General features: G+C 44.1%; 1 protein-coding gene and 1 pseudogene across 3 annotated transcripts; one reads left to right on the forward strand and one right to left on the reverse strand.

Moving 5' to 3' along the window:
* Window positions 1-10,842: 10,842 nt before the first annotated feature.
* On the reverse strand, window positions 10,843-19,310 carry LOC145860392 (E3 ubiquitin-protein ligase TRIM35-like; annotated as a pseudogene). The gene is made up of 7 exons (XR_014380423.1): window positions 18,647-19,310; window positions 18,324-18,419; window positions 17,993-18,223; window positions 17,856-17,878; window positions 17,653-17,771; window positions 17,101-17,382; window positions 10,843-15,686 (listed from the first exon to the last, which is right to left on the reverse strand). The product of XR_014380423.1 is annotated as an E3 ubiquitin-protein ligase TRIM35-like (transcript).
* An 18,249-nt stretch (window positions 19,311-37,559) lies between these two features.
* LOC106569865 (zinc finger protein 516) lies at window positions 37,560-71,808 on the forward strand. Of its 2 annotated transcripts, none has more exons than XM_014141543.3 (6): window positions 37,560-37,679; window positions 37,984-38,264; window positions 61,490-63,189; window positions 64,603-65,991; window positions 68,384-68,448; window positions 69,253-71,808. In XM_014141543.3, the coding sequence occupies exons 3-6, from the start codon at window positions 61,686-61,688 to the stop codon at window positions 69,301-69,303; spliced, it is 3,009 nt and encodes a 1,002-aa protein (XP_013997018.2). In that variant the 5' UTR covers window positions 37,560-37,679; window positions 37,984-38,264; window positions 61,490-61,685; the 3' UTR covers window positions 69,304-71,808. The 2 variants fall into 2 exon arrangements, with proteins under 2 accessions (XP_013997018.2, XP_082817320.1); XM_082961194.1 differs by lacking the exon at window positions 37,560-37,679 and having other exon boundaries at window positions 37,701-38,101; window positions 38,216-38,264.
* Window positions 71,809-133,864: the final 62,056 nt, after the last annotated feature.

Consider the following 133,864-nt stretch of genomic DNA (forward strand, 5'->3'; position numbering starts at 1 on the left):
GAATCAAGGCTGTTTCCACATCAATTAAACCAAACAAATCTTTGTGATAAAGTTGAATCATCATGGAAAACCAATTGGATTTGCAAAAAGTCGTCGGCGTAAGAGCATTGTCTTTTTTTTACCCAACTTTTAACATTTGTTGTTGATTTCACGTTGAATTCACGGTTAGTTGACAACTCAACCAAATGTAAATCTCAACTAGATGTTGAACTGTTGTCTGTGCCCAGTGTGAACCTACCATTCATTATACACTGTGACCACATGTAACGGCTTGTCTGTGGTGTGGAGGAAAGAAGCGCAGGAAGCAGCGAACACTGTGTGGTAATTTTAATAAACCACCTGTACAAAATAACACAATCGACAAGCACAGTTGAACAAACCTCAGTCGACACACAGAAGGACAATCCCGCACAATAGAGAGTGGGCCAGCTGAACTAAATAGCCCTCTTAATTGACTAACTCAGGGCAGGTGAGACAACATAAAAAAAGGGAAAAACAAAAAGGGAATCGGTGGTAGCTAATAGGCCGGTGACGACGACCGCCGAGCGCCACCCGAGCAGGAGGGGGCGCCATCGTCGGTAGGAATCGTGACAGTACCCCCCTCCTGACGCGCGGCTCCTGCAGCACGCCGACACCGGCCTCGAGGCCGACCCGGAGGACGAGGCGCAGGGCGATCCGGACGGAGGCGGTGGAACTCCTTCAACATGGATGGGTCCAAGACGTCCTTCGCCGGCACCCAGCACCTCTCCTCCGGACCGTACCCCTCCCAGTCCACGAGGTACTGCAGGCCCCTCGCCCGGCGTCTCGAATCCAGAATGGCCCTTACGCTGTACGCCGGGGACCCCCCGATGTCCAGGGGGGGGGTGGAGGGACCTCCGGCACCTCAACTTCTTGTAGGGGACCAGCCACCACCGGCCTGAGGAGAGACACATGAAACGAGGGGTTAATACGGTAATAGGAAGAGAGTTGCAACCGATAACACACCTCGTTTATCCTCCTCAGGACTTTGAAGGGCCCCACACACTGCGGCCCCAGCTTCCGGCAGGGCACGCGGAGGGACAGGTTCCGGGTCGAGAGCCAGACCCTGTCACCCGGTGCGAACACCGGCGCCTCACTGCGGTGGCGGTCAGCACTCCTTTTCTGCCTAGCACTGGCCTCCTTCAGTGAGTCCTGTACTGCCTTCCAGGTCTCCTTGGAGTGCTGAACCCAGTCCTCCACCGCAGGAGCTTCGGTCTGGCTCTGGTGCCATGGGGCCAGGACCGGCTGGTACCCTAACACACACTGGAAGGGTGACATGTTAGTAGAGGAGTGGCGAAGTGAGTTCTGGGCTACCTCTGCCCAGGGAATATACCTCGCCCACTCCCCTGGCCGGTCCCGGCAATACGACCTCAGGAACCTGCCCACCTCCTGGTTCACCCTCTCCGCCTGCCCATTGCTCTCGGGGTGATAACCGGAGGTTAAACTGACCGAGACCCCCAGCCGCTCCATAAACGCCTTCCAGACCCTGGATGTGAACTGGGAACCCCGATCAGAGACAATATCCTCCGGCACCCCGTAGTGCCGGAAGACGTGGGTAAATAGGGCCTCCGCAGTCTGCAGGGCCGTAGGGAGACCGGGCAAGGGGAGGAGACGGCAGGACTTAGAAAACCGATCCACAACCACCAGAATCACAGTGTTCCCCTGAGAGGGGGGAAGATCTGTCAGGAAGTCGATAGACAGGTGCGACCATGGCCGTTGCGGAACGGGGAGGGGCTGTAACTTCCCTCTCGGTAAATGCCTACGAGCCTTACTCTGGGCACACACCGAACAGGAAGAGACATATGACCTCACGTCCTTAGCCAAGGTGGGCCACCAATACTTCCCCCTTAGACTCCGCACTGTCCTCTCTACACCAGGATGACCCGCCGCAGGTAGTATGTGCACCCACCGAATCAACCGATCGCGAACATCGAGCGGCACATACATGCGCCCCACGGGCACCTGCGCAGGCGCAGGTTCCAACACCAGTGCCCGCTCGATGTCCGCGTCCACCTCCCACACCACTGGTGCCACCAGCCTAGACGCTGGAATGATGGGAGTTGGATCGATGGGTCGGTCATCCGTTTCATGCAGACGGGACAGCGCGTCGGCTTTAGTATTAAGGGAACCCGGTCTATATGAGATGGTAAACCTAAACCGGGCAAAGAACATGGCCCACCTTGCCTGACGTGGATTCAGTCTCCTCGCTGCCCGGATGTACTCCAGGTTTCGGTGGTCGGTCCAGATGAGAAAGGGGTGCTTAGCCCCCTCAAGCCAGTGTCGCCACACCCTCAAGGCTTTGACTACCGCTAGCAACTCCCTGTCCCCCACATCGTAGTTACGCTCTGCCGAACTGAGCTTCCCTGAGAAGAAAGCGCAGGGGCGGAGTTTCGGTGGCGCACTGTGATAGCACGGCACCCACCCCAGCCCCGGATGCGTCCACCTCTACTACGAACGCTAAAGACGGGTCCGGGTGCGCCAACACTGGCGCGTCGGTGAACAGTGTCTTCAACTTCTTGAAGGCTCCGTCCGCCTCCGTCGACCATCTCAAACGCGCCGGCCCCCCCTTCAGCAGTGAGGTAATGGGAGCCGCTACCTGGCCAAACCCCCGGATAAACCTCCGGTAGTAGTTGGCAAAGCCCAAGAACCGCTGCACTTCCTTCACCGTGGTTGGAGTCGGCCAATTACGCACAGCCTTAACGCGGTCACACTCCATCACCACCCCCGTGGTGGAAATGCGATAACCCAGAAAGGAGACGGCTCGTTTGAAAAACTCACACTTCTCAGCCTTAACGTATAGGTCATGCTCCAGCAGTCTACCAAGCACCTTGCGCACCAGGGACACATGCACGGAGCGGGTGGCGGAATATATCAGAATGTCATCGATATAGACAATCACGCCCTGCCCGTGCAGGTCCCTGAGAATCTCGTCAACAAAGGTTTGAAAGACGGCTGGAGCATTTTTCAACCCATACAGCATGACGAGGTACTCATAATGGCCTGATGTGGTACTAAAGGCGGTTTTCCACTCGTCTCCCTTCTTGATACGCACCAGGTTATACGCGCTCCTGAGATCCAGTTTTGTGAAGAACTGTGCTCCGTGAAATGATTCCACCGCCGTAGCGATAAGAGGTAGTGAGTAACTAAACCCCACGTGATCGCGTTTAGACCTCTATAATCAATGCACGGATGCAGACCTCCCTCCTTTTTCTTCACAAAAAAGAAACTCGAGGAAGCGGGTGAGATGGAGGGCCGAATGTACCCCTGTCCCAAGGATTCCGTGACGTATGTCTCCATAGCCGCCGTCTCCTCTTGTGACAAGGGGTACACGTGACTCCTGGGAAGCACAGCGTTAACCTGGAGATCTATCGCACAATCCCCTTGTCGATGAGGTGGTAATTTAGTCGCTCTCTTTTTACAAAAAGCGATCGCCAAATCAGCGTATTCAGGGGGAAAGCGCACGGTGGACACCTGGTCTGGACTCTCCACTGACGTGGCACCTATGGAAACTCCTAGACACCTCCCTGAACACTCCTCCGACCACCCCTGGAGAACCCCCTGTTTCCATGAAATGAGGGGATTGTGACCAGCCAGCCAGGGGACCCCCAGCACCACCGGACACGCAGGTGAATCAATAAGAAAAAAGTTAATGCTTTCCTTATGATTCCCCAGCGTTACCATGTCCAGCGGCACCGTAGACTCCCTGACTAGCCCTGACCCTAGTGGTCGGCTATCTAAGGAGTGCACGGGGAAGGGGGAATCTATCGGCACCCGTGGAATGCCCAGCTTAATGGCAAGTCCACGGTCCATAAAGTTCCCAGCTGCGCCTGAATCGACTAGCGCCCTATGCTGGGAAGAGGGAAAAAATTTAGAAAATGAAACAGGCAAAAATACATGACCAACAGGGGGTTCTGGGCGAGTCTGGTGCTGACTCACCTGAGGTGACCGAGAAGTGTTCTGCCTGCCTTCTCGACTCCCAGACTGGCTCCTCCAGCACCGGTCGGCCGTGTGTCCTCTCCGACCACAGCTGGTGCAGGAGGAGCCACCTCCTCCGGTGCCCCTTGGCACGGCCCCCCCTACCTCCATAGGGGTAGGGGCGGGGGTGCACGGGGGTGGAACGGGCAGGACCCTCTCCGAACGCCCGCGGGCAGCCAGCAAATTGTCCAACCGTATGGACATCTTCAATGAGTTCGTCCAGGGATAGATTGGTGTCCCTACAGGCCAGCTCCCTGCGGACGTCCGCCCGGAGACTACACCGGTAGTGGTCTATGAGGTCTATGAGGGCCCTGTCATTCCACCCCGCTCCAGCAGCCAAGGTCCTAAACTCCAGTCTTGTGCGCTCCTCGTCTCCTGCCTGAGGTGGAACAGCCGTTCACCCGCCGCTCTACCTTCGGGGGGGGGGTGGTCGAAACAGCCCGAAAGCGGCGGGTGAACTCTGGGTAGTGGTCCCTCGCCGAGTCTGGAGCGTTCCAGACCGCATTAGCCCACTCCAGAGCTCGGCCCGTCAGGCAGGAAACGAGGGCACTCACGCTCTCCTCTCCTGTAGGGGCAGGTCTGACGGTGGCCAGGTACAACTCTAACTGGAGAAGAAACCCCTTGCACCCAGCCGCCGTCCCATCATACTCCCTCGGGAGTGCCAGGCGAAGCGCGCCAGAGCCAGACGTCGTGGGAGGAGGAGATGGTTGTATCGGGGGGGTGTAGGTGGAGAGAGGATACCACTCCTCTCCCATCGGTCCATCCTCTCCATCATCTGGTCCATGGCGGATCCGATGCGATGCAGGACCGATGTATTTTGCAGGACACGTTCCTACATCGAGGGTAGTGGAGTGCCCGCTGCTCCAGCTGATTCCATGTTCTTTGTGGTGCGGGATTCTGTAACGGTTTGTCTGTGGTGTGGAGGAAAGAAGCGCAGGAAGCAGCGAACACTGTGTGGTAATTTTAATAAACCACATGTACAAAATAAAAGGTCTCCCAACAACAAGGAAAAACACAATCGACAAGCACAGTCGAACAAACCTCAGTCGACACACAGAAGGACAATCCTGCACAATAGAGAGTGGGCCAGCTGAACTAAATAGCCCTCTTAATTGACTAACTCAGGGCAGGTGAGACAACATAAAAAAAGGGAAAAACAAAAAGGGAATCGGTGGTAGCTAATAGGCCGGTGACGACGACCGCCGAGCGCCACCCGAGCAGGAGGGGGCGCCATCGTCGGTAGGAATCGTGACACCACAGGAGTATTGTATCAGATATTACCCCACTATAGTATGATACAGCACCACTGTGGTCTCCATCTTGTACAGTAAATATACAGTGAAAAGCCTATAGACAGACAGTGCAACTAGTGCTCCCATTATAAACACAAGCCTCCTCACACACAGTCATCTAAACACTATGGGCCATTAGTAGCCAGTACTACATGAAATCTATAGATCTGAAGCAAACCTGCAAGAAACTCCTTCCACCAAATACAACTAACATTTAGCTTCACTATAAATGTTCTCTCTCATTCAAATGATGAACCTGAGATTGTAGAGTCAGAGAGGATATTAAGCCCATAGAGAATGACGTTATCTCTTGGTGGTGATGGTCATGGAGACAACAGTGTTCCTCTGTGGAGGAGGGCCCGCTCTGGTGATGCTGGGAAACACTAACAATAACACGTCAATAACACGTCTCTATTCAGTCTGTGCTGCTGCTGCTCTCCTCCAGCTGCTACTGGAACAGCAATACATACAGTTAAAGTCAGAAGTTTACATAAACCTTAGCCAAATACACTTATACGCAGTTTTTCACAATTCCTGACATTTAATCCTAGTAAAAATTCGCTGTCTTAGGTCAGTTGGGATCACCACTTTATTTTAAGAATGTGAAATGTCAGAATAATAGTAGAGAGAATGATTTGTTTCAGCTTTTATTTCTTTCATCACATTCCCAGTGGGTCAGAAGATTACATACACTCAATTAGTCTTTGGTAGCATTGCATTTAAATTGTTTAACTTTGGTCAAACGTTTCGGGAAGCATTCCACAAGCTTCCCACAATAAGTTGGGTGAATTTTGTCCCATTCCTCCTGACAGAGCTGGTGTAACTGAGTCAGGTCTGTAGGCCTCCTTGCTCGCACATGCTTTTTTAGTTCTGCCCACAAATGTTCTATGGGATTCAGGTCAGGGCTTTGTGATGGCCACTGCAATACCTTGACTTACTTGTCCTTAAGCCATTTTGCCACAACTTTGGAAGTATTCTTGGGGTCATTGTCCATTTGGAAGACCCATTTGCGACCAAGCTTTAACTTCCTGACTGATGTCTTGAGATGTTGCTGTTCTTCGGCTTGCAAGCCTCCCACGTTTTCCTCCAAACATAACGATGGTCATTATGGCCAAAAAGTTATATTTTTGTTTCATCAGACCAGAGGACATTTCTCCAAAAAGTATGAACTTTGTCCCCATGTGCAGTTGAAAACCGTGGTCTGGCTTTTTTTATGGCGGTTTTGGAGCAGTGGCTTCTTCCTTGCTGAGCGGCCTTTCAGGTTATGTCGATATAGGACTCGTTTTACTGTGGATATAGATACTTTTGTACCTGTTTCTTCCAGCATCTTCACAAGGTCCTTTGCTGTTGTTCTGGGATTGATTTGCGCTTCTTGCTCCAAAGTACGTTCATCTGTAGGAGACAGAACACGTCTCCTTCCTGAGCGGAATGACGACTGCGTGGTCCCATGGTGTTTATACTTGCGTACTATTGTTTGTACAGATCAACTTAGTACATTCAGGCGTTTGGAAATTGCTCCCAAGCATGAGCCAGACTTGTGGAGATGTACATTTTTTTTGTGAGGTCTTGACTGATTTATTTAGATTTTCCCATGATGTCAAGCAAAGAGGCACTGAGTTTGAAGGTAGGCCTTGAAATACATCCACAGGTACACCTCCAATTGACTCAAATGAGGTCAATTAGCCTATCAGAAGCTTCTAAAGCCATGACATCATTTTCCAAGCTGTTTAAAGGCACAGTCAACTTAGTGTATGTAAACTTCTGTATATAAACTCCTGTGATACAGTGAATTATAAGTGAATTAATCTGTCTGTAAACAATTGTTGGAAAAAATACTTGTGTCATACACAAAGTAGATGTCTTAACCGACTTACCAAAACTATAGTTCGTTAAGAAGAAATTTGTGGAATGGTTGAAAAATAAGTTTTAATGACTCCAACCTAAGCGTATGTAAACTTCCAACTTCAACTGTATCTGTCACAAATACATTTAGTTTACATATAGAAAGCCATAAAAAGACCTTTAAGTGAAGTCCTCTATTTCAACATTGTGCAAAGCCCAGTGTAATATCTGCTTCCCCAGCCCATGTTCAGTTCTCTAGTCAAACACACAGCTGCCACAGTCCCAGAAGATTGAGGCTGTGAGATTGTGAGCTGTGGTCGGGTTGAAACTCAGATTTGCATGGGCAGGGAACTGCCACGCTCCCAGAATAGAGCAGCACCATAGCCAGATGTTCACCTGTCCCCAGAGAGTTTCAGTGTTTTTAGAGCACATGGCTTCAGTATTAGTAACATCATGAAGACCAGTGGGTTTATAGCACATAGCTTCTGTATTGGAAATATAATTTAGACCAGTGGGTTTATAGCCAATGGCTTCAGTATTAGTAATATCATGAAGACCTTTTAGGCGGTGGTTAACTGGTGCAGTGAATCAGGTGCAGGAGAGCAGAAATGAGTGTATAAGGTATTTAATTCCACGACAGCACCAGTATACAGACAATACTCTAAGAAATACCAGTCACTCAAAAATAACAGGCGTAAATACATAACCCGATGCCTCGAGTCCAGTATGGCTCGAACTGCATACGCTGGGGCCCCCTCGATGTCCAGAGGGGGCGGAGGAACCTCCCGCCCCCCAGGCTCCTGGATGGGCCAGCCACCACCGGCCTGATGAGAGACACATGGACTGAGGGGTTAATACGATAATCGGGGGGAAGCTGTAACCTGTAACAAACCTCGTTAAGTCTCCTCAGGACTTTGAATGGCCCCACAAACCGCAGGCCCAGCTTCCGTCAGGGCAGGCGGAGGGGCAGGTTTCGGGTCGAGAGCCAGACCCGGTCCTCCGGTCCGAACACCGGGACCTCACTGCGGTGGTGGTCTGCGCTCGCTTTCTGACGCCTCACGGCCCGCTGAAGGTGCACATGAGCGGCGTCCCATGTCTCCTCCGAGCGCCTAAACCAGTTGTCCACCGCAGGAGCCTCGATCTGGCTCTGACGCCAAGGCGCCAGAACCGTCTGTTACCCCAGTACGCACTGGAAGCGCGAGAGGTTAGTGGAGGAGTGGCGGAGCGAGTTTTGGGCCATCTCTGCCCAGGGTATGAATGCCGCCCACTCCCCCCGCCAGTCCTGGCAATAAGACCACAGAAACCTACCCACATCCTGGATCACTCTCTCCACCTGCCCGTTACTCTCGGAGTGAAAACCTGAGGTAAGGCTGACCGAGACCCCCAGACGTTGCATGAACGCCCTCCAGACCCTAGGCGTGAACTGGGGACCTCGATCAGATACTATGTCCTCAGGCAACCCGTAGTGCCGGAAGACGTGTGTGAGCAGGGCCTCCACAGTGTGTAGGGCCGTAGGGAGACCGGGCAAAGGGAGGAGACGGCAGGACTTAGAAAACCGATCCACAACGACCATGGCCGTTGTGGAACGGGTAAGGGTTGTAACTTCCCTCTGGGCAGGTGCCAAGGGGCCTTGCACTGGGCGCACACCGAGCAGGAGGAAACATAAACTCTTACATCCTTAGCCAAGGTGGAACACCAGTACTTCCCACTAAGACAGCGCACTGTCCGACCGATGCCCGGATGACCAGAGGAGGGTGACATGTGGGCCCAATAGATGAAACGGTCGCGGACAGCAGATGGAACGTTCAGACGCCCAGCTGGACAATGGAGGGGAGTGGGCTCTGCACTTAACGCCCGCTCGATGTCCGCATCCAGCAAAGCCCTGTCCGCCTCAGCCGACCACTGCAAACGCACCGCCACCCCATTCAGAAGTGAGGTAATGGGAACCACTACCTGACCAAAGCCCCGGATAAACCTTCGGTAGTAGTTGGCAAACCCTAGAAACCGCCGGACTTCCTTTATCGTGGTGGGAGTCGGCCAATTATGCAAGGCTGAAATGCAGTCACTCTCCATCTCCACCCCTGAAGTGGAAATGCGGTACCCGAGGAAGGAGACGGACTGTTTAAAGAACAGACTCCTGGGAAGTGCAGCGTCTACCCGGTGATTTATCGCACAATCCCCCCATCGATGGGGTGGTAATTGAGTCACCTTCTTTTTGGTAAAGGTGAGAGACAAAACGACATATTCGGGGGGAATGTGCATGGTGGAGACCTGGTCTGGACTTTCCACCGTAGTAGCACCAACGGAAACCCTTAAACACCTCCCTGAGCACTCTCGCGACCACCCTGTGAGAGCCCTCTGTTGCCATGAAATGGTGGGGTCATGACGAGCTAAGGAAGGCCTAGTACCACGGGAAACGCAGGAGAGTTAATGAGGAAGAGACTGATTCTCAACTCGTGAACCCCCTGCGTCACCATGCTCAGGGGGATGGTAGCTTCCCTAATTAACCCGGACCCTAATGGCCGACTGTCCAGAGCATGAACAGAGAAAGGCCTACCCACTGGAACAATAGGGATCCCTAACCTATGGGCAAATGCTCTGTCGATAAAATTCCCAGACGCGCCTGAATCGACGAGCACCTTATGCTGGGAATGTGGGGAAAACTCAGGAAAGTAAACATGCACAAACAGGTGTACAACAGAGGGCTCTAGATGAGAGTGGTGCAGGCTCACCTGGGGCGATGCCAGAGTGCCCTGCCTGCTGCCTCGACCCCTAGAGGAACCAACCCGGCACCAACCAGCAGTGTGACCTCTGCGGCCACAGATGGTACTTGTGAAAGTCCCTCCTCCGGCCTCCCTGAGCGCAGCATCTCCCAGCTCCATAGGCACCGGAGCGGTGGTGCTGGGAGAGGGAATAGACATAGCCGTTTCTGGACATCCGTGGGTGACCAGCAGGTTATGGACAGGTCCACCAGCTGGTCGAAGGTGAGGGTGGTATCCCTGCAGGCCAACTCCCGACAGATATCCTCGCGCAGGCTGCACCGGTAGTGGTCAATAAGGGCCCTGTCGTTCCATCCCGCTCCTGCGGCCAGGTTCCGAAATTCCAGGGCGAACTCCTGGGCGCTCCTCGTCCCCTGCCTCAGGTGGAAAAGACGTTCATCCACCGCTCTACCCTCGGGCGGGTGGTCGAAGACTGCTCGGAAGCGGCGGGTGAAATCCTTGAAGTCGTCCAACGCTGCATCTCCTTCACCCCACAGCTCACTCCAGAGCTCTCCCTGAGAGGCATGAGATGAGGGCGGACACCATCTCCATTCCCGAGGGAGCCGGGTAAACGGTGCCCAGCTATAGGTCCAGCTGTAGCAGGAAACCCTGGCCCCCTTTCCCGCCGTCCCATCATACTTCCCGGGAAGGGCGAGACGCATCCCACTGGGACCGGGTACAGGAGGGACGAGTAGTTGTGCTGGTGGAGCTGGTGGAGACGCTGTTGTGCTGGTGGAGACGCTGGAGGGACTCTCTGTCTCTCCCAGTGGATCATGGTCTGGACGACGTGGTCCATTGCGACTCTGGGATGTTGTAGCATCACCAAAGTGTTCTCTGACACGCTCCTCGACTCCTATAACCGGGGTACCTGCTCCTGCTGACTCCATGGTGTGGTGTGGAATTCTGTTAGGTATGCGTAACTGGCTGTAAGGGAGTCAAGCGCAGGAGAGCTGAAGTTGGGTAGCCAAAGGAGCCTTTTATTTCGGTGAACAAAACACACAGCACTAAGAACACTCAACACAATATGGGTTGACATAGCCCAGCGCAAACCAGTCTAGCTTGTACATACACGAAACAACAAACAATTCCACACACAGACATGGGGGGGGGGAACAGAGGGTTATATACATGTCTAATACTGAGGGAATTGAAACCAGGTGTGTAGGAAAACAAGACAAGACAAATGGAAAAATGAAAGGTGGATCAGCGATGGCTAGAAAACCGGTGACGTCGACCGGCGAACGCCGCCCGAACAAGGAGAGGAACCGACTTCGGCGGACGTCGTGACAGTGTTGGACTATTTTGTCATACTTCTGACGTTGCCTCATTGTATGTCAAAATCTTGACATGTATTTGAGCAGTGAGCACAATGGAAAAACACACTCTAGAGATCTATGCAACAACCTTTCAGAACATGTCAGACATTGCACTGTCAACAGTATGAAAATTGATGTTGACTATGTTGATTAGAGGTCGACCGATTAATCGGAATGGCCGATTAATTAGGGCCGATTTCAAGTTTTCATAACAATCGGTAATTGGCATTTTTGGACACCGATCTTGGCCGATTATATTGCACTCCATGAGGAGACTGTGTGGCAGGCTGACTACCTGTTATGCGAGTGCAGCAAGGAGCCAAGGTAAGGTGCTAGCTAGCATTAAACGTATCTTATAAAAAACTATACATTTTAACATAATCACTAGTTAACTACACATGGTTGATGATATTACTAGTTTATCTAGCTTGTCCTGCGTTGCATATAATCGATGCGGTGCCTGTTAATTTATCATTGAATCACTGCCTACTTTGCCAAACGGGTGATTTAACAAGCGCATTCGCGAAAAAAGCACTATCGTTGCACCAATGTGTACCTAACCATAAACATCAACGTCTTTCTTAAAATCAATACACAAGTATATATTTTTAAACCTGCATATTTAGTTAATATTGCCTGCTAAAATGAATTTCTTTTAACTAGGGAAATTGTGTCACTTCTCTTGCGTTCTGTGCAACAGAGTCAGGGTATATGCAGCAGTTTGGGCCGCCTGGCTCGTTGCGAACTGTGTGAAGACCATTTCTTCCTAACAAAGACAGCCAACTTCGCCAAACGGGGGATGATTTAACAAAAGCGCATTTGCGAAAAAAGCACAATCGTTGCACGAGTGTGCCTAACCATAAACATCAATGCCTTTCTTAAAATCAATACACAGAAGTATATTTTTTTAAACCTGCATATTTAGTTAAAAGAAATTCATGTTAGCAGGCAATATTAAACTCGGGAAATTGTGTCACTTCTCTTGCGTTCATTGCACGCAGAGTCAGGGTATATGCTACAGTTTGGGCCGCCTGGCTCGTTGCGAACTAATTTGCCAGAATTTTACGGAATTATTTACGTAATTATGACATAACTTGAAGGTTGGGCAATGTAACAGCAATATTTAGACTTATGGATGCCACCCCGTTAGATAAAATACGGAATGGTTCCGTATTTCACTGAAAGAATAAACGTTTTGTTTTCAAAATGATAGTTTCCGGATTTGACCATATTAATGACCTAAGGCTCGTATTTCTGTGTGTTATTATATTATAATTAAGTCTATGATTTGATAGAGCAGTCTGACTGAGCGGTGGTAGGCAGCAGCACGCTCGTAAGCATTCATTCAAACAGAACTTTACTGCGTTTGCCAGCAGCTCTTCGCAATGCTTCAAGCATTGCGCTGTTTATGACTTCAAGCCTATCAACTCCCAAAATTAGGCTGGCAATACTAAAGTACCTATTAGAACATCCAATAGTCAAAGGTATATGAAATACAAATGGTATAGAGAGAAATAGTCCTATAATAACTACAACCTAAAACTTCTTACCTGGGAATATTGCATATTCATGTTAAAAGGAACCACCAGCTTTCATATGTTCTCATGTTCTGAGCAAGGAACTTAAACATGAGCTTTTTTACATGGCACATATTGCACTTTTACTTTCTTCTCCAACACTTTGTTTTTGCATTATTTAAACCAAATTGAACATGTTTCATTATTTATTTGAGACTAAATTGATTTTATTGATGTATTAAATTAAGTTAAAATAAAAGTGTTCATTGTTCATTCGGTATTGTTGTAATTGTCATTATTACAAATATATACATATTAAAATCATCCGATTAATCGATATCGGCTTTTTTGGGCCTCCAATAATCAGTATCGGTATCGGCGTTGAAAAATCCTAATCGGTCGACCTCTAATGTTGATACTGTATATCTCATCATATTGTATCATCTAATCATACTATTTCATTATGAGGACCATATCACATCAATTAATATAAATTCAAACTCACTCAGGTAGATAAAATCATCAAAAGTATCTTAAATGTGATACAGCAATGAGGTAATGTGTCAGTAAATATATGTTTTTGTGATGACTTTCAGACTACATTTACATTACATTTAAGTCATTTAGCAGACGCTCTTATCCAGAGCGACTTACAAATTGGTGCATTCACCTTATGATATCCAGTGGAACAACCACTTTACAATAGTGCATCTAAATCTTTTAAGGGGGGGGGGGGGGTTAGAGGGATTACTTTATCCTATCCTAGGTATTCCTTAAAGAGGTGGGGTTTCAGGTGTCTCCGGAAGGTGGTGATTGACTCCGCTGTCCTGGCGTCGTGAGGGAGCTTGTTCCACCATTGGGGTGCCAGAGCAGCGAACAGTTTTGACTGGGCTGAGCGGGAACTGTGCTTCCTCAGAGGTAGGGAGGCGAGCAGGCCAGAGGTGGATGAACGCAGTGCCCTTGTTTGGGTGTAGGGCCTGATCAGAGCCTGAAGGTACGGAGGTGACGTTCCCCTCACAGCTCCATAGGCAAGCACCATGGTCTTGTAGCGGATGCGAGTTTCAACTGGAAGCCAGTGGAGAGAGCGGAGGAGCGGGGTGACGTGAGAGAACTTGGGAAGGTTGAACACCAGACGGGCTGCGGCGTTCTGGATGAGTTGTAGGGGTTTAATGGCACAGGCAGGGAGCCCAGCCAACAGCGAGTTGCAGTAATCCAGACGGGAGATGACAAGTGCCTGGATTAGGACCTGCGCCGCTTCATGTGTGAGGCAGGGTCGTACTCTGCGAATGTTGTAGAGCATGAACCTACAGGATCGGGTCACCGCCTTGATGTTAGTAGAGAACGACAGGGTGTTGTCCAGGGTCACGCCAAGGTTCTTAGCACTCTGGGAGGAGGACACAATGGAGTTGTCAACCGTGATGGCGAGATCATGGAACGGGCAGTCCTTCCCCGGGAGGAAGAGCAGCTCCGTCTTGCCGAGGTTCAGCTTGAGGTGGTGATCCGTCATCCACACTGATATGTCTGCCAGACATGCAGAGATGCGATTCGCCACCTGGTTATCAGAAGGGGGAAAGGAGAAGATTAATTGTGTGTCGTCTGCATAGCAATGATAGGAGAGACCATGTGAGGATATGACAGAGCCAAGTGACTTGGTGTATAGCGAGAATAGGAGAGGGCCTAGAACAGAGCCCCGGGGGACACCAGTGGTGAGAGCACGTGGTGCGGAGACAGATTCTCACCACGCCACCTGGTAGGAGCGATCTGTCAGGTAGGACGCAATCCTACCTGGGAGGAGAAGGTGGCAAAGAGCTTCCTAGGGTTAGAGGCAGATGCTTGGAATTTAGAGTGGTAGAAAGTGGCTTTAGCAGCAGAGACAGAAGAGGAAAATGTAGAGAGGAGGGAGTGAAAGGATGCCAGGTCCGCAGGGAGGCGAGTTTTCCTCCATTTCCGCTCGGCTGCCCGGAGGCCTGTTCTGTGAGCTCGCAATGAGTCGTCGAGCCACGGAGCAGGAGGGGAGGACCGAGGACCGAGCCTGGAGGATAGGGGACATAGAGAATCAAAGAATGCAGAAAGGGAGGAGAGGAGGGTTGAGGAGGCAGAATCAGGGGATAGGTTGGAGAAGGTTTGAGCAGAGGGAAGAGATGATAGGATGGAAGAGGAGAGAGTAGCGGGAGAGAGAGAGCGAAGGTTGGGACGGCGCAATACCATCCGAGTAGGGGCAGAGTGAGAAGTGTTGGATGAGAGCGAGAGGGAAAAGGATACAAGGTAGTGGTCGGAGACTTGGAGGGGAGTTGCAATGAGATTAGTGGACGAACAGCATCTAGTAAAGATGTGGTCAAGGGTATTGCCTGCCTTGTGAGTGGGGGGGAAGGTGAGAGGGTGAGGTCAAAAGAGGAGAGGAGTGGAAAGAAGGAGGCAGAGAGGAATGAGTCAAAGGTAGACGTGGGGAGGTTAAAGTCACCCAGAACTGTGAGAGGTGAGCCATCCTCAGGAAAGGAACTTATCAAGACGTCAAGCTCATTGATGAACTCTCCAAGGGAACCTGGAGGGCGATAAATGATAAGGATGTTAAGCTTGAAAGGGCTGGTAACTGTGACAGCATGGAATTCAAATGAGGAGATAGACAGATGGGTCAGGGGAGAAAGAGAGAATGTCCACTTGGGAGAGATGAGGATTCCAGTGCCACCACCCCGCTGGCCAGATGCTCTCGGGGTATGCGAGAACACGTGGGCAGACGAGGAGAGAGCAGTAGGAGTAGCAGTGTTATCTGTGGTAATCCATGTTTCCGTCAGTGCCAAGAAGTCGAGGGACTGGAGGGTAGCATAGGCTGAGATGAACTCTGCCTTGTTGGCCGCAGACCGGCAGTTCCAGAGGCTGCCGGAGACCTGGAACTCCACATGGGTCGTGCGCGCTGGGACCACCAGGTTAGAGTGGCAGCGGCCACGCGGTGTGAAGTGTTTGTGTGGCCTGTGCAGAGGGGAGAGAACAGGGATAGACAGACACATAGTTGACAGGCTACAGAAGAGGCTACGCTAATGCAAAGGAGATTGGAATGACAAGTGGACTACACGTCTCAAATGTTCAGAAAGTTAAGCTTACGTTGCAAAAATCTTATTGACTAAAATGACGATGATGATACAGTACAGCTGGCTGGTGAAGTAGGCTAGCTAGCAGTGGCTGCGTTGTTGACTTTGTTTGAACGTGTAGCTGGCTAGGTAACCTCGATAGTTTCAGTACTACACCTTATCATGATACAAAAGCAACTATGTAGCTATGTAGCTAGCTAACATAGCACTAATCAAGACGTTCCTTTGTAATGTATTTAGTTTCTACAATGCTGCTCGTCAGTAAAAGTTGGCTAGGTTTGGAAAAATGGCGTCGCGGGGGACGAAAATAGCTGGCTAGCTAACCTCGATAATTACTCTAAACTACACAATTATCAAACTATGACAAAGACAACTATGTAGCTAGCTAACACTGCACTAGTCAAATCGTTCCATTGTAATGTATTAATTTCTACAGTGCTGCTAGTCAGTAAAGGTTGGCTAGACTACACATGGAGGTGGGTTTCAGAAGTTTTCTATATTACAGGGCAATGCTTTGCCCTGAAGGGACATTTCCATAGAGAGCAGCTTTGCATTGGCAGTGAATGCTTCAGTCCTTCTCTCTCTGCAGGGTCTTAGGGGCAGGTTGTCTCGACTCAGTCTGCAGCTCAATCAGTCCAGCCGGGTTAAACTGTCTCTATTGAATGTAGCACCAGTAGTAAAGTTACTCAATACTCTGGCTCACTGTATTACCTGGCCTGGTACCATCAGACATCTGGAGAAGCTCCTAAACTCCTGATCAAATATATTATGTTATGACGGACTAAGCTGTTAAAAGTGTTTGCTTGAATCATTGACAACAGTTCTGAAGAATGCACACGAGAGCGAATTCAATCAGTTTATTAGAAATGAATGTTGGCAAAGATGCAAATAGTTAATGAGCTAAAAACATCAGTATTGATTCTCAATAGTGGAAATGTGAAATGGTCCATTCACAAGTGAAATGGTCCATTCCATTGAAAACATTATTTCTCTATAGTAATGAGATTGATTACCTGTAGTGAATTTGATCACTGATTTAGACGGTTGCAGTACCATCTAACTCTGCTAAACCACTGTTACAGAGACCTTCAGTGGTAATTCACAGTAATTACCAATAAATGGAGAGACTCTCTCTGTGAAATGTTGTGTGAACGTGTGTAGACGTGTGTTATTATCAGGGTCAGAGAATGACAGCTTTCCTCTGTCACAGTCCAGATGCACTCTGATCTGCTTAGGTTTCTGTCTCAATGTGATATCAGTGGGTGGAACAGGTGGGAATAATGCCCAGTATTTACCTTCATAATATCCGACACTCCAGTACCCACTCTTTATCAATCCAGACCTCTGGACGGAGTCTGTGATCACACCTATGGTCCAGTTTTCACTCTCCCCAACCTCAACAAGCCAGCTGTGTGTCCCTGAGATAAAGCCCTCAGAGGCTAGGACAAACTGAAGGTGATCAAACCTCTCTGGGTTGACAGGAAGCCACTGTATAGCATCACTGTCTCTCACACTGGTCAGATCTTCAGACAGGCGGAGACGCGGGTGGGCAGTATTGGGGTCCAGAGTCACAGGAGCTGAACATAGAGATTAGATTACAACTACAGATTAAAATTGACAAGGGCTGGGTTTCCCGCTTTCAATGTTGTTTACATTTTAAATAACACCACAGCGCCATCTAGCTTGTAAAATACCTGGAAACGTTGCCCCATACAAATATAGTAATGCATCAGGATTCACAGAGAGAGATATTTTGTTTATTTGTTATTGTCTTTGATTTGAATCCTGGCCAAAGTCTTATAGAAGTTGTGTTCATTGGGCCAACATTTTATTGTTTAATTACTTACTATATTGAACAATCTCCTGCATCTTCTCCCAGACTTTGAACTGCAGGTTGCCCAGGTGCTTTGCCACATTGATCAGTGGACCTGAAACCCTCTCTAGATCCGGCACTGTGTACTGGGTTCTGGAAAACATTCAAGAGTAATTGATACTGTGGGATTGGGTTCAGAACCACAGAGAAGATAGAGAAAGGACACGACTAACTTGCCTTTTCACTGTGACCTTGTAGTTCTGTAGAAGAAAAAAAAGTTGCAAATTACCAATCAATGTAATCACTAAAATCAATGAGATCAATTTAGTTAATCAAGTATCACAAATAATGTATACATGGATATTAGTCCTTACCTGCAAGAATGAGATGTCTTCAGCTCTCAGCTCCTCTTCTATGGCTCTGATTGTTTCAGACAGTGATGATATCTCTCTGCACATCTCTTCAATCTTCTCCTTCACCGTCTTATTCTTCTGCTCCTCTTCCTCCCACAGTGCAGCTATACTCTCTGCCTCTTCATCTCTTAGAAACTGATGAAGCTTTTCAAACTCCTTCTTAATCTGCTTCTCTGTGTGCTGAGCTTGGCTCTGGAGACAGTAAGAGGGATATTTGATAGACCACAGCGTTTATGTGAAGGGGTAGGTTACTGTAGTTTAACATTGTTAATATATTACTCAGCATTCTTACCTTAATATTTTCTGCTGCTTGATCACAGGATTGTATAACTTTGTTAAAGGCCTTCAGGTTTTCCTGTAAGGGTTTTAGCGCAGTCTGGAGTTTCTCCTAAAATTGGTAGTAGTTGTAGTGAGCTATTTTTGAAATAGCCACATGAAACACGGACAACTTGTTTTACACATTTTCATGAAATGGACCTTTGAACTTTCTGACCTCAAATATAAACTTGAAAATATAAAATTGTACACCTTCAAAAAAACATTTCTATCAATGCAATTTCCCACAAAACACAATTAACTGCCAGTGACCAGCTTAAACCATCCAAGTTTTCATACCTTATAATTCTTAGCAGCTTTATCGATCTGACAAAGGCCGTTGTTGGTGTTTTTTTTAAGGCCTTACACTTTAAACACAGTAGCTGTTTATCCTCCAGACAGAAGAGCATAAGCTTCTCATTATGCAGATTGCAGAGCACCTCAGACTCAGTCGTATCTTCCCGACTCCTCTCCTGTAAGACAGCCTCACACTGCCTCTTCAGATTCAGATCAAATGGAAGCTCCAGCGATGATCTTCTTCTACAGAGAGGGCATTCCAGCACGTCGTTATGTTTCCACAGTTCCAACAAGCAGACTTTACAGATGCTGTGTCTACATGACAGGATGACCGGGTCCCTGAAGATGTCACGGCACACAGAACAGGAGAGATTCCCCTCTGGGAGAGATGCTATGGAAGCCATTTTAAGGAAATCACATCGCACAAAGCCTGTATGATTACCAGTTTAGAATATCAGTGTTAATGTAAAATCCTTCTGCCGAGTCCTGCACTGAACTTTGCACCCTAACAATACAGGTTGAGGTGTGTGTGTGTTCTTAATTGTCATGGCTTGTCTCCAAGTTCCAACTCCAAGCTCCAAGTCCACCACTGTGTCTTAACCACTTCATGGCTTGATTCACAGTCACTTTATGCCCCAGTGCTATCAAAAAATGTATTTCCTGTCCTTATTCCTTATTCCTGGTGTTATCTGTCTCGCATCATTCTCCTATCAACTGAGCTATCTAAACTAAGGGACAGAAATCGGAAACTAACTAACAGGGAAGGTTGAAATGTCACCAGACTGCAAAAGAAAAGACAACAAGGAAACCATTTGAGTAGCTTTTATTGAGGACAGGTAACCCTTTCATGACCAGCTACCTTTGGTGTGTGCATAGCCATGTATTTAGATTCTATATACATGGCTCTGGGTGTGTATTTATTGCAGAGATCTAGAACACTGCGGCATCACAGGGGGAAGGTTTGAGCGACATTGTGGCCTGCCCCTTTTAGAACTCATAAAGTTGACCGTGCCCAACAGAATAATGTTTTAGTGACGGACATTCTGTGTGGCTGCATCAAATCATTTTGATGATTTGATGTACCCGAGTTGGGACTGATATTCATATATTTGATATGGTCCCATAATAAAATCTGTTTGGACACATCTAATAAAATCGTTTGGACACATCTACTCATGAGCCAATCAGTTGTGTTGTCACAAGGTAGGGATGGTATACAGAAGATAGCCCTATTTGGTAAAAGACCAAGTCCATATTATTGCAAGAACAGCTCAAATAAGCAAAGACAAATGACAGTCCATCATTACTTTAAATATGAAGGTCAGTCAATCCGGAAAATGTCAAGAACTTTGAAAGTTTCTTCAAGTGCAGTCGCAAAAACCATCAAGCAATATGATGAAACTGGCTCTCGCCACAGGAAAGGAAGACCCAGAGTTACCTCTGCTGCAGAGGAAAAGTTCATTAGAGTTTCCAGCCTCAGAAATTGCAGCCCAAATAAATGCTTCACAGAGTTCAAGTAACAGACACATCTCAACATCAACTGTTCAGAGGAGACTGCGTGAATCAGGCCTTCATGGTCGAATTTCTGCAAAGAAACCACTACTAGTCTCAGAACCGCCGTGTCTTTGTGAGACGCAGTGTAGGTGAACCTACTCTGCGTCTCACAAAGCAATTATCTTCTTAAGTAACAGACACATCTCAACATCAACTGTTCAGTGGAGACTGAGTGAAGGCCTTCATGGTCGAATTGCTGCAAAGAAACCACTACTAAAGGACAGCAATAATAAGAAGAGACTTGCTTGGTTCCCACCGTGAATCATGGAGGAGGAGTGAGGGTGCTTTGCTTGTGATTTATTTAAAATTCAAGGCACACTTAACCAGCATGGCTACCACAGAATTCTGCAGCGATATGCCATCCCATCTGGTTTGCGCTTAGTGGGACTATCATTTGTTTTTCAACAGGACAATGACCCAACACACCTCCAAGCGGTGTAAGGGCTATTTGACCAAGGAGAGTGATGAACTGCTTCATCAGATGACCTGGCCTCCACAATCACCTGACCTCAATCCATTTGAGATGGTTTGGGATGAGTTGGACCACAGAGTGAAGGAAAAGCAGCCAACTAGTGCTCAGCATATGTGGGAACTACTTCAAGTCTATTGGAAAAGCATTCCAGGTGAAGCTGGTTGAGAGAATGCCAAGAGTGAGCAAGGCTGTCATCAAGGCAAGAGTGGCTACTTTGAAGAATCCAAGATAAAAATTATAAAAATGTGTTAAGCACTTTTCATAGTTTTGATGTCTTCACTATTACAGTACCATATAGAAAATAGTAAAAAATAAAGAAAACCCTTGAATGAGTAGGTGTGTCCAAACTTTTGATTGTTACTGCATAAACATAGTTCACAACAGCTTTCATACTGGGGAACTTGAATGTGTCCAATATGCTGAAGTTCTTTAATATACCAGCAGGGTGCATCAGTTACAAAGCAGTATTTAGACTGCTGGGTCATACCTACCATTGCGTGGCCCTTTGTTTTGGGGGGGGGGGGTTACTCTATCAGAAAAATAACATGTTTGACTTTCAAAAAAACATGTTGGTCAAGCTCAGGCACTTAAATCCTAATAATAATAGGTGGATTGTTCACAAATGGACCATGATACATTTACACCCTGTTCGAGACTAGTGCTGAGTGATTAGTGCTTTTTGAGGTTGGTTCGGTTTCATTTTGATTATTAAAAAAGAATCACGGTTTTATTTTTCGGTTTAGATTCTTTGGGTTGAATGCTGTAACACAGAATAAAACAATTAATAAAAGTCCCATGATGAGAGTGACTGACCTTTACTGCTTATCACTTACTAACCATCATTTATTCACATTATTTTACTTTACTAAAATATTTAAGTTGTAGAGTATACTCTTTTTTTTATTTTATTTGATGACTTTATTATTTCATTCCAAGTCATCATCTCATCTCGATAGAGCTGCTGCCTATGCTGTCTGACAAAATAATGACTTTATAGTTCTTCAAAGTAAATAAGGCATACTTTTATGACCGCTGAATACCAACTATCAATCAGTTAGATCATGTATGTTCAGGTAGAGATACCTTGAGAAGTAACATCTGCTCTCTATAAAGTACCACAGTATGAGCCATAATACTCATAAAATCTAGCCTTCAAACAACAAAATGTTTCCAATCATTTTTGCACCATTCATTTTTCCCAAAGGTGATTTTAGAAACACTTAAAATAAGGGTTGTGTTTTGTGTAGGCTTACCCTGGTGTGACATTTTGATAACCGTTTAAATCTCTCTAGGACAAGTGTCACGCCCTGATCTGTTTTCACCTGTCCTTGTGCTTGTCTCCACCCCCCTCCAGGTTTTACCCATCTTCCCCACTTATCCCCTGGGTATTTATACCTGTGTTTTCGGTCTGTCTGTGCCAGTTTGTCAAGTCAACCAGTTGTTTGTCTCAGCTCCTGCTTTTCCACAGTCTCGCTTTTTCCTCACTCTCCTGGTTTTGACCTTTGCCTGTCCTGACTCTGAGCCCACCTGCCTGACCACTCTGCCTGAGCCCCCCTGCCGTCCGGTGCCTTTGCCGCTACTCTGGATTATTGACCCCTGCCTGCCTTGACCTGTTTGCCTGCCCCTGTTGCTGTAATAAACATTGTTACTTCAACACAGGCTGCATTTTGGTCTTACCTGAAACGTGATAACAAGGTGACTTTTATCAATATATTTGCCTGCACTGCGGAGGTATTTTAAGTAGGATTGTAAAAATAATGAGATTTTGAATACTTTTATTTAATGGGTTATACTTCTCATAGAAATTGAATAGCACCTGGGGACATTGCAAAATTGCCTACATCCACTAAAAACAAAATGCATGAAATTGTTAAAATTCACTTTGAGACAGAGCTGCTGGAAAACGTGTGGCGAGCCACACCACTTTCAAAGCATTTTGCAATGGAAAAAGTAAATAGGCATAGTACGTTGCCTCTGTTTTGTCTATCAGTGTTGGGATTAGTTACTTGAAAAAGTATTATGCATTACTTTGTGTGGAAAGTAACATGTTATAATACTGTTACTTTCATGAGAAATCTTAATACCACTTTGTTTGACTGTCGGAGGGAGCAATGCGAGCCGAGCACGCTCTACCAAAGAGAGGCTACTTACTAACTCAGGTTTGATCACTAGTTTCGCCTTTCATCTGTGGCGCTGCCAGTGCTAGTCTACAAGTCCTGCACACTAATATGGGCTGGTTAATTAGCCATACAGTAAGCCAAACATCTGTACAGATTTCCTATCTTTTCATTGAAAATCTCTCAAGCCGCCAGTTCTGGTTAACGACCGCACATAGGCTACCCAGACCTATAGCAATGTATAGAGGGCACACTTGCCACTAGACAGGAAAGCCCTCAATGAGCTATCACAGAAGCAATCTTCTGTCAACATTTCTCCAACCAGCCTTTCTCCACTGGCTGGAGAACTAAATGTGGAGATCGGATCATGCAAACACGCTTTTAATTGACACAGTAACAATTACTTTTTAAAATTGGGTAAAGTGTTACTGTACTCCGTTAATCATTTAACATTACCTCCAACACTGTCTAGTAAATACAATCCTGTGCCTGGGATTTCACGTGGTAACCCCCACGCTCTCTGTGACAGGTGGATTCACTTGTCATTCACAGTGTCTCCTAGCTACAGCCTACCGCAGTGTTTCCCAACCCAGGTCCTCGAGTATCCCAACAGTACAATTTTTTTATGTAACCCTGGACAAACACACCTGATTCAACTTGTCAACTAATCATCAAGCCCTCAATGAGTTGAATGAGGCATGTTTGACAAGGGCTACAACAAAACGGTGTACTGTTGGGGGTATTCAAGGACCAGGGTTGGGAAACACTGGCCTACAGAGCCTCATCAACTATTTCTGGTTGCACCATAGAGATGGAGGACTCATCTTTGTATCTGTGACATTATAGAATGTGACAGCATGGGCGGTGCCATTGAGGTGCTCTCCATGTTGAAGTAGTCAATTTTCTTATTTACGATTGGCTTATCCATCCTGATGACCCATTTGGACATGAATCAAACCAGATCACCAGGAGGGATCAACCAATGAAGTTCGAAGTCCAATCCAGTTGACTATATTAAAATGGAGGAAATTGAGGAAATGTTGGTGAAGCAACAGCTGTGCTGGAATGCTAACAATATGGGTGCTACTTCGAGAACACAAACTCTCGCATCTTTCATAGCAAAGAGCGAGGGAGACTGGAGGAGCAATGGTGGAAGTACTGTGCGATTCTCTTGGCTCAAGTACAGTTGGTGAGAATGAGTGGACGATGGTGAAGAGTGGAGTGAAAGGGGCTAAAGTTGGAAATTAACAGCAGTTTATGGTTGGAGTGTGATTCACGAGCAAGGATGTTTATTTGGGTGACCTGTTTGCGGTCTCAAAGATGGAGCAGGACGAATTGGGTAAAGGGGAATCTGTTCGATTGACCAGGAGCGGTATTTGACCAGGCAGAAGCTACTCTTCCTGGGGTCCTGCAAAATTAAGGCAGTTTATACAATTTTTTAAATATTACAATACATTCACAGATTTCCCAACATACTGAGTGCCCTCAGGCCCCTACTCCACCACTACCACACATCTACAGTACTAAATCCTTTTGAGGAACTGAGGACCCATGCCAAATCTTTTCAGTCTCCTGAAGGGGAATGTGTTTTGTCGTGCCCTCTTCACGACTGTCTTGTTGTGCTTGGACCATGTTCGTTTGTTGGTGATGTGGACGCCAAGGAACTTGAAGCTCTCAACCTGCTCCATCCACTACAGCCCCGTCAATGAGAATGGGGGTATGCTCGGGCCTCCTTTTCCTGTAGTCCACAATCATCTTTGTCTTGACCACGTTGAGGGAGAGGTTGGTGTCCTTGCACCACACGGTCGGGTCTCTGACCTTCTCCCTATAGGCTGTCTCATCATTGTCGGTGATCAAGCCTACCGCTGTTGTGTAATCAGCAAACGTTATGATGGTGTTGGAGTCGTGCCTGGCCATGCAGTCGTGGGTGAACAGGGAGTACAGGAGGGGGCTGAGCACGCACCCCTGAGGAGCCCCCGTGTTGAGGATCAGTGTGGCGGATGTGTTGTACCACCTGGGGGTGGCCCGTCAGGAAGTCCAGGATCCAGTTGCAGAGGGAGGTGTTTAGTCGCAGGGTCGAGCTTTGAGGGCACTATGGTGTTGAACGCTGAGCTGTAGTCAATGAATAGCATTCTCACATAGGTGTTCCTTTTGTCCAGGTGGGAAAGGGCAGTGTGGAGTGCAATAGAGATTGCATCATCTGTTGGTGTTATATGCAAATTGGAGTTGGTCTAGTGTTTGTGGGATAATGGTGTTGATGTGAGCCATGACCATCCTTTCAAAGCACTTCATGGCTGCAGAAGTGAGTGCTACGGGTCGGTAGTCATTTAGGTAGGTTACCTTAGTGTTTTTGGGCACAGGGACTATGGTGGTCTGCTTGGAACATGTTCAGTTGTGTGGATTGACATGCATATTATTAATATTAGCTCTCTGTTTACATCCAAGGGCCAGCCACGCTGGGATTTTCACAGTAGGGCACTGGTTGTGTCATCTCTGGTGTTCGTTGGACATAGAGGCTGTGTGGTTTAGGGATAACATTCCAGGAGTGGTAGACACATGTCAATTTAATCGAATGATAGACGAAAGGAAGGAAGCCTATCAGTATTAGTCGTTTGATGAAGTGGTTCTCCCAACTTGTGTAAAACTTAGGTATGTGAGATATGTGGTGAGAGACCGTATGTATAGAAGCCGTTGCAGTGTTGTAAAAAGTACAGTCACAAATTGTAAAAAGTTTGGTCACGTGGCAAGTGTTGGTCGAAGTAATAAATATGTATTAGTTGAAAAGTCAGTTGAAGCATGTTGTTTTAATTGTGATGGGAATCACGTTCCCGAGTTCCCAGAATGCCCTGTACGGATGAAGGATGTCGCAGTAGCTAAGAGCAGGGCCATCCAGCAGGTCTCCTATGTGGAGGCAGTGAAAATAGCTGTAGGAGTGAGTAGAGAGGAGATGGTAGTGGATGTCCCACAGTCTGCAGTGAATGACATGCAGGAGAAGGATCCCATCATACTAATAAGAAGGTAGAATTTGTTCCGTTTATAGCGCAAATTCTAAATTGCACTAGTCAAATTCATAAAAAATTGTAGAAGCTAGACATTGTGAAGGCGGCAAATAGATTTCTGTATCTCCAGGACTTTACAGCCGGAATGTTACAGGGACCACTGAATGAAGAGGTTCACCTCTCCCAGGTTCCTGAGCCTGTGTAGAGATCTGAATAGTACAGTTTTTGTTTGAAATTCAGTAAGGCAGGTTTGGTTAGAATAGACTGCGATAGAATGATCAAAGTCCACTGTTTAACATTGTGTGTGTTTAGAGAGAAATTCATATTTAAAGACATTGTAGCCATTCTTTGCATAACGCTCAGTCCAGCTATAGTAGTTTACTAAACTATGCTGTCCAAATCAGGCCTGGGCCAAAGCAAAGAAAATGGACTCTGTAGCAGACTAGCAATCTTTCAGACGATTGAGAAACAGATTTACTACATCGATTAAGAAAGCTAAATCAAGCTACTTTTTAAGCTCCATCCCTGATACTGCTGGTGATCCTTCAAAATGTTGGAAAACAGCAAATGCACTGAAGCCTATAAATTCCTCTTCTTCCCTGCCTAAGCAAGTTCTGTCTGACTCTGGCACCATAACTGAGAAGAACTGGATAAGTGATGCTTTTAATCATCATTTTATCTCAGTAGGCTTTTTATTTGAGAGAAATGGTGGTTTAATTAACCCTGGTCAGTCAAACAACTGCTCTTCCCTCTGCCAGCCTCTAGCTGACTCGACGCTTAACCTGTCAACTTCTAGTAAATCTTTGTTTTCATTTTAACAGTTCACTATCTGTGATGTGCTAGAAGCCTTAAGATTGATGTAAAACAAAATCCACTGGGTCTTACATGCTTGATCCATTTTTTGCTGCAGCTCTCTGCCCCCCTAAATGCTGAATCATTAACCCATATTACCTGACGATTATGTCTGGTACTATCCCCAAGGTTTGGAAGGTGGCCCATGTACTCCCCCTTCACGAAGGTGGTGACCCTTGTGACCTAAATAATTATCGCAATATTTCTAAACTTTCTTGCCTAGCTAACATATTAGAATCCTTGATTAATTCTCAGCTTAGATATTTTTTTAAATCTTTGATATGTACTGTAAATGTACATCAGTTGGGTTTTAGACCAGGTCATAGCATCATCTCTGCTGCATCCCTAGTCATAATTGATGTGGTTAACTGTATGGATTAAAAGCAACATTGTGCATTGTGCTGCCCTCTTCATTGACCTGTCAAAGGCTTTTGATACTGCTAGTCACTTATTGCTAATTCAGAGGCTTTCCTCAATTGGCCTAGACCAGGGTGGATGTAACTGGTTTAAAAATTACTTGACAGATAACTCAATATGTATCTACTGATGGTGTTTAATCAGGTTTCCTGGATATTACGAAAGGTGTCCCGCAGGGGTCGATTCTGGGTCCTGTACTTTTTACTGTTTACATTAACAGTATCAACTTGTCTGTAAAACATTTTAACCTGTACTTGTATGCCAATGATACTGTTGCGTATGCTATTGCCCCCACGGTTGACAAGGCTCTATCTGAACTACAGTCTGCCTTCATTATATTACAGAAACACTTTATTGATTTGAAATTAGTATTGAATGCAGGTAAAACTAAGTAAACTCAGCAAAAAAAGCAACATCCCTTTTTCGCGACCCTGTCGTTCAAAGATAATTCGTAAACATCTTCATTCTAAAGGGTTTTAACACTGTTTTCCATGCTTTTTCAATGAACCATAAACAATTAATGAACATGCACCTGTGGAACAGTCGTTAAGACACTAACAGCTTACAGACGGTAGGCAATTAAGGTCACAGTTAAGAAAACTTAGGACACTAAAGAGATCTTTCTACTGACTCTGAAAAACACCAAAATAAAGATGCCCTGGGTCCCTGCTCATCTGTGTGAACGTGCCTTAGGCATGCTGTAAGGAGGCATGAGGACTGCAGATGTGGCCAGGCCAATAAATTGCCCGTACTGTGAGATGCCTGAGACAGAGCTACAGAGAGACAGGACAGACAGCTTAACGTCCTCGCAGTGGCAGACCATATGTAACAACATCTGCACAGGATCGGTACATCTGAACATCACACCTGCGGGACAGGTAAAGGATGGCAACAACAACTGCCCGAGCTACACCAGGAATGCACAATCCCTCCATCACTGCTCAGACTGTCCGCAATAGGCTGAGAGATGCTGGACTGAGGGCTTGTATGCCTGTTGTAAGGCAGGTCCTCACCAGACATCACCGGCAACAACGTTGCCTATGGGCACAAACCCACCGTCGCTGGACCAGACAGGACTGGCAAAAAGTGCTCTTCATTGATGACTGGCGGTTTTGTCTCACCAGGGGTTATGGTCGGATTCACGTTTATCGCTGAAGGAATGAGCATTACACCGAGGCCTGTACTCTGGAGTGGGATCGATTCGGAAGTGGAGGGTCCGTCATGGTCTTGGGGCGGTGTGTCACAGCATCATCGGACTGAGCCTGTTGTCATTGCAGGCAATCTCAACGCTGTGCGTTACAGGGAAGACATCCTCCTCCCGCATGTGGTACCCTTACTGCAGGCTCATCCTGACATGACCCTCCAGCATGACAATGCCACCAGCCATACTGCTCGTTCTGTGCGTGATTTCCTGCAAGACAGGAATGTCAGTGTTCTGCCATGAACAGCGAAGAGCCCGGATCTCAATCCCATTGAGCACGTCTGGGACCTGTTGGATCAGAGGCTGAGGGCTGGGGCCATTCTCCCCAGAAATGTCCAGGAACTTGCAGGTGCCTTGGTGGAAGAGTGGGGTAACATCTCACAGCAAGAACTGGCAAATCTGGTGCAGACCATGAGGAGGAGATGCACTGTAGTACTTAATGCAGCTGATGGCCAGAGCAGATACTAACTGTTACCTTTAATTTTGGCCCTTCCCTTTGTTCAGGGACACATTATTCAATTTCTGTTAGTCACATAACTGTGGAACTTGTTCAGTTTATGTCTCAGTTGTTGAATCTTATTTTCATACAAATATTTACACATGTTAAGTTTGCTGAAAATTAACTCAGTTGACAGTGAGAGGACGTTTCTTTTTTTGCGGAGTTTATATGTTGTTCTCTAGAGCGCTTTAAAAAAAGCATTTGTACTTTGGATGGTATCCATATTGATCGTGTCCCTGCTTGCAAATATCGGGGCATCTGGATAAATGAAAAGCTGTCTTTTAAAAAGCATATTGATGAGTTAGTTAAAAAGCAGAGAATAGAAAGGGGCTTCTGCTATAGAAATAGGTCATGCCTCTCGCTAAATAGTCGAAAGCAGATTATTCAGTTGACGTTCCTATTGTTCCTACACAATGGCGACATCATCGATATGAATGCAGCTGCCACTTCATTAAAGCCATTAGATGCAGTTTATCATCGTGCGCTGCGCTTTATTACGGGCGATAATTTTGGTATTAATCACTGCATTCTCCACCAGAAAGTTGGAATGCCCTCTTTGATGTCACGTAGGTTAATACATTGCAATGTTTTCATGTATAAAGCCCTTTTACAAAAAGTCCCACTGTACCTAACATCATTACTAAACTTTAGACATATGAGTTACCACACCCTGTCTCAGGGATGGATAAGTCTGGAAATTAGTATGTTCTCTACTGAGTTGGGTACATTAAAGCATTAAAAACCCAGACGCAGACACGTTGAATAAACAATGGTTTAATAGTCCAAGGGGCAGGCAAGAGACAGGTCAAGGCAGGCAGGGGTCAATAATCCAGAGACTGGGCAAGGGTACAGGTCGGCAGGCAGGGTCGGGGGCAGGCAGAGTGGTCAGGCAGGCTGGTACAGAGACGGGACAGGCGAGGGTCAAAACCAGGAGGGCAAGAAAAAGAGACTAGGAAAAAATAGGAGCTGAGAGGACAAACGCTGGTAAGCTTGACAAACAAGACGAACCGGCAACAGACAGACAGAGAACACAGGGGATAATGGGGAAGATGGGAGACACCTGGAGGAGGGTGGAGACAATCACAAAGACGGGTGAAACAGATCAGGGCGTGACAGATGAATGCGTTTGTTTTTTATGTCCGTGTTTTTCTTTCTGCTTGCTTTTTGTATTTATATTGATGTATATATTTTTTTGTAATTTCTGTAATTCAGGGCTCATCTGTAAAAGAAACCTTGGTCTCAGTGTAACTCCCTGATAAAATAAAGGTTAAGTAATTTAAGTTGTTGTTGCCTCATGTGTCTCAGGACCTTTTGATATCAGATTCAGAATGAATAATAACAAGATTTGTGGTAGTTTGAAAAGGTTTGATTCACCTTAGGCCAGGAGTGTTTTCAATTCACATGATCCGACAAGAAAAAACCCAGCCCTATAGTCATTGCACAGATGAAAAGGGAAGCTATCTATAAATTTTTTTTAAATTGTCATAGCCTCCAGATAGGACCCAGAGTTTTACCTGACAAGGTAATGAGATCAGGGAAAAGAAACGTAAGAATACCTTCCTGATATTGTGTCCGGAATATAAATATATATGTGTATGATGGTGTGTATGGACAGTATTATTAATAGAAAAGGTGTATACGAAATGTGTGTGAGGGTCTTTGTACAGCAAGTAAGTCAAACTCAATCACTGTGGTGGACTTTTGGTGGAAGAACCAAACTGAGTGTTCCTAGTAAGTAGTCAATACTATACACATACAACAATTTCAAAGATTTTACTGAGTTACTGTTCATAAGGAAATCAGTCAATTGAAATAAATTGACTAGGCGTACTCTTTGGATTTCACATGACTGGGCAGGTGCTCAGCCATGGGTGGTCCTGGGAAGGCATAAGGCCACCCACTGGGGAGCCCGGCCCGGCCCAGCCAATCAGAATGAGTATTTCCCCATAAAAGGGCTTTATTACAGACATAAATACTCCTCAGTTTCATCAGCTGTCCAGGTGGCTGGTCTCAGACGATCCTGCAGGTGAAGAACCCAGATGTGGAGTTCTTGGGCTGGCGTGGTTATACATGGTCTGCGGTTCTGAGGCCGGTTGGACGTTCTGCCACTCTAAAATGACGGAGGCGGCTGATGGTACAGAAATGAACATTAAATTATCTGGCAACAGCTCTGCTCGACATTCCTGCAGTCAGCATGCCAATTTCACGCTCCCCCAAAACTTAGACACATTGTGTTGTTTCACGAAACTGCACATTTAAGAGTGGCCTTGTATTGTCCCCAGCACAAGGTGCACCTGTGTAATGGTCATGCTGTTAAATCAGCTTCTTGATATTCCACACCAGTCACATGGATGGATTATCTTTGCAAAGAAGAAATGCTCACTAACAGGGATGTAAACTAATTTCTGCACAGAATTGTAGAGAAATAAGCTTTTTTGTATGCACGGAAAATTTCTGGGGTATTTTATTTCAGCTCATGAAACATGGGACCAAAACTTCACATGTTGCGTTTATATTTTTGTTCAGTACAGATTTAGACTTTTAATATTTTAATTAACATCCCGGGACCTTTCCCATCCCCCACCCACATAGAGCATTCCATTGTTGTCCAGGATCATCCAGTTATGGGGTAAGACTTCAAACATAAGAGAAATCTCTTCTCTACTTTGCATTCAAAAGTTATGGATATGCATCTCCGAACTTGGTGTGAGATCTGTATAGGCCTTCAACAGTACAGTGTATGATAGTTGTCCAACTGTATAACCAAAAGCTAGTATTCAACAGCATATAATAACAACGTATGCCAAGCATGCCTAACTAACTTGTCTTATTCTGAAATCTGAACTTAGTTCATCACTTTTCATGAATCAATCAACTTCGTTTAGTGTTGATATTACTGAAAGAGAGTGACCCGGCTCTACGTGTTTGCTGGTTTGTGACCCACTGACACCGCCCCGGTTAGAGGGGAATAAGGCTACCCGAGAGTTGACACACACATGAACTTTATTTATACACACTGGAGATGAACATGGAGGTGAACATGGGGATGGTTCTGTAAAGATACAGACAATGAAGGAATAAAGAATATTCACATACAGGCTAGAATATACCAGATGAGGCTCCTCAGAGGAGGAAGGGGAGGACCATCCTCCTCAGTGAATTTCAGAAAAATATAAATAGTGAATCATAAAAAAAGTTATCCTTTTTAGATAAAACTATACTACAGTTGAAGTCAGAAGTTTACATACACTTAGGTTGGAGTCATTAAAACTCATTTTTCAACCACTTGTAATGGCGTTGGTAGTCGTGGTTTAGGAATGAGGCGCGGGAAGCAACGAGCACAGGGAGTGTTGTTTTTTAATAACACTTTGAGAAACAAAAACAAAATTCCCAAACACAGGGGAATAAATAGGGTGTGACAATGCCAAGCCGAACATGAACAAGACAGTCGGAAACAACAATTAATCCCGCACGAAAAGGAGCGGGCCAGCTAACCTAAATAGCCCCTCTAATGGCTAATTGACCACAGGTGTCTTAAATAAAAAAAAGGGAAAAGCAAAGGGAATCGGTGGCAGCTAATAGGCCGGTGACGACGACCGCCGAGTGCCACCCGAGCAGGAGGGGGCGCCACCGTCAGTGGGAATCGTGACACCACTCCACACATTTCTTGTTAACAAACTATAGTTTTGGCAAGACGGTTAGGACATCTACTTTGTGCATGACACAACTAAGTTTTCCAACAATTGTTTACAGACAGATTATTTCACTGTATCACAATTCCAGTGGGTCAGAAGTTTATAAACACTAAGTTGACTGTGCCTTTAAACAACTTGGAAAATTCCAGAAAATTATGTAATAGCTTTTGAAGCTTCTGATAGGCTAATTGACATAATTTGAGTCAATTGGAGGTGTACCTGTGGATGTATTTCAAGGCCTACCTTCAAACTAAGTTCCTATTTGCTTGGCATAAGGGGAAAATCAAAAGAAATCAGCCAAGACCTCAGAAAAAAATTGTAGACCTCCACAAGTCTGGTTCATCCTTGGGAGCAATTTCCAAACGCCTGAAGGTACCACGTTCATCTGTACAAACAATAGTACACAAGTATAAACACCATGGGAACACGCAGCCATCATACCGTTCAGGAAGGAGGTGTTCTGTCTCCTAGAGATGAACGTACTTTGGAGCGAAAAGTGCAAATCAATCCCAGAACAACAGCAAAGGACCTTGTGAAGATGCTGGAGGAAACATGTACAAAAGTATCGATATCCACAGTAAAACGAGTCCTATATCGACATAACCTGAAAGGCCGCTCAGCAAGGAAGAAGCCACTGCTCCAAAACCGCCATAAAAAAAGACAGACTACAGTTTGCAACTGCACATGGGGACAAAGATGGTACTTCTTTGAGAAATGTCCTCTGGTCTGATGAAACAAAAATAGAACTGTTTGGCCAGAATGATCATCGTTATGTTTGGAGGAAAAAGGGGAGGCTTGCAAGCCGAAGAACACCATCCCAACCGTGAAGCACGGGGGTGGCAGCATCATGTTGTGGGGTTGCTTTGCTGCAGGGGGGACTAATGCATTTCACAAAATAGATCGCATCATGAGGGGGAAAATTATGTGGATATATTGAACAACATCTCAAGACATCAGTCGGGAAGTTAAAGCTTGGTAGCAAATGGGTCTTCCAAATGGACAATGACCCCAAGCATACTTTCAAAGTTGTGGCAAAATGGCTTCTGGACAACAAAGTCAAGGTATTGGAGTGGCCTTCACAAAGCCCTGACCTCAATCCTATAGAAAATTAGTAGGCAGAACTGAAAAAGCATGTGCGAGCAAGGAGGCATACAAAACTGACTCTGTTACACCAGCTCTGTCAGGAGGAATGGGCCAAAATTCACCCAGCTTATTGTGGGAAGCTTATGGAAGGCTACCTGAAATGTTTGACCCAAGTTAAACCATTTGAAGGCAATGCTACCAAATACTAATTGAGTGTATGTAAACTTCTGACCCACTGGGAATGTAATAAAAGATTAAGTAAATCATTCTCTTTACTATTATTCTGACATTTTGTCACGTCCTGACCAGTATAAGGGTTAATTGTTATTGTAGTTTGGTCAGGATGTGGCAGAGGGTATTTGTTTTATGTGGTTCGGGGTGGTGGTTTTTGTAGAAGGGCATTTGATTTAGGTATTCCGGGGGTTTTGGGCACTGTGTTATGTTTATGTATTTCTATGTTTAGTCTAGTGAATCTGTTTCTATGTTTAGTTAATTGGGGTAGGGACTCTCAATTGAAGGCAGGTGTTGTCTATTTGCCTTTGATTGAGAGTCCTATATATTAGGGTGTGTTTGTAGTTGTGGGAGATTGTTTCTTGTTTAGCGTGTGTGAGCCTGACAAGACTGTTTTGTTGATCGTGAGTTCGTTGTGTTTATTATTTTGGTGTTCACTTTATTTTAAAATAAACTTCAAGATGAGCATCCACACTCCTGCTGCATTTTGGTCCTCCTTTCCCGACGACAACCGTGACACATTTCACATTTTTTAAATAAAGTGGTGATCCTAACTGACCTAAGACAGGGAATTTTTACAAGGATTAAATGTCAGGAATTGTGAAAAACGGAGTTTAAATTTATTTGGCTAAGGTGTATGTAAATTTACGACTGTAGATGCCAGAATGATTTATCCAGGGATCAAGCTGTTTGTATGTGGCTGCCATGAAAGTTTATTTATTCATCCTTTATTTAACTAGGCAAGTCAGTTAAAAACTAATTCTTATTTACAATGACAGCCTACCCCTGCCAAACCCTAACCACGCTGGGCCAATTGTGAGCCACCCTATGGGACACCCAATCACAGCCGGTTGTGATACAGCCTGGAATCGAACCAGGGTTTGTAGTGACGCCTCTAGCACTGAGATGCAGTACCTTAGACCTCTGCGCCATTCGGGAGCCCAAGTGAACTGTGTTTACATGTGATCAGGGGTGTATTAATTATGCTGATTCTGTTGAAAAATGTTTCTTAAACGGAAGCAAACGAAACGGGGGATAAATATACATGAATTTGTCCAATTGAAACTCTTGCTTGCAACTGGACTAATGATTACACCCTAGATCAGCTAGATGCAGGCAAGATTGTGCAAGGCGGTATTGAATGTGTCAATGTCTGTCACTTTGTCATACTAAAATTTCTCGCGAACTTACATTCACAGGCTGGGTTGTAGCAACCTCATGATTGATACAGGGAACATTTTAGTATCATGTAGTAGCCTAAACCTATCGATGTTACATTGAGCTGGATGAATGGAATACGAATGACAGTCATCCAATATGCTGTAATTGAAATAAGGCCATGCTCATTAAAAAAATGATCATCCTCCCTCATCTTAAACGGCGACAACCACTGATAGAGTACGATAATATGGGATACACTCTTAGAAAAAAGGGTTCCAAAAGGGTTCTGCGGCTGTTCCCATAGAACAACCATTTTTGGTTCCAGTTACAACCCTTTTTGGATCCTGGTAGAACTCTCTGTGGATAGGGTTCTATATGGAACCAAAAAGGGTTCTACCTGGAACCAAAAGTGGTTCTTTAAAGGGTTCTCCTATGGGGACAGCCAAAGAACCCCTTTTGGTTCTAGATAGTACCTTTTTTTCTAAGAGTGTATGGGATAGAACAACAAGGACTGTATCTAATGATGACCTAATAACCATGTATTACATAGTACTACCGGATTAATAACTAGCATGACAAAAGCACAGTAAGAATAATGGCAAGGACTGTATATTATACAACTGGTAAACTATTGCAAAGCAAAACACAAGCGCAAGGACTGTTTAAATATATAGGAAGTAGTAAACAGTGAATAATCATTGCAGACAATATCAGTAGTTACATAACACGAATGAGAAATGCATAGAATACTGCTACTCTAGCTCCTTCTACACTGCTAACAACAGGGACAACTTACTTTGTAATCATGCATCACATGCACCTATGTCCACCCACGCTATGAGTGCATGGGGATAGTCTGATTGGCTGAAGCCACGAGCTGGAGGTGAACGATATCTCTCACATGAGGGGGAGAACTAGACTACCAGCGCTAGACAAACATAAACAACTACACACACGCTGGAAATTAGTGCGACAATGTCCTTGCCAGGGAGATTCTGTAAAAGCCACCCCTAAATACTGTACAGTGCCTTCAGAAAGTATTCAAATCACTTGACTTTTTCCAAATTTTGTTACTTTACAGCCTTTTTTTTAATCCTCCGCAATCTACACACAATACCCCATAAAGACAAAGCGAAAACAGATGTTTTGAAATTTTTGCAAATCTATTAAAAATAAAAACAGAAATACTTTATTTACATAAGACCCTTTGCTATGAGACTCAAAATTGAGCTCAGGTGCATCCTGTTTCCATTGATCATCCTTGAGTTCCTTCTACAACTTGATTGGAGTCCACCTGTGGTAAATTCAATTGATTGGACATGATTTGGAAAGGCACAAACCTGTCTATATAAGGTCCCACAATTGACAGTGCATGTCAGAGCAAAAACCAAGCCATGAGGTGGAAGGAATTGTCTGTAGAGCTGCGAGACAGGATTATGTCAAGGCACCGATCTGGGAAGGGTACCAAAACATTTCTGCAGCATTCAAGGTACCCAAGAACACAGTGGCCTCCATCATTCTTAAATGGAAGAAGTTTGTAACCATCAAGGCTCTTCCTAGAGCTGTCAGCCCAGCCAAACTGAGCAATCGGGGGAGAAGGGCTTTGGTCAAGGAGGTGACCAAGAACCCGACGGAGCTCTAGAGTTCCTCTGTGGAGATGGGAGAACCTTCCAGAACGACAACCATCTCTGCAGCACTCCAACAATCAGGCCTTTATTGTAGAGTGGCCAGACAGAAGCCACCCCTCAGTAAAAGGCACATGACAGCCCGCTTGGAGTTTGCCAAAAGGCATCTAAAGACTCTCAGACCATGAGAAACAAGATTGAACTCTTTGGCCTGAATGCCAAGTGTCACGTCTGGAGGAAACCTGACACCATCCCTACAGTGAAGCATGGTGGTGGCTGCATCATGCTGTGGGGATGTTTTTCAGTGGCAGGGACTGGGAGACTAGTCAGTGTCGAGGCAATGTTGAACGGAGCAAAGTACAGAGAAATCCTTGATGAAAACCTGCTCCAGAGTGCTCAGGACCTCAGACTGGGGGCGAAGGTTCACCTTCCAACAGGACACCTACCATAAGCACACAGCCAAGACAACGCAGGGGTGGCTTTGGGACAAGTCTCTGAATGTCCTTGAGTGGCCGAGCCAGAGCCCGGACTTTAACCCGATCGAACATCTCTGGAGAGACTTAAAAATAGCTGTGCATCAACGCTCCCCATCCAACCTGACAGACCTTGAGAGGATCTGCAGAGAAGAATGAGAGAAACCCCCTAAATACAGGTGTGCCAAGGTTGTAGCATCATACCCAAGAAGACTTGATGCTGTAATCGCTGCTAAAGGTGTATCAACAAAGTACTGAGTAAAGGGTCTGAATACTTATGTATATTTCCGTTTTTTTTGTATAACTTCGCAATAAAAACTAAAAGCCTGTTTTCGTTTTGTCATTATGGGGCATTGTGTGTAGATTAATAAGGGGGGGGAAACTATTTACTAAATTTTACAATAAGGCTAACGTAACAAAATGTGGAAAAAGTCAAGGGGTCTGAATACTTTCCGAATGCACTGTATAGGCTTGCTGTGAGTTGTTACTATGTTACGTGAGTGGGTAGCTAGCCTACTTTATTACACATTCAAAACAGAGATAACGTAACTATCCGCCACAGTGGAGGTGGCGTCACTTAGACATCTTCACTTTGATGCATGACATCGATGCACAGCATCTAATTTACTCTGCCCTTGGGGTTTTAACAAAGTACAGGTAGGTAAGAGAACGCTTATAGGCAACCTACATTTACAAGCGTTATTTTTGTATTTATTGGCGGTGGATGTCCGTGCACAGGCAGTGTGCAGGGATTATTTCAACAGCCAATACAAATTAAGAAATTGGATCAAATATAGCCTATTGTTTTCACGACATGTTTCTGTATCTAGGCTACAGAAACTGCGGTCTGTTGGAAACACAGGGCGGAGCTTTAGCGCCTACTTTTTTTGTTTTGATGCATTTTTTATCTGGAAGCCTATTGCTTGTTGTCTGTCGAGTACTAAGCCGATTCTCTTTCAAGGGTAGCGAGTCGAAACGGGACATCGAGACCATGATTAAACGACCCGACGGAAACTTTGCACCCTGGGCACATTGAGAGCAGTAAGAAATCACGCCAGGAATTCATCGGGGAGCAAGCAGTAAGCTATAAACGTGTAATTGGAGGACTGTTCCCGATAAAAATAATTTGACAACTTTGTACGGATGCATGCTACTGTCATCGTGTTTTTAAAAAAACATTTTTTTTATTGAAGTGTGTTGTTAGGCTACTGGAGGACACAACAAATTCGTTTAGGTCTTGAGGTAAGGGACTTTTTTTAAGCCTCTTTTACTACTGTATAAATATACATCTGTATAACATAAACGACAGTTCATATGCAAATATTTGCCATTGTTTTAATGATTGCTTTTCATGGTGCCACCAAAACGTTTGAGGAGGACAGTGCATTGTGGTGAAGAGGAGAGGGGATAAACAGTCCTTCAATGGTTAATTAATTCACAGTGCGAATGTAATGTTCAACAGGCAGTTTAGAAGGCTCAATAATATCTAGTTCTATAATGTCTATTCTAGGCTACACTTGACTTGATTAGAGACATATAATTTCATTTTTTACTTGACTTCTCAGATAACGAAAACAGGCTCACTGCTGGCACACAAATGCTTCCCATTGGTTTCTCCCTGTAGACCTATCTTATCCTTTTCACACTTATCTTTCTTTCTTTTTCCATTCCTAAGGCAGACTATTGGTGCTATCATTGTCAGTGCAAACTTGTGTTTGTGAGTGACCCTAACAAAAGAGACAAGGCGTCTATTGTACAGGATCAGCAGCAGATTACTAGAATTCCTTTTCTCTCCACTCGCTCAATGGCTTCTTAGTCTACTCCATCTGGACTGCCTAAAAACCCACACTAGCAGTGGCAATAATATTTGTATGCCTTTGTCATTCTTCAGCCGTTGCTGCTGTTCAACCTTCTCACCACAGTATGTTGGAGACCTATAGAGAAAATATGGACAGTTGGACAATAGACAGTTAGACCATCTCCATCCTGAGTTGTATTTCTGTATTGCAGATGTGTATCCACACAGCATGCTGTGGAATGGTAGGCCAGGGACACAAAAACCCCACTATCAAATCTAAGTCTTGTCAAATAAAAATGGTTTGGATGACTTGCCTCCTGGATAGGCCTACACTTTGAAAGAAAGCATAACAGTGTAGGCCTGACACAGTCGAAATCAAGCTTGGCAGAATGGGATCTGATGTTTAGAGGTCTGTAATAGTAATGATGTGTATATAGATGGAGAGATATCTGTAGATGAATCTGGATGGTTGAAAAGACAGACAGACAGACTATCTCCCGGCCATCAGACTGTTAAATAGTCACCACAAGCCAGCCTCCGCCCAGTACCCTGCCCTGAATTTAGTCACTGTTACAAGCTGGCTGCCACCCGGTACTCTACCATGCACCTTACATAGTCATTGAACACTGGTCACTTTAATAATGTTTACATACTGTTTTACCCATTTCTTATGTATATACTGTATTCTAGTCAAGGCTCATCCTTAATAACTACTGCTGTACACACTATTTATATTCATATACTGTCCATAATGTCTATATACACCATCATATACATAAACTCAGCAAAAAAAGAAACGTCCTCTCACTGTCAACTGCGTTTATTTTCAGCAAACTTAACATGTGTAAATATTTGTAGGAACATAAGATTCAACAACTGAGACATAAACTGAACAAGTTCCACAGATATGTGACTAACATAAATGGAATAATGTGTCCCTGAACAAAGGGGGGGTCAAAATCAAGAGTAACAGTCAGTATCTGGTGTGGCCACCAGCTGCATTAAGTACTGCAGTGTATCTCCTCCTCATGGTCTGCACCAGATTTGCCAGTTCTTGCTGTGAGACGTTACCCCACTCTTCCACCAAGGCACCTGCAAGTTCCCGGACAGCGTTGAGATTGCCTGCAATGACAACAAGCTCAGTCCGATGATGCTGTGACACACCGCCCCAGACCATGACGGACCCTCCACCTCCAAATCGATCCCTCTCCAGAGTACAGGCCTCGGTGTAAAGCTCATTCCTTTGACGATAAACGTGAATCCGACCATCACCCCTGGTGAGACATAACCGCGACTCGTCAGTGAAGAGCACTTTTTGCCAGTCCTGTCTGGTCCAGCGACGGTTTGTGCCCATAGGCGACATTGTTGCCGGTGATGTCTGGTGAGGACCTGCCTTACAACAGGCCTACAAGCCCTCAGTCCAGCCTATCTCAGCCTATTGCGTACAGTCTGAGCACTGATGGAGGGATTGTGCATTCCTGGTGTAACTCGGGCAGTTGTTGTTGCCATCCTGTACCTGTCCCGCAGGTGTGATATTCGGATGTACCGATCATGTGCAGGTGTTGTTACACGTGGTCTGCCCCTGCGAGGATGATCAGCTGTCCGTCCTGTCTCCCTGTAGCGCTGTCTCAGGCGTCTCACAGTACGGACATTGTAAATATTGCCCTGGTCACATCTGCAGTCCTCATGCCTCCTTGCAGCATGCCTAAGGCACGTTCACGCAGATGAGCAAGGACCCTGGGCATCTTTCTTTTGGTCCTTTTCAGAGTCAGTAGAAAGGCCTCTTTAGTGTGCTAAGTTTTCATAACTGTGACCTTAATTGCCTACCGTCTGTAAGCTGTTAGTGTCTTCAGGTGCATGATTGTTCCACAGGTGCATGTTCATTAATTGTTCATGGTTCATTGAATAAGCATGGGAAACAGTGTTTAAACCCTTTACAATGAAGATCTGTGAAGTTATTTGGATTTTTACGAATTATCTTTGAAAGACAGGGTCCTGAAAAAGGGACGTTTCTTTTTTTGCTGAGGTTATGTATTTATATTCTGGACTCTGACATTGCTCCTTATGATATTTCTTAATTACTTTCTTATTCTTTTTTGATTTGTTTGTATTGTTAGGTATTACTTCACTGTTAGTATTTCGCTGCACCTGCGATAACATCTGCAAATATGTGTAAGCGATCAATAACATTTTATTTGAATTGACAGACAAAGACAGACAGATATTTTAGACAGACAGATTTAGACCAATATTGTAGGTAGACATGCAGGCAGATATATAGCTAGCGAGAGATATTCTACTACCACCGCTCCCTACACACACACACACACACACACACACACACACCATCCCCCCCGTGTGGCCAACATGTGGGGAGGTAATCTGCTGCTATTAGGGTAATCTTCTCAGCATGGCCATCAATGGGGAGTATGCTCAGCAACTATCCGGCAGGCAGTGTATCGTCATCCCCGACAAAATTAGGGCCAAGGAAAAATGATTTAATCATACAGATTAAGTGGGAGAGACATGGGGGGGGTGAGACATGGTGGACAGAGGTTGTTTGTTGAGATTTTTCAGTTATATGGTTTATCTTGAAAAAGTTGTTTTTTTATAATGTAGGAAGGTAGGCTCTTGAAATCATGTAGGAAGGTAGGATCTTGAAATCATGTAGGATCTTGAAATCATTGCGTTCATGTGTTATTCCCATGATGGGGGTATTCATGACGCTTAGTGCTGCTATGGTACAGGACAACCTGCTATGCTACAGGACAACCTGCTATGCTACAGGACAACCTGCTATGGTACAGGACAACTTGCTATGCTACAGGACAACCTGCTATGGTACAGGACAACCTGCTATGGTACAGGACAACTTGCTATGCTACAGGACAACCTGCTATGGTACAGGACAACCTGCTATGGTACAGGACAACTTGCTATGCTACAGGACAACCTGCTATGGTACAGGACAACTTGCTATGCTACAGGACAACCTGCTATGCTACAGGACAACTTGCTATGGTACAGGACAACCTGCTATGGTACAGGACAACCTGCTATGGTACAGGACAACTTGCTATGCTACAGGACAACCTGCTATGGTACAGGAAAGCCATTGCTAAATACCTCATATAATCTATAGCCTGATAGGAATGGTTAACCACCATCTAAGGCATTGTTACTATGCTAAATAGAAGTAGAATCCAATCTACAGTATACATTTTTACTACTTTTGAAAAAGATGTAGAAATGTACTGCACTTTACTGTAGGGACAGTTTTATTGAATGACATTCCTCACGTGTCAGGTGCAGGGTACTGTAGTGGCATCCTCAGTAGTATGCAAGTACACTGTTTTCACAGCTGCTGTGCAACTGTGGACGACTAACTGAAAAACACTATTCATAGTCAAGAATGACAGTTGAGCATAATATTGTTGAAATGCTTCACACTCAATGTGAGTGTGCTTTTGCTTAAAGTTCTTTGTGTGATAATGTGTGTAAAGGCTGTAGAGGAAATAAGAGTGTGTGTGTGTGTGTGGAGAGTGCTCAATTGCGGTAGCTGTGTTTAGAACACACATGCTGGTGTCTGGTGAAGAGCTTGGCTCTGGTCAGTTGGCAATGCCACAGCTGAGAGCAATGTGGGCAAAGGACTCTGTTCTGGCATGGTGGGTGTGTATTTGTTTGTATCCGGTTAGTGTGTGTGCATGAGAGAGACATTTTGCTGAATGTGCATCTTCTCTTTGGATGTTGGTACTAAACAGAGCGACACAGGAGGATCTACTATCTAACCATAGAGGCTGTTCATGTGACTGTCTTGCAAGCATACAGTATGCCTACTATCCCTGTTTTTGGCTTTCTCATTTGGGGATAGTTTGAGCATAACCATGCTTCAAACGAAGAGCAATCAATCAGGCTAAGCAAATAACAAATGGGTTTGAACAAAATGTATATGCAGTACATAACAGCACTTAAGGGCCAATATTAGGCATCTTTAATAAAACATTTTCACTAAAGTCTCCCACTCTATACAGATGGGAAACATGTCGCCTGATTAGTGAATGGATATACAGTACCAGTCAAAAGTTTGGACACAACTACTCATTCCAGGGTTTTTCTTTATTTGTACTATTTTCTACATTGTAGAATAATAGTGAAGACGTAAAAACTATGAAATAACACATATGGAATCATGTATAAACCAAAAAAGTGTTAAACAAATCAAAATATATTTTATATTTTGGATTCTTCAAAGTAGCCACCCATTGCCTTGACAGCTTTGCACACTCTTGGAATTCTCTCAACCAGCTTCATGAGGTAGTCACCTGGAATGCATTTCAATTAATAGGTGTACCTTGTTAATTTGTGGAATTTCTTTCCTTCTAAATGCGTTTGAGACACTCAGATGTGTTGTGACAAGATAGGGACGGTATACAGAAGATAGCTCTATTTGGTTAGACCAAGTCCATATTATGTCAAGAACAGCTGAAATAAGCAAAGAGAAATAACAGTCTATTACTTTAAGACATGAAGGTCAGTCAATGCAGAACATTTCAAGAACTTTGAAAGTTTCTTCTAATGCAGTCGCAAAAACCATCAAGCGCTATGATGAAACTGGCTCTCATGAGGACCGCCACAGGAAAGGAACACCCAAAGTTACCTCTGATGCAGAGGATAAGTTTATTAGAGTTACCAGCCTTCAAATAACAGACACATCTCAACATCAACTGTTCAGAGGAGACTGCGTGAATCAGGCCTTCATGGTCGAATTGCTGCAAAGAAACCACTACTAAAGGACACCAAAAAGAAACACTAGCAATGGACCTTTGGTGGAAATCTGACCTTTGGTCTGATGAGTCCAAATTTGAGATTTTTGGTTCCAACTGTGTCTTTGTGAGATGCAGAGTAGGTGAACCAATGATCTCTGCATGTGTGGTTCCCACTGTGAAGCATGCAGGAGGTGTGATGGTGTGAGGGTGCTTTGCTGGTGACCCTGTCAGTGATTTATTTAGAATTCAAGGCACACTGAACCATAATTGGCTACCACAGCATTCTGCAGTGATGCGCCATCCCATCTGGTTTGGGCTTAGTGGGACTATCATTTGTTTTTCAGCAGGACAATGACCCAACACACCGCTAGGCTGTGTAAGGGCTATTTGACCAAGAAGGAGAGTGATGATGCATCAGATGACCTGGCCTCCACAATCCCCTGACATCAACCCAATTGAGATGGTTAGGGATGAGTTGAACCGCAGAGTGAAGGAAAAGCAACCAACAAGTGCTCAGCATATGTGGGAACTCCTTCAAGACTGTTGGAAAAGCATTCCAGGTGAAGCTGGTTGAGAGAATGCCAAGAGTGTGCAAAGCTGTCATCAAGGCAAAGCGTGGCTACTTTGAAGAATCTCAAATATAAAATATATTTTGATTTGTTTGACACTTTTTTTGGTTACTACATGATTCCATGTGTTATTTCATAGTTTTGATGTCTTACCTATTATTCTACAATGTGTGTCCAAACTTTTGACTGGTAATGTAGGTGCCAATGTGTTTTCCCATGTGTTTATTCCTCAAATTAGGCCTATTAATTTAAGTAAACTACATTGGGAGACATTTTGGGACTATATCAAGAATTGACAAATTAAATAAATACCAAAAGTTTTTGGGTGGAGTTTTTCTTTAATGATTGATCTGCTGGGAAAACTCATACTCCCATGGTTCTCCGCTCTCCTCCTCCCACTCTTGCTGTAGTAGTGACCCCTTCATTGTCTTCCAAAAGGTGGCGTCACTCTTACGTGATGCTAGTACTTCAAACGACCCGTCTTGTAGGACGTGGAACTCATTAGTTCTCGGAATTGTCAGGGACCTTACGATACGATATTATCACAATACTTATGTGCCAACACAATATGCGATGCTTGCGATTCTATATTAATTTGCGATTCGATACTGGGATTTTATTGCTATTCGATGTTCCAAACATATTGCTCACCATATGTCTGCTGCCGAGGGATGAGCGAGCCATGAGAAAATTAGTTTTGATCTGTCATGGAAATAAAAGCGCTGAAAACAAATTGGCTCCCTATTTAAAATGAAGATAGAGAACAAGCGATAATGGAGAAAATACTGGAGTCTTATTTCAGTCATTGGTTTTGTCAAAACAATACAAGATGAAATATCGTCAAAAATGATATCCCGATATGTAACTGTATCGATTTTTCCATGATCACTCAAACTCATCCTAAAATGTTTGTATTCCAGAGCGTCAGCCATTCAAAAATGAAAACATAGTTACTAATTTGTGATATCATGTCACGCATACTCCCTCTCCGGCCTCCAGGTCATCAGGCTGCTGATTATCCCGCACACCTGTCACCATCATCTTGCGCACCTGCGCCTCATGACACTCACCTGGACTCCATCACCTCCTTGATTATCTTCCCTATATCTGTCACTCCCCTTGGTTCTTTCCTCAGGTGTTATTCATGTTGGTGCATTGTTTGTGTTCATTGTTTCTTTTATTTATTAAAACACCCACTCCCTGAACTTGCTTCCCGACATTACAGAATAACACCTCACCTAAAGGAAGCATCAGGGAGTGTTTATTTAATTACATTTTTTGTGTCAGAATAATGACGTCGGGTCCGAACTGCTACAGGCTCTCATACCTCAACCAGATCGCCATGCTTCCCTGCGTCAGCCTGCTCGTCAGGTTCTCATGCCTCAGCCGGATCGCCAGGCTCCCCTGCCTCAGCCGGCTCGAAGGGCTTTCATGCTTTAGCTGGATCGCCAGGCTCCCCTGCTTCCACCGGCTCATCAGGTTCTCATACCTCAAACGGATCGCCAGGCTCCCCTGCCTCAACTGATCTGTCAGGTTCCCGCGCCCCAGCTGACTCGACAAGTTCCCATGCCTCAACAGGTTCTGATGCATCAGCAGGGGTGACCAGTCCACTCCTGATCCCCGGGTTCATCCCCTTTGACGGCGTCCTGCGGTTGGAGCCGCGCGTTCGGTGAGGGGGTACTGTCACATATACTCCCTCTCTGGCCACTAGGTCATCAGGCTGCTGATTATCCCGCACACCTGTCACCATCGTCCAGCGCCTCATGACACTCACCTGGACTCCATTAACTCCTTGATTATCTTCCCTATATCTGTCACTCCCCTTGGTTCTTTCCTCAGGTGTTATTAACTCTGTTCTCATGTCGGTGTGGTGTTTGTGTTTCGTGTTCATTGTTTCTTTTATTTATTAAAACACTTGCTTCCCGACTCTCAGCACACTCGTTACATATCACTGCCCTCTCGCATGACTCTCCATGAAATAGGCAGAATTACTAGCTAAATTATTACAAACTTTGACAGTGATTTAATAGTTTGCCATTGTGAGAAAATAAAAACAAGGCGGTGGCTATCTCCTGCAAACATTCTGTGCCAGGATGTCGGTGACCAGCTGCTTAGCTAACTATTGTAGCTAGCTTACTGACATAGCTGGCTAGCTAGCTAGCTCTGCATAAACATTTCTTAGCCTTTTTAAATTACCCTAAAGTTGTAGACTTGCAGCCCCAAATTTAAGAGGGACTGTTATCAGAAATCAGTCTGTAGATCAGCATGTTTCCCCGTGATCGCTAACGTTGCTTTATATCGTTGGGTAGGCTGAGCACAACAGCTGACTCGGGAGGCTACTGCAATGAGTCGCGGCTGAACAGCTCATTCCGGAAAACTCAAAGAATTAGCACTACTACAGTATCATGCCAACTAGCTTTTTTTGGAAGATTCAACAATGTGTGTTAAGCACTAAGTTAGTAGCGGGTTGGTCAGCAGCATCATTTCACTGACTGGCTCAGATAGCAAGCTGTTATAAAAATGTATGCTAGCTTTAGTACCCATAGTCAAATCATTGAAGCGAAATAATCCTTAGCTAGATGTAAAATGGTGTGACTTCCTCACAAAAAAACATCAACATTATTGAATTTTTTTTATCTTAGATTAATTCTGATGGTTTTGAGGGACAAATCAAATCAAATTGTATTGGTCACATACACATGGTTAGCAGATGTTATTGCAAGTGTAGCTAAATGCTTATGCTTCTAGTTCCGACAGTGCAGCAATATATAACAAGTAATCTAACAATTTCCACAACTACCTAATAAACACAAATCTAAATAAAGGGATGGAATAAGAATATGTACATATAAATATATGGATGAGCAATGACCGAGCGGCATAGGCAAGATGCAATAGATGGTATAACATACAATATATACATATGGGATGAGAGTTGAAAGATATGTAAACCTCATTATTAAAGTGCCATTAATAAAGTGACAAGTGATCCATTTGTTAGAGTGGCCAATGATTTCAAGTCTGTATGTAGGCAGCAGCCTGTCTGTGTTAGTGATGGCTGTTTAATAGTCTGATGGTCTTGATATTGAAAAATATCTTCTGTCTCTCGGTCCCAGCTTTGATGCATTGATGAAATGGGGTTCAGCAGATGATGTCACCTAGGTAACATTTTTGAATGTTAGATTAGTAGAGCTCGATTGATGTGTTTTTTTGAGGGGACAAAACTTACTGATACCGATATCTGCCGATATACTGTTTTACAACGTGAAAACAAATATTTTTCCATACTGAATTCTCAAAAATTGCCATCCAAAAGAGTAGTTGTCCAATAACTATGTTTCAAATTTAGATTTTTATAAATTTTGACAGTAATGACACATCATGAGAATGGCCACATCTTATTTATTATCGGCCGATACCTATATAGCGGTAAAAGGCCAATATCGGCCAATAAACCGATATATTGGTCGGGCTCTATAGATTAGATAGCACATTGTAGCCAAACCACTTTTCATCTACCCCATTACTCTTTGCGAAATACGAGACAGTGCTGGCGGAATCGTCGCAATGCCCTTAGATTCCTATTTTCACAATCACCATCCATTACAACCAACATAAAAAATGTAAGTGGATAGACCAACTGAAACCAAATTCTCTGAGGCAGCGGGGAACCCCGCTTTGTTGGCATTTCAATATACAGATGTAGGATCTTAATTTGACCAGGTTGCAGAAGAACTGTCCTGCAATGCAGGATATTTTAAAGTTATAGTGTATTTTAGGTTTAAAAAGTCTTCTGAAGTTTGTAATTTCCACTTTGAAATTTCTAACTTGATTTACCCTTATGAAAAATGTATCAACCCCTACAAAAATTTCTATTAATTATAATCCACAAAAAATAATTACATTTTCCTGTTGCTGCAGGATTATTTTCCTGCTATAGCAAAATGGCTCAAATTAAGATCTCACATCTGTAGGGGAAACATTGTTAATTTGTCCAGATGGGAGATGAGGAGGCAAGGCAGACCCAGATCCCTTCTGTTCAGCCCTCTGAGACAGGGAGAAGAAGACATGATTAGATGGGTCTCAGGGTGTCCGGTTACCTATAGCCTATACTGTAGTCTCCCAATGCGTCGGTGTTGAGATTCTGCCAGCTGTCATTAATTGCACACAGGAAATGAGGACATATTGGATAGCACTTCATTAGATTGGTCCCTCATGGATGATGTCTAGATGCTCAAACTGTCAACAAACAATCTATTTTTTAAAAGCAAGGGAGACCAAGGAACTCTTCATATAATTCAAATGCCTTTATTTGTATGGCATGTTCAATGGAGCAAAGATGAAAAACTCTGACGTGTTTCGGCAGCTTGGCCTTCGTCAGGGAGTACACAGATGTATGTTGTACTTCCTGACCAAAGAGCACCTTCTATTTACAAAAATGCCTACCATTGTGTACCCTAGCAGTGCTTCCCTTCCTTATTTTTTCTACAAACTATCGGTTTTATTTAGTGATTGATAGACTGCAAATGATTTAATGATAGACCTAATTACTTGTTAAAAACAGTTTAACTACTGACTAAATACTGTTTGTTGTGAAAGGTGGTGATAGACTGGGTGGTGATGTAATTGTTTTTAATGGGGAATTTGTACAAATGTTTCAGATATGGCCTTTTATCCTATTTGAAAGACTCTTGTCCTAGATATCAACAATAGGATTTCATGGTTTGGTTTATTTCAAGTTGAAATCACATTTGTTGACAACTCAATCCAATGCCAACCAAAATTGGATGTTAATCTGTTGTCTATGTGGGTAGTTACTTTCTGGATAAAGTTACATAAGAGTGATAGTTTAGATGTAGCCTACACAGCCTTAGGCGATACGTTTTACCGGCTTTAGACTGCATGCCTTTCATTTCATAATTATATAAGCTTTCCTTACTCTACTCTTTCTGTGATGGAGATGCATCTGGAAATATTGTGCTTATTGCCAGGCTATACGATACTAGGATTATCACCATGTTTACCATTTCATCATCAAGTTCCACCAATGTCACCTACAATTGTATCAATCAGCAAATTGACACTTATTCTACTAAAAGTATACAATCAGCAAATTGATACTTATTGTAATCTCTGTGTAATGACACTATCATTGTTTGATCTACAAAACATTAGCCTGGCAGGCTACCACTAATTAAATCTGAAAGATGTGCTGTCTGTGAAATTAGATGGACTTGGATGAGATGGATCGTATGTATTGGACATGTTGGCTGTATTTCTTTAGATGCTCTCATTTTGGTCTTTAACCCTTGTATCGTTCCAGATTATTTTATACACTGCGTTTGACAGAGAAACAGACAGAGGGTTGGATGGAGAGAGAGAGTCTGAGCTGACTTTACCATGATAATCTAATCCCTGTCGAGAGTGCTTTTTTTAGAGAGCAAGTTAATGCCACCAGATTATACTCCTGTGTCCCCCACACCAACCAATCCAGGCTGCAGAGATAGAGAGAGAGGTCTGTGCTCCATTGTCAGGCCCACCAGGAATATAGAAGAAGCGCCACCTCATATACACAACATTCTGGAATTGCTCAAAATCGTGCCTTAAACTCACGTAGGGGAGCTATACAATGCGTTTGGAAAGTATTCAGACCCCTTTAGTTTTTTTTAATGTTACAGCCTTGTTCTAAAATGGATTCAATCTACACACAGTATCCCCTTAAACAATGTATGTTGTTCTGTCCTTGAACTGCTCTTGTCTATTGATGTTCTGTATTATGTCATTCTGTATGTTTCATGTTTTGTGTGGACCCCAGGAAGAGTAGCTGCTGCTTTTGCAACAACTAATGGGCATCCTAATAAAATACCAAAATACAACATAGCGAAAACAGGTTTTTAGAAATTTTTGCAAATGTATTAAAAATAAAAACAAATACTTTATTTACATAAGTATTCAGACTCTTTGCTATGAGACTTGAAATTGAGCTCAGGTGCATGATGTTTCCATTGCTATGGAATGTTGAGATGTTTCTACAACTTGATTGGAATCCACCTGTGGTAAATTCAATTGATTGGACATGATTTGGAAAGGCACACACCTGTCTATATAAGGTCCCACAGTTGACAGTGCATGTCAAAGCAAAAACCAAACCAAGGAATTTTCTGTAGAACTCTGAGACAGGATTGTGTCGAGGCACAGATCTGGGGAAAGGTACCAGAAAATGTCTGCAGCATTGAAGGTTCCCAAGAACACAGTGGCCTCCACCATTCTTAAATGGAAGAAGTTTGGAACAGCCAAGACTCTTCCTAGAGCTGGCCGCCTGGCTAAACTGAGCAATTACGAGAGAAGGGCCTTGGTCAGGGAGGTGACCAAGAACCCGATGGTCACTCTGACAGAGCTCTAGAGGTCCTCTGTGGAGATGGGAGAACCTTCCAGAAGGACAACCATCTCTGCAGCTTTATGGTAGAGTGGCCAGACGGAAGCCACTCCTCAGTAAAAGGCACATGACAGCCCGCTTGGAGTTTGCCAAAAGGCACCTGAAGGACTCTCAGACCATGAGAAACAAGATTCTTTGGTCTTATGAAACCAAGATTGAACTCTTTGGCCTGAATGCCAAGCGTCACGTCTGGAGGAAACTTGGCACCATCCCTACGGTGAAGCATGGCGGTGGCAGCATCATGCTGTGGGGATGTTTTTCAGCAGCAGGGACTGGGAGGCTAGTCAGGATTGAGGGAAAGATGAACAGAGCAAAGTTCCTTGATGAAAACCTGCTCCAGAGCACTGAGGAAAGGACAACGACCCTAAGCACACAGCCAAGACAACGCAGGAGTGGCTTCGGGACAAGTCTCTGAACGTCCTTGAGTGGCCGAGCCAGAGCCCAGACTTGAACCCGATGGAACATCTCGAGAGAGACCTGAAAATAGCTGTGCAGTGACGCTCCCCATCCAACCTGACAGAGCTTTTGAGGATCTGCAGAGAAGAATGAGAGAAACTCACCAAATACATGTGTGCTGAGCTTGTAGTGTCATACCCAAGAAAACTCGAGGCTGTAATCGATGCCAAGGTCCTTCAACAAAGTACTGAGTAAAAGGTCTGAATTGTTATGTAAATGTGATATTTCAGTTTTTTTTATATACATTTGCAAAAATTTCTAACAACCTGTTTTTGCTTTGTCATTATGGGGTATTGTGTGTCGATTGATGAGGGGAAAAAAACAATGTAATCAGTTTTAGAATAAGGCTGTAATGTAACAAAATTTTGAAAAAGTCAAGGGGTCTGAATTAGTGATGCACTTATATGACATTTTTGGCCGATATCATGACCAAAATTTTCCTTGCCAAAAAACCCCCGATACTGACAACGATAACCGATATTCTAAATTTTAGCGGCCTTTTAAGCATTCTAGTACAGTTAAATAGTTAACACACACACATGGACGCAGCGGTCTAAGGCACTGCATCTCAGTGCAAGAGGCGTCACTACAGTCCCTGGTTCGAATCTAGACTCTGTCACATCCGGCCGTGATTGGGAGTCCCATAGGGCGGCGCACAATTGGCCCAGCGTTGTCCGGGTTTAGCCGGGGTAGGCCGTCATTGTAAATAAGAATTTGTTCTTAGCTGACTTGCCTAGTTAAATAAAGGTTACACACACCACACTGACCCAAACATTATTTTGTTGGCATTTACATATGTCCACATTACCAATAAAACATAATCAAAACCTATTTCTTTCACTTACTTGCTGTGCTGTTTTGTTGTTCAGTCGTTTCATTCTCAACCAGGATTTCTATGGAACGCCATTTGGGTCTTTGCATGTCAAAAAAGATTTGATGTGTCAAATAAGCTTGTTGACCAATCAGGACTTGAATATGACTGCACGTCACATAATAATTTAACGCGTTCATACATTTTTTACTTAGTTATTACACATTGATTACACTATCACTCGTATTTCATATGTCACAACGATTCATCGATACGTATACTATGATGCTGGTCAAGTTGTCTAGCGCACCTACAGTGCTGGTCATAAAAAATGGATGCAAACAATGTTCTTCCCCAAAAACATAGCAAAACGACATAATCTGTTATTAAGCTAGCTAAACTAGTTGACTATATAGCTAGGTGTCATCATCTAAAATAACCCTAATTTATAAGACAGTTCTTATTTGATTAATGGTGGTCGGACACATCTATGTGAAGCTAGCCCCAATAAGGATTAGCCACAATAGTGGACTTTGCGATTAGCCTTCAAAATAAAGGTATGGCATAATTCTACTATGTGTATTCATTTGCATCAGTCAATGCCATACTTTTATTTTGAAGGCCATCTGCAAATTCCACTATTGTGCCTAATCCTTATTGTAGCTAGCTTCACAACACATAACCCAGTCTGGTCGAGCCTCACTAGCCAGATGAAGATATCTGGCTGCTTATAACATTAGCTTTGGGCAACAGGGTTAAGTAGCTGGCTAGCTATTTATTTTCATGAACTGAAGTTCAATTTTAATAGGTGAACAACAAGTGGCAACCTAGCTAATACTTACTCACAAGGATTCCTAAATCATTGTTAAGAATAATGAAAATGACTGCAGTTTCTACTGGTCATTGTTTTCAGGCAGGTTGTATTGGTGCTAGCTAGGTACCAAGCTAAAGCTAGCTACCCCAGAATTTGCGGTCAAACAAATGATTCTTTATTACCAATGCGGTATTGTAATCACATCGTTTGTGGCCGGTGTTTGCTCGTTTGCAGACTTTTTTGTACAGCTTTGACAGTGCTACTGCATCTTTTTAACACGCGAAGACCTAAACGGCGTTCCATAGTATGCATGTCGTGAAGCTAATAGCAGTGACGCTGTTACTGTGTAACTCCGTTAGTGCAACATCTGAAAAATAGCGCACTTGGTAGTGTGTACCGGTGCTCAACCAGTCGGCGAAAGCCAACAAAACCCACGACAAAGAACGGTTGATTGTCAAGGACAATGAATTCCATTATCTTGGCTTTAATGGGTTTCGCCTTTGAGTTGTCTTGCTGAAATGTTCTTTCTCTTTCAAATGATTGCTCGATCCACACAGCAGACATTGTAGGCTAGGTTAGTGATGCTGTGTTGAACGTGTAGCGCAACATTTTGCGTGGCGTCATTACGTCATGTACCTACGTTATATAGGTATGCACGGCAGCTTTGACATCTGTTTTTAACATCGGCGTTAAACTAGACATCGGACATCGATTCCTATATGTTCACTGATATATCGTCCATCCCTAGTCTGAATACTTTCCGAATGCACTGTATGTCCTCATATCCCAAGCTTTCTAATGCGACTAGCCCCTTTTTCCCTTGCCCCGCTACAAAGTTTCTCCCTGCAGGCGGTCACTGAGTCTGTGGTGCTAAAGGAGCTCCTTAAACTTGACCCCCAAAAACGTATTGCAGCCCCAATCATCGCCAAGCCTATCTCTGACGTTTTTTAACCTGCCTCTCTCCTCTGGGGAGGTTCCCATTGCTTGGAAGACAGCCACTTTACGTCCTTTATTTAAAGGGAGAGAGATCAAGCTGATCGTAACTGTTATAAGCCAATTACTTGGGAGTATGGCTAGACAGTACAATGTCCTTCTCTCAACACATCAAAGCTGCAGGCTAAGGTTAAATCTTGACTTGGTTTCCTCTATCGTAATCGCTCTTCTTTCACCCCAGCTGTCAAACTAACCCTGATTCAGATAACCATCCTACCCATGCTAGATTGCGGAGACATAATTTATAGATCGGCAGGTAAGGGTGCTCTCGAGGGCTAGATTTGCCACCAATGCTCCTTACTGCACTCTGTACTCCTCTGTAAACGGGTAATCTCTGTATATCGGACACAATACCCACTGGTTGATGCTTATTTATAAAACCCTCCTAGGCCTCACTCCCCCCTATCTGAGATACCTACTGCAGCCCTCATCCTCCACATACAACACCCGTTCTGCCAGGCACATTCTGTTAAAGGTCCCCAAAGCACACACATTCCTCTTTTCAGTTCGCTGCAGCTAGTGACAGGAAAACAGCTGCAAAAAACACTCAAACTGGACAGTTTTGTCTCCATTTCGTCATTCAAAGATTCAATCATGGACACTCTTACTGACAGTAGTGGCTGCTTCGCGTGATGTATTGTTGTCTCTATCTTCTTGCCTTTGTGCTGTTGCTTGCCAGTAGCATACCACCCTGCATTCCACTGCTGGCTTGCTTTTGACGCTAAGCAGGTTTAGTCCTGGATGGGAGACCAGATGCTACTGGAAGTGGTGTTTGAGGGCCAGTAGGAGGCACCCTTTCCTCTGGTCCAAAAAAATATCCCAATACCCCAGGGTAGTGATTGGGGATACTGCCCTCTGTAGGATGCTGTCATTTTGATGGGATGTGAAACAGGTGTCCTGACTCTCTGTGGACACAAACGATCCCATGGCACTTATTGTAAGAGTAGGGGTGTTAACCCTGGTGTTGTGGCTAAATTCCCAATCTATCCCTCATACTATTGCAGTCACCTAATCATCCCCAGTTTAGAATTGGCTCGTTCATCCCTTTCCCCTGTAACTATTCCCCAGGTCGTTGCTGTAAATGAGAATGTGTTCTCAGTCAACTTACCGGGTACAATAAATAAAATGTTTGTGTTGTGTTGCTACCATGTTGTTGTCGCTACCATGCTATGTTGTTGTCTTAGGTCTCTCTTTCTGCAGTGTTGTGGTGTCTCTCTTGTCGTGATGGGTGTTTTGTCCTATATTAAACGTTTTAATCCCAGCCCCCGTCCCCACAGGAGGCCTTTCGGTAGGCTGTCATTGTAAATAAGAAATTGTTCTTAACTGGCTTGCCTAGTTAAATAAAAAAGAAAAAAGAAATGTGCATTTTGCATGTGTTTTCTTCATTCCTTCACCTTCCGTGCTCAAGATCCCTCCCTGGTTTACCTCCAGCACATTGCAGCGGTGTAGCAGGCCTAGAATGTTAAAAGGCAGATCATTGAGCAGCTCATCACATGCTATCAAGGGTATTCCCTGTGTATTTGTTGTGTAACAGGGAGGGAGAGTTGAACAAGGAGGGCGATGGGAGTATGATGTGTGTTTGCTTTCTTTGCCTCCAAAATGCGCGCACACACACACACACACACACACACACACACACACACACACACACACACACACACACACACACACACACACACACACACACACACACACAGCGGCAGCAGCAGCATAACCACACCAGCTGCCGGAAGCCTTAAGGGCCAGACATGCTGTGTGTTTGCACGAGTGCACATTTGTCACCTCTTATGCCATAACTGAATGCTTAAACAAAGCATAAACATGAGACTTCATCCTATGTCTTACTCTTATTTTAACAATTACTTTCACCTTTTTTTGTGGGATATATTACTAGAACTTTTTTGTGGATTTGGGAGAGTGGTGTTATGGGAATGGTGACAAGACATCCTACCTCATATGTCTGTTTAGCTGATTGACATCTATAAACAGTATTTCTAACACTCCCATTGTGTGGAACACATCCATACAAAGTGAATTTATGTAACACATCTATACACAGCGTTTCTTACACAGCTGCACTGTTTTTCATACAAATGTACCAAGTGTTTCTTACCCGTCCGTATACACAGTGTTTGAGACACATCTACAGTATTTTCTTCAGTATTTCTTACGTACTGTATCTATCCATGACAGTGTTATGTCATTAAGCAGGATGTTAGACAATGTGTGTAACTTATCTACACACTGTTCTGACACATCTATAAACAGTGTTTTTTACCTAGACATAGTGTTTCATATATGTGTTTCTGACATGTTTCCACACAATATTTTCTTGCACGTCTACACACAGTGAGTCTGTGTTTCTTGCACATCTACACACAGCGAGTCTGTGTTTCTTGCACATCTACACACAGTGAGTCTGTGTTTCTTACACGTCTACACACAGTGAGTCTGTGTTTCTTCCACATCTACACACAGCGAGTCTGTGTTTCTTACACGTCTACACACAGTGAGTCTGTGTTTCTTACACGTCTACACACAGTGAGTCTGTGTTTCTTACACGTCTACACACAGTGAGTCTGTGTTTCTTGCACGTCTACACACAGTGAGTCTGTGTTTCTTACACGTCTACACACAGTGAGTCTGTGTTTCTTGCACGTCTACACACAGTGAGTCTGTGTTTCTTGCACGTCTACACACAGTGAGTCTGTGTTTCTTACACGTCTACACACAGCGAGTCTGTGTTTCTTCTCCTGTTTTGTCTGCTATTCTATACCTTCCACCTACAAAACAATCATGGTGAAACCTTGGGCTCCCGAGGGGCGCAGTGGTCTAAGACACTGCATCTTAGTGCAAGAGGTGTCACTGCAGTCCCTGGTTTGAATCCAGGCTGCATCACATCTGGCCATGATTGGGAGTCCCAATTGGGGACCAGGGTAGACTTATATCTCCCTCACTAACTTTAAGCATCAGCTGTCTGAGCAGCTTACCGATCGCTGCAGCTGTACACAGCCCATCTGTAAATCGCCCATCCAACTACCTACCTCATCCCCATATTGTTTTTATTTACTTTTTTTGTTGCTCTTTTCTACTTGCACATCATCATCTGCACATCTATCACTCCAGTGTTAATGTGCTAAATTGTAATTACTTCGCTACTATGGCCTATTTATTGCCTTACCTCCTTTCTCCATTTGCACACATTGTATATAGATATTTCTATTGTGTTATTGACTGTACTTTTGTTTATCCCATGTGTAACTCTGTGTTTATTGTCGCACTGCTTTGCTTTATCTTGGCCAGGTCGCAGTTGTAAATGAGAACTTGTTCTCAACTGGCCTACAAGGTTAAATAATGGTGAAAAAAATTAAAAAATAAGAATTTGTTTTAAACTGACTTGCCTAGTTAAATAAAGATAAAACAAAACATTTCTAACACTGGGATGCATTCACCCAATCCCAAATTGACCCCTACCCTCTATGAAACGAAACAATTAGATAGGTGTAAGCAATATCATAATAACTGCACCTTGCCCTTTGATAAACTCACAGGAATGTTCACCTCATTGTGTATGCCTATCCAATCCTTACAGATCTCGGAGGGAGTAGGGCAGAGTTTCCCAAACTCACCCAAGGGGTGCACGTTTTGGTTTTTGCCCTAACACTACACAGCTGATTCAAATGATCAAAGGTTGATGTTTAGTTGATTATTTGAATCAGCTGTGTAGTGCTAGGGCAAAAACCAAAACGTGCACCCCTTTGGGTCCCGAGGACCGAGTTTGGGAAACCCTGGAGTAGGGGGCTAGAGGTTGATTTGGGATTGGGCAAAACACTCATTTGGAACACTGACCGAAGCACACTGTATAGAATAACATTAGCATAGGAACTGTCACATGCTAGCACTAGTGGCTACGTTGGCACAGTTTGCGGTTGGTTGAGAGAGCATATGTGGATGACTTCATCACGTACTCACATACTCAGACATGGGTACACTGGTGCGTGCACACAGCCACACACATACATGTATTCACTTACTGTCGCTCTCTTTCTCTCACTCACCACACACACACACACACATACACAGGCTCTTAGCTCAGCAGCAGAGCCCTGGCCATGGGGAGTTTGTGCTGAGCTGGTTTGGACGTGAGTACAGCTGACTGGACATGGCTATTCATCTGTCAAAGAAAAGAGGGGGAGAAAAAAAGAGAGAGGGTCTGTAAAGAACAAATTCAGCCCAGAGCAACATGTTTGGCTATCTGCGCCTGTGTGTGTATCCTCCATCGGTTTATCCTGTTTTTTGTTCCTGTTGTGTGTGTGTGTGTGTGTGTGTGTGTGTGTGTGTGTGTGTGTGTGTGTGTGTGTGTGTGTGTGTGTGTGTGTGTGTGTGTGTGTGTGTGTGTCTAAAGCATCACACTTCCAGTATTTTTTTATTGAATGTGTTATCTAGCTAAGCTATAGCCTATATCAGGGTTCTCCAACCCTGTTCCTGGAGAACTACCCTGCTGTAGGTTTTCGCTCCAACCCCAGTTGTAACTAACCTGATTCAGCTTATCAACCAGCTAATTATTAGAATCAGGTGTACAAGATTAGGGTTGGAGTGAAAACCTACAGGAGGGTAGCTCTCCAGGGACAGGGTTGGAAACCCCTAGCCTATGTTGCCTTCCTTCATGTAGACCAATTGAGGGAACACTGCCCCTCTCATCTTCAATAGAACTTACCTCTTTGAAAGGTTCAACATAGAGTTAATAGATCACTTACATTTGTTTTGAATTGTAAATACTGCAGATTGTACTTTTTGCCCATAGTTTCTATTGGCATGTTGTCTATTGCACAAATCAATGATCATTCAAGATCATGGTCTTCTGTATTAGGCCCATTTCTGTTTAGTTTGGGCTTTTGAAGAACACAGAGATTCATACGAACAGTGACTAATAAAGGAACAGCCAGAGGTCAGAGGTCAGAACACACATCACACTCTGTCAGAAGCCTTCTCACTAAATGACACAGCATGTGTTTAAATCCCCTCAAAGAAAGCCTTTTTTGTTTTGTGTGTGTGTGTTTGTGGGTGTTTGAGTGTGTGTGTGTGTGTGTTTGTGGGTGTTTGAGTGTGTGTGTGTGTTCTATTCAGGAAGGTTTGGTGGAGTTGTTTAGTTTCTAAGTATGTCTAGATGTCTGTCTTACATTTCTGTAGCTTGTTCTCATTGGTCCAAAATGATGGGAGCACTATGCCGAATTGAATTTGAGAGTTTCAAAAAAGATGAAGTAATTAGGCTAGTCGAGGTTGCTATATGGATTTTTAAGATCCATGACCTGACAATTCCCTCAAGAGTGCCTAGTTGGAAATACTACATACACACACTCGTTATGTTATTTTATCCTCGTGGGGACCTAAATGTATTTCCATTCAAAATCCTATTTTCTCTAACACCTAACCCGTAACCCTAAACCTAACCCCTTACCCTAACCATAATTCTAATCCTAATTGTAAACCTAAACCTTAACCTAAAGCTTAAAATAGCATTTGTCCTCATGGGGACGTGGGAAATGTCCCGACGAGGGAGAACTCTTCTTGTTTTACGATACTTGTGTGGACTTTTGGGGATTTTAGGTCCCCACAAGGGTAGAAGAACCAACACACACAGGACTGATGGCCTCCACTACCATCTGTTGCCTCCTTTCGCTCTGACATCATCCCACCATCCCCCTATTGTGTTAACCCCTCATCACCCGGCCTTCACCTTAACCTCTTAATTACCACTAACCACCCCCCTCCCTGTCCCCCCCACCCAGAGACACTGTGCCACTCGGCCCGTGCACTAATCTGTCAGCGTCTGCCCTCTTAACACCTGCCGCCACACTCGTCTAACTCAACTCCCATTCTGGAGCCCACGCCAGTTTCTTCTCTATTTCGCTGGTAGAGCACAAACAGCGAAAAGCCCAAAGTGGCGCGCACAAACACACATACTGAGACTCACACACATGAACGCATGCACGCACAGGCACACACACATACATGCACGCACACGGTCTCTTTTGTCATCGTCCCCCCCAACTCCACTGCCCTCCCACCCCCAGACATCTTTTGCAGGGCGCTGATGTGTAGGGCGCTGGGCCCATTGTCCAACAATGGCCACCGTAGGACCCCAAAGACCCCCTGGTGATAGGTGGAGAGCGAGACGTGAGGAAATGTGACAGTTCTGGTGCAGCTGACACAGTGATGTTTCTTTCCCGCGGCTGCCTGCCCTGCGTTGGCTATAAGAGAGCCTGGGCACTTTTCTCACTGTTGTAGTTTTCGAGAAGGAAACCAACATCTTCTGCTGTGGTCTGGAAACCACCTCCCTGTTGCCAATTACTTGGCTGTAATGGAGGTGTGTATATCATCCACAAAAATAAAAAACAGCTTGGAACCGATGCCCCTTCACAAAGATAAATACTTCTCTTTGACATGAATAATAATTTTTCTGAAGATGTTTGATATAGGAACACATTTTGTTTTATTTGACTTTAGGGTATCTATTGTGCTGGAGGTTGATTACGAAAACAGGTTTATCATATATTCTCGTGATTATACTGACGCCCCCTGCCCCTTTTCATTATTTTTTATCTTTGCTTTTCTCTCAGGGTGTCTTGTAGGAGTGAGGTTAACTACTGTTTGTTGATGATGGCACATTTAGTCATTTCCCTTCATATTACTACCACTCTCAATGTGACCTTGGCATTCACTGTCAGTATTGGGATTGTGTGAGTGTGTGTGTATGTGTGTGTGAGTCTCAGTCTGCGTGTGTGTGTGTGTGTGTGTGTGTGTGTGTATGTGTGTGTGAGTCTCAGTCTGCGTGTGTGTGTGTGTGTGTGTGTGTGTGTGTGTGTGTGTGTGTGTGTGTGTGTGTGTGTGTGTGTGTGTGTGTGTGTGTGTGTGTGTGTGTGTGTGTGTGTGTGTGTGTGTGTGTGTGTGTGTGTGTGTGTGTGTGTATGAGATGGAGAGAAATAAATGTAGTTTGTTGATAATGGTGTATTGATGGGGTTTGGAATGGACTGGCCCTGAGGTCTCATCCTGACTGGTCAGGACTGAATGCACCTCTTCATGCTTCACTAAACACACTCAATTAAGGCATGGGAAACAGAGAACACGAGCGCACACACACACACACACACACACACACACACACACACACACACACACACACACACACACACACACACACACACTTTCAGTATAAGCTTCTTTTAAGGACAACTGTCAATCATCCTGTTCGGGACAATAGCCATTCCAAAATCAGTGTCATGCAAATTCTCTCCCTCTCCTCTTTCTTACACACACTGTTACATTTATAAAACTGAAATATGCACAGACGTAACACCCTCTTACATTGTGACAGTGAAACATACACAGTGAGAAACGGACTATGTAGAAAGTAAGATTTTGAGTAATAATGCTCATACTTAAACACGTTGCACTGGGGAACAGTGGGAGAAGCTCTTTCAAATGATTGCAAACTGTGTTTAGGGTGTGGTAAAAATGATTTTTATTAACTGAGCATACCAGGGAACGGGATGTGTATTTTCTATTTATTAGCAACTATCATTCTAAAGAGGCTAGTCTTTTAAACAAAGTTGCTTTGTTGTTGATGACTGCGGCATGATAGCATTTCCTCTCTGCTTGACCTCCTGGTGACTGTGCCAACTGGGTTCTTTCTGTCTCTGTCTGTCTCTGGGTTGAAAATATAGCCTACCAGATGTCAGTTACTGCATTGGTTGTGTGATTATCATATCACCTATTATTACATTCTAAATGTTTTCTAATCCTTTTTTCTTGTTGTTTTTTCAGGTATTTTTCAATGATCATCTCTTCAGTCTTAATGATGGTTAAAGACAATCCCTCCAACAACAGAAGTAAAGCAACATCTACAAACATGTCCCCCATCGCAATTTCTATGAGAACCTTATGACTTTGGAACGCACGGGTCAGTTTTCTTCATCAGGGATCAACAGACACTTGAGCTACCACAGCCCTGGGGCCGGAAATGGAGGTGGAGCCGAAGCAGGAGCAGGCGGACCAAAGCAAGGCCGACGCTGTCAAGAGTGACCAGGAGGAGAACGATGCGACGGCCTCTGGCCACACCTGTGGCCTCTGTGGACGGGGCTTCCCTCTCCTGAGCTCGCTGTCCCAGCACATGCGCAGGCACACTGGGGAGAAGCCCTACAAGTGTCCCTACTGTGAACACCGGGCTGCTCAGAAGGGCAGCCTGAAAGCCCACATCCGCAGCCACAAGCTGGGCCTGCTCAGCCGGAGCCTGGGCAAGTTTGACAGTGAGGAGGGGGTTGGGGAGCAAGGACAAACACAGTGGGACCCTAAGAAACTGGATAGTCCCGCCGACAACCTCGCCAATGGCACCTCGGCTAAGAAGCACAAAGTCAACGGCAAGACAAAAAATAAAAGCTCCAAGAAGAAAGGCGAAGAAGCAGTCGTCCAGGATGACGGCAAGGAGGACGAGCCGCAAACCACGACTGAGGGCGACTCACTTCTGGGAGGGACCTTCTGGGTGGACAATGGGGACGGTGCGGGTTCCTTTCCCTGCGGCTCTTGCAGCCAGGTCTTCCCCCAGGCCCTGCTCCTCAAGGCCCACATGAAGAAGCACCGTGGCTCCCTGGACCACGGTTGCCGCATCTGCGGCCGGCACTTCCGCCAGGCCTGGTTCCTCCAGAGCCACATGCGGATTCATCGGGCCAAGAGCCAGCTGCGGGGTGGGAGTGGCGACAGCAGCGAGTCCCAGACCACCCTCAATGGGGTCCCCCGGAAGCCGGCGTCCCTGGTGAACGATGACTGTCTCTACGAGCTGTGTGCCGGCTGCGGCAACTTCTTCTACGACCGCAAGACCCTCCGGCTGCACGAGAGGGTCCACAAGCAGAGCCACACCCCCAGCAAGCCGCCGCAGCAAGACCCCGACAACAGCTCGCCGTCACCTGCCGCCAAGAGGCGCTTCCTGGAATGCCTTAACCTCAGGGCATCCGGGGCTGGAGAGGCAGCTATGGAGGGGAGTCTTGGAAGACGGATCCCCGAGCTGGACCCGGTATGCAGTTACCAGGCCTGGCAGTTGGTCACCAGAGGGTGTGTGGTGGAGGTGACAGATAAAAGCCTAGGCTGGGAGGAGAGGCTGGTGGATGGCGAGGTGGCGTTTGCCCGGGAGAAGGGCGAGTATGTGCCTCTGAAACAGGAGAAGCGGAAGAGGCAGCTGGACTCCTCCCAAAGCAAGAAGAAGAAAGGGGCCCAGGATGTTGTCATTAATGGTGGCAGCGGTGGGATCTCCCACCAGCAGGGTGACAGTAGAAATAGCCGCACCTTATTGAATGGGCTCAGCCCAGAGACGTTTGGGATATTGCAGAAAAAGAAGGTGAAAGATGGTCATCAGTCCAGCAAGCAAGCCACTAAATCAAACTCTGCCAGTCAGCCCAGCACACCAAGACAAGAATATTCTCTATCTTCCTCTTCCATAAAGAGGAATAGTATCAAGGACCCAACCTGTGAAGGTAAGACAAAAAAACACCTAGATTAGCAACAAGAATTTGATTTTCTTTAAATGACATGACAAAAGGCATCTTGGTCGTATTCACACTTAAAATCCTGATTGAAAAGGGAACATTTTGGAGGGCAAAGACTGCCACTACAGCAATAACAACGAAAGAATATCCCCCAAAGTTCAGACATTACCATACCAAATTCCATTCCCATACTATATTCTTTGATGTAAATCATAGTTTTCAGAGTGATTCAGTCATGTTTGTTTTGGTTTCTATTGCTACTCAGTCCTGAGTTATGGTCAATCTATTTTCACATGGTAAAAGGGAGACCTCACCTCATGTGTTGATTCATCAATTTACACATCTTAGCATAACTAAACGCCTCTGTGTATGTGGGTACGTCTCTACCGAGCTGTAGCACACTTAGCATAGTAGACTGCAGATTGAGAAGTATGTAGCACACTTAGCATAGTAGACTGCAGATTGAGAAGTATGTAGCACACTTAGCATAGTAGACTGCAGATTGAGAAGTATGTAGCACACTTAGCATAGTAGACTGCAGATTGAGAAGTATGTCAAACAGGGACCTGTCCTTATGTTATGGTTTAATTGTCTGTATTCTTTTACATCAAGTGATTATTGGAGACAAGTCTGAAAAGGGATGCTGCTTTGACTGTTAAACTCTGTGATAGGATAATAAATGGTTCCCTTCCGAGTCCTCTAGATAACAGTACTAACCAAGAACCGTAAGTACATGGTAAATATGCCCATATCGAGCAACTCAGAAGTTTGTAATAGGCTTTTAATGTTTGAAATTGCACTCATGACATTGACAAGCAAAAGTGATAGATATAATTATGAATTCTGTAGCACTTTTAGTTCAGTCTTCCAGTTAAAAGCTGGTCTTCAGTTGCCATGGAGCAGTAGTCATACAGGTAAAATGTGTGTTTGGCAGTTGCCTTTTGGTTGCCACTGCAAATTAAATGGTGTTATGGCACCGTCGTGTGGCATGGATTGCCCATTACACCCTTCATCCTACATAAAGAAATATGAAAGGCCTTTACATCTGGTACTTTGCTAAATGAGGCATAACCATTCAGGTATGAAGGTACCATTCATATAGCTTGACATTTGTTTATTAATGTTTTCTGGAATATTCTGTATGACTTCCTTAAACCTTAAAAGGTATGTTGGATGTGAACACAGTTGAATTTAGCATATATGGTAAATAGTTTAGTTGTTAGGGTAAATGACTGAAAAAGGACTAATGGAGAGTAGCATGACAATGTCCTCCTTTCTCATCCACGTGTTTGTTAAATCATGTTAGCACTTATTAAATCTTCATACTTTGCTGAAGCTCATTTTCTTAAAATGTCTGTTTTTCAATATGAGCTTAGTCTACCTGTACTCTGCAATCCACAGATACCAAGCCATACTTCTGCGAGCACTGTGACTTCCACACCAGTGACCCCTCTTCCTTCACATCCCACATGCACAAGCAGCACAAGGACGTCAGGGATGCACATCATCACATACTGGGAGCTATTATGGAAGACCCGAGCCACGGCGCTCCCAAGGCCTCAGGTTATGTGGAATATCTCCGGCTGAAGAGCACACTGCTCAGCCAGCCCTACACAAATCCCTACGTCTGTCCTCCTGGCGAGGAGAGGGCGGCATCGAGCTGCCAGTCAGAGAAGTCGAGGAGCCTAAAAGTCAAAGGGCAATCCTCTCAGGATGCCATCATCTACGCCAGCCTCCTCAACCTGTCTGCACCGCCCGAGGGCCAGGAGGAGGATGGCGGTGTGAACCCTGTGGCAGCAGCGTCTGAGGGTAAGCTGGTCAGACACCAGTGTCCGTTCTGCGCCCACACAACCCATTACCTGGAGGTGCTGTGGATCCACCAGCGTGTGGCCCACAGGGTGGATAGTGGCAGCTCCCTGGCCCCCAAGTGGGCTCCCTACGTCACTGGCTTCAAGGGCCCCAAGGCTGCTGGACGGCGCACGGGGCCTCCGCCTTTTCTGGAGGGCAAAGACTGCCCGGCACTCTCAGTCCCCCGGGCCCAGCGCACACAAGCCCCAGGTTCCACCGCCACACAACCTTCAGGTGGAGGCACCAAGAGGCCAAAGACCCACACAAGCAGCACAACTACTACTTCCCAGCCCAACACCAGCCAGGCCATGGTGTCAGCGTCGCGTACCTCCACAAGGTCTCCCCCTGGTGGTGGGAAGTCACTCCTACCTCAAAAAAAGAAGTCGAGCCGCCCAACCCATACGGAGGAGGTGGCAAATAAGAGCGTCCGATCTAAAACGAAAGCCCACCCCAAAGCTCCTGCCGCCACCACCACCGCCTCAACCAGCATTCAAGGCTTCTCCCAGCAGTCGACAAGCAGCCCCAAAACCGGACATTATCGGGCGGCTGCCGAGGGAAGCCTGCTTCCACAAGAGGGCCTCGGCTTTATTCTCGCCAGGAACCATGGCAGGGCCGACCGCGCGCCCCATCTTACCCCAGACAGAACTCACCTCCACCCCCAGCCCCATCCACACCCACACAGCCATCCACAGGATCCACCTGCAGCCCTGAAAGGTCAAGACCTTTGGTCAGTCACAAACATGTTTGGGGCGCAGGGCAGCAGCGGGTACCTGGCACACACCACCCTCCTCGGCCACGGGAAGAGGGAGTCCACTGCTGGGGACAGCAGAGACACCCCGATGGACATGGGCATCCTGGGTCTGTTGAAGAACTACAACCCCCACGACCTGGCAGCTCTCTACCAGCACTGGGGCTTTGTAGATCCCAGGCTTGACCCACAAGGTAAGGAGGGATTGAGTGTTGGGTAATGTAGTCCATTAATTGGCAGTGAAAATGGTTTTATAATGTTCACCACAGCCCTACATAATTTAGCATGTACACAGACACACTGAGAGGGAGAGAAAGATAGACAGACATTCACAAAACTGACCATGTCCTTTACACTGTACACTAAGGTCATTTTGAGAGTAGCAACTCTAACCTGCAGCTTGTCGTCGTAGATATCATCATCGTCCTCTTTAGCCCTTTGAGTCACATTTAATAACGTGACCTTTAAAAATATTTATATATATTTGTCCTCCACCTTTTCTCTTTTTCTATGAGTGTTTTGGCATGAATGCTAATAGCTTGGGGAAACATGTTTACCAAGGCCGACAGAAGGACATGTTTCTGCCGGTGATAGTACCAGTCAAGGAATAGGTCTCTGTCTAGTGTTGACCTGTGTGTAGGTCCGGGGGGGGGGGGGGGTGGGGGTGTGTGTGTGTGTGTGTGTGTGTGTGTGTGGTGTGTGTGTGTGTGTGTGTGTGTGTGTGTGTGTGTGTGTGTGTGTGTGTGTGTGTGTGGTGTCAGTATGTGCATGCATGGATCACAGTGACACAGATGGGCAGGGGGCACCCAGTGCTGTGTGACAAGGATAAGGGTGTGTGTGTGTGTGTGTGTGTGTGTGTGTGTGTGTGTGTGTGTGTGTGTGTGTGTGTGTGTGTGTGTGTGTGTGTGTGTGTGTGTGTGTGTGTGCGTGCGTGTCTGAGAGAGAGAAAGAGAGAATGATAGAGGTGGCAAGTCCACACACAGTAAATTCCATGGCCAGGACATCAGAGAGACCTGACACAATTGGAGTGACAGCGGGGGAAAGCTCAGCAAGCAAGTACAGGGAAAGACAGGGAAAAACAGGCAGTGAAAGAGTGACCTAGTGAGAGAGATATACAGACATAGAGAGAGAGAAAGAGCGAGAGGAGTACACCTGACATGTGACACGGGAGCGCTGGCCAAGGGCACATCAAAGAGGCCCGGCAATTTAATTTGCAGTAATTTATACGCTACTTCCCAGGCAGCCAGGGGGTGGGTCAGGGCTGTCGGAGGCACACCACCACGATTTGGTACGAAAGTTGCCATCCACTGCCCTGAAGGAAGCTCCACCCCGCCATCTTAATGGCACATCAGATGTACTAATGAGCCCTGTACTTTGTGGCTTAGGTGTTCTAGCGGTTGGTGTCGCCGCTTCCAGCACACATGTATACCTGTGTCTGCGCGGATTCAAATCTGACCCACAGCCCCTTGACACTGACTTCTATTCTTTCCACGCTATCACGATATGACTTAATTCTGTTCAATACAAATCTGGAAGAAAAACACAATGAACTAGCTAGCCAGCTACTTTTTTTGCATAATACATCCCCGCTGCACAGTGCCGGTGTGTAAAGATTGGATAAGGTAAAATAGTGTGAGATAATTGTCACTATTTTCATGAATGGAACAGGTTAGCTACTTATCAAACACTGCAATTAGAGCTAGCTGGCTCGCTGTCTGTAACATACTGTAGCAGGTCAGCTGCAATGATGGTCAGCTAGCTAGCTAGCATTTCCTTCATAAATGAAGTAAACTACCTAGCTAGCTATCAACCTAGAAAAATAGAGGCAAGAGACTGGTGTTGAACTACCAGACAGCTTTGTTTATAAACATCCTGATTTGGTCTATACTCATTCACTCCCCCAAATTCCAAATAATTGGATTTGTGCAAGCATAGGCTGAATGGCCTGGTGCGAGTACAGATTTGCATACGCACACTAATGATGAAAAACCATCAAAAAAGTAATTTACATTTCTTTACGAAGATTTTTTTTTGTGTGTGTGTTTGCATGCCTGTCTGCCCTTGTATATGATTTTGTCCTTGGATGGCAGTCCTTCAACTTTGAACAAACACATTTGCTTGTGACACTGACCTGTGAAATGTTTTATACATTATTAATCAGATGTCAGTTATGGGGATGTAATTGGTGTTTGGCCACCAGCACAATGACCATTGGTCCTCTGTAGCTCAGTTGGTAGAGCATGGCGCTTGCAAAGCTGAGATAGTGGGTTTGATTCCCGCGACCACCCATACGTAAAACGTATGCACGCATGACTATAAGTCGCTTTGGATAAAAGTGTCTGCTAAATGGCGTATATTATAATTTGACCACAATTCAATGGGAGACCAAAAAATAGAACAAGCAGAAAAGCCATCACTTTTTCCCCTGCATGTCACTCCAAGGCAATATTACCCCGAAATCCAAACGGAATATTGCCCTAGAAATATAGAACAGTACCTTAACTGATGGTTATATTATCAGGTTCAGTTTTTTGGTTGTGAAGGTCTTGGGATTCTAAAGTGTTGCTCTGTCTCTTGTTTCTACAGGGATACTGCAGTACAACGGACATTTTGAAAATGAAGTCCATTCCTCCACAGACGCCTCCAAACAAGTATGGTACTTTCCTTGTTTGGGTTTTGTTTTGCTGTGACCGTTCCCCCCCTTATAATTCCTCACCTGTGCCAGAGTCTGGTTGAGTGCTAATGCTCCCCTATATGCCCCCTGGCCCAATTTATCTATCTGGCTTTCAGCTATCGGATAGGATTCAATGCATAGAAATAGAATCTGTCTCCTTACTGTCTGTGCTTCTTTTATATGTGTTTTCTCTCTCATTGCATTCCCCCTATCCTGTCAATAACAAAATACTAAAAGGTATTTAGACCTTTAAAAAAAATCTCTCGCCACTCCTTTCTGCTCCCAGCTCCGAGAATCCAAAAGAGAAATCAGTGTTTGAAACACTAAAGGCGAGGCAGTGATACTTGGGCGTCTGTGTCAGACGGCTCTTTCTCTGCTTGGTACGAGGAGCTGACAGGAAAACAACAAATAAAAACCTCTTGACGTCCCCCTCGGGGTAAACAGTCGTGCGTCTCCATATGGCATGTCAACATCCTGCCAATCATGACCACACGCAGGCCCTCCTGGACACTCTCTACCTGCCTGTCTGTTCTCTTTACTTTCTTCTTCTTCTGTTGCCTTTGTAACGCGTGAGACGTGAGGACACACTGACACACACCGAAAGATGAACTCACGCACTCTCGCACAAACTGACATTTTTGCACATTCAGAAACACACGGTCGGAGTTATACTTGCACGCACACAAATACACTCATAGAAAGACAACGGACACTCAGCAACACGCACACACACAAACGTGTGATCTGACTCCATTTTGCTCCTTGTCTGTGTCCTCTGTAGGTGATCGGCTGTTCTGCTACTTCAACAGCCTCTCTCAGGAAGGGGACATGAAAACGCCACATGCCCTGAAAACTCGACTTCCCAAAATGCACAATTGCAAGATGAAAGGCCTGCAGTCTCTCACAGGAACGAAGCCATGACTACAGGAGCTCTTCACTTTAGGGGCCCAATTGTCTCAAGGGACACTCTTTGTTTACAACTAACTAACTAATCCACCCGGACTAAACAAGTTACCATAACATGTGGACGTGACAGAGTGGAAATTCTTCCCCAACTGGAGTGTAAACTCAACCATCTGCACTGTAACTCAACAAGCACCGTCAATACGTCGGACCCAGAAAGGCCAAGGCATTTCTGCATTCAGAGCGACAGAACTTCTCAGGAAGGCAGTAGCGATGCACTGAACCATCTGCTACATCACACACTGGGCTTGGATGACAGGAGGTTGGTGGCACCTTAATTGAGATGGACTGGTTCGTGGTAATGGCTGGAGCAGTATAAGTGAAATGGTATCAAATGCATCAAATACATGATTACCATGTGTTTGATGCCATTCTGTTCGCTCCGCTCCAGTCATTATTATGAGCTGTCCTCCCCTCAGCAGCCTCCACTAGCTTAGATGTTTATGTGGTGAAAGTATACTGATCTAGAGATGGTGCAGTTGTTTAGCTCGTGATGATTGAGGTCAGGTTGGGTTAGGTAACTGATCCTAAATCAGTTGTTAAAGGGCAGGATCCCCCAGGATGTTTTATGTCAACTTTAAACCCTTTAAATCCATGTCAGAGAAAAAAAGAAAAGACTGAAACTTTCATGTTATAGCCCTCCAGAGAATTGTTAGAAAATAGTGAAGTAATCGGATTGGTATGTGTATTTACTGTGAATGTGTGTTAGTGTTTTAGTCATCTGTTTATTTGAGCTTTTGACGCTTTTTTGTGGTATTTGGAAACGGTTTGAATTGGTCAAGTCAGCCAGCTCACACAAGCAAAGTTACCACCTACCTTTAAAGCTGGAATCCTTAATGGTGAAACAGCCACGTCCGTTTGTGATATTACAACAGCAAAGAAGTTTTCCCTCGGACATCATTGCGCGATGCTCCCCAGGCTGTGCTTCGTCCCCCCAAAAATACAACTATAACAAAGGATGTGGGGCGGACAGCGGCGCGCCCCACTGATTATTCCATCTTTAAGCAACAATAATTAAGCAGCTGTTTGTGACTTACTAGCCATCTCCAGCCATGTTTACGTGAACAACAAGCATGCTAGACTCTGCTGACCTGGGATGTAGTGGAGGGTAAATGCACGTAAACGTCGGCAGGTAGCCTCGGCAGGTAGCCTCGAGGTTAGACTGTTGGGCCAGTAACGGGACGCAAGCAGAGAGAGGTTAGTACAAACTTGGGGTCGGGGCCCTATGTGGCGTCCCCTGACAAAATCTGTACTAATCTTATTAAACAAATTTAAAAGCAAAAAATATATTGTTCAATATTTCCCTATGTCCTACCTTCCCTATAGGCCTACATTAAAATGCCATCAAAATGCAAACAATACAGTAATAAAAATATCATACGTTATAGTTTATATAGGTGGTTGTTCGTCTTATCTCGATCGCCCACTGGAGTTCATAGTTTAACCATCTTTTTTTACCTCTACATCACAGCTTCTGAATAGCACCTAGATGGAGTATGTATGTTCTATTTTAGTTCTGTTGCGTTAAGTCTGTATGTCCACTCAAGTTGATATCCCAACGTTGAAAGACTGGCTTCTCCGTGTTGAACTGAAAGAGATTCCATCGCTAGGGAACACTGACGATGCGGAACACGTTTCTCAGACCTCAGAAAATGGTGTTCTGTTGAGATAATTCCACGTGCCAGGCCATCTGATCCAGTTGGAACTGAAAATGAATCCAGAATGAATGGAAAAGAAAAGCACTATGTAACTTACAGATTGGCAGTGCTTCATACATATAGTTGGATCGACACAACCAATGGTTGTGAACTTGAACAGAAGGCCACTTTTGAGGTTTGAGAACAGAAAATGTCCCATAGAAGGTAGATGTGCAGTTTGATGAAAATCACTACTCTTCATTGAGGAGGATTGTGGGTTCGGTCTTGGTTTGTCTGTGTTTAGTTTCTTTTTGCAGTGTTTTATTTTGGTGTTTTGCTGAATCACTGGATATCTCTGTCTTAGAAATGGCTTCTGCTGTGTTTTACAGTTATTTTAGCTGCCCACAAGGAAAGAAAGCCATGTTAAACAGTACCAATCTGATGTTATTACTACGTTATTTATTGAATTGTAGATGATAGTTATCCACCTTGATCGATTGTTGTATGTAAAATAAAAATAGATATAAAATTCATGATTTGAAGTCAGAATTATAAAACAGTAAACTTTTGTAATAAGAAAAATGTGGTGCTTAGAGGGACGTATTTCTCAGAATGCTTCATGTTTGCTAATGGCAAGTGTTCAGATATTATTTTAGGACTTTAGATGATGGGGTTGTATTTTCAAAGTATTTCTATTGCATAATACCTGTTAGTACAAATAAAACTTGATATATTTACATGGGCATGGTTTTGGTCATTTTGTTATCCTTGAGGCTTTTTCATCAGCCTTTGAGGTGATATGTTTATGACAAAACACACATGATTGTGATTATGTAACATGAAAAGTTAATCCAATAATTGTTTAACAGGGCTTAGTAAAGCCCTTACACCAATTATTATTTGTAATTTATCTGTTTTATTAGAAAGTAAAAAGTGTTACCAAGCAATATGGAAGGAATTTGACATTCCTTTTTTGAGAGGAGAATCCAGGTGTACAAAACATTAGGGACACCTTCCTAAATTGAGTTGCACCTCCTTTTGCCCTCAGAACAGCCTCAATTTGTCGCGGTATGGACTCTACAAGGTGTCAAAAGTGTTCTGAAGGGATGCTGGCCCATGTTGACTCCAATGCTTCCCATAGTTGTCAAGTTGGCTGGATGTTCTTTGGGATGTGGACCTTTCTTGATACACACAGGAAACTGTTGAGCGTGAAAAATGCAGCAGCGTTGCAGTTCTTGACACACTAAAACCGGTGCGCCTGGCACATACTACCGTACCCCGTTCAAAGGCACTGAAATCTTTAGATTTTCCCATTCACCCTCTGAATGGCACACATACAATCCATGTCTCAAGGCTTAAAAATCCCTCTTTAACTTGTCTCCTCCCCTTCATCTACACTAATTCAAGTGGCTATAACAATTGACATCAATAAGGGATCATAGCTTTCACCTGGTAAGTCTATGTAAAGGATCTACGCATAATACTCTGTAATGTCAAAGTAAAAAATAAGTCATCAAAAATAAATGAATGGAAAATAAAATGAATATGTTTTGATTAGATAAGTATTCAACCCCCTGAGTCAATACATGTTACAATCACCTTTGGCAATGATTACTGCTGTGAGTCTTTCTGGGTAAGTCTCCAAGTGCTTTGCAAAAAAAATAATTCCTCAAGCTCTGTCAAGTTGGTTTTTGATCATTGCTAGACAGCCATTTTCAAGTCTTGCCATAGATTTTCAAGATGATTTTAAGTCAAAACTGTATCTTGGCCACTCAGGAACATTCAATTTCGTCTTGGTAAGTAACCAGTGTACATTTGGCCATGAAGCAGTCTGAACTAGGTTTTCCTCAAGGACTTTGCCTGTGCTTAGCTCTATTCCTTTTCATTGTATCCTAAAAAACTCCCTAGTCCTTGCCAATGACAAGCATACCCATAACATGGGCTCCCAACTGGAGAAGCAGTCTAAGGCACTTCATCTCAGTGCTAGAGGCGTCACTACAGACCCTGGTTCGATCCCGGGCTGTATCACAACTGGCCGTGATCGGGAGTCCCATAGGCACAATAGGCTCAGCGGTGTCCGGGTTAGGGGAGGGCATCATTGTAAATAATTATTTGTTTTTAACTGACTTGATTTATCAAGTTTAAATCAAATAAAATAACATGATGCAGCCGCCACCATGCTTGAAAATATGAAGAGTGGTATTCAGTGACGTGTTTTGTTGGATTTCCCCCAAACACAATGCTTTGTATTTAAGAAAAAAAATGCATTTCTTTCCACATTTTTTGAAGTATTAATTTAGTGCCTTATTGCAAACATGATGCATGTTTTGGAATATTTTTTGTCGGTATAGGCTTACTTTTTTCACTGTCATTTAGGTTAATATTGTAACTACAATGTTGATCCATCCTCAGCCATTAAACTCTTTATTAACTGGTTTACAATCACTATTGGCCTCATGGTGAAATCCCTGAGCGTTTTCCTTCCTCTCCAGCAACTGAGTTAGGAAGGACACCTGTATCTTTGTGGTGACTGGGTGTATTGATATACCATCCAAAGTGTAATTAATAACTTCACCATGCTCAAAGGGATATTCAAATATTTTAGACCCATCTACCTATAGTTGCCCTTCTTTGCGAGGCATTGGAAAACCTCCTTGGTCTTTGTCGTTGAATCTGTGCTTGAAATTTACTGCTCGACTGAGGGAGCTTACAGATAATTGTATGTGTATGGTACAGAGATGGGGTAGTCATTCAAAAATCATGTTAAACACCATTATTGCACACAGAGTTAGTCCATGAAATGTATTATCTGTGTTGTTAATCACATTTTTAAATCAGGTTGTAACACAACCAAATGTGGAAAAAGGTAAGGGGTGTGAATACTTTCTGAGAATACTTTGTTCCAAGATAAAACATGTTCAAATTAATTTAAAAAGTCATAATCATAATCGGAACAACCCCCAGTAATCATTAACAATTAACATAATTAACATAATTTCATAAAAGAAGAGAAATACATTGGCGATAAAATCATATGGCATTCAGCAAGGATTTAACCTTTTACACAGGTCACACCACTATCACTATGACACTTCACAATGTTCTCTAACACCACATTCCCTGCCATTGTGTGCTGGAGGTTGTGCCAGCTGATAATGTTCCCTGGCTTAAAGCTGGAGTCAAACATGAAGGCATTGATTTCACAAGGGGAGAGCACAAATTTCCACATGTGCACGTCAGGGAGTTTTACCATGAAGCAACTTTTCTCTTCAAATCCAGCGCCGTAGGTGTCTTGATCCTGTCTATGGACAATTATTGCGTTGGAAACCGCCGTCACTCTGCCTGGGATAACTCCCCGTCCACCCATATCTGAGCTGTCTTGGCAACCAGGGCGCACAAGGAATACTTCAATCAATCCCACGGTGTATCTGAAATATATCTCATGGAACTGGTATGCGTGGCTCTTTGGTCACACACACCACTTGTGGGATTGGCATGGAAATGAGAATGCATGAGCAGAATAGAACTCCATACAGTGGCTTGAAAGTTTTCACCCCCCTTGGCATTTTTCCTATTTTGATGCCTTACAACCTGGAATTAAAATAGATTTTTGGGGGGTTTGTATCATTTGATTTACACAACATGCCTACCACTTTGAAGATACAAAATATTTTTTATTGTGAAACAAACAAGAAATAAGACAAGAAAACGGAAAACTTGAGCGTGCATAACTATTCACCCCCCCCCAAAGTCAATACTTTGTAGAGCCACCTTTTGCAGCAATTACAGCTGCAAGTCTCTTGGGTTTTGTCTCTATAAGCTTGGCACATCTAGCCACTGGGATTTTTGCCCATTCTTCAAGGCAAAACTGCTCCAGCTCCTTCAAGTTGGATGGGTTCCGCTGGTGTACAGCAATCTTTAAGTTATACCACAGATTCTCAATTGGATTGAGGTCTGGGCTTTGACTAGGCCATTCCAAGACATTTAAATGTTTCCCCCTATACCACTCAAGTGTTGCTTTAGCAGTATGCTTAGGGTTATTGTCCTGCTGGAAGGTGAACCTTCGTCCCAGTCTCAAATCTCTGGAAGACTGAAACAGGTTTCCCTCAAGAATTTCCCTGTATTTAGCTCCATCCATCATTCCTTCAATTCTGACCAGCTTCCCAGTCCCTGCCGAAGAAACACATCCCCACAGCATGATGCTGCCACCACCATGCTTCACTGTGGGGATGATGTTCTTGGGGTGATGAGAGGTGTTGGGTTTGCACCAGACATAGCGTTTTCCTTGATGGCTAATAAGCTCAATTTTAGTCTCATCTGACCAGAGTACCTTCTTCCATATGTTTGGGGAGTCTCCCACATGCCTTTTGGTGAACACCAAACATGTTTGCTTATTTTTTTCTTGAAGTAATTGATGTTTTCTGGTCACTCTTCCGTAAAGCCCTGCTCTGTGGAGTGTACAGCTTAAAGTGGTCCTATGGACAGATACTCCAATCTCAGCTGTGGAGCTTTGCAGCTCCTTCAGGGTTATCTTTGGTCTCTTTGTTGCCTCTCTGGTTAATGCCCTCCTTGCCTGGTCTGTGAGTTTTGGTGGGCGGCCCTCTCTTGGCAGGTTTGTTGTTATTCTTTCCATTTTTTAATAATGGATTTAATGGTTGTCCGTGGGTTATTCAAAATGTTGTATATTTTTTTATAACGCAACCCTGATCTGTACTTCTCCACAACTTTGTCCCTGACCTGTTTGGAGAGCTCCTTGGTCTTCATGGTGCCACTTGCTTTGTGGTGCCCCTTGCTTAATGGTGTTGCAGACTCTGGGGGCCTTTCAGAACAGGTGTATATATACTGAGATCATGTGATAGATCATGTGACAATTAGATTGCACACAGGTGTACTTTATTTAACTAATTATGTGACTTCTGAAGATAATTGGTTGCACCAGATCTTATTTAGGGGCTTCATATCGAAGAGGGGTGATTACATATGCACGCACTACTTTTCCGTTTTAAAATATATATGTATATATTTTAAACAAGTTCTTTTTTTCATTTCACTTCACCAATTTGGACTATTTTGTGTATGTCCATCACATGAAATCCAAATAAAAATCAATTTAAATTACAGGTTGTAATGCAACAAAAAAGGAAAAACGCCAAGGAGGATGAATAATTTTGCAAGGCACTGTACCTACTGTAAAATATGGTGGTGGATCTTTGATGTTATGGGGATATTTTGCTTCCACTGGTCCTGGGGCCCTTTCTAAGATCAACGGCATAATTAACTTTACCCAGTACTAGGACAGTTTATCCAAAAACCTTGTTGCCCATTCGAGGAGACTGAAACTAGCTGCAAGTGGATCTTCCAGCAAGACAATAACCCCAAGCACTCATCAAAATCCACAAATAAGTCAGACCTTGTCAAAGAGAGAGTAGTGTGTTAACCCATAAGAGTCTACACCCTGTCTAAACTACTAAGCTATATGGAATTGTTTTAATTTGTGTGCAGTTGGATCCTACCCTAACCCTAACTTCATGTCCAGCTCCCAGTTCAACCCTAACCCTAGCCTCAACCTTAACCCTACCTTCCATGTCCACATCCCAGTTCAATACTAAACTGCTAAACGTAGTCATAGTGTAAGTACAATTTCTATCAGGAGATGGCGCACAATACCAAGGATTGGGTGGAGAAGAGTTCAGCTGCAAAGGATGAAACACATCAAATAGTATTACTGTCCATTTAGGAGAAATAATGACACATGGCTCAATTATAGACAAAATGTAGATAACGTCACCACACCACATACATAATACAAGGAATATAAATGCCATAACAATGTTAATAGAAGTACAGATTGTTAAGTGTGGATTGTCAAAAGACAAACAACAAACCTCTGTATAGACAGCCGTTGAAACAAAGGCAATAAATGGGGCAGCTAAGGACAGATCAGTTTTGCTCTTTCACCCAAAATGATTGAGATTGGGTTTAAGCTGAGATAAACTGGCCCCACAGCCACACTCAGGTGTGAAAAATCAGGTAAAACCATTTTGGTTTACTGAGCACAAAACATCATATGTCAACGGTTTCAGTCCATGCCTCGAATCTTTACATCCTTTCTGTTCCGTTGCTTCCTCTTGGATCCACTCTGTGAACGCATTCGTCCGATGCCCTTTGAACAGACACAAACACGCACGCACGCACGCACGCAAGCATGCACGCACGGCACGCACGCACGCACGCACGCACACACACACACACACACACACACACACAGCCATAGTAGAGTGTAACTATCACATCCTGTTTGTCAATGGGACCGCATCATCTCTAGGCGTGGTGACAGTGTCAGTCATCGGCCTAAAATACACAGATCATGGCCAGAGCCATGAGCAGAGGACCAGTGAGAGTCATGTTGGCCATAGGGCCCGGGAGTAGATCATGTCACCAGTCTGGCTGGGAGAGGGAGAAGGAGATGGGTTGGCATATGTTCTTTGACAGGAAACTGCCTCGCTTTAGTTCACCCCTTTGCATGCAAGAGAAGAGACTGTCTGGTGGCTGATTGGAGTGACAGGCTTCTCCTGTCCTGTTGGTCCTTGTGAGGTGGATCGCTCTCTCTCTCTGTGTGTGTGTGTGTTGGGCTCATATGCACACTGCTCGATTACTGCAGAGATAAACCATCTACTGTGGGAGGTAATATCACACACACACACACACACACACACACACACACACACACACACACACACACACACACACACACACACACACACACACACACACACACACACACACACACACACCACGTACACTTTAAATAATTTATTTGAATACACCAATCAAATTGACAAAAAAAGGATCCAAACATTTCAAAGGTTCCTGTATGCATGGCACTCAAGGGTACAGAAGCACCTCCTACAAACAGCTAGGCTGCCCACGACAGCTGAAACAGAGCAGTACCTAGCCAATGGCTTTGCCCTAGTTTTTGTCAGGCCCGCAATCTGGAGGCCACACACACACACACACACACACATACACACACACACACACACACACCATTAAGGTAGTCCATAGTATCCAATGATGAATTCCACTACTGCTTGTGGGTTTGCTGATGACCGTATAATCCGATGCAGAATGCACATTCTCTGCCACAGACAGAGCACACAAAGACCTGTCTTGTTGAGGCCGGTGCAGGCATGGTCATATTTCTTCTCTGTCGCTTCACCAGGCGACATTCAGTCCTTTTTTCCCTCGGCAAACTGCACTCCTTGAAGGCAGAGACCACGCCAGGTAGAGCGGTCCTCAGCAACAGTCTGGAGGGAGGCAGGGTTTATCCCCAACTTCTTTAGTGATGTCTTCAGTTGGTCCTTTAGTCGCTTTTTCTGCCCACCTGCATAGCGACGGCCCAGTTATAGCTGTCCATATAGCATCTTTTGCGACAGGCCAAGCCATCTAAGCTGGTGGTGTGTGATGGACGCATCAATGCTCATGCATTTGGTTCTCTTTAGGATCTCTGAGTGCGGAACACGGTCCTGTCCGGTCAATTTCATTTTATGTGAAAGGACTGTGTCGGCTGTAGACTGTCCATATTCAAATAAAATTTTATTGGTCACGTACACATATTTTGCAGATGTTATCGCAAGTGCAGTGAAATGCTTAGTCGTGACTATTTAACAGTCTGATGGCCTGTAGACAGAAGCTGTTTTTCCGTCTCCCGGTCCCAGCTTTAATGCACCTTTACTGTCTCTGTTTCACATCCATAGAAGGAGTGTAGATACACAACCAAACTTCTGCATCTGACTCCATCCTGGAGCACACACCCTTGACTCACACTCTTGCCTCACACCAGTGCCAACTCCAAAGAGTTTAGATTCCTGACCACCAATTGTTACTCTGGCACCATCCCCTCATGAAGCTGAGGCGGGATGTTCACACATTTCCCTGGGCAGCCCTACTGCAGGATAACCTTGCACAATGTCGGTGCACAATGTCGGTGCACAATGTTGATGGCTTTGGAGAGGTCCACAAAGGCCATGAACAGGTGTTGTTTCTATTCACAGCACTTTTTCTGCATTTGGCGTGCACTGAAGATCATGTCCACCGTGCTTCTGTTCTTTCTTAAACCGCACTAGGACTCCGGTAGCAGGTCTTCAGTGATGGTGACGATACGTCTGCAGACTTTGCCAGCAACTGCAAGGAGGGATATGCCCCTGCTGTTGCTGCAGATGGATTTGTCTCCCTTGTTGTTGTATGTGGTGACAATGATTGCATCCCTCCATTGATGGGAGATGCTCTCTAGTCTCCATATCTCAGATGATGAACAGAACAACTCCATTGAACTCAGCAGGGATGGAGTCAGGTCCAGGAGTTTGGTTGTTCTTCAGTGACCTGATGGCAGCGCAGACCTGGGTGGGCGATTAAGGTTTTGGATGGTGGGCAGGGTTGTGAGCTCCTCCAGCACTGAGTAGTCAACTGGGTCGGATGGTTTAAGAGGGCTTCAAAGTGTTTTCCATCTCTGTAATATCTTAGTTTGGTATTTTATGAGAGTGGACCGATCTGCACTTCTGAAGAGAGAGAGAGAGAGCAACTTCTTGGGCTATGGGTGGTCTTCAGTGCATCATAACAGTTGTGCATGTCATATCTGTCTGAACAAGATTGGATTTCTTATGCTTTGGAGATCCACCACTCATTTTGTAGATATCATAGAGCACTCTGTGGCCCCTTCTGCTCCACTTGTCATTGCTTTTTGAGGGCCTCATAAGTAGGCTTGTTGAGATTTCATTGAACCAGTCCTGGTGTTTCTTTCTGTTGTAGCCAATGGAGTGGGCTGCTGACTCATAGAATGATGTTAGGAATGACAATTTGTCATCAATCGCACAGTCTGCATTCAGGAAAGTCTCAATGTTCTCTAGTTTTTCTGATAGAGAGCAACGTAGGTTGTTACGTGCCTCTGTTTCCTGAAGTCGAGCACAGTGCCGCCTTTTTTTGTGGACTTCTTGAGGTGGATGGCTGGGCGAACCTTCATTCTGAGCTTGGTTAACATAATCCGATGATCTGTCCAGCACTCCGCTCTTCACATGGCTAGCGTAATGATCGTGGGTGCATCCAGGAGGTTTTGTATTAGCATGACCAACGCCGTGCTGTCCTATCACTCCATCTCACAATCTCTCCCCACTCTTGCATTGGGTACGTTTTTGGGTACTCTGTGGAGGGCCTCGTCCAGAATCTTGTAAAGGTGTAGCCCTCGCTAATGCCGGTCTTTTGCATCATCTTCTGATGGTCGAGTTGGTGCATAAGCACTGAAGAGAGTGGCATGTTGCTTTTCAACGAGGGGAATGCGGAGTGACATTAGCCTTTCGCTAATGCCAGTTGGTGTTTCTGTGAGATTTGACAGGAGGCAGTTCTTCATGGCAATGCCCATATACTGCAGACGTTGTCCTTCTGGGTGGTATGCCTTCCAGAAGAAGGTGTAGCCCCTCCTTCCTCCCTGAGCGACCCAGGAGTCTGGTCTCACCGAGAGCAGAGATGTTAATGTTATATCGCTTCACCTGCTGCATTGAGTGCAGTCCTTAGTTCGGGCCTGTCGGCACCCTGGCTCAAGTTCAAGAGAGTCCTTATGTTCCATTTTGCAAGTCATAAGGGGACATATTTCATCTTGTTTAGGTTTTGACCGCTGAAATGGAATGTCGTGATAGGTGTGGTGGTCTATCCAGGAGAGTTAGAGTGGGCAATATTCAGGTCACCTTTTCTAGACCTTTCTCCAGTCGGAGTGAGCAGTGTGTCTCCAAAATACAGCTGCTCAGATGTACAGGGGTCTGTTGGGAGCAGCTCCCACTCAAATTCCAGCTGATGATGATGACCAATAGCCTTGTGAATCTACCGTGCAGGGTCGTTTTACATTTTTGCTATTAAATTGCCATTTTATTTTCAACCAGGGCCTTTGAATTGTTTAATTGTGTAGCAGGCTCAAGGGTGTGTGGTTTCCACGTCACCAAAACTTGCACCAGTAGCACAAATAGAATGCAAATGGGAAGTCTATTGGGGTTTTTGGTACACTGGGGAAGAAGGGGAATTCACCAATCACCTCAAGCCGTTCTCTTTGTCCGCTTTCAGGGATAATCCTCACACTCAGGTCCTTAGCCAATCCGGTCCGGTACACAAGGCGAGTAGTCCGACAGTCCAGGTCACAATGAGTAATCACAGAGGTAGTATTCTCTCTTCTCCCACTCTTCATAATGCTCTTGATTCTCTCCTACTTTGCCCCTTTGTGCAGGCTGCTTCCTCCTTTATCCCCAAGCACTCGCTGGCTTAACGAACAACAGCCTTGCCTCATTGGGGCAGGAAGTCCAACTAAGGCCCGGGGGGTGGAGCCAACAGGCTGCCAGATCTCTCCCCTCAATAACCACTCTCCTCACCTCCTCTGCCGTCTGCCACAATTGGTAATGACGTTTCCAATGTGAATCTACATTTCAGTGGGAAAAACGACCTGTAGTATATCATGTTTTGTGACGAGCAAAAGGATAGCGTACTGTAGTTGCTGAATACAGTTTCCATATTAGGACACACCCCGAGAACATGGCAGGCTGCCTCACAGTCTGAGGCAGGCCTAATATGGACATACCTGGCGCTCATACCGTCATGGCCACCTAATCATCCCCAGCTTCCAATTGGCTCATTCATCCCCCCTCCTCTTAAATCAAATCAAATCAAATGTTATTTGTCACATGCGCCGAATACAACAGTATTCAACGCCCTGCACGGTAGACCTTACAGTGAAATGCATATTTACAAGCCCTTAACCAACAATGCTTAAAAAATAGATAAGTGGAAAATAGAAAATAAAAGTAACAAATAATTAAACAGCAGCAGTAAACTTACAAGCGAGGCTATATACAGGGAGTACCGTTACAGAGTCAATGTGTGGGGGCACCGGTTAGTTGAGGTAATTGAGGTAATATGTACATGTAGGTAGAGTTAAAGTGACTATGCATAGATTATAAACAGAGAGTAGCAGCAGCGTAAAAGAGGGGTCTGGGTAGCCCTTTGATTAGCTGTTCAGCAGTCTTATGGCTTGGGGGTAGAAGCTGTTAAGAAGCCTTTTGCTGCTTGCCATGCGACTGCATGAGTACTGCAGAGAGAACAGTCTATGACTAGGGTGGCTGGAGTCTTTGACAATTTTTAGGGCCTTAAATTGACACCGCCTGGTATAGAGGTCCTGGGTGGCAGGAAGCTTGGCCCCAGTGATGTACTGGGCCGTACGCGCTACCCTCTGTAGTGCCTTGCGGTCGGAGGCCGAGCAGTTGCCATACCAGGCAGTGATGCAACCAGTGAGGATGCTCTCAATGGTGCAGCTGTAGAACCTTTTGAGGATCTGAGGACCCATGCCAAATATTTTCAGTCTCCTGAGGGGGATTATGCTTTGTCGTTCCCTCTTCACGACTGTCTTGGTGTGTTTGGACCATGATAGTTTGTTGGTGATGTGGACACCAAGGAACTTGAAGCTCTCAACCTGTTCCACTACAACCCAGTCGATGAGAATGTGGGTGTGCTCGGTCCTCCTTTTCCTGTAGTCCACAATCCTCTCCTTTGTCTTGATCGCATTGAGGGTGAGGTTGTTGTCCTGGCACCACACGGCCAGGTCTCTGACCTCCTCCATATAGGCTGTCTTATCATTGTCGGTGATCAGGCCTACCACTGTTGTGTCATCGGCAAACTTGATGATGGTGTTGGAGTCGTGCCTGGCCATGCAGTCATGACTGAACAGGGAGTACTGGAGAGGACTGAGCACACACTCCTGAGGGGCCCCCGTGTTGAGGATCAGCTTGGCGGATGTTCCCCACCCTTACCACCTAGGGGGTCCGTCAGGAAGTCCAGGATCCAGTTGCAGAGGGAGGTGTTTAGTCCCAAGGTCCTTAGTTTAGTGATGAGCTTTGAGGGCACTATGTTGTTGAACGCTGAGCTGTAGTCAGTAAATAGCATTCTCACATAGGTATTCCTTTTGTCCAGGTGGGAAAGGGCAATGTGGATTGCAATAGAGATTGCATCATCTGTGGATCTGTTGTGGTGGTATGCAAATTAGAGTGGGTCTAGGGTTGCTGGGATAATGTAACTACTCCCCGTAGTTACATTATCCCAGATCGTTGCTATAAATGAGAATGCGTTCTCAGTCAATTTACATGGTAAAATAAGGGTAAAATAAAAACATAGAAGCTATATAGCTTTACTGTACATTATGTCTGGTTATGCTCTGGCATGTGTAAATTGTCTGTCCTGTCTCATCTCAGGAGAGCAATGGAGACAGGTGGCCATCTTGACAATAACAGATGCTGAACCAACAACACGTTGATGAGATTATGTGGGAAGTAAGACAACAAGGGGTGTGAAAATCAAGTCAGCACACTTTTCTTTTCCGGGGGGGGGGGGGGGGGGGGGGGTGTTGCTCCTACTCAAGGCAGGGTCCCCCATGTTATTGAGCGTGTAAGCAGGTTATTCCCCCGTGGCCAAGAACCAAACCGCAGCAGCAATACAATACTATTCTATAATACAGTGGTGAAAATTGACACTTGAAGGTTTTGAAAGTGATATGCAGTTGTTTTACCATCAGCATTTTGTAAGTCACTCTGCATAGAAATCAAATTGAAAACGAATTCGGTAAATTACGTTTCGTGTTATGTATCGGTTGCTTTTTGAAATAGAAACAGGTGGCTATGAGTTACAAATGGAAGCTAAAGTCAACAGATCATTTCCAGAATGATGTGTCTTCTTTGTGTGAACAGTACTGCGTACTTATTGTTCAACAAACAACTGTGGAAGACGAGAAACGATATGTGGAGAACAATGGAACAGAGTGGGCCTTTGTTTGTTTCTGCTGATGGGTGGAATTGTGTTCTGGCTTTATGGCTGTGTACACTTAGTATAGCATCCAATTTTGGGGCGTAAAAGTCTCAAGATGTTTCAGAGTGGAACTAAAATGGACCCAAACCCTGATTGTGGCCTCACCTTCCAGCAATTTTTGCTGTTGGTTTGTTTGTTTAATTTTCTGTTGAACATGTTATAATACGTTTTCCTATGGTGTGCCATACTGAACATGACCCAGGTCTTGGTGCTGCATACCTGTGGGTTCGAGTCTGGTTTGATTCCATTCGGTTGTTTCTTTATATATTTTTTGTTCTCTCTAAGGGTCCCATCATTATGCTGTGTAGTTGTTTGTAGAAACATAGTAATTTAATGGAGATATTACTTATGCATCATGAATGTCAAATATATTTTGCAATGTAACCACTGCAATTTAGTTAGATGGACAGTAAAAAGGAAAATAATTGTGGGTACTTTGTATCTTGGCTTGTTTTACATTCATGGAGAAGACCGGTCATGAATGATTCATGTCACAGTTGTGAAGGCTTTATGACTTACCATTTAAGTGAAGTGTTGCCACTGATGTCTTTGCCCGCCCTGGGTGTAATGTCTCATTTGAAACCCCTTTCAAAAAATGTATCGCATTTGTTTTCCCTGTAATGTCCAGTGTGCCACAAGCTGTTTGTGGCCGTTCTTGGACCATTTCAGTCCCTAGACACCTCTCTCTCTCTCTCTCTCTCTCTCTCTCTCTCTCTCTCTCTCTCTCTCTCTCTCTCTCTCTCTCTCTCTCTCTCTCTCTCTCTCACTCACTCACTCACTCACTCACTCACACAGACACACACACACACCCACACACACACACACCTCCCCCCTCAGGAGTGCAGAGAAGTGATGGATGGACATGTGTCTGCATCACAAAAGCACCTATCCACGCTCCGGTGTCAGCTCGCCTTTATCAAACGGCGGTCGGGGTATCTTCTGCTGTGCTGCCTCATTACCCAGTGCCACCGGGGCGTCGTGCCTGAAATGTTTTTGCTGCTCCCGTCGCTTCTTCAACACTTTCACTCCTCCTCCCTCCCTCATCCTCCCTCTATCATCGCCCCTCCTTCTTTTCCTCTCATTATCTCCTATTCTCCTCTCCACTCTTCTTTTCTTCTTCTGTGCATAGTTTTTCCTTGCATCCCAGACCTCACCCTTCCCTCGATTCTCTTCCTTCCTCCCTTTCTTCCTCTCTTTCCATCCCCTCTACCCCCGATGACTGCATTGCCCTGTTCTCTGTTCTCTGTTCTCTGTCAGTGCATCTTGTCACACCTGGGCGACAATCGGAGTGGCAGCCATTACGGGGCACAACGGCGGCAGTTGCAGCGCTACCTCTGGGCCGAAGTGATGGATCTCACTGCGACGCCGTCTCTCCGGCTCAAGCACTCGGTGATCGCACTGCTAACGAGGGAGCCATTACTATTGCCCAGCTGGGGTGAAGGATGGCCATCGGCGGCCGTTGGTATTGGCAACCGATTGACGGGGACAGGGTGATTAGAGGACCCCTGAAAGCCCTCTTACCCTCCTGACCCCTCGTTAGAGCACTCTTCCTCCCCCTCCCTCACTGTCGCTGACCGCTGTTTGACATCCTACGATAGGAAATTGAAGTGGGTTTGGGTACGTGACTGACATCTAGGTAGACTCACATGCACACCTGGGTCGTGTTCATTAGTGCATGCAATGGAAAACGTTTGACAGAATAGGGATCTAATGTTATAAGACATTTCAGCTCCTAAGACCTTTGTGATGTCGAACCATCAATCCCGTCAAAATAGTTGGCACTTCTGAAAAAAATAACTACTGGGCTGTGTTCATTAGGCTCAAAACAGGAGACAAAAAACAGAAACACTGTCAAAAGTTTTAAAATATTTTTAATTGTGTGCCTGACCCTTTTCTATGCTGTGATGTGTTACGCCAGAGCAGTGGCATCAATTTTGACCCCCTTGTCATCGGTCAGCTTCTCCAACTTTTCCAAGAGAAGAAAATAGAGGGAAGAAGAGAGGAGGGAAAGAAAAAACAAAGACTCACCTTGTTAGAGGAAAACAAACAGCCTTGAGTCTCCTGGTTAGCAGTGCTGCACTATTACTCTCCTGATAAAGAGCCCAGTGTTGGCCAACACCACACCGTGTGAGGAGAACACTTTTCAGCCTGTCTCCTCCCTAGTGGTGTCTGCTTACCGTAACTCTTAGTCTACTCAGATCATGCACTATGACACAAAGAAGGGTTAGCTGACAACATCACAAAACCAATACGTGTGCTTTAAGGGGGGGGGGGGGGGGCTGTGTGTTGTCATCGTTTCTTGATGGCCAGGCAGTTAGAAACAGTGACAAGAACCTGCCATGTGGTGAATCGTAAGTGACTCGTTCTGCGTCGGATCTTGTTCTTGGCACCATGTATTGTTTTGAGGTGTTTTGACTGATGTCACATCTATGCTAATGTGGCTAAAAGTCGCTAACTAGCTAGCTAACCAACAACTGTAACGATGTATTTGAGAGACAACAAGTGTTCATTGTGCAGCTTTATTTATATTTTCAATAAACATTGGAGATTAAATACAGTTTAAATCAATCTAAGCCAACCCTTTCTGTTTTGCCTCATAGTTGTGCACGTGTCGGTTTTGTTGCTAAAGTACCAACTCACCTATACATCACTCTTAAACATATTACTGAAGCCATACTCATATCAGCGCTGCATGAAATATTGAACCATTAAGGTTTGCATCTACAACAGAATTGTGATTACATGACAGGTGGCATGTTGTTAGCTGGTTTTACCACATGGCTATAGTTGTCCAAACGAGGGGAGCCATGTACAAAGTTAGTATTTCATCTTACCAGACTCCTAGAAAATAATATCAAATATAGCCACTGACTTCAATCGAAACTCCTCTCTCTCAACATTTGAGTGCCTATAGTTGACCTCTGGGACATGTTCATTAGGACCCAAACAGAAGGAAACAGGCTCAGAGAGGGACTACTTATACTTATTCAATAAGTTTAAAAAAATCCTTGCGTGCCCTAATCAACACAACCCAGATACATGCAATGGCTTGGGACTTCCATGATACGTGCGCTAAACTAAATCATGCAGATACAGAGCAGGTAAAAATAATGGATCTGGGATTTGGGACAGCTGTACTGCTGAACTGCTGAACTTGAGATTATAAACAACTGTACGGTAGGGCACTGTGAAAAGCATATCCATTATTGCCATGGTTATGATATACTCTTGATAATAGTAATTGAGCAAAACACTTGGTACCAGTAACCAACTGTGCTGAATTTGTTGTAGGAGGTGTCAGAGTACCAATATTGTTGTTTGTTTCTGTTTGTGTGTGTGTGCACGTGTGTGCCTGTGCGCGTGCGCGTATGTGTTTGGGCGTGTGTGTGAAAGAGAGAAAGAGAGAAAGACTGAGGGCTGAGTTAGGTAATGGACAGCCATAAATACTGCACAAATGCAATTTGTACTGATCCATTGTTATGAAACTGTGTTCCGAGACTAAGAGAGATGGAGAGAGAGACAGAGCGAGCCAGCTAAGAGACACAGAAGAGAAATAAGATGTATCAATCAAATTAACACATGGGTGACTTGATTGTTATCTCCCCCCAACTCTATTGTAGCCAGCCGCGGTCACGGCCGAGCCCCTGGCCAGGGTGATTTATCAATGCAAAGCTAATAGCATCAATATGAATCTAACTAAAAATCTATATTTCATTACCAAATTGTTAGCGGGAATGAAGAGGGATGAGCGTTAGCCGACTCTATTCTCCCGGGTGGGAGCATCTGGAGTTCATGAACACAGCGTGAGTGATGGGCGACTTCAGGGGCGTGGGGAAGGACACGGTGAGGAGTTGAGGCTTTTGAGGCTTGGCCTGCAATGGCCTGAACCTGAACACTCCCTTTCTGGTACAACTAAATGCAACACGCAGACCATTTTCGTCTGATGTAGCCTAGCTTGTAGTTTTTCTCGGATGTCTGATCTGGCTTGTACTGTATGTCCTAACATAGCTCTGTGGTGATTGAACCTATAACAGCACACAGGCAGGTCCTGAAGTATGGCACATTGAATATTCCCCAGTTGAACTGTGAGGTACAGGGTGAGTAGCTACACAGGCAGGCATTCACTCTTTCGCCTTCACTAAGACAGAACACACATTCCGCACTGTCTTTCATCCTCATTTCCGTAAAACATTGTGCATTTCTTTCCATTGCTCCGATCCCATCTTCTCTTTACTTCTATATCACCCCATCTCATTTCTCACTCCTCCCCCTTTGTCGTAGACCACCTCCAGTTCCGAATATCTCACACTCCTTCCACCTTTTTTGGGGCTCCTCTCTCCTCTCTCCTCACCCTCTCATCCTCCTCTTCCCAGGCTTCTGTCTTTCACTCCCTGTGTCGATTGTGCGTGCAATTTCAACAAACAGCTACTTCTGAATCCGCACATCAGCAACAGCAACACATTTTGATTACTCACCGTTTAAATGGTGTTTTATCTTTGTTCCCTGTAAGTGAGCTTTTGATGAGCACAGATCGAAGTCCCCCTATGTTTATAAAGCCCCGGGCAAACGCTCCAGAGTTACAGTAAAATGAACAGACTTTTCTCTGGAAGTCGGAAAACATAATTTGATTTAAGAAGAAGCAGCTCCAGCGGTAATGATGATATGATTGCGCTAACTGACTTCAGGAAAAAAAGCTATAGATGACGAGTCCCTATGGTGGTCTCTGGGAGTGGCTTGCCTGTGTGCATCCTTCGGAGTCTGAGAGAATTTCTTCCTTTGGTGGGACGGTAATTGGGTGCACATATGGCCGTCAAGATGTCTTATGTAAACATTGCATGACATACATATGTTCACTACGGCTTCCACAGGAGAATGGATACACTTCAACTTTCGTGTCAAAATACTTTTAGGTTTATGTTACCTAAAATAAGGCATTTTAAGGTTTGTTATAAAAAGCGAAAAACGGAAATGTGTTTTGCTAACTGTCTGAAGATATTCTCGTTAAGAGTTCATTGTGTTTGCGAATATTTTCTTCACAACAATCTTCCTTTGCATTTTCTTAGATCTTAAGCTAGTTATGATACACAGTACAGTACCACAGCATCTATGTTAAGTGTCATACTCAACAAGATGGCCGATTCTGGAGTTGAATCTCGTCCCTAGACCATCTACAGACCTTGGCTTTTTCTCAAGTTGTCTTTCCTCAATTCTTCGGGTCCCCTCTCCTTCCCTTTTTCTCAAACTGCATTGGAGGAGAACACCCAAGAAATGTCCCCTTGGACCTTCTCCTCCAATGCGTTTGAAGGAGGTGAGGAGAGAGGATGCAAAGAATCGAAGAAACATGATTTGGGAAAAGAGCCCAACTCTGCTACTCTAGCTCAGGGACTGTTTTTATTCCGAAAGGTATTGAGTCAAACTCGTACTACCCAGAGACGACCAAATCCCCCCATGCTGGTGAGTATAATTAGTAGCTGCGAACCAACTCAGCTTGAACACTATTAGAGCGGATTAAGAAGTGCTCCGTTTGTAATTATCAAAGGAGAGGAGAAGCAGGTGTTTAAGCTCTCTGAGACTGAAGAACAGTGGATTTATGGGAAACGGCTCTGTGAACAAAGCCAAGAGGGAGAACCAAGAGAGAACAGCAATGTCCCAATGGTTTTCAACAATTGTGGATGGTTCCTCGTTAACTTTCATTAGTGACCAATGACATAAAAAAAATGAATTAGGTAATGCTATTGTTACCTTGGCCATCCTCCATTTTGTTTTCACCTGCGCGTAGTCCCTTAAGATCATTGGTCATAACGACAAGAAGATTAGTAAAAGGAATGTAAATAGTATTAGGCTATAACCCATTTGGCGACAAGTTAAAATTGAGATTTTGAGACACACATGGAAAACAAAGATAATTTTAACAATGCCGTGTTTAAGAAAACTACATTGACGCAATTTCGATCCAATTTGCAGCTTTTTTCCCCCCAACGTCCCTTGACTGTCACGCTTGCTGTGCATGTGATTATAGTGGTACGGGCATGGTGAGGATCTGTTAAGAAGGAACAGTGTAGAGGGAGGTCCCTTGAGTATCCTGGCAGATGTTTGCATGCAGGAGGACGGCATGTGAGGCTTGGGCATTTTACCCCCTGGAGGAAAAGCCTGTTCTGACTACTCGGGTGTTGGAATAGCTAAAACGGAGGCTGTTTTAGTATAATACAATACACTTTTGTTACTAGCCCCGTAGAGTGTAAAATAAGTCACTATGGCGAGCAGATTGATGGGTGAAAGTCTTTTACTTGAAACACATTTGGTGTCTCCAAAAAGTTGGCCAGATTAAATTTACATATTGTTGCCAAGAAAATTAAAGATTGGGTTTGTTCCACAAAAATGCTTGTTTGGCTTGCTATGCCTCCTCAGTTCCTTCTATGATCATGACTTTCCATACTAAAGTGTCTGTTCTTGTTGCTGATACCCAGGTAACATCCATCTTGTCTCAGAATAGAATAGAATAAAACTTTATTGTCCATCCAGGATGGACATTTTTCTTAAAAGGATCACATACATTCCCACATCATACACATTTAAACCAGTCAGTCCATCATGTTGCATACCCTAACAACACAGAGGACATTAATACATTCACTCACAACTGTCCCAATTGCACTAGATAGATAAGTACATATACCGATACAATTTACTTTGCATTTAGTAGTCCAACACCACAAGGAACAAATGAATGTTTAAACACGTTCTTCTTGGCCATCGGCATTGTGAAGCGCCGGCCAGAGGGAAGCATGACCTCTCAGATGTTGCTGTGCCAAATATGTTTTTACTAAAACAGGATCGCTCAAAATCAGGGAAACTACAGTATACTGTGTGAATTATAGTGTAGTTTTCAGAGTGATTTATTTTATTTGCCTAGCATCACACTATCAAGCCAAACTTAAACTCCTATCATTTGAGTCAGGGCATGGAGCTTGAGTAGAGTCTTTGAGTGACCCTGTGTCCACCACCCCTGCTGTTATTTACCCTTCCCTGGCAACCCAAGAGAACACATCCTCCCCCTACAGTGAAGAACCCCCATGTTACAATCACTTGGTCAAGGAGACTGCCCTCTGAGGGCATAATGGGGCACACTGCTGTGCCCACATTCACCAACTCTATCCTTGGCCCACCTGCTTGCGTGTCACTGCTGTCAAGAGGGGCTGTGAGCCTGGCCTGTTGGGGGCGGGGCCTTGACCAAAGGGTGAACGTTCCCATGGAGATACACACGCCATCCCCACAAAGTTTCCCCTTCATCCCTATAGCAGAAGGATATGCCCTCTCTCACCTCACCGCCAATGTTTTTTCATTTTGGTTTTTGACGTGTGTAGAGGTCAGAGGTTATGAGCAAATGAACAGTAGGGCTAGCGCATTGGCTGGCCAGGGCACATGGCACATCAACGACCCAACACACACATACACTCTGAGAAACGATTTGTTTTGATGTTGTGTCCCCTTGCGAAACTCACTTTGAAAGGGTAGACATTTGTTATTCTATTTCAGCGTTGTTTTAACAGTTCAGAGTCTGCTCTACATTCAGTGCTCATGTACTCCCACTTCAACTTGTATTTGGTTCCATTAATTAATACACTCTTAGAAAAACATTTTTTATTTGAAGACGGGTAGGGTTTGGGGTTGGGTTCTACATAGAACCTTTCTACCTTTTCTCCCGGAAGAAAGGTTTCTTTGAGCGTTCTTTGTTGGAACCAAAAAGGGTTTTCCTACAGGGACAAGCCTAAGAAGCCTTTCAGGTTATAGCACTGAGTGTTGGAAGTCACCACACACATGGTACACAATAACTTTCAACAAAATAACTTCTCAGAAAAGCGTACAAGTAAAAGGACATAATGAGTGTTTTTCACCTCCGCTGCCAACTCTCACATCACTCCTCTCACAAGGATGGAGGGATGGATAGCACGTCCTCCACTCTTCTGTGGTGGTGAGAGAAGAAGAGAGGAGGCGAGAGCCACATATTGGATCAGGGTTTCCAAACACAATCAATCTTTGTTTGAACAAATGTTTAGCAGATGGCTCTGTGAGTTTTTTGACAAGGGCCCTCCCACATAGCTGATTGACTCTTTGTCATATCTTTACAATGGATTGTTATGAGTAGAGATCTATTGAGAAGAGCAAAAGCTGTGTACAGTTCAAAATGAATGGTTACTGTATTATAGGCATTGGTATTATCTAAAACTTGACTTACTTGCGGTATGACAACTGTCAGTTATAGAAATACAATGACTTTTGTGTAAAAACAGTATAAGCATCTATGACTAAAATTGGCATACTGTATATGACCAGCGTATAAAGCTTATGAGCCACAAACCGTTTACTCATTCACATAGAATTTAGGATCAATTTGGGGTGGGAGGAGAGATATAAGATGCCAATCTCTATCGCTTCTCTCCATCAGTTATTAACTGTCCTCAGCTGGATATCCTCCAAACTGCTTTGCCACTCAGTCATATGTGGCTCTGAAATCTCCTTATCACCAATGTCCACCTGTCTGGCTCAGCAGTCTGTCTTTGGCCCGCTGTCCAACCATTACTGGCACAGTAGGGTCTGTTAAGCAGGTATGAGTGACATCCGCCTCTACTTCTCTAGTAAAACTTTGAAAAAGACAACAGTGGCAACTACACATACTGTAACTGCCATTTTGGTTCAAGGTAGACTTGGCTCAATTTGAAATGGCGGGAAAGCAAACAGTTAAAATCACAGTACAGATAGAGCTGAGGCAAACAACACATTGGTATAATGGAGGAATGTCTACCCTCTTTTGGTCTGACTTTGATGATATTCAGTACCACCTCAGACATGAATACCTGAAAAAGACATTTACAACATCATCCTACCTATGTACTTTTCCCCTTAATTAAATATAGTATAACACTGATTTAGTGGTATCAGATGTAACAGAACAATGTAAGAAAATATCACCCAAAACGTGATTACTTAATGCACCAAAATTATATTTTGAGGCCAGTGTTTCCTTGCCCTCTCTGTAAGTGTAACAGCTACTGTTCCTCCCTCAGGACAAGGCTGGCATGCAAGTGGCAAACGCTGCCACCATGTCGCCACCCGTTAAGGCAGCTTCTCACACATCTTCTCGGATTGACTCTGCGAATTAGACTTGTTTACCCGGATTTCTCCTCTCCTCCCTCCAACGTATCCCTCCAAACAGAATGAGGTCAGACGTGCATTAGGAGACATACAGGGAGAGATCAGCAAGATTAGATTAGTTGAAGCGCTTCGCAGGGCCACCGTTTTGACAACTCATATCCCCGAGCCACCCGGTGATGGCTACTCGGTTAGCTGCTCTTGACGTGGCCAAAACAATGTGTTGATTTGAATTTCCTGTTGCTGGACGCTCTGTGTCCATACAGTTTATGGAAATGGTTAAGTTGGTTAAGTTAATTCCAGCCCCCACTATTTTAGATTAAGTCAAAAGAGGGAAAGGGAAAAACATGGAGATGACCTCTGAGCTTATGCCTCTGTGGTTAAAGTCACTAATGCGTGTCACTAATGTGAATGTGGCGGTGTTAATTCTATTGTCTGTTTCATTCTGTAACATTCTGGTTTCGCAAAAAGGAACAACATTACAGTTTGACCTTGGACGTGTCTAAAAAATAAATGTTCTCTTATGTTACCATGAAACATAGCCAAAAGGAATGAACTGTTTTGCACTATATCACTATGCTTGTGTAACCTTTTAACCCTTTAAAATGTGTGATTATAGCAAAGTGATGTGGGGTGTGGGTGGGTGTAGCTATGGGAATGCACAACCAGACCATTTTCTCCTTTGCATTTTGCACAACCAACTTGGCTTTCCTACCGAGGAAAAACTTGCTTTGCCCCCCAAACCCTTTATTTATTTTTCCTCCTTTGCATTCATTCTTCCCTTCTTCTTTTGTTGTCTTCCTCTAAAGAGAGATTTATTGTTTTCCTCTCCCATCTCTTTTGTTCTCTACCCACTTTTGATTCCTCTGAATTGAGGAGGAAAACCATGATTGTATGGCCTCAGGTAAAGATTTTTAGTTTTACATATCAAAGCTACTTCTTTTTTTTCTCTCCCTCTCTTTCAGTTTCACAGAGGATGTTTGCCTTACCACATGAGAAGAGCAAATCCGCCGAAACAAAAGGGATTATCCACTCTCTGACGCCGTTGTCTTATTTATCTGTTTTAACTCCTTGCCAGAGTTACATGTCAGTGTCGTGACAACGCAACACGATGCATACAAGGTAAACACTATGAACAAAACAGGGTATTTGTAAATGGCAACGCACGTAAGTGCTCTCTCAACTGCTTGTCTTGTGGGTTCCGTTTGGAGTTCTCTCGGTTTCCCAATATTTCTAAAGTGTTGAGTAAGAAGTTTGCCTTCAATAAAGTCAAGCGGTCGTACACTGTGAGTGTGGGCCGGATTCTAACTTGAGATTCTCGCACGTACCTCACAGAAATAATGACTTGATTTGAAATGTTTTCCATTGCTTTCCCTAATAAACATGACCCGGGAGGTTGGATTTGCTCTGTTAGGAGAGGGGGGCTAAAGCCAGAGACAATGCTACTGATGTGCTCCCGGATGGCACTGACGGCAACCATGTTGCAATCTGGGGCAACGACTTGAGCCTGTGTGAGCGGCGTCACTGAGGGGACTGAATGGACATGACAGTGTTTTGAGTACGGTCATCATGCGCTTCTACCCTGATGCTCTGTAATGCACTGTATCTTTCAGCAGTGTTGCCATAACCCGGGGAGAGAAGGAGAAGAAAGATATAGAAGAGGGGAAGGGAAAAGGAGAAGTCTGACTACAATAATTGGGGAAGGAGATAGAGGGAATGCAGAATAGCATTATGGGGACAAAGAAGAAAGGACGATAACGTTCGATCAGAATTGTATATCTACTGTCCAATACTATACTGTTATAAATATACATACTGAGTATATGTACAGTATATACATGTATTTATGTATACAATATATACATCAAATAGTGTATATTAAAAAGCCATGAAACGAAGATCCTCACCCGTGTGTTATCTTCTTGATCATCAATCACAGACTTATATACAGTGCCTTGTATTCATGGATGCCAAGGGAAGCCAGGCTTCCCCCAAAACTTGACCAAGAAAAAAAGAAAAAACACATTCATCTCTCTGTGTTTCATAATATTTCCTTAAATTTGCAAGAGGCTGAATGTATCTCACCGGAGAAAGCATCCGAGCGAGCGAAACAGCACTCCTCTGTCTCTGTATGTGTAGCACATCTATCTGATGCTGTCTAGTCAGAGAGAGTATGACATTGTTGTCACCCGTAGCATTGAATGCAAGGGAAGCCAGCGAGCATTTAGCCACCCTTGATAAAAAAATATAAAATAATAGCTAATCAGTGTTGAACTAAACTGAATGAGCTCAACTGTGAATTGTACTGGCGCACCCAAAAAATTGTCACGGGATGCCAGTTTGGATTTGGCTTCACACCAATCATATCACATCAAAAGCCAAACATCATTAACAGAAACAAATTGAAATGTTGCCTCTTGTTGTGTTGTTGTCCTCCGGTGGCTAGCTAGCTAGCTAAAATTGTCCCTTTCCTAAATGAGATATGGATGGAGATAGGGATTTAGACTTGTGGTTTTACTTAATTCTCCGTACTGGCCAATACATTGTGCCTCTGGCCTGAGAGGATGGAAGTTCAATATGTACCTAGATGTAGTAGGCTAATCTTAACTAACTGGCTACTCATTGCCAATGAAAGGAAGTTAGGCTAGCGAGCAAGCATTTTTGGCATGTAGCCTAGGACAACACAAACTAAAAGTGTGTACTGTATGACTGTCATAGACCATTTTGGCAACATAAAAGAAAAGAGGATGGTATTAGTTGTCCACTGTATTAGAAAAAAAACATAGATGATTTGATGATGTTAAAATGTTGAAGTTGAAATGGTGCTGGAATAGTGGAGGCAGCTCCTGTTTTCTTTGCTACTTGCGTTAACTCTCAGGTGTTCTAAATCAATAGATGTTTAGTAGTCTGAAAATGTCAGCAACATTAACTTACTCGAACATGCTGTAGGTCATGTAACTGTTTGTTACATGCAATATGCATTGTGGACTCCTCCGGACAGATTGCTCTCCGGTTTTGTGATGAAACGAAGGCGTGGTTGAATTTATTCTGCCACTGTGTCTTCTTATTGTCTCGGCCTTAGGCCTATATATCACAGTGTCAATGCATATGAACTAACAAGTTATAGAGCAAACAAAGCAATTATCACAACACATTGTAATATGGCTTTTTTCCTGGCTTGACTTCCACAGTGATTTTACCCTCGCACCACTACTGTTTCTATAAGGACTTGTCCCTGAAATGATCCTCATCAGTAGTTGATACCTACTGTACATTCAGTATCCCATGGTACCTCTTGCTCTCGTTCCATCAAAACACAGCAGCCAGCCGCTCTGCGGTCCACTGTAGCTCAGTTGGTATAGCATGGCTCTTGCAATACCAGGATAGTGGGTTTGATTCCCGGGCCAGCTACACAAATGTATGCATGCATGACTGTAGATTTCTTCAGATAAAAGTGTCTGCTAAATGACATACAGTACTAGTCAAAAGTTTCGACACACCTACTCATTCCAGGATTTTTCTTTATTTTTACTGTTTTCTACATGGTAGAATAATAGTGAAGACATCAAAACTATGAAATAACACATACGGAATCATGTCGGAACCAAAAAAGTATTAAACAAATCAAAATATATTTTATATTTGAGATTCTTCAAAGTAGCCACCCTTTCCCTCGATGACAGCTTTGCACAGTAAAAATGAAGAAAAACCCTGGAATGAGTAGGTGTGTCCAAACTTTTGACTTGTACTGTATATTGTACATTTTGTAACGAGAGGAATAAAGAAAGTATGGGTGGATGGATGATTAAGAAGAAAGACAGATGGGCCCTGTCTGGCTGCTGTGTGTGTGAAGACTCGACTGGTGTGCAGTGCGAACCCTTCCCTTTGGGATCCCTGGAGCAGAGCATGAAGTCGCTAATTGGCTCTTTTAGGGTCAGCAATTAGCGACTAGTGCTAGTGACTAGCCACTAGCCTGTTACAGTACTGCCTTTTCATAGCTGTTGACACTCTCCCTAACGTTGACACAGTGCGAAAGGGCATTAGGAGTGGGGAGGAACGAGGAGCCTCCACCATAGCCAAATCCACTATAAGGACTTGGATGGTGTTACAAATTTCCAGAAGACTTACCAAAATGTTACAGGTTTTCAGGAAGGAATAAGCAGCTAGGGAATGTGAATTTTAGGAACATTTCAGGAATATTGCCACCCTACTACCTGGCTTGCCAAGCCTTCACCTTGTTTTCTTCATGACCACTGATCAGAAAAAAAATTGAAAGGTGTTTCTGCCCTAAATGTGCCATTGTAGAAATTTGCATCAAATTGAATAACATGCTTTTTACAAACAAGAACATGTTTTTTTTATAGACTTGGACAAAAAGTCAAATCCTTGTCACTAATTGCAATTCCAGCTTTTAAAATGTAATTTCATCTTGTGTCTGTATTTACATGTGCATTGACTTCAGAATGGGCCCCTTTTTTTTGGGGGGGGGGGGGCGCTTTAATAATCAGCTTTAATATTGCGTCAATGTAATTGTCTGCATTATTTCCCCTGTTGAGTTACAATATATTGTCTTTCATTCATCTTCCGTCTAAGCCAGGTATGGGCAACTGGCATACGTCCGCGGATCAATTTCCAAAGACAAAGATAAATAAATCATAATATTTTTTTTTGGGGGGGGGGGTATTCAGTCAGGGTCGCAACTTCCTGTTGAGAGTTAGAATAGTAGAATACACAAGGTGCAATGTCGATATTTTGTTGGGCATTAGCAGTTTTCTCTTGTTATGTCAGTCAATGACAGTCACTCAATTAACCATGTCAGCTAATATTTTTTAGATTGGTAAGTTAGTCTTGCGGCCAGCTATCTAAACTTGTAGTAATAGTGGTTTATTGCCGACCGGGGAGCCCCCATTGAGTCACTCTCGCTCAGATATCATATAAAAAACTGCAAACATTTCTCTCGACCCTATGGCAAAATGCGTATAACTGCAGGAAATTAGCTGTAAAACTGAACATTTCTCTCTCGGACTCAAGGAAAAATGTTAAGAACAGCATGAAATTAGCTATAAAATGGCAAAATCTTCTCTCCTCCCCATGGAAAAATGTGTAGAATTACAGGATTTCTTTTCTCTGTGCTGTCAAGAGCGGGAACGTTAAAATGTTTTGCTCTCAAGGTGGGGTAAACAAAATGTTTGTTTGGGTGCCCGAAAGGCTACGGCTGGCTCTGACTACATGTATGGGTATGGATGTGGGTATGCAGACCCGCGAGCCACTGCGGCCAGCCATGATTAATTCAGATTCTTTGTGGCTCCCACCCCATCAAAGTTGCCCAGCCCTGCTCTAAGCAGTGTTTTTGTTATTATGTTTGTGTTTATTTGTTGGCGCGTGTGTGTGTGTGTGTGTGTGTGTGTGTGTGTGTGTGTGTGTGTGTGTGTGTGTGTGTGTTTGCTTTATTTGGGCCAAGCCATCAAATGGCAGTTGGGGGCAGCATGCTTGGAAGGTAGGCTGGTTACCACGACAACCAACCAGGTGACGTCGTTGATGCTCCTATTATCATAGCCTGCGGGTCATTAGGAAATGGGTCTTCATACTCCCAATAACCAAATTAGCCTCATGTTATTTTTGTTTGGAGGACATGACTGGTGCAGGGTTTTCTTAATGATGTAAGGCCAGCAGGGATCCACTATAGCACTAGAAAATGACATTGTTCCTGATGAGACACCATTGGATATAATCCAACAAGGCTACATTGCGCTGTCATTTTGTTGTGTAGAAAATATATTGTGAGAATATGTTGCATGTAGAAGGAAAAATAGAGATGGAGAAAAAGAAGAGATAACAGGAGAGGGTGATGAGGAAAGATGGTGACAGGGAACGAAGAAATAAATAATTGGATGTAAAGCTAAGATGAGAGAGATAGAAAATAAAAGTAAGACATGAAAAGTTATGAAAGAGAGAAAAGTGGTAAGGTTTGCCGTGTCTGTTTGCAAAACAAAATTGACTCTTCAAAATAGTGGAATTCTATTTTGTGTTTCATTGTACTGGAAACACATCGAATTTGCTGATACTGGACTCTCTCTGATCAAATTTTTCCCCTTCATAACCCAACAGACAGAATCAAGAGCTTGGCATCAGTTTGGTATTACCATGGCAACAAAGGCTTTTTTTTATCCCTCCAAATTTCTGTCATGTTTTTATAAATTTCCGTTTTCAATGCAACTGAATCCTGGTACAGTGTTAGAGCCGAGACAGATGGAATTTGGGGACATTATGAAAATAAGGTTTGACAGATTAGCACATGGGAGAGCAGAAATTAGAACTACATTTAGAACTATGCTTCCCTGTGAACTCAGAGTCTGTGTCAGTTGGGAATTGTGTTGATTGGATGCCGCGTTGATTGGATGCTAGCATAACGAACACGGTATAGCTCATTATTTGGATTGAATGAAACACAAATTTAAATGTTAAGTCTCGACAATAAAAGATCATCTGGAGTTGGGATACTATCTGCTCCATGGACATGGGCGGTGTTGGGGAAGCTACTCTGAAAATATATAGTTTACCAAGCTACCAATTATTTCACACTGGAAGACGTTAAGCTACACTAAAGCTACCCTTAAGAAACAAATAAAGTTACTTTGAAAAAGTATTTTACTACATCCAAACTACTTAATGAAAAATGATCATAACTAAATCTGAAATGTCATAGAATACAAAATCAATTTTAACAGAATGTGTAGTTTATCTTATTAAACAAAAACAATGTTTCAAGTGAGAATTAAGCATATCTGATGCCAAAAAATACAATTATTGCCTACTTCACTCATAAAAAATAGTGTGGAGTTCCAGTAGTTAGCTACACTGCTACATGGCAAAGAAACTACAGAAAACTACAGAAAACACTAACAAGATTTGAATTTAGTTCAAATACCACCAAGCTACCCCAAAATGTAGTTTAATTCAACTACATGTAGTTCACTACTTCCCAACACTGGACATTGGCATGTGCATATCTCATTAAATGAAGTGGTTTGCTCTTAGAGTGCGTCAGTTTGGGTCATTGAGAGAAATAAAGGACCATGATTGCTACGAAGCTTTCGGGAACCTAAACTGAGTCTGTTCTATCAATCAGACCATGTCAAATGTATTTTTATTTATAAAGCCCTTCTTACATCAGCTGATGTCACAAAGTGCTGTACAGAAACCCAGCCTAAAACCACAAACAGCAAGCAATGCAGGTGTAGAAGCACGGTGGCTAGGAAAAACTCCCTGGAAAGGCCAGAACCTAGGAAGAAACCTAGAGTGGAACCAGGCTATGAGGGGTGGCCAGTCCTCTTCTGGCGGTGCCGGGTGGAGATAATAACAGAACATGGCCAAGATGATCAAATTTTCATAGATGACCAGCGGGGTCAAATAATAATAATCACAGTAGTTGTCGAGGGTGCAACAGGTCAGCACCTCAGGAGTAAATGTCAGTTGGCTTTTCATAGCCGATCATTCAGAGTATCTCTACCGCGCCTGCTGTCTCTAGAGAGTTGAAAACAGCAGGTCTGGGACAAGGTAGCACGTCCGGTGAACAAGTCAGGGTTCCATAGCCGCAGGCAGAACAGTTGAAACTGGAGCAGCAGCACGACCAGGTGGACTGCGGACAGTAAGGAGTCATCAGGCCAGGTAGTCCTGAGGCATGGTCCTAGGGCTCAGGTCCTCCTAGAGAAAGAGAGAGAGAAAGAGAGAGAAAAAGAGAGAGAGAGAATTAGGGAGAGCATACTTAAATTCACACAGGACAAGACAGGAGAAATACTCCAGATATAACAGACTGACCCTAGCCCCCCGACACAAACTATTGCAGCATGAATACTGGAGGCTGAGACAGGAGGGGGTCGGGAGACACTGTGGCCCCGTCCGACGATACCCCCGGACATACACGACTGACTGACATTCTGACCTGTCATAATGTGACAGGCTATGAAAAACACACCCTACTGTGAACAGTAGGAGAAGGGTTAGAGGCCTGATGAGTTTCTATAAGAGAGCTTGGAGAGATAAGGGGAAAGGAAAGAGAGAGAGAGAGTGAAAGGATTCTGATAAGCCATTTGATTGCATTGGTGAGAGAGTGATCAGGAAGAGAGGAAGTGAATTTTCAGAAAGAGTAGAAGGGCACAAAAATTTGATATGTGGCTTTGGAAGTGGACACCATGTGGTGACATCATATCATTACTGTAGATTTTTGATATTGTTGCTGTGTGTTGATTAATTGGGGCGGCAGGTAGCCTAGTTGTTAGAGCGTTGGGCCAGTAACCAAAGGTTGCTAGATCGAATGCACGAGATGCCAAGGAAAAAATATGTTGTTCTGCCCCTGAACAAGGCGGAGGGAAGGAGGACTCGCTAGCCAGCTTTGAAACTGTGCTGGATAGGATACCAACCAATGTGCTGCCTGACATCAAGTAGATGCAGTTATTTAATGTCAAATGCAGACTGTGTCAACTTTTGTTAAGAAATCTCAACTGAACACTTTCCCTGGGTCATTCCATTGATTCAAAACGAAGGTGCAAGAACACCCCCTCACTCCCAGCAGAGAGAAACAAAGCAAGCAAGAGCAATAGTCTTGTTTCCTTGAGTTGTTCTTCTCATTTACAAAACCCAAGCCCCAAATAAGATGTGGCAGCAGGGGAAGAGGGTCCCAAAGGGCAATACTGCATAGCAAACACACACACACACACACACACACACACACACACACACACACACACCACACACACACACACACACACACACACACACACACACCTCAATAGCCTCATCAACAAACAGTATTCACTGTGTATAATTTTTTTCTGTCAACTACCCCTCTTCATTTGGACTTTAGTGCGCGTCTCTGTTTGCCTTCTGAAGTCATCATCAGTGTGCTAGCCTGAGGGGGAAACCCCCGGCAAACCCAGAGTGGTGCCATCCGGCTTCCTTCACCGTTCCATTAGGAAGGTAAGGCCTGTCAATCAACACACACACACGAGGCCTTATGGGATAGCAGCGGGAGGGCGTGCGCCTCTCTGAAAGGCTCTGACACACACTTCTCACAAATACACTTCTCACACACACTTCTCTAGATGCACCAGAAGGGAAGGGCAGCTGGAACTGAAATGTTTGTGATGGCGAAGAGTCGATTACTTTTGGGAGGGTGTGTTCAATGTTCAATGTTTTGAGTGTTGTGTGTTTCTTCCTTTTGTTCAGTGCATTTTCTGCCTCAGCTTACAGTTAGGTATCAGCCTCAATTTATAGTTAGGTAGAAATGTAGGACATAAATGGTGCCACAGATTAATATCTTGATAGCAAAACCTTGCAAAGAAATTGAGTTGTTGTTCATGTCGTTCTATGTAAGACATCTATGTAGCAGACTTTTGACATTTAGCTATGAATGAATGTGTAAACAAAAGAAAACATGTCAAATCATCACCTTGTCAAAACGTCAGCTGACACAGGCATCCCAAAATGAAGTGAAAAAAATGTGTGGCTTGAACCTAAAAGAAATTGCCCTTTTTATATTCATGTTTAAAGGCCTCCACTCTCTCCACCACCACCGCAGCTAAAGGGGGGCTCAATTTAATTGCGTCGGAGCAGAGTACATTATAACATTACAACGGCCAGGCTTTGGGAGTGAGGCCAGATCTCAGCCTGGGGACAATCAGGCACTAACTACACATCACCGTGATGGAGATGCACCTCCTCTCTACCTCTCTGTATTGATTTTCTTTCCTGTTGTTAATGGTCACGTTAAACACCGTCGTCTGGCACTTTACCGTGCCCGGGCCCACTTAGCAATAAAACTCCCCTCCAGTCCTGTTTTAAACGCCGAAGAGGGGGAGAAGGGAAAGAAGGGGGGGGGGGGATAATTCACCTGCCGGTTGGACAACAAGGTCAAACGACATGTTTCGGGAGATGTCTGCAGTGTCTTGCTTGGCGCTGTCTTGGGTCTTTGGCAGAGAGAGATGCAGCCTGATTGCTAAGGAACTCAAGACTTGTGTTTTTGTGAATGTATTTTGCAGACTGTATCTGTAACCAGTGGAGGCTCCTCAGAGGAGGAAGCCTACCTCAAATGTTGAAATATAGACAGTGGGGGAAAAAAGTATTTCATCCCCTGCTGATTTTGTACATTTGCCCACTTACAAAGAAATGATCAGTCTATAATTTTAATAGTAGGTTTATTTGAACAGTGAGAGACAGAATAACAACAAAAAAATCCAGAAAAACACATGTCAAAAATGTTATAAAATGATTTGCATTTTACATTGGATAAAAGCAGAGACAAAGAGCTACAAAATGGTATATCATACACTGTATTTGAGGAACAATGGGAAAACTTATAACCTGACTTCTGAGAACATTGCCTTTGAATGTTTTGGTACCTACTGGAGAGCTCTTCTTTGTCTACACCCATTCAGCATCGTTCACACCCTCTTAAGCTTAAGCCCCACCCATATCTTTAAGGGTTGATCCGAGCAACAGTCAAGCACCCAACAGTCAAGCACCCAAGCTAACTGGCTAACGTTGGCTAGCATGCTAGCTACTTCCAGACACAAATGAGAAAACAGCTACTTGACCGTTTTACTCGCCCGAACAGAGCTGGTTAGGCTGTTTTTTATGTTATCCAGAGCATTGGTGACTGCAAAGAGTGCTGCTGTCAACAATGTATGTTTTTTTGCCAACGTTTACTGACACCGGCCATATTCAGCGGGTGTTGAGCGTTCGTAAATTTGTCAGTTATTCTGCGCTCTGGCACACTCAGACGATAGTGCTCTGAATTTGGAATAGATAACTGGTAAATTTGCTCTGGCTATGTCTATCAACAGTTGTTGCAGTGACATTCTATTGAAATGGTTACTTACATTTACATTTACATTTAAGTCATTTAGCAGACGCTCTTATCCAGAGCGACTTACAAATTGGTGCATTCACCTTATGATATCCAGTGGAACAACCACTTTACAATAGTGCATCTTTACTTTATCCTATCCTAGGTATTCCTTAAAGAGGTGGGGTTTCAGGTGTCTCCGGAAGGTGGTGATTGACTCCGCTGTCCTGGCGTCGTGAGGGAGCTTGTTCCACCATTGGGGTGCCAGAGCAGCGAACAGTTTTGACTGGGCTGAGCGGGAACTGTGCTTCCTCAGAGGTAGGGGGGCCAGCAGGCCAGAGGTGGATGAACGCAGTGCCCTTGTTTGGGTGTAGGGCCTGATCAGAGCCTTAAGGTATGGAGGTGCCGTTCCCTTCACAGCTCCGTAGGCAATCACCATGGTCTTGTAGCGGATGCGAGCTTCAACTGGAAGCCAGTGGAGAGAGCGGAGGAGCGGGGTGACGTGAGAGAACTTGGGAAGGTTGAACACCAGACGGGCTGCGGCGTTCTGGATGAGTTGTAGGGGTTTAATGGCACAGGCAGGGAGCCCAGCCAACAGCGAGTTGCAGTAATCCAGACGGGAGATGACAAGTGCCTGGATTAGGACCTGCGCCGCTTCCTGTGTGAGGCAGGGTCGTACTCTGCGAATGTTGTAGAGCATGAACCTACAGGATCGGGTCACCGCCTTGATGTTAGTGGAGAACGACAGGGTGTTGTCCAGGATCACGCCAAGGTTCTTAGCACTCTGGGAGGAGGACACAAGGAAGTTGTCAACCGTGATGGCGAGATCATGGAACGGGCAGTCCTTCCCCGGGAGGAAGAGCAGCTCCGTCTTGCCGAGGTTCAGCTTGAGGTGGTGATCCGTCATCCACACTGATATGTCTGACAGACATGCAGAGATGCGATTCGCCGCCTGGTTATCAGAAGGGGGAAAGGAGAAGATTAATTGTGTGTCGTCTGCATAGCAATGATAGGAGAGACCATGTGAGGATATGACAGAGCCAAGTGACTTGGTGTATAGCGAGAATAGGAGAGGGCCTAGAACAGAGCCCTGGGACTACTTGCATAGTGGAGTCTTTTTTTGTTAAGATATAGGTAGCTAGCTAGGTAAACAATTAACCATAATCCCAACTCATGACATTACTACCCTGTATGATTCTGCAGATAGCTAACCAACCAGGTTCAATATTAGCTAGCTAACATTAGGCTAAAACTAGCAAAGCAAATGGCTCTGAGATACAAATAATAAGATCATACACGTAACGTAGCTAGCGAGCCAGCCGCTAACATTACCTAGCTGGCTAACAGTACACTTTAACTTGAAATGAAAATGACTTTCTGACAAAATTAGAAATGTGTAATATTTGAAAATGTAGCTAGCTAGACTTACCCATATACATGGATGGACGCTTCTGGCTAGCTAACATGAGACAGGCTTGAATAAGCTAAGTAGCCAATAGGCAGAGGGTAGCATAATTTGTCTGATTCTCTGTAATAATGGTATGGGAATAATAAATCATTTTATTTTGTAAAGTGGTTTCTTGCAACAAACAACACAATACCATGTTCAGTCACCTCCTTGTCTGAAGGAAAAGTGGATAAACAAGGTCAAGCCCTGCATGTATTTTTTTTCCAAAAGGTTCATGGAATGTAGGCCTACATTGAACACCACACTTTGGATGCTACTGTAGGCTGAATGATAGAACAGCTATTTTCATGTTAAAATGTTATGGGATGCTTTTTCTCTATTGTTTTTGATGGTAGGCCACTCTGGTAGGCCTACATTAAGATCAAATAGCCACAGTAGTCTACTTGGCAACTGTGAAAACTGTAACTTAAAGTGGGAACAGCCTCAGTGTTCACAGTAAACGCATACTGGAAGATGCACAGAATTTTCCCAATTTTCAAGTTTGCGCTCAGCAGACCTGAAATTTGCTCAGTGCAGAATTTGTTTTGAGGGAACATTGGTTCTCACACCCTTCCATAGTCTTACACAGTTATTATGACAACTTCAAATCAGAGCTCTTGCAGCATGAACTGACATGTTGTCCACCCAATCAAATGATCAGAGAATAAATCTAGTACTGAAAGCATAAGCTTTTTTTTTAACTTTCAGTTTAACTTACCTAGCTAGCAAATCCAGCTATCTAATTTAGCCTACTCAAACACCCTGCTCAAACAGAGGGATGCTATGTTACCTAGTTGGCTATGACTATCCAACACAACACTGGAACTCTTCCAAGTCAAGGTAAGCTTTTGGTCTTACAAATGTATAGCCACCGGGGCCCACCGGTGTAACTGCGAAACTGCTTACTGACTATACACTGTAACGTTACTGCATGATTGTAGTGGGTTTACTAACGCGTTACTTCTATTAGCTATGTTAGTTAATATCGTGACAACGATGTAGGCTGTGTGTAGCGATTATGATATGGTTTGGCTTGGAATGCTTTTTTCGCCTGGTCACATACAGCTGATGTGTTGTGCATTTAAGTCAACAAATCAAGGGAAAAGGTGAGAGGAGGAGAGTGCATAGATGCGAGAAAAGAATACATTGTGGCTGCTATGAAAGTGAACTATGTTTACGCGTGATCAGGAGTGTATTCATTCCGCCGATTCTGTTGAAAAAAGTTTTGCAAACGGAACGAAAGGGGATACCACCTAAGTCATCGGATTCACCAATAAGTGCATCGACGATGTCGTCCCTACAGTGACCATATGTACATATCCCAACCAGAAGCAATGGATTACAAGCAACATCCACATCGAGATAAAGGCTAGAGCTGCCGTTTTCAAGGAGTGGGTCACTAATAAGAAAACCCGCTATGCTCTCAGACGAACCATCAAACAAGTAAAGTGTCAATACAGGATTAAGATTGAATCCTACTACACCGGCTTTGACGCTCGTCAGATGTGGCAAGGCTTGAAAACTATTAAGGACTACAAAGGGAAACCCAGATGCGAGCTGCCCAGTGACGCGAGCCTACCAGACGAGCTAAATGCCTTTTATCTTCGCTTCGAGGCAAAGAACACTGAAGCATGCACGAGAGCACCAGCTGTTCTGGTAGCCGATGTGAGCAAGACATTTAAACAGGTCAACATTCACAAAGCCGCGGGGCCAGATGGATTAATAGGACGTGTACTCAAAGCATGGGCATACTAACTGGCAAGTGTCTTCACTGACATTTTAAACCTCTCCCTGACCAAGTCTGTAATACCTACATGTTTCAAGCAGACCACCATAGTCCCTGTACCCAAGGAAGCAAAGGTAACCTGCCTAAAAGATTACCGCCCTGTAGCACTCACGTCAGTAGCCATGAAGTGCTTTGAAAGTCTGGTCATGGCTCACATCAACAGCATCCTCCCGGATACCCTAGACCCACTCCAATTCACATACTGCTGCAACAGATCCACAGATGACGCAATCTCAATCGCACTCCACACTGCACTTTCACACCTGGACAAAAGGAACACTTATGTGAGAATGCTATTCATTGACTACAGCTCAGCATTCAACACCATAGTGCACGCAAATCTCATCACTAAGCTAAGGACCCTGGGACTAAATACCTCCCTCTAAAACTGGATCCTGGACATCCTGACGGGCCGCCCCCAGGTGGTAAGGGTAGGTAACAACATGTCTGCCATGCTGATCCTCAACACTGTGGCCCCTCAGGGGTGTGTACTTAGTCCCCTCCTGTACTCCCTGTTCACCCATGACTACGTGTCCAAACACGACTCCAACACATGATCACCGACAACTATGAGACAGCCAGTAGGGAGGAGGTCAGAGAACTGGTAGTGTGGTGCCAGAACAACAACCTCTCTCTCAATGTGAGCAAGACAAAGGAGCTGATCGTGGATTACAAGAAAAGGCGGGCCGAACAGGCCCCCATTAACATCGATGGGGTTGTAGAGGACCGAGTCGAGAGTTTCAAGTTCCTTAGTGTCCACATCACCAACGAACTATCACGGTCCAAACACACAAAGACAGTCGTGAAGAGGGCACGATAAAACCTTTTCCTCCTCAGGAGACTGAAAAGATTTGGCATGGGTCCCCAGATCCTCAAAGATTTCTACAGCTGCACCATTGAGAGCATCCTAACCGGTTGCATCACCGCCGGGTATGGCAACTGCTCGGGATCTGACCGTAAGGCACTACAGAGTGTAATGCGTACGGCCCAGTACATCACTAGGACCAAGCTTCCAGCCATCCAGGACTTATATAATAGGACAACTAACCTGTACCCCCACACACTGACTCAGTACCGGTACCCCCTGTATATAGCCTCGTTATTGTTATTTTATTGTGTTACTTATTATAATTTTTACTTTAGTTTATTTGGTAAATGTTTTCTTAACTCTTCTTGAACTGCACTGTTGGTTAAGGGCTTGTTCAGCTAAAAGCCCATTGTGCTACGCTTGTGAAAAACGAACAATAATACTTTTTACCCTTTCCACATGTTAATGATTCCAATTGATAAAGTGTTTTTAGCCACAATCGGCCCTAACCCCAATTAATACATTTGGGCACAGTCGATAACGTGCTGTACTTCGGGCTAGAATGTTGAGGGTTCAAAACCTGCTCCATGCTTGTTTCATTACATTATGATGCCGGTCTCAGAGCAAATAGCCTGGATTGTTACTCCCATCTTATTCCTCGCTCTCTTCCACGCGTCATTCAGCACGGTTGTGGGCGTGCTGGCAGGATGTACTGTTTTTTATTCTGTATATATGAGTTACAAATCAGCCTTTACTTAAATCATGCTTCTAGTCTATTTCATAGTTACAATGTGTAATCATTGATGTCCCAGGAGCAGGAGTGGTAATACATACATGCACACACAGCATCAATCAAAGAATGGAGTTTGATACACCTGGTTTTGGATATGACTGAAAATATTTTTGCTAAATAGCGATTTTCGTAAATGAACTGCATGACCGAAAAATATGCATAATTGTTTGTCTCTATATTAACTAACATATTCCTCTCATTGTACATGTTTTGCTTGACTCGTTATGACGTTATAAGTACTTACATTTGCTACTAAATACAGTATATACACATGGGCTGAGTAATGCAAGATATGTAAACATCATTATTAAAGTGGCATTAATAAAGTGACAAGTGATCCATTTGTTAGAGTGGCCAATGATTTCAAGTCTGTATGTAGGCAGCAGCCTCTCTGTGTTAGTGATGGCTGTTTAACGGTCTTATGGCATTGAGATAGAAGCTATTTTTCAGTCTCTCAGTCCCAGATTTGATACACCTGTACTGACCTTGCCTTATGGATGGTAGCAGGGTGAACAGGCAGTGGCTTGGGTGGTTGTTGTCCTTGATGATCTTTTTGGCCTTCCTGTGACATCAGGTGCTGTAGGTGTCCTGGAGGGCAGGTAGTTGCAGACCGCACCGCCCTGCGGTTGTGGGCGGTGCAGTTGCCGTACGAGGCAGGGATACAGCCCGACAGAATGCTCTCAATTGTGCATCTGTAAACGTTTGTGTGGGTTTTAGGTGGCAAGCCACATTTCTTCAGCCTCCTGAGGTTGAAGAGGCGCTGTTACACCTTCTTCACCACACTGTCTGTGTGGGTGGACCATTTCAGTTTGTCTGTGATGTGTACACCGATGAATTTAAAACTTTCCACCTTCTTCACTACTGTCCCGTCGATGTGGATAGGGGGGTGCTCCCTCTGCTGTTTCTTGAAGTCCACGATCATCTCCTTTGTATTGTTGACGTTGAGTGAGAGGTTGTTTTCCTGACACCACACTCCGAGCGCCCTCACCTCCTCCCTACAGGCTGTCTTGTCATTGTTGGTGATCAAGCCTACTGCTGTTGTGTCGTCTGCAAACTTGATGATCGAGTTGAAGGCGTGCATGGCCACACAGTCATGGGTGACCAGGGAGTACAGTAGGGAACTGAGCACGTACCCTTGTGGGGCCCAGGTGTTGAGGCTCAGCGAAGTTGAAATGTTGTTTCCTACCTTCACCACTTGGGTGGGGCCCGTCAGAAAGTCCAGGACCCAATCGCGCAGGGCGGGGTTGAGAACCAGGGCCTCAAGCTTAATAATGAGCTTGGAGGGTACTATGGTGTTGAATGCTGAGCTGTAGTCAATGAACAGCATTCTTACATAGGTATTCCTCTTGTCCAGATGGGATAGGGCAGTGTGATGGCGAATGCATCGTCTGTGGACCTATTGGGGCGGTATGCAAATTTTAGTGGGTCTAGGGTGACAGGTAAGGTGGAGGTGATATGATCCTTGACTAGTCTCTCAAAGCACTTCATGATGACAGAAGTGAGTGCTACGGGGCGATAGTCATTCAGTTCAGTTACCTTTGCCTTCTTGGGTAGGATAGGGAGAGATTGAATATGTCTGTAAACACATCAGGCAGCTGGTCTGCGCAGGCTCTGAGGACGCGGCTAGGGACACCGTCTTGGCCGGCAGTCTTGCGAGGGTTAACACGTTTAAATGTCTTACTCACGTCTGCCATGGAGAAGGAGAGCCCACAGTCCTTGGCGGGCCGTGTCTGAGGCACTGTGTTATCCTCAAAGCGGGCAAAGAAGGTGTTTAATTCGTCTGGAAGCAAGACGTCTGTGTCCGTGTGGTGGCTATTTTTCTTTTTGTAGTCCGTGATTGTCTGTAGACCCTGCCACATACAGTCTCGTGTCTGAGCCGTTGAATTGCGACTCCACTTTGTCAATATACTGACATTTCACTTGTTTGATTGTGTCACGTACTGACCAGTAATAGGGGTTATTTGTTATTGTAGTTTGGTCAGCACGTGGCAGAGGGTATTTGTTTTATGTGGTTCGGGGTGTTGGTTTGTTTAGTAGGGTATTTGATTTATGTATTCCGGGGGTTTTTGGGCACTGTTCTATGTTAGTGTATTTCTATGCTCTGTCTAGTCTTTTGTATTTCTATGTTTTGTTAATTGGGGTTGGACTCTCAATTGGAGGCAGGTGTTTTCTAGTTGCCTCTGATTGAGAGTCCTATATATAGGCATGTGTTTGTTGAGTACTTTGTGGGAGATGATGCTGTGTATAGCTTTGTGCCTTACCAGCCTGTGATTAGTCGTTGTGTTTTCTTTGTGTTTGTTTTGGTTCGCCTTCTTGTCCGTTTATAATAAAGAAGATGAGTGCACATTTCCCCGCTGCATTTTGGTCTAAATCCGACGACAACCGTTACAGATTGCCTTGCGGAGGGAATAACTACAATGTTTGTATTCGGCCATATTCCTGGTCATCTTTCCATGGTTAAATGCGGTAGTTCGCGTTTTCAGTTTTGCACAAATGCTGCCGTTAGGGTAGCTTTTAATAGTTACAGTGGGTACAACATCTCCTATGCACTTCCTTGTAAACTCACTCACCGAATCAGCATATAAATCTATATTATTCTCTGAGGCTACCCAGAACATGTCCCAGTCCGCGTGGTCAAAACAATCTTGAAGTGTGGATTCCAATTGGTCAGACCAGCATTGAATGGTCCTTGTCACGGGTACATCCTGTTTGAGTTTCTGCCTATAGGAGGGGTGAAGCAAAATTGAGTCGTGGTAAGATTTGCCGAATAGTAGGCGGGGGAGGGCCTTGTATGCATCGCGGAAGTTAGAACAGCAGTGATTCAGTGTTTTGCCAGCCCGGGTACTACAATCAATATGCTGATAGAATTTCGGTAGCCTTGTTCTCAAATTTGCTTAGTTAAAATCCCCAGCTTCAATAAATGCAGCCTCAGGATATATGGTTTCCAGTTTGCATAGAGTCCAGTGGAGTTCCTTGAGGGCCGTCATGGTATCGGCTTGAGGGGGGATATACTTGGCTGTGACAATAACCGAAGAGAGTTCTCTTGGGGATAATACGGTCGGTACTTGATTGTAAGGAATTCTAGGTCAGGTGAACAGAAGGACTTGAGTTCCTGTATGTTGTTACAATTACACCATGAATCGTTACTCATGAAACATACACCCCCGCCTTTCTTCTTCCCGGAGAGATGTTTATTCCTGTTGGCGCTCGCACAAAGAATCCCAGTGGCTGTACCGACTCCGACAGCATGTCCCCAGAGAGCCATGTTTCCGTGAAACAGAGTATGTTACAATCCCGGATGTCTCTCTGGAAAGCAACCCTTGCCCTAATTTCCTCTACCTTGTTATCTAGATACTGGACATTAGCAAGTAATATACTCAGAAGCGGTGGGTGATGTGCTCGCCTCCGAATTCTGACCAGAAGGCCGCTCCGTTTACCTCTTCTGCGACGACGGTGTTTTGGGTCAGCCTCTGGAATCAGTTTGAATGCCTTGGGTGGTTTGAACAAAGGATCCGCTTCGGGAAAGTCGTATTCCTGGTCGTAGTGCTGGTAAGTTGACATTGCTCTGATATATAATAGTTATTTCCGTCTGTATTTAATAACATTTAAGATTTTCTGGGCTAACAATGTAAGAAATAATACATAAACACCAAACTACTGCATAGTTTCCTAAGGACTAGAAGCGAGGCGACCTTCTCTGTCGGCGCCATCTTGCTCCTGGGTGAATGGAATATGAATGACAGTCATCCAATATGCTGTAATAGAAATAAGGGCTTGCTCATGATTTTTTTTAATCACCCTCCCGCATCTTAAACGACACCGAACGCCACTGATCTTAACACTGGTTTCGAGATGAATTCTGAATAAATTCTTCTATCTGGCACTCCAGGTAGACTCATGCAAATGCTCAAAGTATTTGAAGGATTTCAACCCAGGGGCGTGTTCAACAGGGACAAAATGGAAGAAAACGGGTATAGGTAGTACCTGAACCTATCTAAGAAAAATAATATTTAACCTTTATTTTATCAGGGAGTCATACTGAGACCAAGGTCTCTTACAGATGAGCCCTGAATTACATACATTACAGAAAATACACACATCAAAATATAAATACAAAATGCAAACAGAAAGAAAGAAAAACACGGTCATAAAGAAAACTCACATTCATCATTAATAAGGTTTTCTGAATTTCCCTAGAGGCACCAGAACATCAAATATAAGAACATTTTGAAGAGTGTTCCACAAATAAGGTGCAAGAAAACTAAAAGCAGATTTACCTAACTCAGTAGAGACCAAAGGAATTTCCAGAGTTAGCCATCCCTGAGACAGAGTGTCGTAACTCGTATGTCTAAAGTTTAGTAATGATGTTAGGTACAGTGGGACCTTTTGTAAAAGGGCTTTATACATGAAAACATAGCAATGTATCAACCTACGCGACATCAAAGAGGGCCAACCAACTTTCTGGTAGAGAATGCATTGATGAGTACTAAAATTGTCGCCCGTTATAAAGCGCGGTGCATTTTATGATAAACTGTATTTAACGGCTTTAATGAAGTGGCAGCTGCGTTCATATACAGTGCATTCAGAAAGTATTCAGACCCCTTTACTTTTTCCACATTTTGTTGCGTTACAGCCTTACTCTAAAAATGATCAAATTGACTTTTTTCCCACTATACCTCATAACAACAAAGCGAAAACAGATTTTAAAAAACAAAGGTACCTTATTTACATAAGTATTTAGACCCAATGAGACTGAAAATGTAGCTACGGTGCATCCTGTTTCCATTGATCATTCTTGAGATGTTTCTACAACTTGATTGGAGTCCACCTGTGGTAAATTCAATTGATTGCACATGATTTGGAAATGGACACACCTGTCTATATAAGGTCCCACAGTTGACCGTGCTTGTCAGAGCAAAAACCAAGTCATGAGGTTGAAGGAATTGTCTGTAGAACTCAGAGACAGGATTGTGTCGAGGCACAGATCTGGGGAAGGGTACCAAAAAATGTCTGCAGCATTGAAGGTCCCCAAGAACAGAGTGGCCACCAAACTCTTCCTGGAGCTGGACGCTCGGCCAAACTGAGCAATTGGGGGAGAAGGGCCTTGATCAGGGAATTGACGAAGAACCCGATGGTCACTCTGACAACCATCTCTGCAGCACTCCACCAATCAGGCATTCATGGTACAGTGGCCAGACGGAAGCCACTCCTCAGTAAAAGGCACATGACAGCCCGTTTGAAGTTTGTCAAAAGGCACCTAAAAGACTCTCAGAACATGAGAATCAAGAGTCTCTGTTCTGATGAAACCAAAATTGAACTCTTTGGCCTGAATGCCAAGCTTCCCGACTGGAGGAAATCTGGCACCATCCCTACGGTGAAGCATGGTGGTGGCAGCATCATGCTGTGGGATGTTTTTCAGCGGAAGGGACTGGGAGACTAATCAGGATCGAAGGCAAAGATGAACGGAGCAAAGTACAGAGAGATCATTAATGAAAACCTGCTCCAGAGTGAAGGTTCACTTTCCAACAGGAAAACGACCCCTAGTACACAGCTAAGGCAACAACACAGGAGTGGCTTTAGGACTAGTCGCTGAATGTCCTTGAGTGGCCCAGCCAGAGCCCGGACCTGAACCTGATGGAATATCTCTGGAGAGACCTGTCAATAGCTGTGCAACCATGCTCCTTATCCAACCTAAAAGAGCTACAGAGGATCTGCAGAGAAGAATGGGAGAAACTCCCCAAATACAGGTGTGTGAAGCATAAACCAAAAAAAACAAAACACACAAAACAAACACCCCCTGCCACGCCCTGACCAAATTACAATAACAAATAACCCCTTTTACTGGTCAGGACGTGACAGTACCCCCCCCCCCCCCCAAAGGTGCAGACCCCGAATGCACCTCACAAACAAAACCCCACAAAAATAACCACAAACTTAAAGGGAGGGAAGGAAGGGTGGCCACCATCACCGACGGTTCTTGTGCTACACCCCCCCTTCCCAATCCTCCCCCCTACGGAGGTGGCTCAAGAGCGGGACACAGACCTCGCTCCACCACTGGCTCACCCCACTTTGGTGGTGCCTCTAGAGCGGGCGACTCTGGCTGCACCGGACAGGCGGGCGACTCTGGCTGCGCCGGACAGGTGGGCGTCGCTGGAGGCCAAGTGCTCACAGCAGGCACTGGCTATACCTTTGTTATGGAGGCGCACTGGAGGGTGAGTGCGGGGAACAGGAACAGGACGTACTAATGGCAGAGTGCTCACAGCAGGCACAGGCTGTACCGGGTTATGGAGGCGCACTGGAGGGTGAGTGCGGGGAGCAGGAACAGGACATACTGGACTGGGCTGGCGCACTGGAGGCCTGATGCGTGGGGCTGGCTTTGGAGGCGCCAGACTAGTGACATGCACCTCAGGGCTAGCGCGAGGAGCAGGAGCAGGGTAAACTGGACCCTGGAGATGCACTGGAGGTCTGGAGCGTACGGCCTGCACAACCCTTCCTGGCTGAGTGCTCAACATAGCCTGGCCATGCTGAGGAGCTTTCACCGATCACACCGGCCTTTGAATGCGTCTGGGCAATACAGTGCGCATTTCCGCATAGCTCGGTGCTTTCTTGATCCGTCGCTCCCCATAATAAGCACGGGGAGTTGGCTCAGGTCTCCATCCTGACTCTGCCCAACTCCCCGTGTGCCCCCCCAATTTTTTGGGGGGATGCCTCTCAGTCTCCTCTAGCTCCCTTAGTTTGTCCTCCCAGAATCGTCGTTCATCCTCCCACGTCCATCCTTCTTTTCGGTGCTCCAAACCCCGCTGCTTGGTCCTGGTTTGGTGGGTAGTTCTGTCAGGTGCATCGTAGAAAGTGGACCAAGGCACAGCAGGTATCGTGCTCATCTTCTTTTATTTATATAAGTGAACACTTAAACAAAATAAATCGACGTCAACCAACAGTTCCGTAAAGACACAAGGACTATACGAAAAACAAATACCCACAAAACCCATGAAGAAAAAACCCCTACTTAAATATGATCTCTAATCAGAGGCAACGAGATTCAGCTGCCTCCAATTAGAGATCAACCCAAAATACACAACATAGAAATATAAGAACTAGAATAAACACATAGAAACAGATAACATAGAACATAAACCCCGAAACACACAAAACAAACACCCCCTGCCACGCCCTGACCAAACTACAATAACAAATAACCCCTTTTACTGGTCAGGACGTGACATAGATACTACTCCACTGTTGGAGCTAGGAACACAAGCATTTCGCTACACCCACATTAACATCTGCTAAATATGTGTATGACCAATAACATTTGATTTGATTCTGATTATAGGGTTCGGAGAATGGAACGTCAACTATAGGAAAGTTAAAACTAGACAGAGACTAGACAGAGCTATGTTAAACGTGTATTTATTCTCAAGAAGCAACCAGCATCTCAATAAGTTCACGTGGCAGACAGGAATTTATAGACACAGGTCAGGCATTACTAAGGAATGATGAACATCCAATTCTCATTCTTACATACATCCCCATCTCACTAAGAAATGTTCTTGTTTCTCTAACATAAAAGAGCAAATCGCTCTTTGAGATGTATCTGGTTCACCCTGTGTTCTATATGTAAAATATTTCAAACATTGAAATTCAGAGAAAACATGACATTGCATTCAGAAAGTGAACAAATAAGCTGTCCACACATTTGTATCAAAGTAAAATCCTCTTCAAGATTTTGCCGCTAAAGGCAAGGCTCACTTGGAAACTGACGGCAAGGAACGAAAATGGACTCCGCAGCAGTTTGATATGTTTTCCTATAGCCATCAACAAATACATTTCACTAGTGTGTTTACCAAGAAAACAACAGCAGCACAGATATGGGACTGTAGATTGGGGAAGAGGAGGAGGAAGAGGGGGATGAAAAGGAGGAACATGTTTTGAAGGCAAACAATTGTGTTTGCAGTACATTTAGAACAGGGGTCTTCTGGGAGCCGGAGTCTTTAGTAAAGGACTTGGGTTTTATTAGTTGAATGATATAAAACATGACAAAACAGCTACTTAAAGAGGCTCAGAGATTCTCCCCCTTTTCCCACAGGGATTTCTATGTAGGCCAAGAGCTGTTCCCCTCTTTCCTTTGTGTGTGTGTGTGTGTGTGTGTGTGTGTGTGTGTGTGTGTGTGTGTGTGTGTGTGTGTGTGTTGGCAGGGAAAGGGGACATTCTAGCACACACAGAGGAGATTGAGAGGCAGGGTAACGCTAGGCAATCTTATCTGCTGTAGAGATGACAACACTGGAGACCTGGGAGAGAGACGTGTGCAGGGAAAATAAACAAGCATCTGCAATCCCATATGCACAAATGTGAATTAGAGTCATCAACATTAGCAGTCCTTTCAAAGCAGACGAGATGCTGTTTATGGACCTGTTTTTGTAGCCTTGGATCTCCTGAAAACAGAAAGGTATAAAAAAATTTTTTGTTTTGTTATAACTTTCTGTTTATACCGGATATAAAGCATTCTGTTTATATCGATATACTATACTACATAAAACATTTATGAAAATAAATACCATTCAGTACAGGTTGCAGGACTATTTTCTTTGGACAATAACGTAAGTGGAAATGGAAGTACGAAAATTATGTATTTGTCATTCATAATCATGCCTAATGATATTGTACAGCACACATAATAAAAGGTAAATACACACATTTTCCTATATAATAAAATGCAGAATGAAGTAACAGTAGCATACCAACCCAGCTAGCACATTTGGTTCCTTGGAAGTTGTGGAATGTACGTTTTTGGTTTCCCATTAGTTCTGGGAACAAAACCATACGTTTCCTGACTGTTAAAATGGAAAGTTTTTTAAACATTCTGAACAGAAGTCAAAATTTCACCTGTTCTGGGAAGGTACAGTGTTAGGTGAACTCAAGATAGAGTGAATTGTGTTGATGCTGAGAATGGAAAGTATGTGTTTTTAAATACAATTCTTAGAATGTTCTTAGAACTTTACTAATATGTAATGTTCTGAGAATATAACTTTAAAAAGAACTATGAGGAAACCTGTAGAAAGCATTAACCTGGAGTACTGAGATTCCCGCAGAAGAACGTTGTTTCTTAACCTTCTCTGAACAATTTGAGAACATTACTTTAAATAGAACCACAAGAAAACCTGTAGGAAATGTTTTGGGAAGGCTTTATGCAAAATAATCATAGGACAACCATGCTTTCGCCAAGCTCTAATAAACATATGGTTCTCAGAATGTGTGCTAGCTGGGAAAGGTGAGCTTAGGGAACAGATGGCCTTGCTGAACACAACTGAGGTGACATCAGATGTTGGCACTGAAGACAGACGGCAGCGCTGACCTCAACTGACCTGGAGATGGTTTATTATATGCCTACAGACCTGAAAGTATAAGCCAATATTATTTGACCTGTCAGAGCTCCTGAAGAAAAGAAGACGAAGGACATGAGGAAAGGAAGCTACCTAATAGAATGATTGGGACACAGCCATTCAGACATGGTATTGCTAATCTGACAACTGACGATGTCCTGATATGGATGCCGTACATTTAATGGGGTATTAGAACACAGACCATACTGTACATAGCTAGTGTTACTCAACTTAAGTTAAGTGATCTGAACTAAGATCAGAATTAGGCTTTTTAGAGCCGAACACAGCTGTGAACTGAATTGAGCCTAGATCAGTATATTATTATCAGAGTGGAAAGTGAGGAGGACTCCATTCCATAACGAACCCAGCCAAGTGGAACAAGTCATGGGTGGGGGGCGAGTGTACTGTGTGTGTTTGTGTGTGTGCACATGCATGTGTACAGTGCGTGCAACGCCAGAAGATGTGTTTGGCTGCTAAAAATCAAACGTGATCTTTAGCTAAGTAGACAGCTTTTAATTTCCTTTTTCCCTCTCGGTCAGATTTTAGACCAAAGGTGCAGCCATAGTGAGATAAACAATAACAACATGCTCTTCAAAGTGGTATAAAGCTATTCCCAGCTCAAGGGGCACATATCTAGGCTCAGTACACCATGTAAACTAACATTGTCCATGTCCGAATACCCCATTACACTGATCTAGGATCAGTACATCTCAAAGCTGTGTGTGTGTCTGCGAGGAAGTGTGTTCATCTGAGTGTGTGTTTATAAGTGTGTGCATGGTGTGTGTGTGTGTGTGTGTGTGTGTGTGTGTGTGTGTGTGCACATGGTATGTGCACGGTATATCTGTGTGTTTGTCTGCGCAAAAGTGTATTAATATGTGTGTATATGTTTGTGAGCACAAGAATGGCGTGTGTGTGTTGGCCTGCTAGTTGGTGGGGTGGAGCCCATCCCATATCTCCTCACAGACCCTCTTTCCTTCAGTGGACCGGCTTTTCAACAGTGATCTATTGGGCCATGCTGACAGTAGATTTTCGCTGGCAGCAATAAATGTAGGCTGATTCAAAGAATAATTACAGTATGCAAATGAATAGGATTTCTGGGCCGTCCTTTTACGGATGGGCCCTCGCCGCCATTCATCAGGGAAAAGGCGGATTTATAGAAAGGGTGGGATGGGTGAAGGAAGAGGAAGAAAGAAACAGAGAGAGAGAGAGAGAGCGAGAGAGAGAGAGATGGCAGGAACACACACACACCTCCCCTTGTTGTGCCTGTTTACAAGACCGTCTTGTACCGTGCTTTCTTCCATGTCCATTCCCAGAATAGAGTTGGCTGACAGTATGACACTCCCCCAACACCTATCTGTTTTTGCTGTCCTATGGCCTTGGGTTAAAAGGCTTAGTGCACTGATGTTGGTGTCAGAGATTAGAATGTTAGTGTTCCTTCAGATCCTTATAAAGACTGAAAAATTCAAACTTTCTGACCTTTATGGATAAGCAGGTGCCTGGCCCCTACCCACTGGGCACACACTGGTTGAATCAACATTGTATTTCCATGAAATTACGTTGAACCAAATTGGAATAGACGTCCAAAAGGGTACATCCCACCTGCTCATTTTAAATTGTGGAGGTCTTTACTATTGCAGGGTGTAAGGGGTCATCCAGCCCACTGTACACCGAGTGTACAAAACATTAACAACACCTGTCTTGACATAGACTGACCAGGTGAATCCAGGTGAAAGTTATGATCGCTTATTGATGTCACTTGTTAACCCCTAAGGTCGATGTCCACGCCCTGCGGAAATCTAATTAGCATAATAAAAAAATCCCCATACAAATCTTTCAGTTTCTTTGCATTGGATTCGTCTCAATCCACCGCATCCACCTATGTCGCACTTCCGCATCTGCGGTGAAAGGTGCGGTGTTTGTCAGACCATGAAACGTCCTGAAAATCAGTCTTCTCACAAAATCATCTGTAGCATCCGGACATGGAAAGATGAGACTCTCACGAACACAACAGTGTTTTGCTCTATGACCCCAACAAGCGTCCTGGGACTTGTCTGAAATCGGTACAGCTGATCTACCAACTTCTGTCAGCAGCGTCCGATCAGTTTGGGCTCAACACTAATGTGACCCCTTTGGAAAGGTGAGACTCATGGACACGTACATGTCAGTTGTTTTGCTCTAGAGTCACAAGAATCGTCTGAAGGTCTCCCGGTACCAGTGGAATTTTTTTTATGGAAGTATATATGGATAATGTTTAATGCCAAAAAGAAGGTTAAATACATGTAATTAAAAAAATATATCCTGATCTTTCTTATATCTTTCAGATATAGGACAGACACTTCAGAACAAACTTCCTTTAGATTTTTTGGGGGGACTTATCTGACGTTCCATGTAGTGAATCTGTTATTCAATGTGTTTGTACGGGGTGATAGCAGTTTTTTTATTAAATAATTTTAGATTTTATTTTTTTATACTTCAAGGAATCTTAAAATTCAAAATCAAATAGTTAAATGATCCTTGGTATGACCTTCTTAAAACAATTCCGTAAAGCTTAGTAGAATCCCCTCCCCCGGCTTAGACAGGGCTTAGACTATTATGGGTTAAATCCACTTCAATCAGTGTAGATGAAGGGGAGGAGATGATTTTTAAACCTTGAGACAATTGAGACATGGATTGTGTATCTGTGCCATTCAGAGGGTGAAAGGGCAAGACAAAATATATAAGAGCCTATGAACAAGGTATGGTTATAAGTGCCACTCACCGGTTTGAGTGTGTCAAGAACTGCAACGCTGCAGGGTTTTTCACAGTGATGGAAAAAGTATTCAACTGTCATACTTAAAGACAAAGATACCTTAATAGAAAATGACTCAAGTAAAAGTGAAAGTCACTTGTTAAATTACGAGCCTAGTTGGTATGCCACAGAAAAAGCCGCCAACCTTTCCGCTAGCCATGATTGGCTGAGATAATGAGTGGGCTGGACATGCCGAGAGATGAGTTCGGATTGGTCTGCCATGTAGCATGCTTCTGTCTATTTGAGGTGGTCAGTAGGTGTAGGTAATCCTGTCTAAGGTGGCTTTAAAAAAATGTTTTTATTGCATAGTAGAACTGCATAAGTGTTGCTCTCCACTTTCTGGAGGACCAAGTTTTGAAATCAGTGGAATTAGAGTATGATAGCTAAGGAGATGGAGAAAACACCTGTCTCTGGATTGCATCTTCAAACTAAGGGCAACCATGGCATCCGTGAGAGAGGGAGAAGCATCCATCCATGTATATGGGTAAGATAGTCTAGCTAGCTACATTTTGAAATAATACATGTTTCTAATTTTGTCAGAAAGTCGTTTTCATTTCAAGTTAAAGTGTACTGTTAGCTAGCTAACATTAGCTGGCTGGCTAACAGTACGTGTATGATCTGTGTAGTAATATTTTCATATCTCAGAGCCATTTTCTTTGCTAGTTGCAGCCGAATGTTAGCTAGCTAACATTAAACCTGGTTGTTTAGCTACCTGCAGATTCATGAAGGGTAGTAACATCATGAGTTGGGATTATGGTTAATTGTTTAGCTAGCTAGCTACATGTCTTAACAAAAGACTCCAATATGCAAGAATCCATTTCAATAGGGTGAGTAAAATGGTCAGAGTGAGCTGTTCTCTGATTTGTGTCTTGAAGTAGCTAGCATGCTAGCCAACATTAGCCAGAGATGGGTGGGGCTAAAGCTTACATTTACATTAGTTATTTAGCAGATTCTCTTATCCAGAGCAACTTACAGTAGTGAACACATACATTTCATGCATTTTTTTATTTTTATATTTTATTTATTATAAAGCTTTTTTTTGTACTGGCCCCCATTGGAATTGAACACACAACCCTGGCATTGCACACACCATGCTGGCATTGCAAACACCATGCTCTACCAACTGAGCCACAGCGAAGACAATCCCTTAAGAGGGTGTGAACAATGCTAAATGGGTGTAGTCAAAGAAGAGGTCTCCAGTATTTGTACTAAAACATTCAAAGGCCATTTTTCTCTGAAAAATACATGATTTTGAGAAAATTACTTAATGTATTGAGATAAATCGTCACGACACCACCCCACCTCTTCTCTTCTGTTTTATCAGATTTTTTACATATGCCTTTATGTTTAAAAAAAAAGTACTCTCGCCCAGGCTACTGCCGCTCACAGATAGCGTTCATCAGGTGGGGAAAATAGGGACCGTGGGTAATCAGCTGATCATAGCGAATGTAGCTAGTATATGTTTTAAATCAGTATATTGTTAGCTAGCTGTTTAGCTATCACAAAAAAACTCTAATTCTCCCCTACTCTGAGAGAGGACAACATGCAACTCAATAGTAGGCTTCTACTCAAAACTCACCATCCGGCGCCTGTATTATCTATCCTACACCCAGGATGAGTGCATCAGCGTGTGCTCTCGTGGCGGCAGAGGGGCAGGCGAGAGGGAATTTTAAAAAAGCAAGACCTTGTGAGATTAGCTTACCTAGTTTGATGGGCGATTAATTACATTTACAGTTACAAGAAAGAAAAATGAATAAAATATGTCACCAATCTGCAATCTGCACTTTTCTCATAGTGGAAGAGCTCGAGCACCCCTAGGTCCCTATCTGTGCACGTACCTGATTGAGGGTGGCTAAGCCAAGCCTAAACCTAAAAGATTCTACAACTTCCATGGACATGAGAGTATGTTTAAGACACAAAATGGACTTAAAGCAGTACTGTTTTACCTCCTAGGTACACAGAGTTATTATGAAAGATGCTCTACACAGAGTTATTATGAAAGATGCTCGACTGTGAGCGAATAAGTGGCAGATGCCAATATGGGCCCGCCCTGCCAAATCTGTCACAGTTGGAATGCCATCTCCTTGTCACGGGTCCCCAGATGGAACAGTCATCCCCGCCTATCGCTCCGTCTGTGCCGGCACTTAGTCCCCTCCTTTCCTCTCTCTATCTCGCTCTCTCTCTCTCTCACACACTTTCTCAAACACGCACAGACACGCACACGCATGCACACATGCGCACGCACAAACACACACACACACACGGCAAACAGACTGACAGACACACACACAAGCAAGCACGCACACACACATGCAAGCACACACACATCGCAAACACGTACACACACACGCACGCAACAACAACCCACATATTACATATAGTAGAATTGTGAAAGATGACCAAACAAATCGGCAGCATCATCTGTCCACCAAACGCACCATCCAAACTTTGCGCCGTCTTTATCCCCCTGCATCATCAATCAAATTACCCTGTGCATATGTTTTTTTGAGTGAAGGGAAAACAGTCAAACAGTCTTCCCCCGGTAGTGATGGGGGGATGGAGGGAGAGATGGAGGGAGGAAAAAAAGGTCTGTCATCTTTGACAGCCCGACGCACAAGGCTTCATCTCTCCAGACGTGCACATTTTCCAGCGTCTACCCCAGGTGCTACAGATAGATGGAGAGCTAAGAGAAGGGGAAACGATTTACAAGACAGTTTAAAAGGCGCCATCAATATTTCACCACAAAGCATGTTTACGCACGCAAACAAAGAAGAAACGGCGTCAGGAAGAAATTAGTGCAGTGCTTCTTTCTGACTCTGATTGTTCTCTGCTACTGGACCCTGGACTTTCTGATAGGCCACCACCAAGTGGTGAGGGTAGGCTACAACACATCCTCCTCGCTGACTCTCAGCACCAGGACCCATCGGGTGTGTGCTTAGTCTCTTCCTGTACTCCCTGTTCACCCATGACTGCGTGGCCAAACACGACTCCAACACCATCATTAAGTTTGCCAACAACACTACGGTGGTAGGCCTGATCACCGATGACGATGAGGTAGCCTATAGGGAGGAGGTCAGAGACCTGGCAGTGTGGTGCCAGGACAATAACTTCTTCCTCAATCTCACAAAGGTGCTGACCGTGGACTACAGAAAACGGAGTGCCGGGCGCACCCCCAATCACATCGACAAGGTTGTAGTGGAGTGGGTCGAAAGTTTCAAGTTCCTCTGCATCCACATCACTAAGGATCTATTATGGTCACCACAGTTATACAGCTGCACCATTGATACACCATTGTATCTACTTCAATTACCTCGCAACCCTGCACATCGACTCGGTGTATATGTATATAGCTACGTTATCGTTACTCATTGTGTATATTATTTTATGATTACGTGTTTTGCTTTTTTATTATTTCTCTATTTTCTTTTCGACTCGGTGTATATGTATATAGCTACGTTATCGTTACTCATTGTGTATATTATTTTATGATTACGTGTTTTGCTTTTTTATTATTTCTCTATTTTCTTTCTCTCTGCATTGTTTGGAAGGGCCCATAAGTAATCATTTCACTGTTAGTCTACACCTGTTGTTTATGAACCATGTGGCGAATATATTTAAATTAAATGTGGTTCTCTCTCCTTCGCTGTCATTCTCTCACTCAAATGTTCCTTCTCCACTACTTTAAACCATTGTTTCTCTCATTCTGTTTTCTTGCTTCATCTGTTTTAGCCTTTTTCTTCCCCCCTTCCACTTTTCTATCCCCTTTATGTATTTTCCTTCACCCCCCATCTCTCTCTCTTTCTCGCTCTGCAAGTAACTCAAACTTGCTGAACCGAGTCAATTATATGGTTTCTTAGCTAAACACAATATTCACAATGGCTGGAACTGTGGGTGTTTATGATAGCTTATATTGTGTAGCCTACAGTTTGTTCAGAGGTACTGTATGACTCGGTGAGAGCTTATGCAATGACAGGGGAGTGAGGCCTGAGGTCTTGGCAATGAGTTATGAGTCATTATAGTGCTAGACTACGTATATGTCTATGGCATGAAAGGGTCATTGTGAACAGTATACTATTGTATGTGTATAGGGTAGGCGGTCTTTCACCCAGTTGGCATCTGGCAAAATATGCTTTATTTTAAATCAAATAAAAAATAGATTCATATCTCAATGGGATTCAATTTGATAAATAACTAATACCAATACAAATAAAACGTAAGTTAATAACATACTTTCTCCATTACCTTCCATTTTTCATTTACCCAACAATAATCAAACCTACTTTTCCTGTGAGAGGAAACAGTGATAGTCTGTCTTAGATACTGGAGTCGGCACTGCTCCCATAACCAACCCATAAGCCCTTGTGTCAGTCTGTGGAATGCATGTTGAAGCAAAAAAATACGCTTTTTGAATTCACGCTTGTTTGTTTTTAAGTTCCGCTCTCTATTAGGCAGTAAAGATTAGGAAAGTCAAAGAGTGTAGTGGTTTGGTTATTTGGGCGGGGGTCGCTTTCAAACATTTTTACTGATGTTTCCCTATCCCCCGTAGCCTCTTTTTGAATACAGACGTACAATTTGAGGAATTAAAGAGGTGCGTCAAATGTTCTGCTCGTTGTTTTTGTTTTGATGTGTGCTTCAGGAAGGCGCCTCCATGCTTTGGTCTGACGCTTTGAAGAAAGTGGGAGAGAGTCAGTTTTTAAGAGGCTGTTTGGAAAGTGTTGCATATTTCTGTCTTCATAACCCCCTCCCTTCTCAATGCACGCACACATGCACACACACACACACACACACACACGTTTGCACATAATTACAACATTGTATATAGACATAATATGACATTTGAAATGTCTTTATTCTTTTTTAACTTTTGTGAGTGTAATGTTTACTGTTCTATTTATCCTTTTTTATTGTTTATTTCACTTTTGTTTATTATCTATTTCACTTGCTTAAGCAAGTGTTTCACATAAACATATGTTTCCCATGCCAATGAAGCCCCTTGAACTGAAATTGAGAGAGAGAGAGAGAGAGAGAGAGAGAGAGAGAGAGAGAGAGAGAGAGAGAGAGAGAGAGAGAGAGAGAGAGAGAGAGAGAGAGAGAGAGAGATCTCCTTAGCTGGTACGCTGAATCTACATTGACAGGCACTTGTTTGGGAGGCACTCCACTTCCAAAAACCATACGTTTGGATTGAGGGGCGGCCAGAAGGAACTTTGACAGAAATGACAATTTAAAGAAGCAATTTGAATGAGGAAAAGAGATAACTGTCAGCAGTTCAATAATTCCGCTTCTCAAAAGTTTGCCAACAGAAGGGGCTCTTCTGTATTATTTGGAGACAGATTTGAATCAATTGTCAGTCTGTGAATACATTTCACACAAGGTGTTAAATAGCAACCCAGCCCTAAATGTGTTGTTAAAATAAAGCCCAAATCAAAATTTGATTGCATTTAAAACATGGTTCTACACAGTGCAACTTTGTTTGAATTCAGTGCATTAGCTAACAACCTTCCCAGCTAACAACAAATGTTCCCACAACTTTAGAGAAAGTTCCCTTGGGAGTCTGCAGGGCGTTTTCATAGGAATGTTCCAGTGATGTGTAAGGACTGTTTCCAAGACACCATTCCCACAACTTATCCAGAACATGGTTACAATGTTTTAAGAATATTCAATAATGTTCTATACATGTTTCATTGGAACATAGCAAGAATATTCCAGTTTTCTGAGGGTGAGGAGAATATTCCATCAATGTCACCAACAAACATGCACAGAACTTGGTTGCCATGGTCTCAGAATAAAATATATGAATTTTCTAGACATGTTTCATGGGAACATTGCAAGAGCATTCATGCGTTCAGTTCTCTGAGGCTTAGGAGAATATTTAATTAACATCACTGTCACGTTCTTGAAAATGAGCGGACCAAGGCGCAGTTTGAGTATAGTTCCACATATTTTTAATCTCCGTGAAACAAACAAAACAATAAAGAAACAACGAAACGTGAAGTCATGACATGCACACAGGTAACCAAACACAAACAATAACCCACAAAACACAGGTGGGGAAATGGCTACCTAAATATGATCCCCAATCAGAGGCAACGATAAACAGCTGCCTCTAATTGGGAACCATATTAGCACCAACATAGAAATAGACATACTAGATCACCCCCTAGTCACAGCCTGACCTACTACACCATAGATAACCAAGAGCTCTCTATGGTCAGGGTGTGACAATCACATCAAACATACAGTTGAAGTTGGAAGTTTACGTACACTTAGGTTGGAGTCATTAAAACTTGTTTTTCAACCACTCCACAAATTTCTTGTTAACAAACTACAGTTTTGGCAAGTCGGTTAGGATATCTACTTTGTGCATAATACAAGTAATATTTTCCAACAATTGTTTACAGACAGATTATTTCACTTATAATTCACTGTATCACAATTCCAGTGAGTCAGAAGTTTACATACACTAAGTTGACTGTGCCTTTAAACAGCTTGGAAAATTGCATAAAATTATGTCATGGCTTTAGAAGCTTCTGATAGCTAATTGACATAATTTCAGTGAGTTGGAGGTGTACCTGTGGATGTATTTCAAGGCCTACCTTCAAGCCCAGTGCCTCTTTGCTTGACATCATGGGAAAATCAAAAGAAATCAGCCAAGACCTCAGAAAAAAATGTGTAGACCTCCACAAGTCTGGTTCATCCTTGGGAGCCATTTCCAAACACCTAAAGGTATCACGTTCATCTGTACAAACAATAGTACGCAAGTATAAACACCATGGGACCACGCAGCCGTCATACCGCTCAGGAAGGAGACGCGTTCTGTCTCCTAGAGATGAACGTACTTTGGTGCGAAAAGTGCAAATCAATCCCAGAACAACAGCAAAGGACCTTGTGAAGATGCTGGAGGAAACAGGTAAAAAAGTATCTATATCCACAGTAAAACGAGTCCTATATCAAAATAACCTGAAAGGCCACTCAGCAAGGAAGAAGCCACTGCTTCAAAACCACCATAAAAAAAGCCAGACTACGGTTTGCAACTGCACATGGGGACAAAGATTGTACTTTTTGGAGAAATGTCCTCTGGTCTGATGAAACAAAAATAGAACTGTTTGGCCATAATGACCATTGTTATGTTTGGAGGAAAAAGGGGGACGCTTGCAAGCCAAAGAACACCTCCCCAACCGTGAAGCACAAGGGTGGCAGAATCATGTTGTGGGGGTGCTTTACTGCAGGGACTGGTGCACTTCACAAAATAGATGGCATCATGAGGATGGAAAATTATGTGGATATATTGAAGCAACATCTCGAGACATCAGTCAGGAAGTTAAAGTCTGGTTGCAAATGGGTCTTCCAAATGGCCAATGACCCCAAGCATACTTCCAAAGTTGTGGCAAAATGGCTTCAGGACAACAAAGTCAAGGTATTGGAGTGGCCATCCCAAAGCCCTGACCTCAATCCTATAGAAAATTTGTAGGCAGAACTGAAAAAGCGTTTGTGAGCATGGAGGCATACAAACCTGATTCAGTTACACCAGCTCTGGCAGGAAGAATGGGCCAAAATTCACCCAACGTATTGTGAGAAGCCTGTGGAAGGCTACCCAAAATGTTTGACCCAAGTTAAACAATTTAAAGGCAATGCTACATCAGGCAACATTTTTAGGATGTTGCCTGATGGTCGCAAAAAAAAACATTCTCCCAAAAAATCTATTTGTCATTACAGATGTTACTGTTGCCAAGCCCATGATTGGTGAACCAGTGATCCTTTCACAACTCTTTGTTTGTTGGCGAGGTTAGGGACAATGTTTTCAATTTACATATATAATTACATTGTTCAGTATTTACTGTATTATTCAACATGTCCTCACCTGGGATTTGAACTCCCAAAATATTCTGAACCAAAAATTCTGAAAAAAAAAATTCTGAAATTTCCATCCCCAACTACAACATTTTCTGCCAAGACAGAACTGCCAAAGGGGGTGGAGTTGCAATCTACTGCAGAGATAGCCTGCAGAGTTCTGTCATGCTATCCAGGTCTGTGCCCAAACAGTTCGAGCTTCTACTTTTAAAAATCCACCTTCCAGAAATAAGTCTCTCACTGTTGGCGCTTGTTATAGACCCCCCTCAGCCCTCAGTTGTGCTCTGGACACCATATGTGAATTAATTGCCCCCCATTTATCTTCAGATGTAGACGCATGGTGGCTAGGAAAAACTCCCTAGAACGGTAGGAACCTAGGAAGAAACCTAAAGAGGAACCAGGCTATGAGGGGTGGCCAGTGCTCTTCTGGCAGTGCCGGTGGAGATTATAAGAGTACATGGCCATTAGACAATACATGTTCACTACCCATTAATATTGACTGAACATCACATTTCCATAATTTCTATCCCATGTGTGATCAAAGGTGTGATTATTGAAGACATCTTTCACAACGTAATAAAATCAAAGAAATGTTTAGCAGGCAGTAGTTTGCATCACTCCTGTCTTGAAGACTTGGCCATAGGTTCTCATCGAAATCGCAGTAGATATCCTCATTGTTCATGCACCTGGCAAAAACCTTTTAGGATGGCGAATCCAAGCCTGACATAGGTCTGGATTGAAATTATTGCATGTCTAATCCATGGCCTGAAGGAGGGTGGTATGGTGATGGCAATTATACATCTTCCACCTGCATTGTAATCGTGTATTGTATTTTCCAGTAATGTTTTTTACTTATGTATTGTAGTGGTCCTGTACGTGGCTCAGTTCATAAGAGGCATGGCACTAGCAACACCAGATTTGCGGGTTTGATTCCCACAGGGGTCACATGCCAAAATGTGTGGACTGATAAGAGTGTCTGCTATGTAAATGGCATATACACTGAGTGTCAAAACATTAAAAACAAACAAAAACAGTATTGAATTGCACCCCCTCCTCCTTTTCCCCTCAGAACAGCTTCAATTTGCTGGGGCATGGACTCAACAAGGTGTCGAAAGAGTTCCACAGGGATGCTGGCCCATGTTGACTCCAATGCTTCCCGCGGTTATGTCAAGTTGGCTGGATGTCCTTTGGGTGGTGGACCATTCTTGAGACACACTGGAAACTGTTGAGCATGAAAAACCCAGCAGCATTGCAGTCTTGACATAAACCGCTGTGCCTGGCACCTACTACCATACCCTGTTCAAAGGCACTTAGATATTTTGTCTTGCCCATTCACCATCTGAATGTCACACATACACAATCCATGTCTCAATTTTCTCTAGGCTTAAAAATCCTTCTTTAACCTGTCTCTTCCCCTTCATCTACACTGATTGAAGTGGATTTAACAAGTGACATCAATAATGGATCATAGCTTTCACCTGTATTCACCTTATCAGTGTCAGTGTATTACAGTGTCAGTGTATTACGGTATTACACTACTGTATTGGAATGTTTGTAAAGCAGTGTGACCCCACTCCCATGTTTACTGTATAGGGGATGCATTTCTTTCTTGTTTAGGACTATCTGGAATATTTCCCTATTGGTTTTGTATTGTATTGATGTTGTATTACTGCAACATAGGAGCTAGAAGCACAAGAATTTCGCTGCATCTGCTATAACATCTGCCAATCTGTGTACGTGACCAATATTCTTTGATTCGATTTTAGATTCAATTTGATTTGTTCTCTGATCTTGTCAATATCAGATTTGATTTCAACTTACTGTGAAGTAAAATCCTAATAGTCATCATTATAGTGGCTAAGTCATCATCACTGACTTGCCTAGTTTAAATAATGGTTCAATAAAAAAAATAAAAAAATTAATAAAATACTACTACATTCGAGTATATATCCTAATTTTTATGTTTTTACTTTACAAACATACAGTACGTTTTCATTATGTAGTGTTCAAAATCTGTAGTAGACAAACCAACCAGTTTACATGTGAAATCTCTAGGTTTACCAAATGTTTCATGGATCGTCAATTAAGAGCAGTTGGATTAAGTAATAGTAAAATGTATCATAACCATTGAGAATAGAAAAAAAAGTAACGTGAGCATTGCATTGTGCTGACATTCAACTTTCCCATAAAACTTTATATAAACATGTATTGCAATGTGAAACATGTATTTATAGATGAAAAACTGTTTGGTGAAAAAGAGACTTTAGGATTTCGTGTGCTGTACTTACTTAATAAAAAATGTGCTTAGAGTTCTGAAACAACTGTCTTTTTGATGATCTGTATTGAGTTGTGTACTAAGAGTTGTGGAAATGTACCACATACTTGTGAAAATTGCACCAAAGCATTTAAGAAAACTGTAATGCCAGCTCTGTTGGCATTGTCTATGTCATATCTACCAAGAAAATTCTCTTTGATTATAATCACAGTCGTGTATATCCCCACCAAACAGATACCTCGACGGCCCTGATAGAACTTCATTGGACTCTATGTAAACTGGAAACCACATATCCTGAGGCTGCATTTATTGTAGCTGGGGATTTTAACAAGGCTAATCTGAAAACAAGGCTCCCTAAATTTTATCAGCATATCGAATGCGCAACCCGGGCTGGCAAAATTCTGGATCATTGTTACTCTAACTTCCATCACGCATACAAAGCCCTCCCTCGCCCTCCTTTCGGCAAATCTGACCACGACTCCATTTTGTTGCTCCCAGCCTATAGACAGAAACTAAAACAGGAAACGCCTGTGTTCAGGTCTGTTCAACACTGGTCCGACCAATCTGATTCCACGCTTCAAGATTGCTTCGATCACGTGGACTGATATATGTTCCGGATAGCGTCGATCAACAACATTGATGTATACGCTGATTCGGTGAGCGAGTTTATTAGAAAGTGCAACGGTGATGAAGTACCCATGGTGACTATTAAAACCTTCCCCAACCAGAAACCGTGGTTTGATGGCAGCATTCGCGCAAAACTGAAAGTGCGAACCACTGCTATTAATCAGGGCAAGGCGACCGGAAACATGACCGAATACAAACAGTGTAGCTACTCCCTCCGCAAGACAATAAAACAAGCTAAGCGTCACTATAGAGACAAAGTAGAGTCACAATTCAATGGCTCAGACACGAGAGGTATGTGTCAGGGTCTACAGTCAATCACAGACTACAAAAAGAAAACCAGCCCCGTCGCAGACCCCGATGTCTTGCTCCCAGACAAAGTAAACAACTTCTTTGCTCGCTTTGAGGACAATACAGTACCACCGACACGGCCCGCTACCAAAACCTGCGGGCTCTCCTTCACCGAAGCCAACGTGAGTAAAACATTTAAACGTGTTAACCCTCGCAAGGCTGCTGGCCCAGACGGCATCCCTAGCCGCGTCCTCAGAGCATGCGCAGACCAGCTGACTGGTGTGTTTACAGACATATTCAATCAATCGCTATCCCAGTCTGCTGTTCCCACTTGCTTCAAGAGGGCCACCATTGTTCCTGTTCCCAAGAAAGCTAAGGTAACTGAGCTAAACGACTATCGCCCAGTAGCACTCACTTCTATCATCATGAAGTGCTTTGAGAGACTAGTCAAGGATCATATCACCTCCACCCTACCTTGGGCCTACCCTGGGTCTCGACCCCGCCCTGTGCAACTGGGTCCTGGACTTTCTGACGGGACGCCCCCAGGTGGTGAGGGTAGGAAACAACATCTCCACTCCGCTGATCCTCAACACTGGGGCCCCACAAGGGTGCGTTCTCAGCCCTCTCCTGTACTCCCTGTTCACCATGACTGCATGGCCATGCACACCTCCAACTCAATCATCAAGTTTGCAGACGACACTACAGTGGTAGGCTTGATCATCAACAACGACGAGGCGGCCTACAGGGAGGAGGTGAGGACCCTTGGAGTGTTGTGTCAGGAAAATAACCTCACGCTCAACGTCAACAAAACAAAGGAGATGATCATGGACTTCAGGAAACAGCAGAGGGAGCACCCCCCTATCCACATTGACGGGACAGTAGTGGAGAAGGTGGAAAGTTTTAAGTTCCTCGGCGTACACATCATGGACAAACTGAAATGGTCCACCCACACAGACAGCATGGTGAAGAAGGGCAACAGCGTCTCTTCAACCTCAGGAGGCTGAAGAAAATTGGCTTGTCACTAAAAACACTCACAAACTTTTACAGATGCACAATCGAGAGCATTCTGTCGAGCTGTATCACCGCCTGGTACGGCAACTGCTCCGCCCACAACCGTAAGGCTCTCCAGAGGGTAGTGAGGTCTGCACAACGCATCACCGGGGGCAAACTACCTGCCCTCCAGGACACCTACACCGCCCGATGTCACAGGAAGGCCAAAAAGATCATCAAGGACAACAACCACCCGAGCCACTGCTTGTTCACCCCGTTATCATCCAGAAGGCGAGGTCAGTACAGGTGCATCAAAGCTGGGACCGGGAGACTGAAAAACAGCTTCTATCTCAAGGCCATCAGACTGTTAAACAGCCATCACAACCATTGAGTGGCTGCTGCCAACATACTGACTCAAATCTCTAGCCACTTTAATAATAAAAAATTGGATGTAATAAATGTATCACTAGTCACTTTAAACAATGCCACTTTATATCATGTTTACATACCCTACATTACTCATCTCATATGTATATACTGTACTCTATACCATCTACTGCATCTTGCCTATGCCGTTTGGCCATCGCTCATCCATATATTTATATGTACATATTCTTATTCATTCCTTTACACTTGTGTGTAAAAGGTAGTTGTTGTAAAATTGTTAGATTACTTGTTAGATATTACTGCACGGTCGGAACTGGAAGCACAAGCATTTCACTACACTCGCATTAACATCTACTAACCATGTGTATGTGACCAATAAAATTTGATTTGATTTGATGTGATGTTAGCATTGTCTGTGTCATGTCTGTGTCAGTTATCAGTCAATCTGACTATTCTCTCATTTTTTATTTTTTTAAACTTATTTCAGCAATTTGA

This window comes from Salmo salar, chromosome 14, assembly GCF_965601325.2.
Source record: "Salmo salar chromosome 14, fSalSal1, whole genome shotgun sequence".
NCBI lineage: Eukaryota > Metazoa > Chordata > Actinopteri > Salmoniformes > Salmonidae > Salmo > Salmo salar.

Coding starts and splice junctions, on each gene's coding strand:
- LOC106569865 (XM_014141543.3), top strand. CDS start 61,686: ATGGAGGTGGAGCCGAAGCAGGAGCAGGCGGACCAAAGCAAGGCCGAC. Junction 63,190..64,602: donor CAAGGACCCAACCTGTGAAG/GTAAGACAAAAA, acceptor TGCAATCCACAG/ATACCAAGCCATACTTCTGC. Junction 68,449..69,252: donor CCACAGACGCCTCCAAACAA/GTATGGTACTTT, acceptor TGTCCTCTGTAG/GTGATCGGCTGTTCTGCTAC.